This window comes from Dipodomys spectabilis, unplaced genomic scaffold, assembly GCF_019054845.1.
Source record: "Dipodomys spectabilis isolate Male_0828 unplaced genomic scaffold, ASM1905484v1 ptg000207l, whole genome shotgun sequence".
In the NCBI taxonomy this organism is placed as follows: Eukaryota; Metazoa; Chordata; class Mammalia; order Rodentia; family Heteromyidae; genus Dipodomys; species Dipodomys spectabilis.
In genome coordinates this window covers 2,919,223-3,063,401 of record NW_024870884.1, presented here as the reverse complement: position 1 = coordinate 3,063,401, position 144,179 = coordinate 2,919,223, and the positions used below count along the sequence as shown (strand labels likewise).

At 38.7% G+C, this 144,179-nt stretch overlaps 2 protein-coding genes across 2 annotated transcripts; both read right to left on the bottom strand.

The window, feature by feature from the left end:
• Window positions 1-59,776: 59,776 nt before the first annotated feature.
• Tfam (transcription factor A, mitochondrial) lies at window positions 59,777-71,703 on the bottom strand. The gene is made up of 7 exons (XM_042696476.1): window positions 71,453-71,703; window positions 70,744-70,862; window positions 69,040-69,110; window positions 68,232-68,381; window positions 66,156-66,251; window positions 64,702-64,758; window positions 59,777-60,581 (listed from the first exon to the last, which is right to left on the bottom strand). The coding sequence occupies exons 1-7, from the start codon at window positions 71,551-71,553 to the stop codon at window positions 60,420-60,422; spliced, it is 756 nt and encodes a 251-aa protein (XP_042552410.1). The 5' UTR covers window positions 71,554-71,703; the 3' UTR covers window positions 59,777-60,419.
• A 10,405-nt stretch (window positions 71,704-82,108) lies between these two features.
• On the bottom strand, window positions 82,109-115,039 carry Ube2d1 (ubiquitin conjugating enzyme E2 D1). Its single transcript, XM_042696475.1, has 7 exons — window positions 114,797-115,039; window positions 90,539-90,602; window positions 90,414-90,445; window positions 88,325-88,402; window positions 87,178-87,283; window positions 83,991-84,084; window positions 82,109-82,986 (listed from the first exon to the last, which is right to left on the bottom strand). The coding sequence occupies exons 1-7, from the start codon at window positions 114,818-114,820 to the stop codon at window positions 82,941-82,943; spliced, it is 444 nt and encodes a 147-aa protein (XP_042552409.1). The 5' UTR covers window positions 114,821-115,039; the 3' UTR covers window positions 82,109-82,940.
• Window positions 115,040-144,179: the final 29,140 nt, after the last annotated feature.

Sequence of the window (144,179 nt, the reverse complement as noted above, 5' to 3'; positions counted from 1 at the left end):
AGTCTGAAAAAGAAAGGAAAACAACATAGCTGAACAAACAGATGTATAACTTAAGAAAATTTTGATGAAAATGAAAGGTGACATAAGTCTACATATTTAAAAGAAATTCCATGAATATAGGAAAATTAACTCAGAGTGCACCCCTAAGACATCTCTTGGTTAAAAGTGTTTTATATACATATATACTTTTGTCAGTTGTGGGGCTTGAACTCAGAGCCTGGGGACCATTCCTAAGCTTTTTGCTAAAGGCTAGTGTTCTACCACTTTGAGCCACAGCTACACTTCCAGTTTGGTGTGGTAAGTGGAGATAAGAGTCTCATGGACTTTCTTAACCAGGCTGCCTTCAAACTGTTATCCTCAGATCTCAGCCTCTTGAATATCTAGAATTACAGTTATAAACCACTAGCTCCCAGAAAAATTATTATATTTTTAATAGAATGGTAAAATGTTCTGGGCTATTACAGGAAAAGACTAAGTCACTTATTAGATTAAAATAATAAGATTGTCATTAGTCTTTTCAACCATAGTATTTTATACCAGAAGACAAATAGTGATACTTTTAAGATTTATAAGAAAAGAAAATTAAGGTCTTCAAGAAAAAGAAACACTATTTTAAATCATTGCTATCACATCTATAAACTAGAGAACCATTTCCTTAAAGGAATATACATGTAAGTATAAATAAGTCTGTGCCACTTAAAAAAAAAGAAACATGAAAACTCCTATCCTAAGGATTATATGTCCAGCCAAATTGGCCTATTGGTTTAAAATGATACACGCTTTTTTCATTCAATAAAAAACTGTTTTTTTTAAAAAAAGATGCTTTCAAATCTGGTTGCCAGGTGCTTATACCTATAATTCTAACTACCGTGGAGACAAAGATCTGAGAGTTTCTGTTCGAAGACAACCCAGGCAGGAAAGTCTATGAAACTCTTATTCCCAATAAACTACTCCCATTCCCCCCACAAACACAGAAAAGTCAGAAGTAGAATTCTAGTGGTAAAGCACTAGCCTTGAGCAATATGAAACTCAAAGATAGCATGCAGGCCTTAAGTTCAAACCCTAGGACAGGCAGGTGCGTGTGCATGCACACACACACACACACACACACACACACACACACACACACACAAATCTGCTTTAAACATTAAGCACCCCAAACTGATGTGGTAGATATAATGTAAGGAATGGAATACTAAATATGTATAACAATAGAAGTAAGACTAAATAGTGGTTATAGAAGAGGTGATATGCAATATTTATTACAGTGCAGATACAGAAAAATCATTTGAATGTATGAAGAGGAGAAAGAAAAGAAGGAGGAGGAAGAGGAGAAGGAAAGAAGAAAAGGAGCAAAATATCTAATAAAGCCATATGCAGTAATGAGCTTCATGCTTAGACTAGGAAAAAAATCTCCCTTTGTTATTTTCTTAGCAAAAACCAGTGGTAAAGAATGTAAGAACTGGGCTGGGAAGGTGGCTCAGTGGTAGAGCGCTTGCCTTGCATGCATGAGGCCCTGGGCTCGATTCCTCAGCATCACATAAGCAAAAAGAAAAAGCCGGAAGTGGTGCTGTGGCTCAAGTGGTAGAACACTAGCCTTGAGCTGAAAGAGCTGAGGGACAGCACCCAGGCCCAGAGTTCAGGCCCCATGACCAGACCAAAAAAAAAAAAGAACATAAGAATTGTTTCAGGCCTTTGCCTTTGATTCATACTGTACTCTATTATTATGAAGAAATTTCACATACAAAAATAAAATGTTAAAGTATTTATGAACATTTCCTCAAAGTATGGTCCAAGGCCCCCTCTATTCTATTTGAATGCTTGGAATGCTTGTTAAAAATGTCAGTGGATAACCCTAGCTACTCAAGAGGTTGAGATCTGAGGATTATGGTTCAAAGAGAGCCTGAACAAGAAAATCTGTGTGTGATTCTTATCTCTAGTTGCATGCATACGCACACATGCACACACACACACACACACACACACACACACACACAAACACACACACACACACGAAAACCTAGAAATGTAGCTGTAGCTCAAGTAGTAGGATTCGAGCATTGAGCTACAAAGCTCAGAGACAGTATGTTGGCCCTGAATTCAAGCCTCAGGACCGACACACACACACACACACACAAAACAACAACAAATTAATTTATGGGACTCTTCCTAAACCAGCTGAATCTAAAATTCATGGTAGAAGAAGTGAGGATCCCAAAGCATCTTCAAATCATCACATCCCTTCCAAAAGCTCCATGAGTCATTTGCAAATCACTACCTTAAATTCATGTCTCAATGAAACAAAATTTCAATGTCCAAACATCATCTACCACTAGCACCAGTTCTTGCTGACTGCAACACAAATTGTAATCGAATATAGTTTAAAATCTGTAATATGTCTTTTGCTGAAGTATTAAGATGTACAATTATGTTGCTTTTTTTATTTGGCAGTAGTAGGGTTTGAACTCATCCTTACCCTTGCAGGTACTTGACCACTTGAGCCATGCCTCCAACCTTTTTGCCTTCCTTATTTTCAAATAGCGTCTCACTTTTTGCTTGGACTGGCCTGAACTTCATTCCTACTATTTATACTTCCATGTGCCAGCACCACATCCAGCTTTTTATTCATTGAGCTAGGGGGCTCTTAAAATTTTTGCCTGTGCTGGCCTCAAATTTTGATCATCCCAGTGTTGTCTCCCATGTAGCTAGGATTATCACACCTGCAGTTTCTTTAATAAAAAGAAAAAACTAAGAGTTTCGATGGTATTGTTTTCTGTTGAAAATCAATAGGAAAATTCCAAGATCCATCCTTCAATCCACTTTTAAGTAAATTGTTCAAAATTCCAAACCACTCAAATACCACATATTTGTTATTAAATTTTTCTTTCAAATATCTTGTAGTTCCTGACATATTTTAATTCCAAGCTAAATTCTACCAACATTTACACAGCTCAATATTCTCTGATTACAGTGGATATTTGGTGAAAACAAACGTAATCTGGATTTAATTCCACATTAAATTGTTTCTGCATAGTATAATTTGCATTTTATAAGGCCAAAGGCAAAATAGCTAAAATAACATTAAAAGAGTCCATGTGATCAGTTAAACTGAAGAGCAAACAGTATATTACAAAATTTCAAGGTTAGTGCACCAAAAAAGAATCATCCTCTTCAGCTGAATTCTTCCCCCATGCCAACAAGTTGAATTCTAAAAATTGCTCAAATCAACAATAGAAAAACTTGCTCTTTTTGGCAAAGATATTCATATTTCTGATTTATCTCTTCTTTCTTTTGGCCTTTACAGTGGTATTGTTCATATCCTCCTACTCGTATTTTATCTACGATATTTCTGCATAAAATATCTAAACCTTGAAAGAATAGGTAGAAATAAGAATCCTACTTTGTATTCTCCCATCCTTAAAACAAGTCACTTTCTCAGCAGAGTCTTCCCTAACCATCCCATTCCAAATGGCCAAGTAGAATACCCTTTAGAGTATGTACGACTTTATAGTTTGTATGACTACAGGATTATTTTCCTTCCTTCCTTCCTTCCTTCCTTCCTTCCTTCCTTCCTGCCTGCCTGCCTGCCTGCCTGCCTGCCTGCCTGCCTGTCTTCCTTCCCTTCTTTCCTTCTTTCCTTCCTTTCCTTCTTTCCTTCCTCCCTCCTTCCCCTTCCTTCCATCCATCCTTCCTTCCTTCCTTCCTTCCTTCTTTCCTTACTTCCTTCCTTTCTTCTTTCCTTCCTTCCTTCCTTTCTTCTTTCTTTCCTTCTTTCCTTCCTCCCTCCTTCCCCTTCCTTCCATCCATCCTTCCTTCTTTTCTTCCTTCCTTCCATCTTTCCTTCCTTCCTTCCTTTCTTCTTTCTTTCCTTCTTTTCTGCCTCCCTCCTTCCGCTTGCTTGCTTTATTTATTTATTTATTTTTCTTCCTCTCTTTCTTTCTCTCTTTGTTTCTTTCTTTGCTGGCAGCACTGGCCCTTGAAATCAGAGCCTAGAGCCCTCACTCAGCTTTTTTGCTCAAGGCTCTACCACTAGAGCCACACCTCCACTTTCAACTTTTTATGAAGAGGGGTCCAACCATCTCCCTTATTCTATATACAACTTGTATGAAGGTTAGCTTTAAGCTGTTTAATATTTAAAATGCTAAAAGGACTATCCCAAAGGACATTTGATTTATTGTGCTAAACATGTGACTTTAGTTTCATGTTAAACATGTAACTGTAGAATTAAATAACCACTTTTGTATCTCGATTTAAAGGTACAGCTTGGTTCTATAGAAACTGAAGATCAAAACACTACTTTCTTAAAACCAGCTAAATTTATTTGTCTGGGAAGCTGTTTATTCACTATATGATTTCTGCTCTGCTTCACTCATTTTTCTGTTTTTGGCATCAATGGAACCCTTTATTGCATACCATATAATTATAACCACTTCTAGCCAGCCAGCACATACTATTTGTGCTAAGGGAAAATAGATACCTTAGGTTTTGTGTCATAAATGTAACAGGGTTTCTTATTTCATTTAAAAGATTTTACCCAACTTGTTCATTTTTTATTTTCTTAGGATTGACACAGTTGCTTACTGTGGAACATTATCTACCTTTAAATTTTATTTTCTGATTTTGTTTGCCTTTTGATGTAAGACATACATGTATACAAGTATGTTTGTAGGAGCATACAAATTGAGACATGTAAATTAAAATTTGTAGGAAATAAGCTGGGAATGGAGCTGTGGTAAAGTGTGTGTTTATATACAAGGCCCTGGATTAGATTCCTGGAACTACAGATGGATGGATGGATGGATGGATGGATGGATGGATGGATGGATGGATAGATGGGTCAATGGATGGATGGACAGATAGACATTCAAGAAGTAAATTCATGATGGGGTGATTATTCTTCTTGAAAGAGGATACTTACATATCATAGATGACTCAATTGACCTGGAGGCAGTAGAGGTCCTCAGATTACAAAATAAGAAGAACGGTGAAACACTTAAGCCTTAGTTTTTAAAATCCTTAGTCTAAAAAAAAATAGTAGTTCGGGCACCAGTGACTCATATTTGTAATCCTAGCTAGTAAGGAAGATGAGATCTGAGGGTCATGGTTCAAAGCCAGCCTGGGCAGGAAAGTCCATGAGACTCTTCTCTCCAATTAACCACCAGAAATCCAGAAGTGGCACTGTGGCTCAAGTGGTAGAGCACTCGCTTTAAGCTGAAGATCTCAGTGACAGCGCCCAAGCCCAGAGTTCAAGACTCATGACCACAAAGAAAATAGTATATCTGAAATTATCACTCTATAAAACAGCAATATCATACAAATTTTATCATAAAGAAATTGGAAGCTGGGCGCTGGTGGCTCACACCTGTAATCCTAGCTATTCAGGAGGCTGAGATCTGAAGATCTCAGTTCAAAGCCAGCCTGAGCAGGAAAGTCTGTGAGACTCTTATCTCCAATAAACCACCAGAAAACCGGAAGTGGCTGTATGGCCCAAGTGGTAGAGTGCTTGCTTTGAGCTGAAGAGCTCAGGGACAATGCCCAGGCCCAGAGTTCAAGCCCCACAACTAACAAAAATGAAAAAAAGAAAAAGGAAATTAGAATGTGTGTATATATAATGCAATCTTCAGGCACATGTATACTCTGAAAGTCAACATTCATACATAACATAATTTATTAACACATTGAACAAGAGATAGCCACCAGGCTTCAAAGCACATTGCCAAACAGCACTGATATAAGCAGAGAACTACAGTTTAGTCAGTCTTAATATGAAAACTCAGCAATGCATAAGTATTATACAGAAGAAGTGCAAAATGTCATTTAGCATTGCTGGTGGCCTTGAGGATGTGCACATCCCGTGGTTCGTAGACAAGGCTCACAGTGGGGGAAGGTCAGGCTTGGATGAAGCCAGTTGTGTCTGCTGCGATCCAACAGAGTCTTCTATTTTGACATGAGTCATCCTTGTTTTTTCAGAGACGTATCAGCTGTCAGCAGAGTATCTCCAAATGTGCGGTCTAGGGGTAGCGTGGAATTTTTACCATGCATATTGAATAGCTCATATTCAGAAACTGTCCTGTTTCCAAATGGTCCGATTTATCTGAGACTTGACAGGGAGAACTTTTACCAACAGCAAGGAACTCCCTTGATGTATTACCTGAAATTACTGAACTAAGAAGGATGAAAAATTCTGAGTTTGAAGTGAGATTTTTATTTTTTTTAAAAAAGTGATCACTGAAATGACAGCTATAGTTTTATTTAAGTTGGTTTAAAATAATAAATAATAGAAAACAACTATTGATAGATTACAATGTCCACTTACACTTCTCAGTGCTTTTAGTTTAGTTATAACTTCATTTCATACTCACAACCTTTTCAGAGTGGATTTTGTTTTTTGTTGGAGGGAGGGGTGGCTTTTATTTTTGAGAGAGTTTTTCTATGTCATCCAGTATGGCCTAGAATTCAGAAACTTGCTTCTGCTTCTGGAGTGCTAGGATTATAGGCATGTGCCACCACACCCAGCTTTTACAACCACCTTTTGACTTTTTTTTCTCATGACTCCGTGAGACACAAAAAGGTACAGCATTTTAATTGAGGAATAGCAAGGACAGAAAGGTCTTGCATTCTCCTCATTGAACCTTTGAGCCTTCAATTATTAGCTTGATTGCTCCAATTTTTTCCAGTCCATGATACTTTATAAAGGTTAACTGCTTTTTCTGTACTTGGTTCAATTTTGGTGGGGGAGGGAGGGAAACTAACACACTCTATCTTCCAATTTTCCATCTGATGAGTTTCTATATATAGACCTTATCTTAGTGTACATTCTTATATAGTTTGAAAAGTTGACTTTGTTAAGCAGGTCCAAAATAGCTATTTTCAGAATTTACTTGACAAGAATTTTTTTCCATAAACTAATTTTTGAACAGATCAAGGGAGACTTGAAATTGAATAAAACTAGTAAAGTTCAAATCCATTTGGATAATACCATGCTAGAGGTATGCATAACAGAAAATGGTTTTGCTTTTCCTCTTTGTGCACCTCAAGAACATCTGAAAACATTTAACCTTCCCTAAAAAATAAAAAGCTCACCTTTGGGCTGAAACCAAGTAGAAGAAACTTCAGTTCCAAAGGAAGCATTCTTTTTTAAAAATTCTGAGTGAATTAGACAAGGCAATTGCCTGGAATTTGGTTGCATAGGAAGCTACATTTTATGTCCACATGTGCTCTGGGTTTTACTTCCTGCTCAGTCAGCAATGGTAATTATTACTCTATAAAATAAATATTTGCGCCTGAGACCACCTCCAAATCTTTAATATATTTCATCTCTTAAAGCAAAGAGGAATATAGATGCCTTTTGCACTTGATGTATGAACTAATGGGTGGTGGGAGAGAAATTGGAATATTTATCCATCGGCCAACCTAGTGGGACTCTAATTATATGGAAAGCAATTGCTTCCCTGTCCATCAAACATGCCATATTTCCTCTGCTTTAACCTCACCAGTTATGAATAGCTTTTTGCTGAAAAAGAAAAAGAAAAGGAAATTCAATCTCCCATGTTATGTTACCATATGAACACGCTGATGGTGAAGTATGACAAGATATCAGATATGATGCATTGTGAAAAGGTGTATCTTCAACTTGAAGAAGAAATGAATTGAATTAAAACCCCTCCAAAGAAAAGTTAGAAGTGGCAGATAGGAAACCTTATCTTTTCATTTGAGTTATATGAAATAAAAATATGAAACAAAAATAAAGAACCCAGAGAATAACATTCAAGGTAAATCTCATAAACTAATGTATTATATCAAAGATGACATTTCTGGCATACCTTTTTTTGATTGTCAAGGTGTTGTACAGAAGGGTGACACTTACATAAGGAAGGTAATAAGTACATTTCTTGTCAAACTTCTTACCCCTTCCCTATTTTTCTCCTACTTTTCCTCCCCCAAACCTCCTGATCCAAATTGCACAGATCATTTTCAACATATTGTCTTATGTATTTCACTGTGGCATTGGTTCCCCCCTTGTCCTTTGTCTCATTGTTCTGTTGTTCCCCTTCCCTAATTCAAATTAATGTCAATACAATATCAGGGTACCAAAATCAAATACAGTAACAACAGGGGATATACCATAGGGGGAAAAACATACAAAAGAAACAAAAAATAACAGAGTACACTAAAAACAACAACAGGGCTGGGAAGGTGGCTCAGTGGTAGAGCGCTTGCCTTGCATGCTCAAGGCCCTGGGTTCGATTCCTCAGCACCACATAAGCGAAAAGCAAAAAGCCAGAAGTGGTGCTGTGGCTCAAGTGGTAGAGTGCTAGCCTTGAGCTGAAGAGCTGAGGGACAGTGCCCAGGCCCAGAGTTCAGGTCCCACGACTGGACCAAAAAAAAAAAACAATAAAGAAAAACCTCTTGTGTCCGTGTCTTGGAGTTCATTTCACTTAGCATCATCTTATATGGTCATATACATAGTTTTTGAGCTATTCAGCTCATCTGCTAAGATGATTTTAGACATATACTAATTATTGCAAATAAGAGAAACCATGGGACCTACATTTCTTTGTGTCTGGCTTACTTCACTTAATATGATTTTTTTCAAGTCTTTCCTTTTCCTTACAAATGGAGGTGTCATTCTTTCTGATGGAAGCATAGAATTCATATACACACACATACACACACACACACACACACACATACCTATAAACACATATATCACATTTTCTTGATCTATTCATCTACTGAGGGGCATCTGGGATTGTTCCTATCTTTCCTATGGTGAATAAATACTGCAATAAACATAGTTGTACTGGTAGCTTTAGCATGGCCTTGTTTGTGATCATTTGGGTAAATGCCCAAAAGTAGGATTGCTGAGTCATAGGGGAACTCAGTGTAGTCTTTTGAGGAACCTCCATACTACTTTCCAAAGTGGTTGAACAAGTTTACACTCCCACTAACAATGCAGTAGGTCTCCCTTTTGGCCATTTCCCCTCCAACATCTGTTGTTATTAGATATCTTGATTATATCATTCTAACTGGTGTGAGGTGGAATTTCAATGTTGTTTTGATTTGCATTTCTTTTGTGGCTAGAGAAGTTGAGCATTTCTTCATGTGTCTGTTGGTCATTCTTATTTCCTCTTCAGAGAAGTCTCTTTTTAAGTCTTTAGCCCACTTATTAATGGGGTGGTTGTTTCTTTGAAGATTTGTTGTTGAGGGATTTAATTTTTTGAGTTCTAAGTATATTTTAGATATGAGGCCCTTGTCCATTGTATGGCTAGGGAAGATCTTCTCTCAATCCGTGGGCTATTGATCTTGCTAGCTGTGTCTTTTGCCATGTAGAAGCCCTGCAGTTTCATGCAATCCCATTTGTCCAACCTTTCTTCTATTTGTTGTGTTTCTAGGTCTTTATTTATTTATTTGTTTATTTATTTATTTTTGTTGGTCATGGAGCTTGAACTCTGGGCCTGGGTGCTGTCCCTCAGGTCTTCAACTCAAGGCTAGTTCTCTACCACTTGAGCTACAGCGCCACTTCTGGTTTTCTGGTGGTTTATTGGAGATAAGAGTCTCACAGGCTGGCTTTGAACCGTGATCCTCAGATCTCAGCTTCCTGAGTAGTTAGGATTATAGGCGTGAGCTACTAGCACCTGGCTTTCTGGGTCTGTATTAAGAAAATTTCAGCCTGTGCCAAGGAGCCCTAGAGTTTCTCCTTCCTGTAATGTTTTCAGAGTGACATACCTTTTTCTAGGAGAATCTTCTCCCATCCACAATCCTTACTCCATCCTTAGTTGCAATTGATTAGACAGTGGTTGGACAGTTGACACTATCTGGGCCAGGTTTTTCCATTCTGGTCATTTGAAATTTGGACACTGATGGATTTGACTTAGGTAGCTGGGAAAGCAGGTGACAAGGACATTAAAGTCTGGATCAGTGTGAGTACCATGTTCAAAGCCATTATGCATAAGTCAATATTATGGGAATCTGGGAAAGCCAATGGACAGAAAGAAGCCAAAGCACACAGATATTTTGACCTCTTGAGAGAGAGTCAACTGGTCTTCCAGCTTCATACTTCCATTGTGTTTTGGATTCCGCTGATAACAACCTACCACGTAATAAGGTAAGTTGTATTTGCTGTATTGGGCCTAAAATCAACTGAGGTTTTTTCTAAAATAATTTTAAGTGGAGTAAAAAACTGAAACAGTCCCATTTTCCATTCTTAAGTCATCATTTATTGGCTTCTTGGTAGTCACAAGGTAATGTTCATGCATACCAATAATATCTGCTACAATAATGCACAGATACAGATGGCTCACTCACAGTTTCACTACTTAAGCCAGAACCAATTCATAAGATAGGTTTTCTCTACCACCTAACAAAGAGAGATTTGCTTAAAACATCCTTCTTCTTTTTCTGACCAAAAGCTGCATCCACTTAGAAGTGAATATTGTTTCTAAGTTATCTTGCCAATGTTTATGGGTACATAATTTCTTACAGAAATAATATGCTTTTTAATGGGGATTGAATTTCAAGATTAAGTCACAGAAACCTGTTTTACCTATCATGAAATCTGGAGCCCACTTTGCTTATTAAAAAAAAATAGTGTGATTCAATACCTTAGCAATGATAGTTGTTAAACAAAATCGTAAATTGAGTAGGAACTAACTCTTCCTGTATTTTGAATATCTGTTTTGAGAAAGAATGGATTTTATTGGAGGTTTGTGCTGACTCCTAAAACTAGGTCTGGGTATGTTCAAAGACTGTTTAGAGTTTCAGAAAACCAGCTCTTCTCATCATGCCTAATTATTTTACCTCAAAATGTCATACCTTTAGAAAACAAAAACCCAATCCTGGACCAATATTCCCTAGACTGTTATCAATAGTTGCCTCCTTTAGATGAAGCTTTATAAGATTCTGTCTTTCTCGTTCATACATTATATTTTTCCAACTCTTTAAGCCAGCATGTATTATTTTTGTAATAAAATAAAGGCAATAAAATATAAAAATCTAATGGCTTCCTTTTCCTGGATACCATTGTCTTCCCACAGTCACCTATACTTATTATTTATGATCAAAGCCACTTTTTGGATTCACAAAAAGAAAAAGGCATGCATTTTCTTGTGCAGAGTTGGATTCACAAATAGAGAGCTATTTATGATCAAAGCCACTTTTTGGATTCACAAAAAGAAAAAGGCATGCATTTCCTTGTGCAGAGTTGGATTCACAAATAGAGAGCTAAGGAAGACTGGAGACATGTGAGACATGGTCTGAAGTGAAAGCATCAAGGTTCCTGGTTGGCCTGATGTATGACCACTGGGGAAAAGGAGGAAGGCAGAAACAGATAACTAATGTTTATCTGCCTTCAAAGGCCTACAAGGATCTAGAATGGAACTTAGTAATTACAGGAGTTTTGCCTTCAATATGTAAATGTTTGTCACAAAAGTGGCATTTAAAGTGAGGGAAAATGTCCTGATGCCAACAAGATTAGTCTCAAATAAATATAAGTGTAAAAATTTAAGGAAAGTAAGGGAAGGGATGAGTTGGGATGGGTGAGTGAGAAGGTTAAAAGGGGTGATATTGATCAAGACTCATTGTAGCCATGAACTGCTTTGTTGAATGGCAACTTCTTTGTACAACTACTTAAAGATAATTAAAATATTTTTAAAATAAATAAATACAGATGTAAGGAGTGAAAACAAAAGAAAAGTGGATGGAAAAAACATCCTCAGGCTTCTCCATCAATTTACCCAACCAAATGACCTCATTTACCTTCCTTCCATATGGGAAGAGTCATTATACTCTGCAACAACAAGTCAAAGAATGCAAACACTCTCCAGGAAATAAATAATTTGCCATAAATTCAGTAATGAGCTAATAGTGAAAGCTTTCTAAGAAGAAATTTTGCCCTCAGGATGAGAGAATTATAATTCAGTACTTAATAAAGGGGAGAGGTACAATAAGAAAATAACAAAGTTGCTAGCATTTGTTGAATATGTGCTATAGATCCACCACTAAGTAATGAAAAGTTTTGGCAGGCATCATCACATTTGTTGATTTATTTTTACCAGGAATTGAACTCAAAACCTTGCAAGTTTTCTGAGCAAGTACACTCCCACTTGGGCCACATCCCCAGCCCTTTTTGCTTTTAGTATTTTTTATATAGAGGCTCATATTTATGCCCAGGCTAGCTTAGACCACAATCTTCCTGCTTATACTTCACACACAGCTGAGATAATGGGTACATTCAACCACACCCAGATCTTATCAATTGAGATGGGGCTCTTACCAACCAACTTGGCCTGTTAGTTTTGAACCATGATCTTCCTGTACTCCACCTTTTATGAAGGCCTACTACCATACCATGTTCCCATTACTATAACCACATACCTGAGGCAGCTAACGTATGAAGAGCAAAGTTTCCCAAATTGAGTTGATAATATAAACCTCTCCCTATGGGTTGCAGCAAAGAGTCATAGCTCACATAGCAGCAGAGAGCAGAGGGAGAGCAAGGTCCCACAATGCCCCATGAAGACACAACTGCCAATCACATGATGTGTTACAATTTTCTTTGTTGTACAAACACTTGAGAGGAACACTTTTAAAAAGAAAAGGTTTGTTTTGCTAATGATTTCTCTCAGTGGCCAGAGGGTACCTTTTTTTTCAGCACTGAGGTTTGAACTTACTGCTCTGCACTTAGTAGGCAGGTACTCTAGCAGTTGAGTTAGGCAGATGCTCAACCACTCTACGTCCATCTGTTTTTGCTCTGGTGCTTTTTTTTTTATACAGATTCAATTTTTGCCCTGACGATCTTAGACTGTTACCCTCTTACTTATACTTCCTGTGTAACTGGAATGACAGACATGAATCACCACATCCAGACTTCTTTGTTGACAGAGGGTCTTGACAAACTTCTCGGCTGGCCTTAAGAACAATCCTCCCAATCTCAGGTTCACACCATGGTACCCAACTATTAATTGAGACTGGGGCAAGATTGGGAGTCCTTCATAACCTTTTTGCTCCAACAGGCCTTAAGTCATAATCCGCCCAGTCTCTATCTCGCAAGTAGCAAGGATTACAGGTGTGACCCACCAGTGCCTGGCTTTTTTGCTTATTGTTGTTAGGCCTGTGGCAAGGCAGAGACATGGTGGTGGAACGGAATGGTGGAAGAGAGGCGTTTATATGACAGCCAGAAAGCAAAGAGGAATAAGAAAAAAGGACCAGGGCCAGATATACCATTCAAATGCGAGTTCTCAGTGGCCCACATTCCCCTCCCATGAGGTCCCCACTGTCCACAATTTTGCCACCTCAAATAGTCTATTCAAGCTTTTATTTCATCAATAGATTAAATGATTAATTAACTCTGGCCATCTAATTACTTGTGGAAACACACATGTGTGCTTTATTAAACTAAGGTATCTCTCAATAACGATCAAGGTTACCCATCATGCTTCTCATTAAGGACCTCCCATTATGCTCCACCTCCTCGGAATCTCATCATCTCCCACAGGGCTGCCCTGGGGACCAAGCCTTCAACACACGGATACTGAGGAGGCCCTCAGCATCCGAATCATAGCACATAGTACAAAGATTAAAACTGGTGGAACCCTTAGTTCTAAAGTCAAATTCTGAGTCTCAGTATTCTTATCTGTACCTTAGAAATAATTTCTACCTCTTACAGGTTTGCCAGAATTCACTTAAAATATGTGCACAGCCATCCACAATTTTCCCTCTCCCCATCACATTTCATACTACGTGAGTGGTTCCTTATATCAAGTATATGTGCAAGTTTGATTTGGGGGGTTTTGTTTTTGTTGTCGTTGTTGTTGTGGGTCATGGGACTCAAACTCAGGGCCTGGACTCTGTCCCTGGGCTTTTTTGCTCAAGCTTAGTGCTCTGTCACTTTGAACCATAGCTCCACTTCCAGTTTTCAGGTGGTTAATTGGAAATAAGAGTTAGACATTCTTGCCTGTGCTGGCTTCAAACCAGGTTCATCAAATCTTGGCCTCCTGAGTAGCTAGGAGCTAGGATTACTGGCATGAATCACCAGTACCTGGTTCAGTTGGGCTTGTTTTTGTTTTGGGGGTTTGTTTGTTTGCTTGCATGTTTTTCTTGTCTGTTGTGGGGCTTGAACTCTGAACTTGGGTGCTATCCCTGAGCTCTTCAGATCAAGTGCTCTATCACCTGAGCCACAGCACCACTTCCGGTTTTCTGGTGGTTAATTGGAGATAAGAGTCTCACTGACATTCCTGCCTGGGTTGGCTTTGAACCACGATCCTCAGATCTCAGCCTCCTGAGTAGCTGGGTTTATAGGTATGAGCCTCTGGCGCCCAGCTTCAGTTAGACTTTTTGATTATAAGCAGTAAAAAAATACATTTAGCCAACTTAAACAAAGGGAATTTTATTGAAAACAATATGAACCAGTTGGAAAAGTAGACATACAAACAACTTAGTGGTAAGGTCTGGAAAGCAGGAGTTACAGGAATGGTCTTGCAGCCTGGTAGAGATGTGGTTGCCAGGATTAAATGATGCCAACCTCTGCACTTACCCAATTTCAAACCCTTAACAAAGTCTCAGCAAAGCTTCTATCAGCCGAACTGAAACCACAGGCCATTGTTTGGCTATATCTGGCTAGAAAGGAATGATCTAGGCCTTTGGGACATGGACAACTGGATTTTCCATCTCAGCAAAAGTGTACAAACTGGTGTGAAAATTCCCCAAAGGAAAGAGGAGAAGAGTGCTGGGTGCTACTGGGTGGCCAAAATACGACATATGTTTTTATATCACATCAACACACCATGATTCTGAAGTGGGGGAAAATAAATAATATGCTTTTAAAATGAAGAAGTTGTTTGTTTTTGATGTTTGCTTTTAAATAGAAGAAAGATCTTTCACAACCAGTTGATCATCATAAAATCCTTAGGAGGCAGCTTGGACAGGATTTTTTTTCTTTGTTTTATAAAGAGAAGCTGAGGCTCAAAGAGAATGCCAAGGACTCTACAAGGTCTTAGGATGCAGTAGAGCTGAAGCAGACAGTCCTAGTCCTTTGTCTCAAGTTTTTCCCAGGTAGGCTCTGGGAAACTGTCTGTCATCTCCCAGCCTCCCCTGCCTCCCAACCTGAACTTCGTAGGACACAGACTACTGTTGGTATTTCCCTTTTCTATGACCTGCTGGTTTTCCTGCTGCTTGGAATTCAGGCCCTGCCAGAGGCACTGCTGGAAGCGCTAAGGTTAGGTAGAGAGTAGCTGGGATACTTGGCAGACTTCCTCCTTCACATCTGGGGCAGGAGAAGGGTGCACAACCAAAGACCAAGAAACTACTAGAGAAAGGAGTCAGGCCAGCAAGGAGAAAATGTTGAAAGGTCAACTGCAGAGGATGTAGTATGAAGAAAAGGCAGTGGGGAGAAAGATCTGATGATCATGATCATGATCATGATGATGAGAAACAGAGACAGAGAGACAGAGACAGAGAGAGACAGAGACAAAGAGACGGAGAGAAATGCCAAAGAATTCAGAATATAGCTAAACCAGCCCCAGATACAGTGATTACCAAAACCTTCTGAACCTGGCTGCAGAAGATCTTTAAAACTGTTACCTGCCTGTCTCTTTATTTTGATTTTTGGTATCTAAGTAACCAAGGGTTATTTTCTACTTTTTCTTCTTTCTCTCTTTCTTTTTTCTTTCTTTCTTTCTTTTTCTTTCTTTCTTTCTTTCTTCCTTCCTTCCTTCCTTTTCTTCCTTCCTTTCCTCCCTCCCTTCCTCCCTTCCTTCCTTCCTTCCTTCCTTCCTTCCTCCCTCCCTCCCTCCCTCCCTCCCTTTCTTCCTTCCTTCCTTCCTTCCCTTCTTTCTTTCTTTCTTTCTTTCTTTCTTTCTTTCTTTCTTTCTTTCTTTCTTTCTTTCTTTCTTTCTTTTCTTCCTTCCTTCCTTCCTTCCTTTTCTTTCTTTCTTTCTTCCTTCCTTCCTTCCTTCTTCCTTCCTTCCTTCCCTCCTCTCTTCCTCCCTTCCTTCATTCCTTCCTTCCTCCCTCCCTCCCTCCCTCCCTTTCTTTCTTCCTTCCTTCCTTTTCTTTCTTTCTTCCTTCCTTCCTTCCCTCCTTCCTTCCTTCCTACCTTCCTTCCTTCCTTCCTTCCTTCCTTCCTTCCTTCCTTCCTTCCTCCCTCCCTCTCTTTCTTTCTTTCTTCCTTCCTTCCTTTTCTTTCTTGCTTGCTTCCTTCCTTCCTTCCTTCCTTCCTTCCTTCCTTCCTTCCTTCCTTCCTTCCTTCCTTCCTCCCTCCCTCCCTCCCTCCCTTTCTTCCTTCCTTTCTTTCTTTCTTTCTTTCTTTCTTCCTTCCTTCCTTCCCTCCTTCCTTCCTTCCTTCTTCCTTCCTTCCTTCCCTCCTTCCTTCCTTCCTTCCTTCTTCTCACTTTCTTTTGTGATACTAGGGTTCGAATTCAAGACCTCATGTTTTCCCCTCCCTTTTGGGGGGGGGATTATAGGTGTATCCTACCATAGCTGGCCCTTTTCTCTCTGTTTAAAAAGAAAGCAAATTGCCTTGAATTTAGGGTTCTCATGATTGCAGAAACAGTCTAGAAAATGTTATTTTAGAGTTATCTTGCCTAATATGTGAATCTTCCCATTAAAGAAACCAACCCAGAGAATTAGAAAACCACCCAAAAATGTGTGTTTCAACACTTCGATGATGCCAGGTGCCATGGCTCACACCTATTATCCCAGTTACTCAGGAGGCTGAGAGATGGGCATCTCAACTTGGTGCCAACCTCAGATAAATTCAGAGACTCTTTTCTCCAGTTAACTAGCAACAAGCCAGAAGTAGAAGTGTAGCTCAAGTGAAGAGCAGCAGCTGTGAGCTTAAAAAGCCAAGTGAGAACATGAAGCTAGGGAAAGGGTTAGCAAGCATTTTCTATAAGGAATCATCTAGTACATATTTTTGGTCCTTCAGGCCAGATGGTCTTTGTTACAACTACTCAGCTCCTACCATTGTACAGCAAAAGCAGCCATAGACAATATATAAACAAATGGATGTAGTGTTATTTAGTTAGACATATATAAACTGGCATGTGTAAATAATGTTAAGACTTTATTTACAAAAACAGGGCACAGGCAGGATTTAACCATGGGCTATAGCTTGCTGTTGTCTTTAATACTGGGGTCTAGATGCAGTTGTTTATTAAATGCTTTCAATGTCCCAGAAAAACATAATACCACGTGGTAGGCATTGGTTAAAATTCTCATAGGAGTAATAATGGTTATAATTTATGAAGCGGTTCCTATGGTTATTTTGTTTGTTTGTTTTGTGGTGGTCCTGGGGCTTGAACCAAAGGTGTAGGCACTGTCCCTGAACTTAAGTGCTCAAGGATAGTGCTCTTCCACTTAGCCACAATGCTATTTCTGGTTTTCTGGTGGATAATACTGGCTAGCTTTGAACCATAATCATCAGATGTCAACCTCCTGAGTAGCTAGGATTAGAGGTATGAGCTGCCAGCATCCAGCTCTTATGTATTTTTTTAGTTTATTGTTTAACCTTTTATAAATAGTTGTACAAAGGGGTTCCAATTCAATATGTCAGTTTATGAGTACAATGCATCTTGATTCTATGTGGCTTTCCTTGGTCCTATAAGGTGAAGACTATTACATTCTCTATTTCTTTGGAAAATAATATAAGGGAACAAAATGCTGATGAATCGGGTAACTTGCCAATTTGCCATAGAGCCAGAAGGAAGGTGTGTTCAGATTTGAACCCAGATCTCTCTTACTTCACTTAACCAACACTTGAAAGCTACATTCAGTTCTCAGAAAGCACTGAATGTCTTCATGCTATTTGAGTGGAAACGTTTGGTTGTTTAATATTTTAATATCGCACTCATATCAGAAACATGGGTGCAGTGTGAGTCTGAACTGCCCTCTCAGCTCCCTGCCCCTAGATTCCCTGGAACGCTCGTTTTGTTACTTCTTGTGGAAGGAAGGATGTTAACTGGAGCCCACCCACCTCAGACAGTATGATTGGAATCTAACCTGAAGGGGAGAGAAAGACACTGACACTACTTGATGATTATCCTGAATTTTTGAAGCCAAACCAGGGAGGACTTGAGGAAATGACTCATTGAACCCAGGAGAGAAAAAAAAAAAAAAAACAGCTGAGTGATGGCAGGAGAAAATGAGGATAATATAGCCTTACTGTTAAAGTGAGGGTTAGAAATCCACAGAGACTCAGAAAGGAAACAGAAATGGCTGAGTTACATTCCTGAAACTAACATGCAATATTGTTTCATCAGACTTTCAGCTGTTTTGCCCAAGAATGAGCAGCAACAGAGACATTTTTTTTTTTGTCCTGGGATTGTCTCCTCTATGTGAATCCTAAGAAAGAACTAAAAGAACTACGGCCATCCCTGACTCTTCTATTCTTGAATCACAGAACTATCTGTTCTGGTCTAGATTCTGAGATTGTTGTAACACACAGAAGTCCTAGAACACAGCCACTGAAAATTCCTAACAGCTATACTGAGCTCATGAAAGAACTTCCCAGCTGTCCAAAAAAGAAGCCTCATTGGAAAAGTTAATGAATGTTTTCAAGCATGGATACAGATGGCTTTCTCTTAGTAAGTCACTACAAATAGAAACAAATCTGTAAAGGTAGGTAAACTTTGTCCTTGACCTTCTTCTGTTCCTCTATCATGTTACCACATATTAACTTTCTTAATATAAAATTGTGATCATGTCACTTCTGAGAGTTAAAGCTGAAAATTTTCCCTGCATTAATAACTTTGGATATGCTTTAAGCACAGCTGGAAACAGAAGAAAGGGTTAATGAATTCAAAAGTTGATTAACAGAAACTCTTCAAATATGTCCAAATTTTGAGCATACTTGAAAGTTGAATTTGCTTTTAATCAAGACATAAAGGAGAGGGAGAAAAAGAGAATGGATAGAAAATATTAAGAAACAGACAACTAAGACATTTTTTAAATAATAAACCATTCAAACCTATATTTAAAAGAAGTGAAATAATAAAGTAAGTTCTCTGATGATTGTGAAATCAAACCAGAAATCAGTAAAAGAAAATATCAGGAAACCTACAAACACTTGGCAACACACACTTCTAAATCAGTCATTGTTAAAGTAAGGTTTAAAAATGAGAAAATAGTTTCCACTGGATAAAAATGAAAGTAAAAATTATGCAAATCTGTGGATGAGTTAAAGCAGTGTTTAGAGGCAGACTAATAGCAACAATTCTAACAGAAAGTACATTAAGAAACTTTTCAAAAAGAAGAGGAAAACAAACTGAACACAATCAGAAAGAAGGAAATAATAAAAATAAAACAGGAATCAGTAAATTTAAAGAATAAAAATACTCAATACAACCAAAATTATGTTTTATAAGGAAATTGATAAAATAAAAATTAGCTATAGAAAAACTGACAAGGAACAACAAAGATACAAGTGATTGATGTCATGAAGTAAAAGGAAAATATTCCCCAGACTCTACAAACTTAAATAAATACCCTGAGCAAGCTACACACAAAAATTTGATACTGTAAAATGCAATGAACTAATCCTAAAGCCACAGATGCCCAAACACAAACATGAAGAATCCTATCAGACAAGTAACACAAAAGATGCTTTTGAAAACTGAATTCATAGTTTAAAAGTATTTAAAAATAATTTATCTAGCATTGTTATTTGGACGAAGTAAAAGGAGTTCAAGCTCTCTTGGCATGCTGTTTTTCCAGGAATAAAACTCTATTGATTTTTGCTTTATCTAAGTTGAGGTGAGTTTTCTGTATTCTAAATACAGACTTCAAACCACCATAGTTAGTGGACTTCAAAATAATGTAATTGCTGTGTGTCCAAATACATTCCCGAAGTAACTCGGAGTAGTAACTGTAGACAGACTAGCATCTGTAGCCAAAGTTGTTGTAATAGGAGAAAAGTAATAGTGACAGAAATTGTGGAAGAAGTGCCAAGCCATTTCTATGGCTCTCTGCAAAGAACTTGTGTGCAAAATATGATGGTACAATTCTGTAGATGAGGGAAATGATATACAAATCTTATACATAAAAGTACAGAGTAGAGTATCAAGTAGCACTCTCAGAGAATAGTTTCCTCTCAACCAATTGTCCAGTTGTAGCATTCCTGTTCTAGAGAAAGAAGAGCTAAAAAATGAATTATCATTTTTCTCCACACATAAGAAAAGGTCTGAAATGGCACCTCTTTGGTCTCCTGGAGAATGTAACTAGTGGGAGAAAATTCAAGTTACAGCAGCATCAATATCCTGACAATAGAGTGAACTTTATGCTCACCTATCCTGGAACTTCTTTTTATCATCAATCAGAGACATAATCTGTATTTGTTGAGGATCCTGAGAGCCTTCTGTACACACACACACACACACACACACACACACACACACATATGTGCGCAGGCCCGCGCGCGCCTTCATACCACTGGCAGTGAATAAAAGTACAGTGTCTAGAGAGCTCAATAAGAAAGTTTATCTTAGAGCTGATAATAGAGTTAGAGTTCTGTTTTGTAGCAAGATGGCTACAGTTAATGATATATTGTATCTTGAAACATGCAAAGATGGTATATGCTTACAGCACCAAAATATCTAATTAGCTAAATTCAACCACTCTGCAATCATAGTGTAAAAAATATCAAGTTGAACCTGCAAAAACTGTTTTTGCAATTAAAAATAAGTAACAATCTATTTCAAATACGTAAGATAACTTTATATATTGAAATATGCTCCCTGAAGCATTGCTACGCACTGTTAGCAGGAATTCTCATAAATTGTCAGTAAGTTCAAGTAATAATTTTCCATTGATCTTCTGTAAGTTGAGGGGAAAATTACATGTAAGTGAACTGAATAAATAAACAGATGAGCGTGATGTATTTCCACACTTTCTCCATACTAACAAGGCAAGGGTCCAAAAACCACATTCCTGATTTTATTAACCAGCTGCCAACATGAATGTGATTCTTCAGCTATGAGAAAATGTCTTTTGAAGGGTACAGGTTGGTTAATATTGGAAAATTTTGTGTACTTTGAGAGATAACACTGTTTGCTCTGATAAAGACCAGTACTTTTTTCCCTCCTTTTTTATCTGGTGGTGTCAAGAATCAGTCCTGTCATTTTGCATTTTTCCTTCTTTTCCCTCTTGCCCTGACCCCTTGTAGTTACATGTTTTCCTGAGACAGTGGTAGCTATTAAAATCTCATATGTGAAACAGAATCTTGAGACAGAAAATGTTCTCATATAAGAATAATAAATAAAAGGTATAATGTACAGCAACTACAAAAGCAAGACCATCTTAACTATACCAATGCAAGAATTCACCTTTGTGACTTAAATCCCTTATTGTAAGCAAATTTGCTGATGTTAGGATTTACGCTTCAAATGAAAAGATGGTTATATGGAAAGAAAAGAGGGAGGGAGAGAAAGGAGAATGAGAGTGGAAGAGGAAGAGAGAGAAGAAAGGAAGGAAAGAAAGAAAAAAGGAAAGAAAGAAGAAAACTGACAAGTCAGGATTCAAGGTACTTGAGGTAGGAGTAAGTCAATTTTGATTGGCAAAAAGAAAACGTTGTGAACTCTGGAATTTCCAGCTTTATATTGGTTACTTTTTGGAGATAATCACTGACAGAAGAAAATATTTCTCTTTGCCAAAAGTTTCTATTTTATGAGTTCAATGAGCTTTTTGCCTGGGTTATAGATGGTTCTCCGTTGAATAAATGTATAAATTTACTTATGTCAGTAAAACCAGATTTTACAGTTCAGTGATTTTCCAAAAGTCATCTATAAAATATTAGCTGTGAAAAGTGAAAAGTATTCAAGATGAAAATATTAGAAGAAAACATCCATTGGGACTCCAAGGATCTGGACGCTAGTGTGGATTTACTTCATTACATTTCATCTCTCTAGGCTTCTAGATTGCTGAAAGCAAGGACAATCTATTTTGTTTTCTGCAATATTTTCAATGTCTGGCACAGTATCTGGCACATGGTAAATGCCTAATAAATGTTCGAATGCCCAGCAATTCTCTCCATCTGTAAAATTTGTTTTTCCTCAAATAAAAGCTGAGGAGGTCAACAGCAAGACTATTAAGTACTCCCTGCAGTCCAATGAGGCTGGAGAAGAGGATATTGGCTAGAGGTCCTGATTTCATCCCCTGCCTTCCAACCTCTACTACTCAAGTTGCACAGGGAAACAAATGCAGGTGGGTGAGGTTCCAACATCCTTTCCCCAGTGTTATACCATCATCCCTCTGAGCTCTTATTTTCATAAGCAAAAACCACAGAAATGTAACCTTAATGGAAAACAGTGAATCAATCAATTACTTCATTGTCTATTTTATAAAAATGAGTTCCAGAATTACCACAGACCTCCCAATCTCCAAACCTCAACAGTCAAAAGATCTTTGGACTTTCACATTAGGTAGTTCCAGCCACTTTTCCCTGGATGGATGCTCAAGTCTATGAGATACACTTTTTTCTGTGTCTTCTCTGTCAGCAGCATAATCAGCCTGGATAAAATGGCAGCAACAGTGTTCCATGTACTGCAAGACAGTTGCTGAGAGAAATTAAGATTCCTAAGCTACTAATGCAAACCCTTCCACTCTGTGATACTCCTTCTAGCCAGAAAAATAGTAGCAAAATCCAAATCAGCTTAGCTTTCCTGCTTGCCAGGAGAGAATAGACCCAGCAACCTAAAGATTCTTGGTTCTCTCCTGGAGACTTCCTTCCTGAAAAGGGCAGCAAAGCAATGGCTCATCCCTTGTGACCATGCTATTTAGTTTCTTGAGGAGGGCCCTGGTTAGAAAACCTAGGACTTTGATTTGACTTTGAACAAACTGAATAGGCTTGGAGAAATGTTCTTTCCTTTTTTAAGTGGAGATTCTGACACTTGAAACATTTATCTATTAAGTAATTATGGAACTTCCTTTAAACAAAATACTTGCTGTGGTCTGAAAATTATTTGTCCCCCCTGAATTTAAAGGCAGGAATTTATGCCATATGGAATTAAGATTGTAGAAACTTAAACTGTGTATGGTGTTGAGAGGTGGTACATGTAAAGTGATTGCATTAGATTAGATTAGATTAGATTAGGACACTAGGGTGCAGCCCTCATTATTGAATGCTGGTGATTTTATAAGGAGAAGCAAAGAGACCAAACAGGCATAGTGTTTCACATATGCTCTTACCATATTATGTAGCCCAGGGGTATCCTCACCAAAGCCTGTGCCATGCTATTTGGAATTCTACCTCTGAAACTATAAACAAAATCTTTAAAAGTAAACAGAGGAAGATGGGAACTGGTGGCTTATGCTGTAATCCCAGCTACTCAGGAAGTTGAAATCTAAGGTTCAGGCAGACTCTTATCCCCAATTAATCAAATTATCTCTATTTTCAGTCATATGATCTTTTTTTTTGCAGGGGGGGGGGGAATCCTGTCATGGGGCCTGAACTCTGGGCCTGGGCACTGTCCCTCAGCTCTTCAGCTCAAGGCTAACACTCTACCACTTGAGTCATAGCACCACTTCCAGCTTTTTTTTTCTGCTTATGTGGTGTTGAGGAATAAAACCCAGAGCCTCATGCATGCAAGGCAAGCACTCTACCACTGAGCCAACTTCCCAGCCCAGGTCATATGATCTTATAGTTGAAAGACCCTGCATTGGCTCATATGACTTCAGAAGGTTAAAAGTCCAAAATATGTGCTGAAGATACAGAGAAAGGCAATGTTGTGGGCCCTCAAGTCTGAAGGCTGTCTTTCAGCAGACATTCCCTCTCCTAGGTAGAAGAGGAAGTCAAATCTTTTTGGTCTCTTCAGGCTTGAACTAGATAAGCCAGGCTAACATTATCTAGAGAGAATCTACTGTATTCAAAAGTCCACTGATTAAAATGTTAATCTCATAGAAAACATCCTCATGGAAACATCTAGAATAACATTAAACACATACTTGGATACCTTGGCCTGGTCACATTGACAAAATTAACTGTCATAAGCTGATATGGCTGGGATGATTTGCAATCTGCTTTCATTAGGCTAGTGGAAAATAGTCAACTTTCCATGACTGTAAGGAATAACTGAGAAAAGTCACCATAAGAAAAAGGAAGTTTTGTTTTGACTCACAGTTTTCCAGGATCAGCTGATTGGCCTCTTTGTTCTGATGTAATACATAATACATAATAATGACATAATACTTCATGTTGCAGTTTATGACAAAGGAAACCCATATACTGTATGGCTTAGAGCCAAAAAATAAAAAAAATCAGGAAACCAGCATCCTATAAACCCATCAACTTGCTTTTTAAAATGCTAAAGAATACATAAAGGTTTGGTGACATGACTTGAGTTTCATTTGAGGAACACCAAGTTTAAACTACTGTCACTTCCACAGATGACTTGCCAGTTTCTTCTAATATCTGGATAAATCAAGGTAATCATACATGTGGCCACAGGAGATGGGCAGCCAAGAATTTGCCTTTAGAAATCTCCTTTTGGCTCCATCTCCAGCAATGATTTCCCCTCCCAAGGAGACAGCCTGTGTTTTCCTGAAGCTATACAAGTTATTTTTCCTCTTTTTCCTTTTGCTGTTTTTTGGCTTGCAGAATCACTTTAAAAATAAACAACCTTTGCAAAACTCCCAAACCACTGAGTATAGGAGTTATCTAGGAATCAAGGGGTCATAGGAAGGCTTCACAAGATAAGCTGGTGTCATGTCACCGCCTGTAAGTTCTTCGTCCAAGTGTAGGGGTAACCAGGTCATTAACAAGAGCTTTTTACATTTCTGATTAACTTATGTAAGAGGCAATGTGTTTTTCAAAATTGTTGACACATGAAGCAAATAAGCTGTTGAGATGGCTGTTGCAAAACTAGAAACAAAATGGATGTCAAATAGTTTACAATGGCTGGGAATCAGGAATTGGGAGGGGGCACAAAAAAAAATCCCTGTTTCCTGTGGAAAGCACATTGAACTCAGTGGGATGCACGTTTGTCTGGTTGTGATATGTAAATGATCTCAGTTGTATATTTATGCTTGAATTTTTCACTGATTCCTGTTATTTTAACTCACATACACCCACACAACTATGGTTTCTTGGAATCTCTTACTGGAATACATCGGGAGTAATTGGGCTGGTATGTCATCTTTGTTGATAATTGGAAACTTTTGGATACAACACAAAATTCCCCTGAACTTAACCATATGTTTGAAAAGTTGCAGCAACATTTTTTTTTAATATTCCTAGTTGGAACTTCTTAGAACCTTGTGACTACTGCACAGGTCTTGACTTAATGGTCTCCATAATAGAACTTCATAAACAAACAAGATCCTTGCCTGATAAATTATTCAGAGACCTGATTTGGACCTCATATTGCAAAAAATCTATTCAAAGAGCCTTTTTCTTATTAAAACGACAGTCAGGTCCCGGGGCAAAGATAAAGGTTTCCGTTGCAAAACAAATTAAACACCCCTATGCAATTTATCATGTGTACTGATATAAACTGGATAACTGGATAGGATGATAAATATTTTCCACATCTGATTATAAAAGTGAGAGAGGAAACACAGATGGAGATGATTGTGCCTTGGATGAATTTGGGAAATGAAGGGGACTTCATTTATTATTCTACCACATCTTCCTCTCCTAAAGGCTAGCCCAGGAGAGACATTCAAAACTGCATCAGAGTAGAAATTAGTCAGCCAAGATGACAAGGCAAATTCTTATGGCAACCTATCAAAATAAAAATCTAAGTAGTAAGGGCAGAAAAAATGTAAATATCTCAAATATTGAGTATACACCAAAGACACATTTATATGAAGAAATCAAGTGTATAATTTACTCAGGTAATAGGAAGTAGCAATATGATCTGTGTCAAACGCCATCACTGAAAATCGGGATGTAAAATCTTCAGTCGGGCTTTGAGTTGGGACCTAATATACTGGAAGGAAGAACAGTTAGTTGAAAAAGCTTGGAACTGGCAGACAAGACCAACATCCACTCTTTCTGTGCCAGTCACAAACTGTGTAGTGTTGGGTAAAACACTCATCCTTTCTGAATCTGTTTTCCTTCTCTGTAAAATGAAGAGGCCAGCAGAAATTATCTTCAGTTTCTCTGTGTATGTTAAAATGCAACTTTTGCTTTTCCTCCCCTTTACAGTTATAGTCTCATATCAAAAAGAACAACTGGTTTTAGGAAAATGAAAAGTTGAGTTATTCATAGCCTTTCTTATTAAAAGCTATTGGTAAACCAATCATTCATCTTTGGTTATTTTTTTCATTCATTCAAGAAAAATTCATTTGAGCCATACATTTCAATATGTTATGAAAGGAATCCAAGGTAAGGGTGAAGTGGGGGGGGGGGGGGATTGCCTCTTCTTAAGGATTTGATGGCCTTTACCATGTATGACATCTACAGCAGGCTCTGAACTTCTGATGAACCCAACAAGCAAGGAAGGAACACTCAGATGCCTCTGGGGCACTGAAGATAATGTGAAGGAACTGAGAACATGATAAACAACACCACAAACCTGAAGAAGACACACGGCAAATGAGAGTTCACCTCAGCTTTGGGAAGAAAATAGGGAGATTTGAGGGCAATGGGAAACTTAGGAGAGTATGACTTATCTGTCACATACCAACCAACCCAGCCCATAGTGCCCATGATGACAAACACATGCTAACCAATATGCTATTTCCAAAGAAACCAGAAATCTGGAATTTGAGGCAGATCAATGATTTAATATCAACTCATTTAAATGCACACACACACTCACTTGCAAGTGTGCGCATGCACAAACTTGGAAGTTAAAAATTACGAGCTTAGTCTAGCCCATAGATAGGAAAGATTCTATTTCCTTGCATTGGCTTGCTAATCCCTTAAACCCCAAGTTTACATTACTCTCTAGCTTGTTTTATATTGCTATGTCATTTTTTACTTTTTTATGTTATTGTGTGCTCAAGTTTTGTGTCTGATTACATTTTAAAATCTACTTGAATGAGATATTTGAAAGCCATTGGTAAAGTCTCCTTTGGGCTATATCCGTGAAGATCTTCCAATGACTCGCTTCCCTCCAGACCTTGTTGACTCCTCTCTGCTGTGAAATAGGAATACAACAGCTGGCTGCCTCTGGGAGGTTGAAAATAAACTGGTTCAGAAGCACTGAGGACAGCAAATGGGCGTAGCAGGTAGAGGTACAGCCCAAAATAAATACAGCTGTTGAGGCAGAAAATTCTATTTACTTTGGCTCTGTTGAGGTCTATGCTGGTGGGGGAGTTGGGGATTGCTAATCCTGAGATTCACTGTGCACTGATAATGGGGACCCTACCAAAAACTGGCCCTGAGCGCTAAGTACTTTCCTGCTAGTCAGTACAAACTTTGAGGATAAGCAGATCATCTAGTTATATCAAATGATGGAGGACACTGACAATATGAACACCGTCTCTGAATTTGTCAATTTTAAAGATCTCTCTACTAGATAGTCTATATGAGGACTTTTTGTTTGCTACACAGCCACAGTAGAAAATAGATAAGCTTCGGAGGCAGAAAACCTGGGCTGTCCTCTTTCTTTGCTTACAAGTAGTTGAATGTCTTGGTAAGTCACTGATGTTCCCTGTAAACTGTGGGGTTGGATGAGGCTATTTCTAGAAGGGGAAAGGGATGAGAGAATAAATAGAAAACCAAGGGTCTTCATTCACATTGTAGCTCTGGTAACTCCTTCCACAGTGACCTTGGAGAGCCGGGACATAACCTTCAAATGTCTCTCCCCACTTCTGCCAGGCAGAACTTCCCATCATGTTATACAATTTGTGTGAACAAATTTGTAAGAGGACAGGTGGGTATCCACATGGGCATTAGACACCCAGCTTTGATTCCTGACTACAAAATGGAAACACCAATAGCTATTTAAGTTAAGTGAAATAATGTAAGGAGAGTGTCAGAACAAGGAACTGGTTTAAACTACTAAAGCAGTTCTTAGTTACTGGTAGTAAAAGATAAATGATATTACTAGATCTCCATTTCAGATTTTTAATCATTCTGATTTGCTGAATCCCAAATCAAATGTTGGCCTGAATCAAAATGGAGTTGTTGCTTTACAAAGAAAAAAAAATCATCAAACAACAAAACAAAACAAAAATGATTATCCAGTTTCAGTTGAAAATAAGCCTTGCTGTTTTCTGAAGCCTGTGAGAGAATCATGATATCCAAACATTCTGGCCTACACTGAGCTTCCTTCTACATTGCGAGGAAAAGTAATGGGAAAGTTTCCTTCAGCCAACAAAGATCACTTTCCCTTTTTCAGGAGGGAGCCCATGGAAATATTTGGGTTCTATAGTGGTCCAGGAAGCAAAACCAAAAATCTCACACAGATACTGTTGCAGATCATGTTCTCAGGGCAACCTTCCAGACTTCTGTAAAATCCAGACCTCAGGAGTCCACTCTTTGTCTGAGTGTCTCTCCAAAGCTTGCCAAATATTACAGTGTACACTTGAAATAAACTGCATCCAGATGGCAAGAAATGGGTTCATAATCTCATCCCAAGTAACTTAATCATTTACTTATTGACTTGCTCATTCAAAACATAGCAAGTATCAGTCTAATATTCACAAAGTGCTAGATTCTGCAGCTAGGACTATCAACTCGGCAAAGTCTTCATGTCTCTTGTGATCTGAATGCAAAGATGCTCAGACATATCACTTTAAGAGCTTTGGATATAAAAGTGTTATTAATTAAATATTCACATACATAAACATATTTAAGGTCTCAGCTCAACACAAATATTTCATGGAAACAAATCTATATCCTTCAAAAGGGAAAGATTACTTAAATACATAAACACATTTATGGAACATTGTTTGTCCAACAAACTGAATAATGGATTAAAATGTTGGAGTGCAAAAAAAACTATTACACATTTAGAAGTATATCATTACAAGGGTCAGGAAGATGAAAAACTATTCAAGTGAAATGATAGAAATAATACAAAATTACAGAGAAATAAAAAACAAGATGAAATGCTGATGAAGCAAACATGTTCAAATTTAGAAATGAGTATAACTATGAAAAATATACATTTTTCTTATTAACACCTAGAACATGGTACAAAATGTCTGTGGGATTTTTTTTTCTTTTTTCTTTTTTGTCAGTTGTGGGGCTTAAACTCAGGGCCTGCGTGCTGTCCCTGAGCTGCTTTGTACTCAAGGCTAGCACACTATTACTTGAGCCACAGCATAACTTTCAGTTTTGAGTGGTTAGTTGGAAATAAGAGTCTCTCAGAGACTTTTCTGCCTGGGCCAGCACCGAATCGCAATCCTTAGATCTCAGCCTCCTGAGTAGCTAGGATTACACGCAGGGGCCACTAGCACCTGGCTAAGAAGGTAGATTTTTAATTGCTTTTTTTTTTCTCCACTTTCTATTGTATACACTTTCTATAGGATGATTACTTGTATAAGCAAATTAAAATGTTGATGCATGCTGTGGTGTGACTTATGGGACAAAAGATCTTGTAACTATCACCTGAATTAGCCAGTTCTGCATTCCTATGATGAGATATTCAACTTAAAAAGCAGGCAATTTTACTTTAGCCCATGGTCTTAGAGGTTTCTGTCTATGATCAGTTTTCCTTACTTCTTTGGGACCTCTAGTAAGCTGGCACATCATGATGGTGAGTGTGTGGTAGAGACTTGTTCACCTCATGGGGGGAAGGTACAAGAGAGAATAGGCCAAGTTCCAATATCTTCTCATAGGACATGCCCTCCCCCCACAACAGGTGATCTAACTTCCATACACTAGGCCCCACCTCTTAAAGCTTCTACCATCAATCAAAAGCACCACAGACTGACAACCAAGATTTTCTTTTTTTGGTCCGTCATGAGGCCTGAACTCTGGGCCTGGGCACTGTCCCTCAGCTCTTCAGCTCAAGGCTAGCGCTCTACCACTTGGGCTACAGTGCCACTTCCAGCTTTTTCTGCTTATGTGGTGCTGAGGAATCAAACCCAGGGCCTCATGCATGCAAGGCAAGCACTCTACCACTGAGCCACCTTCCCAGCCCTGACAACCAAGATTTTAACACATGAGCCTTTCAGGGACATTTATACAAACCAAACCAAATACTACATTACTGATGATTGGTTCTGTCATCTAGCAGTTTCTTCTGTTTTAATTCTTTCTACTGTGCTTCCTTTCCGTATTCTCATTGATGCTGCTTTTCTTCAGCTGCTTCTCTCACCTAATGCCTGAAGCAGAAATCTCTCCTGCGTCCTATGAACTCACATCTGCCTCCATTTTCAGACAGGCCAGTGGTTCTCCATTCAAGCAAAACATTTACTTCTTTCAATGTTCGGACCTGGTTTATAATTGTGAGGATCGAGTGAGAGGATAATCGTGGAAATACTTTGAAAGACAAAAAAGAATGGACAGTATTGGTGTGAGTTATAGTGCACAGGGACCTTTGCACACAGTTTTGTACACCATTTGGCTGCTACAGTCCTAGCAGCTTCCAAATAGCAATGGAACCCACCATAAGGGACTTGGAGGTTCCTTTTCTGTCTTCCTCATCACAGATTTATTAGTTACATTTGTGTCAGGCATCTGACAGCACAAAGAGAAAGACACAGGCAAGATGATGATCTCAAGGAGCTCACTGTGTTAGAAAATTAAACACAATTGGCCTTCCTTATCTGTAGTTGATTCATCTGTAGATTCATCCAGCTATGGACAAAACATATTCAGGAAAAAGACGGTGTGTGTACTAAACATATGTAAACTATTTTCTTCTCATTTTTCCTTAAACAAGAATATAATACCTATTGACATCATGTTTACATTGTATTAGGTATCAGAAGTCATTTAGAGATGATTTAGAGTTTATAGGAAGTATATCTAGAGTCTTATGTTATATGCAAATATAATGCTGTATTATAGAGGGGAGCTGGGCATCCAGATTTTGTATCTGCGGAGGATCCTGGAATCCAGCCTCACAAGGGATATATGTACATATTACATTTTCATATTACATTTTCAACCATGAGACAATGTAATTTGCAGTGTCAGGATTTATGGGAGATATGGGGACAGAGAATATATAAAGACAGATCAATGGTCACTTAAAAGGGAAATGGGGTAGGATGAGGTATTAACCACAAAGGACTATGAGGGAGTAGTTAGTTGCTAGGCTGTTGAACAGCTTCTTAGGGCTCATATAGGTTCAGCCTAGGGTTAAGACCATGTTTGACTCATAACATGTGAACAGATATAGGAAATCAAGTTCTATATATTTGCCTTCCCGTTGGGTTCAATTATCAAGTCCACTTTTAACTTAGTAGGAAATCACTGGAGAACATAATATATTTTGATAATAGTGAGTGTGATAGGCAGAAAAATAATCCTCCAAAGATGCTCTTAATTCCTAGAATTTGTGACTATGCTGTTCTATAACAAGAAATAATTATGCTTGCTAATTAGCTGGCCTTAGCCCAGGGAAAGTAAACCAGGTATGAAGGTGCAGTCCTGTAATCCCAACCACTCAGGGAAGCAGAGGCAGGAGGGTCTAGACTTCGAGGCTAGCCAAGGCAAAAGTAGTGAGACCTTATCCCTAAAATAAAAACAAACAAAAACTTTCGGCATGTAGTTCAAATGAGTTCAATCCTCCATACTGAAAAAAGAAAAAAAAATAGGAAAAGTAGACTGCATTCTCCAGCTGAAGCCAATGGCAAGGAGAGGTAAAAGATGTGATGGCAAAAGCAAAGCCCAAGGCTGTAGTGTGAGGAAGACACAACTGTCCTTGCCGATGAAGTGGAGCCACAAGCCAAAGAATGGAGGGCGCCTCCAGGTGTGAAAAGGCAAAGACAAAAACTCCTCCACACAATTGCCAGAAAGAAACGCAGCCCTACTGATGCTCTGATTCTATCCCACTGAGACCGTTGCAGACTTAGAACTCTAAAACAGCAAGAGGATACATTTCTGCTGTCTTAAGCTCCAAATGTAGGTAATTTGTCATCACATGAGGAGACATATACAGTGGGGAATTATACAATTTAGAGGAACGGTATGGGACTATTGGCAATCCTGGGTTTAAGTGGACTCAACAGTGGTAAACTCTGGGCCTTTGGAAGACACTAGGAAGGTATCAGCTACTTGAAAATAGGAATGGGAGAAGGAAGACGATTCCAGAAGGAAGATACTGTGTAATGCCCTTGACACGTTCAGTTTTAGAATTTGGTCCCCAAGAAAAACAGGAACATTTTTCCTAATTAAGTTTGGCCAAATGATTCCTGAGAGATTGATAAGAGACTTGTTGAGTGGCCCTGGAAATCAGTCATTTTACTGTTCTCATGAAGTATTCTCCCTTGGCTGGCATGAGCCCTGCAAATTCAGGATCTCACCTGAATTAACACATGAGACAGACTTCCCAACTGGTGTAAAGGAAGTAAATCTGGAACATTTTTGAGGTTTCACTGTAACATATTTCTACAATCCTTGAACAATCACCTTCCTGACTGAAATGCAAGTTTTATTTGTGTGGGGAAAAAAAAAACTGTTAGCCAGAGTTCTTTAGCAGAGTTCTTTAACTCTCCGTTGTATGATTGATTACCTTAAACCACACTAGCAGAGTAGGATAAGGTATCAAAAACAGAGGAATCTGCTTACACAGCCTTTGGATCTGAAAACCAAGTGGAAACATTAATTTCTTAAAGCTGAAAGCAGTTACTGGATAAAACTCTTAAGGAACCTTGAACAACCTATTGAACCAAAACAACATCCTGTTCCACAAATGCTTTCAATTGGTGTTGTGAAATAAAACAGACATCATGTTTTTATCCTCAGAACATAAAACACAGTATTGAGCTTCTAGTGCTATGAAACAGATATACAATTTCAGAAAGTGGAATGAATAAGTCTCTAGTTCTGTTTTAAAAAAACAACAATTATGGCTTTACTTGGTGGAGGTTTTTTTCTTTTTTTTTTTTTTTCAGGTTGAACTTGTTGCCAGGTAATTATTTAAAAATGAATGTCTTTTCCAATCCTCTAGAAGAATGTCTGGCATGCTTTGATTGGTCAGTATGCTATCATGCATTTTATGGGTTGTTTGCTTGGCCTGATGTGAATGTATTATTTTTAGGCAAAGGAGAAAATCTCAGCCCAGAAATTAAGAAGTGGAACTCAACTTGTGGAACTCAAGCTGACATTCACTCGGTTTATTATGTCCAGGGCAGGAAGACAGTCTTAACCTGTTTTGGCCTGATTTCCCCATAAACTTTCTCTCATGAACAAGGCTTAACACTATACTTTTCTAGCATAGCATTCAATGCATAAATTCAATGTTTAAATGAATCATAACCTACTCAGCAAATGGTTTCCTTGCTAAAACGTAACCTCCAAGAGGATAAGGACTATATTGGTTCCATTAGATTCCCTAGTCCTTATACCTAACACTCTACCCCAAGGCAGTGAAGTGCTCGCAAAGTAACTCTTTCTAGAGAAGTACAAAGTGATGGACTTTATCATTCATATCATTCATTCTTTCTTTATCATTCTTTCTTTTACCACACTATAAAACTCACTTACTAGAAGTCCAGCATAGCTACATTTAGTGCGCATCTCATATTTTTAACTTTTCATGGTGCTTATGTCTCATGAGATCATCCTACTTATGTTTTCATTCTGCATTTGCTCTTACACTCCCTTGCTGCCTGCTCTGATTTTCAGATGTTATAAGTAAAGCATCTTACCTGTTCAGCTTTACATTCCAGACATGTCCAGAGCCTGGGTGGACAGATATCAGATACTGTTTGATTTTAACAGAGAAGTGGAATACTAAGGGAGAAATTCAATGGCATTCGACTTCATTTAGCAGGGAAGTGGGAAAATTGGCCTTGGAGTTTGGTTTCCTCACTGTGAGGTCTTCTCTTCAAATAAAGTAAACACCAAGGGCTGAGAATGTGGCCTAGTGGTAGAGTGCTTGCTTAGAATGCACTGGGTTTGATTCCTCAGTACCACATAAACAGAAAAATCCAGAAGTGGAGCTGTGGCTCAAGTGGTAGAATGCTAGCCTTGAGCAAATGAAGCTCAGGCCCAGAGTTCAAGCTCCAGGACTGGCAAAAAATAAATACCAAATTGTTGATGAATTTCTAAGTGTATAGCTTCCTGGCTTATGGCCTCAAGATGTTATTGTTGTTGTCATTGTCGTTTTTATAATGGGGCTTCCAATGAAAAATATCAGCATGTGTGATGTCAGGAGAGGAAGGGAGAAGAAAGCTCTAAGAAGAATGTAATCTCTGCTCAAAGCTGTCGCTCATTTTGTACTCCATCCTACCCCTTTCCTTTGTAGCTTCCTCTGGTTATGTAAAATCTGAATTTTGGTAATTCTGTTGGCTTTGCTCCTATTAAAAAGCAAATTCTGGGTGGGCATCAGTGGTTCACACTTGTATTGCTAGCTACTCTGGAGGCTGAGATTTGAGGATTGTGGTTCAAAGCCAGCCCAGGCAGGAAAATCCATGAGAGTCTTACCTCCTATGAACTACTCAAAAAGCTGGAAATGAGCTGTGACTCAAGTTGTAGAGTGTTAGCCTTGAGCAAAAAAAATCTCACGACATTCAAGCTTGAGTTCAAGCCCCAAGATTGGCATAAAATAATTAAAAACAAACAAACAAAAAACAGCCAGGCGCTAGTGGCTCACGCCTGTGATCCTAGCTGCTAAGGAGACTGAGAGCTGAGGATCGAGGTTCAAAGCCAGCCTGGGCAGGAAAGTCCGTGAGACTCTGATCTCCAATAAACCACCAGAAAATCGAAAGTGGCACTGTGGCTGAAGTGGTAGAGTGCTTGCCTTAAGCTAAAATGCTCAGGGACAGCACCCAAGCCCAGAGTTCAAGCCCCATGACTGACCCCCCCCCCAAAAAAAAGCAAACTCTGTCATTTGAAGACTGGAAACAGTCTGTTTTATGGACCATATAAGAATTAGAATGGAGATGAGCCCCTCTGTGGCTGCTGGATTGCTTCCACGGCTTCTGTGAAGCTAATCAGAACAATAGGAAGAAAATACCAAGAAACAGAAGATACAGTACATGCTGGGAATTTTAACCTCAGAAAGAGATAGAATTTGTTTGTATGTGTGTTGTTTTTAGGAAACAAATGAGGTAAAGAATGCAATGTAGGAATGAGAAGAAGAGCTGGCAACAGAGAGACTCTGGTTGGGACAGAGCAAGCAAGGAATGGAAAGACAATGAGGAAATCACCTTTTGTTGTTATTGTTGGTCATGGGGCTTGGACTCTGGGCTTGAGCGCTGTCCTTGAGCTCTTCAGCTCAAGGTAAGTGCTCTACCACTTGAGTCACAGAGCCACTTCCAGTTTTCTGGTAGTTAGTTGGAGATAAGAGTCTCACAGACTTTTCTGCTCAGGCTGGCTTTGAACCACGATCCTCAGATCTCAGCCTCCTGAGTAGCTAAGATTATAGGCATGAGCCACCAGCATCTGATGAGGAAATCACTTTTGAGAAGCCCTGGAAGATAACCTCATTTCTTTGTAAGTAGTTTTAGCTGTCAAAGTTGTGTTAACTTGAATGTGATGCATCCAACAGACTACATGGGTTCCGTGTTTTCAGTGGGCTCTTTCTCTCTTATTTCCTTCCTTCATCCAGACATGCCAAGAGAAACCAATATTGCAGGAAACTTTAAGAGCCAAATTTTCTTAACTTTTGTCTTACCAGAGGACTCTTAAGGGAAAAACAAGAAATAATTTTATCTAATGTAAGGAATTCTGTGAGAACATACATATTTGTGACAGGGTACACTTCAAGTATCAAGGCCTACAGCCTTACTCAACAAAGATGAACACTCAACTGAAGTTTAGAATGGTGATCTCAACATACTTTAAAAATCTCTTTTTTTTTAAACTATTAACAAGTTTTTATTATTGTGAAAATACCGTACAGAGGGGTTACAATTACATGAGCAAGGTAATGAGTACAATTCTTTTTTTTTGTGGGGGGGAGTCCGGTCATAGGGCCTGAACTCTGGGCCTGGGCACTGTCCCTCAGCTCTTCAGCTCAAGGCTAGTGCTCTACCACTTGAGCCACAGCACCACTTCCGGCTTTATTCTTTTTGCTTATGTGGTGCTGAGGAATCGAACCCAGGGCCTCATGCATGCAAGGCAAGCGCTCTACCACTGAGCCACCTTCTCAGCTCATGAGTACAATTTTTTTTTTTTTTATTTTGTGAACATACTGTACAGAGGGATTACCGTTACATGGGCAAGATAATGAGTACATTACTTATCAAGCATTGCAGCCTCCTCCTTTGTTTACCCTTCACATCCCTTCCCAGCCTCCCCCTGTTCCCCCATCCAATCCTCCCCCCCCCCCCCACCAAAGTTGTAAAGTTCGTTTTTGACATGACAACTTGTACTTCTCATTGTTGCAACGGGTCCACCTGTATCCTTAAATGACTAAAATCTCTCTTTTTTTTGTACCTATTAAAGAAGAGATAACCAAAAGTGATGCTGACATGAGATTCATGAATCTCTTCTAGCCAAGGACACTGCCGGTAAAGGCAGTTGCTGATGACTTGTTTGGTCATCTCCAAGACAAAACCTCATGGACAGGTCACTTGTCCACACATGGATGCAAAAACAAAATGGCTCTTTGATGTGCCAATCGTTTTTATGGGTTCTTTTTTTAAAGACAGAACTGTATGGACATTCCCTTAAAGAAACCCCCTAAAAAGTTTCCATACCCTGAGAACACTCTAAAACATTGATGGGCAAAACAGCTCAATTTTTCTCTTCACATTGGAAACTTTTCCCCTGAAAGAACCCATTTCTATCAGGCCTTTGGGTGGGATTCCTTCTCAGATATGTTTATATTTTTGTTTTAAGAAGTGGCACTATGGCTCAAAGTGATAGAGTACTAGCTTTGAATACAAAAGCCCAAGGCCCAGAGTTCAAGCCCCATGACCAACAACAACCACAAAAACAAACAAAAAAAAAAGTCACACCAACTTTTCTGTTTAGAAGAGTTCTGTTTCTCTTTTTGCTGTTTAGAAGATAGCTCCTAATTCCATTTTTCCATCCCAGGCCATACAACTGGCAAAGCCCTGAGTCACAAGACCTCCCCAAAACACAGGGAGATGCCTGGGAAATGTGAAACAGGTACCACTGATTATTTTGGAATTAGAGGCCATTTATTTTCATTTGCCACTGTTACTTAAACAATTCTGTAGGCATAACTTTCATGTCTCCCACTTGGGTCTTTTTCCACTGACATATTTAATCCTGATTCTTCTCTCTTCTCTCAGGCCTTGGCTCCCAACATCTGTGTTAGAACTGATATCAACAGTATGGCTGTGTTTACATCTTTTCCTGAAGGCCAAGCTCACTGATGTGGTGAGTGGAGCTCTGGGAAATCAAGAAGCCAAGGAGCCTGAGTCATCAGACATCCTCTCTTGTCTCCCTGGGTCTGACCAAAATGACAGAGGCGCTGATCACTCAAGTGTCCCTGGGAGACCACAGAAGAATATGGAAGTGGAAGACTTCTCCCATTGGATGCTAACCACTTCAAGAAGGGTCACATTTTCATCACAGCAGTGGAGAGACATTAGTATAGAAATTCATTCTTTTTTGTCCTTCAGGCCATAGTTTAAACGTGACCCTTTCTATATGGGTAAAATATTTTGAAATGCTACTGCAACTTAAAATAGGCAAACTTTGTGACCCAGTCTTTCTACGCATAAACATTTATGAATATCTTATGTTTGTATTGTTGTCAGTCATACGGAAGAACGGCCATATCACTATGTACAGCATGTAAGACGACAATAAATGAACATGTATTCACTATACTTCTTTTTTTTACTGTTATTTTGGAGTGTATGTTCTCATCTTTTTTGTTTTGGGAAGTACTGGGGTTTGAACTCGGGGCTTTGGATTTGTCAGGCAAATGGTTCTACCAGTTGAGTCACACTGTAGCCTTTTTTTTTTTTTTTTTTTTTGCTTTTTAGCCTATTTTTCAGATAGAATGATTTTTTTCCTTTTTTTTTTTTTTTTTTTTTTTTTTTTTGAGTCTGGTCTCCAATTACAATCCTCTTACCTGCACCTCTAGCCTACTTAGGATTACAAATACATGCACTACACCCTGTTTACTTTTGGAAACAGAAGAACTTCAGTAACATTTTTGCCCAGGCTAACCTCACTGTGATTCTTTATCTCTGTCCCCCAGGTACCTGAGATTGTAGGAATGCTAGCATATTCCCTCTATTTAAAATACAGTAGAAATGTGCATTGTTGTGCCCGACACACACTCATACGTCTCATGAGTACTCAGCTCCTTGACTTCATCAGGAGGCTGTGTTAAGTGATTGACCTCTATCATCTAGATTTGTGGAAATACACTCTCTGACAATCACACAACAGTGAAATCACTACTGATGCATTTCTCAGGACACACTCTTGTCATTAAGTGGCATAAAACTAAATGTAATACATTCATATTACATCATATTTTATATGTCTTTATGAGCATATGCAAATATATATCTGTAATAGAAATCTATTCATACCTTTACCAACAGGTACAGAAAAGAAAGAGTAGAGCAGCACTATTTTATAGGACAAAATCCAAAAGACCTCACCAATAATACAGTGGGAAAATAATTTATTGTATGTTAATGTGATAAAACATTATTACATATATGATCTAAGAATATAAATACATGATATATAAATAAATTATGGTATGTTAAATATGATAGGACACCATGTATCTGTGAGAATGAAAGAACAATAACTCCACATAACAACATGAAAATTACTCAAGCTATTATAGCGAGCAAAGAAAGACATGTAGAAAAAAACACTGTAGGAATTTAGGTATATTAAATTAAAAATTGACAAAATGTATCTACACGATTGGCCATCAACTTAAATGTCACCTTGGAGGACAAGACTGGAAAAAAAAAACTTCAACTAAAAACTTTTCTTTAAAAAGTGATTGCCTTAGCTGGGCACCGGTGGCTCACACCTGTAATCCTAGCTACTCAGGAGGCTGAGATCTGAGGATTATGGTTCAAAGCCAGCCAAGGAAGGAAAGTCCGTGAGACTCATCTCCAATAAACCACTAGAAAACCAGAAGTGGCGCTGCAACTCAAGTGGTAGAGAGCTCCTCTTGAGCTGAAGAGCTCAGGGACAGTGCCCAGCCCCAGAGTTCAAGCCCCATGACCAACAACAACAACAACAAAAAAGAAGTGATTGTCTTATACATGCTCCACTGTGGGTGACATTTGAAGTCATTATGATGAGTAAAATAAACCAGACATCAAATGACAAATGTATATTTACATTTCTAAAGCAGCCAATTCATAGACACAGAAAGTAGAGAATGAGAGCTGCTAGAAGTCAGAGAGAAAACAAAATGTCAAAATTTTGTTTAATGGATTCAGAATTTCAGTTTGTGATGATACAAAAATTCTATGTACATATGACCATATAAGATGATGTTAAGCAAAATGAACCCCAAGATAGGGACACAAATATCTTTTTTCTTTCTTACTATTGTGTCTAATGTAGTTATAATGTACCATGTGATTTTTTTTTGTTTCTTTGTATGTTCCTCCCCGACAGTATAACCCCTGTTTTCACGGTATTTTATGTGAGTGCCCTGCATCTCGTATATATACTTCTCTAATTCGGAGAGGGGAAGGGAAAAAACAAAATGCTTAAATAGGAATACAGGTTGACCCATTGTTACAGTGAGATGTACAAAACACTATGTTGAAAACGAACTTTACAACTTTGGCGGGGGGGGGGGGGGGGGGGCAGTAGTTGTGGAGGTGGGAGGGAAGGGCTGGTATGGGGAAAACAAAGGAGGAGGCAACAATGCTTGATAGGAAATGTTCTCATTACCTTGCTCTTGTAACTGTAACCCCTCTGTACAGTATTCTTACAATAAAAAAAAAAAACATACAAAAAAGCTGGAAGTGGAGCTCTGGCTCAAGTGGTCAAGTATAAAAAAAAAAAAGTTGCTCAAGTGATAGCAAAAAATAAAAATCAAAACACACAAAAAACTTAGGGATAGTAGGTAGGGCCTGGATTCAAACCCAGTACCAGAAATTAATAAAGTAACTGGTAAATTTTGTGTGACGTGTATTTTGCCAAAATAAAGCTATTGCCTTGAGACTTTTCTGAAACCTATATTACAGGCACCAAACATGATGATTCCAAATAAATATTTGGTAAACCACTACACTTTCTAGAAGCAAGTTTTGAAATACTTCTGCAAATATCTTTATTCATTCTATAAACAAAAACATCAGGAGTCTACAAATCTTGACTAAATGTATATGCATATGCTGTGGGATATTCAAAAGTGAAATGACATAGGATGTTCTTCCAGAAAGGAAACTGGCTTCTGGAAGTCCATGCACGCATTCCCAGTCTCTGGAGAGCTGGTCCACACAGCAAGGTCAGGATGGCTCACAGGTTTCAGCACAGTGTCACAGATCAGACTGTTTACTAGCAGCTGCTTACAGAGTTTTATTAAAGAGACTCTGAGACCCATATGTGCTTAGTAAGATAAATTTAGTATGACTAGCATGAGACCTGGGAAGGGGACAGAATCCACAGGTGTCATGAATGTGGCCCATCCTCAGGCTTTTCAATCTCTCGTCACGATTGTTGTCACGATTGTGTAGATCACAGACACCCTGAGCTAACAGGACTTCTAAGTCTCTTTCAACTTGGAATTCTCAAAGAACAGAGTCCCAGTACGTAAGAATCCTGTGGAACTAACAATAGACTGTGATGTTTCATTCTTTTGATAAATGAAAGTATTGCCACACAATTAAATCCCTAAGATAAAGTCTGTGAATTGATATACATGTGGACATCTTTCTTAACGTTGATGAGAACAAGTGGGGTAAACAGAAGATAATAATTATCATCATAACTGACATATCTTGAAAATGTACTAATTGCCAGGAAATAGGTTAAGTCTTTAAGATACACTAGAATTTTTGCCTAACAACAAAATGGGAAGGTAGGAATTTGTATTCACTGAGTCACTGAAACTTACAAACTTAAGTCCCACTGCCAAAAACATAATTGATCTGCAAGTGAGCTTACATCATTTCCCACATCATGGAGATGCTCTATGGGTATGTCCTGCTTCTCAGACAAGGGCAAAGTTAGAATTGTTAATAAAGACAGGGCACCTGCTTTGTCCATATGCTCCTCCTCTCTTCAGCTCCTATCCCACAGGTAAGGAAACCCCATATACTGCCTGCTTGTGCTTCCCTATATCCAGCCCAAGGCCCTGAGAGTTCACAACTCCCACACCTGCCTTACTGTGCAGGACTTCAGGCCTGGATGGTTGTCCTCAAGCTCTTCTCAGAGGTCCTCTCAACACCCCTACTCCACCATCAGTCAGAGTAGCTATGCGTTGCTCTGTTTTCTGTGGTGGGCATCCTTGGGGTTGGACCATGAGAAACTGTTGCTATGAAACCATTCTACCAGCAATAATAGCATTTGCCTATAATTCAGTCTAATACACAAAACTTCATTTCAACAGAGAGTACTATGCCTAAAGAACTCGAAAATGTTTTACTCTGACAGTATGACATTGTGTTTGGCCAATTACAAGTGAACTCTCCCTTCTCAGACATCACTAGTGAGATAGCAAATAGTTGTAAATGCTTTGGGTGCAAACGTAAAAGATATTTTTTAAAGCTTCTTAATACTGAACGTTCCCAAGGCAGCAAACTCTCTTCTAAGGATATGTTATGAGGAAGTAGCCAAAGAGCTAAAAAATTAGCAGCAAATGTGTTCACATTCCTGTGTTAATAGTGGAAAATATGTGTTCACATAAACACAAACATGCATATATATATATATATACACAACTAAATGTCCAATGCCAAAAGATAGTTATATCGATATAGGAGATCTCTATAGAAGGCAATACTACACATCCATACAACATATTACGAATAAAGAAAGTAATTCAATAAAAATGTACATTTAATTTGGAACCAAATAACAAATAGCTTTTCTATTCACAAATGTAAGTACAATGAGTTATGAAAGATAAATTCCAATTTAAAATAGCTATCAAAAAGGTATATAAGCTCATGCCTACAATCATAGCTACCTAGGAGGCTGAGATCTGAGGATCATAATTCAAAGCCAGCCTAAGCAAGAAAGCCCATGAGATTCTTGTTTCCAATTAACCAAATGAAAACCTGGAGGTGAAGCTGTGGCTCAAAGTGGTAGAGCTCTAGCCTTGAGCAAAAGGGCTCAGGGACAGCACTCATACCCTTAGTTTAAGGCCCACAATTGACAAAAAAAAAAAGGGTTTCAAGAAATTCAGAAAACATACATGAGGGAAACTTTTTGAAGCCCTTCTGAAAGACACAAAGTTAAACCTAAACAAATGGGGGGAGGGGGAATGGGAAGGGATGGGAAGGGGAAACAAAGGAGGAGACAACAATACTTGATAAGAAATGTACTCATTATCTTGCCCATGTAATTGTAACCCCTCTGTATGGTATTTTCACAATTAAAAAAAACTGAGCAAATTGAACTATATGTTCTCAGATAAAGAAATTCATCATCATAAAGATACCAGCTCTCCCATACCAGTTCTCCCAGTGTTAGTCTGTTCATTGATTGTGCTCCCAATAAAAACATCAACTTGATTTTTTCCTAAGAAGATTTTTTTCCTAAGTCAAATGGAAAAGAACAGACAGAAAAGAGCGACAAGAACAGTAGCAAGGAGGGTGGGCCTATCCATATCAAGTGCAAAAGTATCATAAGAAAGGCTTATAACAAATTATCATAATGTTAGTTCATGACTGAACAAATAGGACTTTAAATAAAAGTTTGCATCCTGGGGCTGGGAAGGTAGCTCAGCGGTAGAGTGCATGTCTTGCAAGCATGAGGCCCTGGGTTCGATTCCTCAGCACCACATAAACAGAAAAAGCCGGAAGTGGCACTGTGGCCCCAGTGGTAGAGCGCTAGCCTTGAGCTGAAGAGCTGAGGGACAGCGCCCAGACCCAGAGTTCAGGCCCCATGACTGGCAAAAAAAAAAAAAATTGCATCCTAAAATAGGTCCATACACATACATAAATTAAATATATAGTAAAGTTGACATCTCAAATCACTAGCTCATTGGGTGGAAAAAAATGAACTTTTTAATATATGGTATTGGGACAATTAGACAATCATTTGAAAAAGGGATATAACTGGAGCCATATCCTGTGCCAGGCCCTTGTATAAAGTTTAATTTTGATAACTACATGCTAACAAAGATATACACATATTAGAAAAATTATAATATTTCATAAACAAGGAATAGGAAGCCTTTCAATCACAACATGTAATCCAGAAGCAATAAGCAATTGAGAAATTTTGTTACATGACAACAATTTTGCATGGTAGTAATCACCTAAGTAAAGGCAAAATGCAAATGTCAAAATAGCAGAAGAAAAAATATTGGTACTTTGTAATACAGAGTGCTTATTTCTCTAGTCCATAGAGAGTTTTTAAAAGGTGAAGACACAAACTGATAATATAAAAAAGAACAAAAGACAATAGGCAGTTTATAAATAAAGAAATCAAATGGTTCTTGAAGAGATTAACAAATGATTAATCTCCTTAATAATGTGGAAAATGCAAAGGAAATATCCACCTTGCAGTTAACATTACTCATTTAGACTCACAGAACATGTGGTTTTGACTATACACTAGTAGTGGAGCTAAAAAGAAACACATACAATTTCATGCATTATTGATGAGAATCCAAAGTAGTCCACCGTCCCTGGAAATCTAGCAAGTTATAAACAATTGTATGTACTTTTTGACTTCACTACTAGGAATAAATTTTGACAATATTTTTCCATTAGGGTGAAGCAACATAAGCCCAACCTCTGTGGCCTTACTCACTATGAGAGGATGTTGGAATTAGCCCAAATATTCATTAATAGATGACCTGGAGAAATAAAAGTTAAACATCCACACAATGTAATATAGTTTTTAAAAGAATGAAGAAGATATTTATTTATTAATATCCAGTAATCTCCATGATATATTAAATGAAAAAGGTAGTATACTAATACATATTTTCTGCTATGTTTTATGTCAAAAAGGAGAAGAATAAAGATTTAGATGCTTACTTAGTCATATTTTTTAAACACAAAATATAAACAAAAAATGTAATAAATGTGGGAGCTAGAGATGAAAATGACGGAAAGAATGAGAAAAGATAGGAAGGATAGGAACAAAAGCAAGACTTGTGTGGCTATAAACTTTGATCTTATAACTAAGTAAATATTTTGTTCATTTGAATAATAGATTGCTTCCAAAAAGGAACACACTGGATCAAATGAACCTAATTGACAGCTCTGTTTCCTGGCATTTGTCAAAATCTTTTGCCAGTTGATTTCTTTTTATTGGGTTGTCTGTCTTCTTCATATTTGTAAGAAAGACTGACTAAATGGTTATGAACATTTTCTTGAACTTGTGCCATTGCAAATATTTTCTTCCAGACTGCAGCTTGTTTTTTTCACATTCCATACTTTTTGTTTGTTTGATAAACATAAGTTCTTAATTTCATCAAAGTCCAGTTTCTCAGTGTTATCCTTGGTGGTAAGTACTCTTATTTTCCTAGGAAATCTTTGCCTACTCCAAGGTATTCAGAAAGGATCTCCTAAATCATCTAAAGCTTCATTGTCTTTCAACTCCACATTTAGATCAGCAATCAATATTGGTTTAATTTTTAGTATAGTGTAAAAAAGGACCTGGATACATTTTTGTACATCCAATTGACAGCATCATTTATTAATAGGATCAGCTGTTACATAGCACTGTGGTCTATCACCTTTGTCATAAGCCAGGTGACAATACTTGTTCTCATGTTTTTGCACCATTCAGACTCTTAGGTTGCATTTTCACAGGATCTGTAGGAGTAATATTAACTGGCTCTGCTTGTTACTGTATCTTTGGAAGACAGCTGGAAGGGATTTTGATCACATTTGACGGGTAATATTATAGAACACTCGTTTCATAGTGATGAAACCCTGCCTACACAAGACAGATGGTTCTTGAGTTATGGTGGGGTAATGTCCTGATAAGGCCATCTTAAGTTGACAATACCATACTCAAGAAAGAATTTTATACACCTAATCTATCAACACAGTATGCTATGGAAATTGGGTTGTTTGCCCTCTTGACTATGTGGCTGATTGTGAGCAGAAGGTCACAGCTGTCATCCAACAGCATCTCAAGAGAATATCTCTAGCCCAGGAAAGGATCAACATTCATGTCTACTAAATGCATACTGCTTTCACACCATCATAAAGTTGAAAAACCAGCCTAAATCATGGTCCATCTATTTAGTATCTGATAGGGAACCCAGTGATGGTATGGGAGAGAATGGTTGTAAGAGTGAGCTGTGACCAGGAATGCCCCTTAGTTGTATGGTATACTGACCCATCCAGAATACTACCCCATCCAGTAGCTGCCAGCCTGTGAGAATAGTAAGATAAATTGCAAATGGCACCTTAGAAGATTTCATTTTTGTTATGAAGACAGTAACTTACTATGTAGTCTAGACTGATCTTGAACTGTGATACTCGGTCTCCTTAATGCTGGAATTATAGTTGTGTGCCACAGTGGCTGCTTGGGGCACTACTTTATACATAATGTTCTGCGAAGGTGAGGTTCCATCCAACACAGACTGAATTAGACACTTTTATATGATGCCATGTCTCCAATGGGAAGGATTAATGGATCCTGGAACCAAAGTATAAAAGCAGGAATGGCCCCACTTAAAAGCATTTGTGACAGCCCATGTGGGGACTTCCTGCTTTCTGAAGACAGCTTTTATCCAAGACCAGCAGGCAAGAATGGATGCCAACTCCTTGACCAGTGTCATGGACCTTGACTCATAGTGGAAGGTGGGGACAGCCAGTACTCCTGAGAGAACTCAGGTAATTGCAAATGCTCGTGTCCCTTTACTTGCTAGCCCAGTCATGACTCTGAACCAAGCTCATCCAGAGCTGAGCTGTGTATAGAACCAAGAAACCAGTGACACCAGTAGTAAGTCCCCGAGGCCAGAGTCACAGCAGCTGAAGAAGCAGGGTATTTACCATGGATATTGGGCTGGTGAAGGGAATGAATACCAGCTGGAGTCTGTAGGCTTGCTGGCAGCCTCAGCTGTTAATATTTCAAGATCTGCCTTGGCTTTCCACATTAGACTGTAGTATTTGATCTAAGGGAACCTTTAGCCTCTGACTGAGTTATAGCATCGACATTCAGGCCCGTCTATTTCTATAGATGCCTTTAATGAGTAGTCTCTACTCTAGAGCTTGACATTGGGTTGGCTGAGATTTTGTCAGCTGTACCTTGTGCTCTAAGGCTCTCCCTGCCCAACTTTGCTTTATTTTCCTTTTGTCTTTCACAATATTTCTCCCCAGTAACCTTGTTCTCCTAAAATTGTATGAGATCTATTTCCTCTAAGAGGCAATTGACACACACGATTTCAAGTATATGCTCCAAATTCAAGGTCACCAGGGCAAACACTGCAAATGATAAGTGCTTATCAACAGGCAACTGTTTTTTGAATCAATAGTTCTAGGTGTGGGCTCCAAGGCGAAGGGACACAGAGAATACAGATTAAATTATTATCAGCACTTTTGAGGAATGCAAAAAAGCCAACTAGAAATGAAATCACAACTAAAATCTACTGCCTTACTCTGATGTGTCTAACACCTGCTTATTTCTCACTGTGCCATATGAGGTGTGTACTATTTTTATTATTCTCTTTTACAAATGAGAAAGTGGCTATTGCTTCAATTGAACAATTAAGTGGAAGAGTAGTCAGAATTTGTGTCCAGACAAGGCTAAGCTATTAACCACTGTACCATGTTCCCCAGACATGATTTATGTTTACAACCAAAGAATGCTAACACATATGAAATTGGTTCCAGGGAACAAGTTACAGGGTATAGCCCACCAGGGCATTGTATACATACAGAAGGAAATTTGGACCCATCTAAAATTATCTGGGCTCTTGGCCAAGTAGACTTAAAATCCATATATATATATATATATATATATATATGGAAGATATATATCTTCATATTTATATATGAAGATATATATGAAGATATATCTTCCTTTTTTGCTATTACAAATTAGTAAATTTCTGTAATATTTTCAAAGCAATTTTTCTTTTAAAATGTCTATTTTTATATATGAGATTTGGTCCTAGACCCCAGCCTCCTTACAATAGACGTCAGGCATGAAAGGATTATTAGCTCTCTCTTGAAAAAAGGTTCTTAGGGTAGAAAGCAAATATTTATAAAAGGATGGAATACAGAATTTCTTTATGTAATGAAATTTCAATGGTTTTTTTTTATTACTTAGAGAATACCTTATCAGTCTGTAATCAAACCCATGTAGATAAAATCTTACATATTTGGGTTTAAGGATAGTGAAGAGAGTTGATTGGAAAATCATCAATATACCTCAAGGCATGATGCAGGCAAGTGAGATAAAGCCAACTTCCAGAACAGGGACAGTACACCTACAAAGGAAGAGACTGAGCAGTTGGATAATAACCATATGCATCTCAACATTGGTTTTTAGAGAGTGATTTGAGTACTTAGAAATCTCATTTATTTAACTCAGGGTCTTGGTGATGTCCCTCAGCTCTTCAGCTCAAGGCTAGCACTCTACCTCTTGAGCCAAGGCCACTTCTGGCTCTTTCTTCTTATGTGGTGCTGAAGAATCAAACTCAGGGCCTCATGTATGCAAGGCAAGCACTCTACCACTGAGCCATCTTCCCAGCCCTTTTTCCTAATTTTTGTGTTTTGGGGATTTTTTTGTTGGTCATGGGGCCTGAACTCTGGGCCTGGGCACTGTCCCTGAGCTCTTCAGCTCAAGGCTAGGGCTCTAGCACTTGAGTCACAGTGCTACTTCTGGCTTTTTCTGCTTATGTGGTGCTGAGGAATTGAACCCAAGGCCTCATGTATGCATGGCAAGTACTCTACCACTGAGCCATCTTCCTAGCTCCCTTTTTCCTAATTCTTATACTACCCTACTCCTACAGCTGTAAGAATTAGACATTCCTGTAGCATGTGCTAGTAATAGAAAATTGGGGGGTTTCTGTTGTGATTCCCTAGAAATAAAAATCTGAATTTCATATTATAGGTTGGATTAGCAGACTTGCCAGGTTTCTTGTGTTAAACTTGAGATTTTTATCAGAAAAGAGTCAAGTCCACTCTGCAGAAACACTGTGTGTTGGTGTCTCTGGCTGTCATTTGGAGAGTAGCTAGTATAGTGAGGGACTGGAGATTCTCTTAGGCTTCAAATACATACAAGAGCAGCTGTTGAAAGCTATAAATAAGAACTACGTATCCTGTATAGTATCTACCCTGAAAAGTCAAATGAGTATCTGGTACTAGTATGAGAACAGGATCAGGAAACACTAACAAGCTGTGCTTCATACCCAAAGAGGGTATGCAGACTAGCTGAAGATGTTGACAAACACCATCAGATGTGTAGGCTCCTCCAGCCATTGATATAGCAGCGTGTTTCCATAGAGCCAGGATATCCTCACTACACTGTTAGTGTGACTTTTTTTTTCCTGATTAGCCTTTCTAAGATCTCTCTCACTGTCATCTTCTAAGTAAACACTTATCGAAAGAATTAGAGCTACCTCCAGCATGCAGTCTGAGAAATCTCCCATCACACAGTAGCAACACTGGTACATAATTGAGTTCCTCCAGGAATTGCTTCCAGAGTAATAGAACAGAACTGGCCTTACTGAACCAAGAAGGTAAAAAAACAGGAAATTCCATTTGGACCGGAAGCACCAGAAACCCACAGCCTATTGCAGAAATTTACTCATTTGTAATAACAAAAGGTTGCTCTACTGCTGAAGCTGTTGCCTTCAAGGTCACTGACTCTCAGCTGTAGCTGCATCAGAAAACCACTGCATACGCTCCACCTTGTGCACTGACCCCACAGGAGCTAGTGACTGGACATGTTAGGAGGGCAGGAAATGGGATGCAACGTGTACCTCATTCAGCTCCTTGTGACCCTGGAGGAGCAGGGTCTGAAGTAGCACTAGGAAAGAGGAGATGAGGGCATAACCCAATGGAACATTCAGGCAGGTCGAATGTGGAAGAGCTGGGCTGCCTTTCTTGCAATCCCTATCAAATACTGCCCTCTGATGTTTGTGGAATGAACTACTTTTAAGAAATGCTGATAACAGAATGTATCTATCTAGCTGTAGTTTGCTGGAATAAATAGCTACTGATACAATGAACACCCCCCCCCCCAAAAAAAAAAAAGCCTTAAAAACAAAGTAGGTCCTAGACTATGGAACTACTTCCAAATGATTTGGTCAACTGACAGCTGTTTTTAACTAAGACATGTAGGTATAGGTTATTATCTCCATTATCAGAGTGAATTAGTTTTAAGCATTCCTTGTGGTCCATGATGATCAGAAAACAGATGACTAATTGTGGCTTGCAAGAACTATGGATCCAAGTGAAGACTTACAATAAACTGTTTAATTTGTTGCCAATATTGTTGGTTTGGCTTTTCTTTGTAGCCTACCTTTACAAGGTTCCTTCTATCAATCGTAATCATGGATGCTGATTTTCAGAAATTCATGTGTCAATAAATACATTTTAAAAATGTAAAGTTTTTTTTAACTTTAAAACCTCTGAATAAAGTAGTTCTCGGTGCAATCATAAAAGTTATGTGTTTAAAACTTTCAAGTCTATTGCGTTCAACAGAGATCCCAAACCCCTGCTAGAATTATAAAAAAAAGATAAATAAAAATGAACTAAATTAGGAACAAAATAAATCTGAGGCACAGAAGATGTCCTATGTACATGGTGGGCCTACTCCTGATTCAGTGTTCTTATCTTCTCCTCTGCTTGGAAGATACACTGCTCCCCAATATTATATCCACAGGAGTGTGAGTCTCTTTTGCCTGACTTCCAGTCCTCTAGTGTGGTAAGATCCAGCTCACATGTGCACCATGTGCCATAGGTCACAGCTTTTTCTTTCTCATTCCTTATGGTTATTTTGTGGTAAACTTGGGACAACTTTTTATGTGCGTTGTCTACCTTGAAGCTTGGATCAAAAGCACATTTATCCATCATATGATAACTTGTTTTCCTTTGTTAACCTGCCTTTCATGTATTGCCTTCCATGACTCTAACAAGACTTAAATACATGTGGGTTTCTGCTTAGCTGATTTCCAATTGCTCTTCCATCATCCTCTGATTTCTAATAGGATTCAGCTTAAGAAGTAGATGAATGAGCTGGCTCATACCTGTAATCCTATCTACTCAGGATGCTGATATCTAAGGATCCAAGTTTGAAGCCAGCAAGGGCAGGAAAGTCTGAGACTCTTATCTTCAATAAACTACTACTGATCTCCTTAAGTTGAAGAGCACAGGGACTGTGCCCAGGCCCAGAGTTCAAGTCTTACAACTGACCAAAAAAAAAAAAAATCTTGGGGCTGGGAAGGTGGCTCAGTGGTAGAGTGCTTGTCTTGCATGCATGAGGCCTTGGGTTTGATTCCTCAGCACCACATAAGCAGAAAAAGCAGGAAGTGGCACTGTGGCTCAAGTGGTAGAACACTAGCCTTAAGCTGAAGAGCTGAGGGACAATGCTCAGGCCCAGAGTTCAGGCCCAATGACCAACAAAAATAAATAAATAACTACTACTAACAACAACAACAACAACAAAGCCAGAAGTAGAGCTGTGGCTTAAGTGGATAGTGCTAGCCTTGAGTAAAAGCAGCTCAGGCACAGCACCCAGGCCCTGAATTTAAGCTCCAGAGCCAACACACACAAAAATGTAGATGAATGAACAAAAGCAATCATGGTTGGAATTGTAGCGTTCTTTTCTAAGAACTATCTTTACCATAAGACCACCGTCTCTGAGAGCCTGTAAATATTTGCAGTCTGATAAACAGTATCAAGCCATCCAAGTTTGAGGCTACAGCAATAGCTAAAATACTACATACAAGCTGGGGAAACTCAACAGAAAAACCACTTTTTATCTTTTGCTTAGACAGCTAAACCTTCAGCTTCCCAGGGCTGTCCCCTTTCCCACTTGGCTCTTCAACCCTGTAACATTAGGGAAAGGCATTTTGCAAACAAGACAAGGCAGAGATCAGAGCAGCCCTCCCTCTGCAGAGCCTGGGGGATGTGCATCACGCTTTACCCACTGTACTGTTTGCTTTCCCCCTGGGGAAGAGATGGGCTCCTCTTCAAGATGCAAGGATGAAAGGCTTCAGAAAACAACCATCTTGGCGCTGTGTGTGGGGTCAGCACCCTGTGTAATCAGTCACCAGGGGTCCCTGATCTGCTGATCTGCTTCAAGGATTTGGAATTTGACTTGAGGGAGATCACCCTGCTGGGTTCACAGAAGAAATTCCCGGAGGCTAGAGGTGAGGTGTAGTCATAAAAGTGAGATCATTGGTGGAGAAACACTTAGAAAAGGAGTTTGTTGCACTGTTGTTATGATAATGAGAACAATAATAAGCCAACAGCAATCCCCCATGTTGAGTAGTTGAGTCATAAGACAGTAAAATAGTGTGGCTTTGAGAGCTAAATACATGTGGCATAAACAATTACAACATTCGCAAACAAGAGATGGATTAAACAAATTATAGTGACCTCTATAACAACATACTATGTCCTCATTAAACAATACATATTCACATTTTTAGTGGGTCTGTATGGGTACCACCTCTGTGGAGAGCCACTTTTGGCTCTAAAGATTAAAAATTATACATGTATATGCCTCCAATCTATCATTTTGCTCTAAGAAATGTGTGCCACAGAGGTGAAAAATGACATGTACCAGACTATCGACACATTTTTTTGTAGTACTGAACATTTAGAATTCATTAGGAAACCTGTTGGAAAAGTCTAGCCCTACAATGCACTACCGTGCAGTCTAGAGAAAGAGAGAGAGGCTCTCTATAACCTGGGTTATACAACAACAAAGCAGCCTGAAAGATGAACAGTCTGTGTGATTGAGGGTCCATGGGCCTTTGATACCTTCTCTATGTCCCTCAGTCCTCTGGTACTAAGCGTTCCCACACCGGCGGAAAGTAGCATACCTATATACAGCTGTGCTGCAATATTTACATTTTTGTGAGCGTAATTATCTGGAGTATTTGCTGAAAAAGATTTGAGACATCTGCCTTTAGACATTGTGTCAACAAATGTGAAGTCAGGTACTGGAATCGGATTGTTTATTTATTTTGGTCAGCAATGGGGCTTGAAATAGAATTAACATCTTTATTCACAAGCTGCATACTGCCCCTGAGATGTTTCACTCAAGGCTAGCACTCTGCCCCTTTGAGCCACAGCGCCACTTCTGGTTCTCTGGTAGTTGAGGAAAGTTCCATGGATTATCCTGCCCAGCCTGACTTTGAACTGCCATCCTCAGATCTCAGCCTCCTGGGTAGCTAGGTTTACAGGCATGAGCTACCAGCACCTGGCAATTTAAAAACAAACAAAAAGTACATCAAGAGATTCTGATGTAGCAGATCCTTACACAAAGCTTGCAAAGACAGAGCTACAGTCCCACTTTCATCATGTAGGACTCTGCTTCAAGATCTGAGAGAGGGAAATGGAGCTATTTGGCTTTAATCAGAAGCTCCCAGAGATGGTTACTGGCAAAATTGCACACAGAAGCCAAGAAACTTTTCCATGATTATATTTGACCCATTTGAGTGTGAAAATAGCTATATCCTTTTCTAGTAATTACAATGAAACCACAATAGTTACTCATAAAAAGTTGAACTTATGAGCATAAAATACTAAGTCGCCTATTTGTGGTCTAATGATGTTTCCTCCGCTGTTAATAATCTAGTGTCATCTTCTCAGAGCAACGTGAGACACATTCTTTTAATGCTGGTTCATACAATTTGTGTATCACATAAACATATGTAGTTCATGTATACTATGCATTGCAATGTCATTGCTAATTACCTATTCTTTTTCTTGTAGTTTAAGTATACTGTCTTTTGGCATCTTTATTCATGTTCTTTTTAGATAGGGTTCAGCTAAAAAAGTGCAAATATGGTAGTGGGTTTGTCTTCACATTTCTCCTTCTTGTGTAGACACCATGCTGCTCCCATCAGCCTTCAATGACGTTGCAGAGTTCTGGTAGATATTTAAAGTTGATGTATAAATTGCCAAACTGTAACCTTCAAGACCATGTCAGAAGATTTGGAAATGGATATGAAGATGATGATGACCCAGTTCTATCAAATGTGAATACAGCAATACATAAAAGGTTATTCAGGCCGGGTGCCGGTGGCTTGGGCCTGAAATTCTAGATCCTGAGAGATCTGGAGGAATGCAGTACACTGTTAGGCTAAGCAGGAAAAGTCTGCAAGACATCATCTCCAAACTAAACAGGAGAAAGTATGGCAGCTCATGTGGTAGCATACTAGCTTGACAAGCCTGCCTAGGAAGCATGAGGCCCTGAGTCAAACACTGGTATAAGAGGGAAGAAAGGCATCATTTATTGGTGCCCCCCCCCCCACAAAGATGACCCTTTTCCCCCTCAGATAATGAGAAAAACAATAATAAACAAATAACTCCCCCCACACACACCCTTTTGTGGGGACCAGGAATTCCTGAGAGTGGACCAAAGAACACGTTCCAAACTTACTTTGGCTGCACACTACTTGGACATCAAAGATTTGTTTGACATTACATGGGGAAAAAAAAAAAGCATGGCTAAGAGGAAAACTTGGAGATTAAAAAAAATGTTCAATATCACTATCACATATGACTTTACTGAAGAGAAGCAAGCTCAGGTATGAAGAGAGAACCAGCAATGTGGAGATGTGAAATGCTGGGTGTGGCACTCTAGCACTATAAAGACTATTCCAAAAACAAGCCACAATGCTCTGCATATTCATAATAGACAAACAGTAGACAAATGAAGCAATAAATCAACTAGTGGCATGATAGTACCCTCATGGAATGTGTTGTTCAGTGTGGACTAAACTGTTTTCTCTGTAGGAAGGGGCATTTTGAGCTTCCCCTCCTTACTAGTGCAATCTCTGCTTTATTTTCCAGTTAACTTGTTACACTCTTAAGAATTGTCATTGTAAATAACTCACGAAAAATAATTCTGAAATAGAATTAACATCTTTATTCAGAATTAACATCTTCATTCAGAAGCTGAAAACTGAAAAAGCTACTTGAAGTCCATGTTCTGAGTGGGGTTGTCGGGGTGTCTTCTAGCTCAGTATTGATTAGCATAGATTTAGCAGGAGCCTTTTTTTTTTTTTGGCCAAGGGTTTGTTACATAAGATAATGAGTACATTTCTTGTCAACCTTGTTACCCTTCCCTCAATTTTCTCCTACTTTCCCTCCCCCAAACCTCCCCAAGTTGTGCAGATCATTTCCAACATACTGTCTTGGGTCTATCGCTGTTGCGTTGGTTCCCCGCCCCCACCCCGTCCTGTGTCTCACCCTTCTGTTGTTCCTCTTCCCTTCCCTAATTCAAATAAACGTATATACAATACCAGGGTACCAAAATCAAATACAACAACAACAGGGGATATATCATAGGGGGGAAGAACATAACAAAAGAAACAAAAAAAAATCATAGTACATTTTTAAAAAAGATGAAGAAAAACCTCTGTGTCCATGTCTTAGAGTTCATTTCACTTAGCATCATATGGTCATATGTACATAGCTATTGTGCTATTCTTCTCATTTAGCAGGACTCTTTCAATGGGATGTGTGTGTGTGTGTGTGTGTGTGTGCCAGGCTTGAACACTGGGCCTGGACACTGTTCCAGCCTTTTTTAATTCAAGACTATACAACTTGAGCCACAGCTCCACATATATGTATGTATATACATTGTGTATAATATATATGGATATGTGTGTATATATATATATCATTGGAAATAACTTTTGAGAATTGGCTGTCTTTAAGCCATAATCCTCAGATCTCAGCCTTCTGAGTTGCTACCATTACAGGCATGAGCCTGTAAAAGTTTTAAACCATTTCAGGTTTGAATATGTTGCGTAAAGATTCAGTTGGTACTTTGTTTTGTTTTTTTGTTGTTTTTTTGGTGAGGGGGGTTGAGGGGAAGAGAAATGTGTCAGCTTAAAAATTTTAAACTGTACAAAATCATGTAACATTTGTGTACAGTTCCCATATCAGAATTTATCATCCTTTTCATAAGTTTTGAATTTTAAATCTCCCACTTCCAATGGACCACCAAGGCAAAATGTACCCTAATTATTGAAAATCCCCCAAACAGATAGCAATGGGCAGCTGTGTAGATATGGAGAAAGGCTAATCCAAGTGAAGCCAACGAGGGCTGGTCCCAGGGATGAACTATCCTCCCCAACAGAAAAGCTTTTCTCAGAATAATGCCAAATGCTACACCACCACCAGGCTAAAGAGGAGTGTTAGTCAGGACATACCTAATACGTATACAGTAAGGTTTTGCTTGGTAATATCACCCAAGTCTATATTAACACTCTTAAGGTCTGTCATGCTTAGCATGTTAGGAGTTCTTGAGTTGAATCCTCATCACTGTTCAAAAGGACATTTGTCCTAAACAGAGGATCTTCTTGTAGCCTGTGATTCTTCGTTAAATGGACCGTTTTGGTAGTTGCATCAGTGTTCTTCAAATCATAATCAGTATTCCAATGGCACCAGAATCACCTGAGCTTCTTGTTAACCTACTGGAAGTGAGACCCAGGAACTCCCATTTTACATTTTTCTGGTGATTCTTAAGTTTAGGATCAGGGAATAATGAACTTCGTTCTGCTCTCCTGCTTCTGAGATCTGATCCATTTCCCTCTAGTTTTGCACCTGCTGACATTTAGACACCTGATTTTGGATACTCCAACCTAACCACTGCTTTTACTGACAATTCAGGTTTTATGTCTTAAGCCTCTTTAATAAAATTTCCAAAGGAGGAAAGGCCTGTTTCATCAGCAGATCACTGGAGATGATTGATCTCTTCCATATGTTCGCCAAAGTGTGAGCTACACTTCCCAGCTCTGCTTCCCTCTCCAAATGTTTCCATATTTTAATATATATGAATAGATTTGAATGTACATGAGATTATCTTAAAGCGGAACCAACTTTGTCTAAAAGATTTTCACCAACACCAAAGAATAATCTTACACAATGTTTGTTTTTTCCAGTCATGGAGCCTGAACTCTTCAGCTCAGGGCTAGCACCCTACCACTTGAACCACAGTGCCACTTGCGGCTTTTTCTGTTTATGTGGTGCTGAGGAATTGAACCCAGGAGGCAAGCACTCTACCACTGAGCCACCTTCCCAGACCACACAATGTTTTTAATTGGCCTGTTTATATATTTTTATCTCAGCAAGGCTGTGGGATTTTCCATTTATAAGTAGCATCACATCAATGTTCAAATTTCATATTTTGGATTAGAGGAGCACAGAGCTCCCAGTTTCCAAAATTCACTTCTAAAATTTTATACTCAGAATTTAGCTTATCTCCTTTTTACTATATACTTTCGATTTTCTTTGACATAAGTAAATCAGAAACTATTATGAGGCTGATTTAAATGTTATTTAAATGCTTATTCAGAATTCTTGTTTAGGATTAATTAAAATATTTAGCTCCTTTGGAAGTGTATATTTTGAACTACACAAAATGTGGGGTTTTTTTATGTCTTACATTAAATATAATCAGTGCAGTACCAAAAGTTAATTTTATTGTGAACAATGTGAGATATTGGTGATACTAGCTTTGTGTTGTTTTAGTTTGGAAAGGTTAAATTTTGTGTGTGTATGTGTGTGTTTGTGTGTGTGTGTTGGTTGTGGGCTTGAACTCTGGGCTTGAGCGCCATCCCTGAGCTCTTCAGATCAAGGCTATCTAGCATTCTACCACTTGAGCCAAAACGCTACTTCCAGTTTTCTGATGGTTAACTGGAGATAGTCTCACGGACTTTCCTGCCGGGCTGGCTTTGAACCCTGATTCTCAGATCTCAGCTTCCTGAGTGGCTAGGACTGTAGGCATGAGCCACTGGTGCCTAGCTGGAAAGTTCAAAATGTTTAAAGTTACAAATATATTATTCTTTCCAGAAATTCAATAAAAAGAATATCACACTTTAAAACTTCAAAGCATACAATACAATCTGAACTCAGAACATTTTCAAATTTGTGTTTGGTCCTCAGTGCTACAAACAGAGGGAGAATTGTCGTCAGGCAATGAAAGGAAAATTCTTGGAGCAAACATTGATGAAACTAAGAGCAATAATGGACAGTATCACTTTACTGTATTAAAAACTGCGCTTTTAGTACAACCTGCTGAAGATAAATTTAAGATGTAGAAAATGTGAGAAAAATATTCTAATTACCTCAAATCTAATTACCAACTTTTAAATTCAGAAATCTAAAATATAGATTTCATGGCAACTAGAAACAATAATGATGTTTAAAAAATAGCATTTCCAAAAAAAGTTAACAGCAAAATTACAATAAGCTGAATTTGTACACTGTATCCATTAAAGTATGCATCAGAAAGTAAAATAGACACACAACCCTCTCCCTCCACCAAATTGTTCCAAAAACCTGACACCACCACTGTAACAGAATTACCATCTCTATGTAACTGCTTGTAATAACATACACATGCTTCTATTCATTGCTTCAACATTTTCCCTCTAACACTTATCCTTAGCTCCTAAACTACTGCTTTGCTGCTAATTAAAAGTCTAATAAGACTTTATAAGTGGGGGTCAATGGTTATTGTTGTTTACTCTTTGTAACAGAAAACATTGGGTAAACTGTTATAACTATGGTTTTGGTATATAACATGAGTCTTCCACAAATATGGAAATGAAATTTATTTCACAGTTTGCATGTCAGATCATCCTAGAATTTAAAGTATTACCAATGACTTTCTTTTAGAAAGAAACCAAGATACCCAGATCTTAGGTTTTATACCATTTCTTCCTATATTAAGTTGGAACTTACTAAACAGACTTTCACAATATTACTTGAAGTGTAATTTCAATCAAATACTCAATCGTACTCATGGTTAAATGGTAAAAGTCTCAGAAGAAAGGCTTTTGCAGGCTAACTGTCAGTCTTTTATGCTACATTTGTCCTATAGATGTTCACCTATCACATTTCTCTCTCTCATCCCATTATATTAATTATAGTGAATTTTACGTGCCCCTTGTATGCCTCTGAAGCACAGAATAGAGTTGTGAGTTATCATTTTTTACACTACTAAAGATAGTATATAAGTAGAGCTTAATTCTCACCTGAAAACCTACTTGATAAAAATTGCACTTAATCTTCATTCCCACTACCTCCAAACTACATGGCATCTATCTAGTTTAAATATACTAAAATCCATGGAGAAAGATAATTTGAAATTTGAAAACACATTGATTGATTGGCTGGTGCTGGGAGTCACACCTGGGGCCTTGCTAGCTTTGCCAGGCAAGTGCTAACCTCTGAACTTACAGCCCAGCCCTGAATAGCCATCTATCCATCCATCTATCCCACCCTCCCTCCCTCTCTGCCCTATCTTTGTCAGGTTCAGTATATAACCACTTTCTTCTTGTGATGTTGTACACATTTCTCATTTAAATCTTCAATTTAAAAGTATTCTGAACAATAACAGAAAGTACCTATGAACTCATGAGTTACAGGTCCTTTGAATTCATGATGAAAGATGAACTACTCCACTTAATAAAAGATGGTGCGGACTATGAATAGTTGTGCTTGACTCTCCTTGGAGAATAAACAAGTCTTAAAAAGAATGACAGCTTCCCACTACAGTGATGTTTCTGGGATATGCACTAGCTGTTATGTGGGCTAGCTAGTCCACTTTGCTGAGCCCATAGCAAACAAATCTAAGAAAATCTCATGCCACAAAATATGAACTTTTTTCATTTATCACTATATAATTGAAGACTAAAGATTATTCTTTTCCTTGCTAACTTTGAGGAGCAAGTTTGCTTACCTCTATACAGTGATGACTATTGTCTTAAAACAAAGTGACTACTATTCTGAGAATATCTGAAGCATTTGAAAAAACTTTGCCAACACTTCCACACCTGGGAACAGCAGTTACACTGCACTATGCTATAAACCTTGTTTGGTAATCTGATAAGCACCAGATAGAACACGCTCTAGGCTTTCCAGGACAGATCCTGTAGCAGCCCCTCAAATCTCATTGTAGCATAATGGAAGCCATATACAGTAAGTAGAATTAGCATGGCTGTGGTTCAGCTGTGTTCCTATAAAACTCTAACACACAGGGTACAAAAAATAGGCAGTAGGCTGAGCCCATATACAATAGTTGGCTGTCTTTTATATAAAGCTTTACATGTTATGCATAATGCTTCAATTTTTTTTTTTGCCGGTCATAGGGCCTGAACTCTGGGCCTGGGCGCTGTCCCTCAGTTCTTCAGCTCAAGGCTAACGCTCTACCACTTGAGCCACAGCACCACTTCCCGCTTTTTCTGTTTATGTGGTGCTGAGGAATCAAACCCAGGGCCTCATGCATGCAAGGCAAGCACTATACCACTGAGCCACCTTCCCAGCCCAATGCTTCAAATTTTTGACTTTGGAGATTTCTGTTTTTTAGGCTCCTCAATTAAAAATCTCTACCACACATTATTCTGTGACTATATTACATGAAAGAAGAAATAATTCAGAAAAAAATAAAATTCTCTACTATAAAATAGGACATTAAACAAATACTTCATTCTTAAATAGATTAATTCAGAAACATGAAAAATGAAATATTAGAATTTTTATTCTATGCTATATAAAATATGCATAGATTTAGTACATAATTCGTTTTCCCTTTGGTAAAAGGAAAAGACAATGAGAAAATGGTTTATAAATCTCTCAGTCCCTTTTATAAAAGATTGTTACTGAAACTAACCAGTACTTGCATGTACAGCTATCAACTCTGAATATGTACTAATTACATCTAGGAATTAGAGTTTACCCAGATATGAGTTCTGGCTGCATTTTTTTAACGGCACAATTATATCAAGAGAACACTGTGGCTTCCACAGTATTGAAAAGTTTGAAAACAAGTCCCTGCCTCCATTGGGAGGCAAGAATATCCATCAGCATCCAGTATAAAAAAAAAACTTCACAGTCTGATTTACCTTTATCAAAGGTAAAATGATTCCCTGCTAAATTTGCATGAAAGATTTTGACCCTCTGTGGTTCTTATGAACACAAAAATTTTCATGACCTTCATCTGTTTTACAAATACTAATACAAAATATGTTCAACTGGCAGAAGTCCATGGGCTAAAGAAAAAGGAATTGAATATAAAATGTTTACCAACTTTATCTATTCTGATGTTACAATGTCAGGTATTGAGACCTAATTGGTTTCTTGTGCCCAACCATCATGAACACAACTCAATCTTCTTTGAGGTTTAGTTTCTCAGTAGTAGCTTTGGGTTGTAGTTTCTTGGTTTGACGTATAAGATCACTTCTCCCAACTTCTATCATCCGTTCTTCCCAAGATTTCATTTCATTCTCGTAACGAATTTTATCATCTTTAGATAGTTGATAATAAACCTAAGAAACAATGTAATTGTTAAATTAATGTTCAGAAAAGAGCAATTAATTTGTGGAGTGCTTTTATATACAGCAGACCTTTGGTACTCACGGGTATATGGTTCCAAGTAGACCAGTTTACAGAAAAACAATGAACACTCGGAATGCACAGAGTTCAGTAGAATACTGAGAATGCATGTTAATTTTCCCCATAATGCCCCTCAACTTTCTCTAAAGAATATGACCCCTTCCACAAAAACAAAAAAAAAGAAAAGAAATAACCAACCCTTTAGGGCTTAGAGGTGTGGCCTCAGTTGCTAGAGTGCCAAGATCTCTAGTCAATGAGTAAAAGCATCAGATACTGAGTTTGAGCCCCGTCTCAAACCAAAAGAAAAGAAAAGAGAACAAAGGATATGATCCAAAAACACCACCTCCCATGTAAACACATATCGGGACAAATGCATTATAAACAATCAAGGTGAAATAAGTATAGCATATGCAGGAGTAAAACACTATGGTGTAAATGCTTTGCACAATTAACAGCTCAGCAAAGTGAATATGATGAATCTGAAACATGTTTTGAAGGAAGGGGGTCTGGTGTAAGAGGGGTGGATGAATGAAAAAGGGAGCAGTGGACAAATACAGTTGGAATAGTCATGGGGAAACTTGATATGACTGGTAGGATAGGGGAAGATGGAGGAGGGAAAATGATGACACAGTTGACTCTGATCAGAATGCACTCTATACATAAATGGACATGTTAAATCATAACCCTCCCAATACAACCATTTTGGAAAAAATTAACAGCCACCACGTTTCTCTAAGGATGCGCCACCTTTGTAAATCTAAATTTTTTTACTTTTTAATCACTTAAGGACATTAAGTGCCCCTCAGGCTTCAGAGGAACACCATAGCTTTTACCTTGCTTTATGGGAGACATCTGCTAGAGTGAAGAGCAGGAAACACTCAGCAGATCACACAATATAAACAGAACTGAAGATAACAGGACTGAAAGCTTATCTACCACATAACTGAGTGGCATCATGGGTGCATAGAATTTTGGGGTTTTGAAATGACTTGATTTTTTTTACATAATTTTTTAATAAGTTTTTATTGTGACAATACTGTACTGAGGGGTTACAATCACGTGAGCAAGATAATGAATACATTTCTTATCAAGCATTATTGCCTCTTCCTTTGTTTTACCCATACCAGCCCTTCCCTCCCATTCTCCACAACTAATCCCTCCCCCACGCCCCCTCACCTTGTAAAGTTCGTTTTTCGACATAGCATCTTGTACATCTTATGGTTGCAATGGGTCCACCTGTAACCCTATTTAAACAATTTGTTTTTTCCCTTCCACTCCACAAATTATATCAACATCAAATACAGTGAAAACAGGGGTTATACCATGAGGGAGGCACATACAAAGCAACAAAAAAATCATATGGTACCTTATAAATAGGTTAGAAACAATAGCAAGAAAGAAAAAAACCACTTGTGCCCTTATCTTGGGGTTCATTTCACTTATCTTATCTGACCTTTTCTGCTTGTCTCAGATATATACTAGCTATTGCAAATATTTTTTATTTAACTACACTTAGCTAAATCATAAACAGTAAATCCACAAATATGACAGGATTACTCTGAATAAAACTGCATCACTACTCTAAGTGCATATGTAATGGGGAATGAAAAAAAAAAAGTTAAGATCAAAGTAAAATGAGAAAAAGATTAAGTATTAGTGAAGTTGTTAAACTTTCAGGGCTTTCTTCAGTAAATGGTGCTGGCAAAGTTGGTTAAAGACCTGTAGAAAAGTAAAGCTAGATCCTTTATATATCACCCTGCACCAGAATCAACTCCAAATGGATCAAAGACCTCAAAGTCAAAGCAGACACCCTGAAAACATCACAGGAAGGAATAGGAGAAACTCTAGGGCTCCTTGGCATAGGCCAAAATTTCCTTAATAAAGACCCAGAAACACAACAAATCAAATCAAGGTTGGACAAATGGGATTGCATGAAACTGCAGAGCTTCTACATGGCAAAGGACATAGCTAGCAAGATCAATAGAAAGCCCATGGACTGGGAGAAGATTATCACTAAGCCATACAACAGACAAGAATACTTAGAATCCAAAAAATTAATCCTAGCTACTCAGGAAGCTGAGATCTGAGGGCCTGCCCAGGCAGGAAACTCTGTGAGACTCTTATCTCCAATAAACTGCTCAGAAAACCAGAAATGGCACTGTGGCTCAAGTGGTAAGGCACTCACCTTGAGCTGAAAAGCTGAGTGATAGTGCACAGGCCCAGAGTTCAAGCCCCATGACAGACCGCCCCCCCGCCCCCAAATCTCTCAACAACAAATCCTCAAAGAAACAACTGCCCCATTAATAAGTAGGCTAGAGACTTAAAGAAAGGCTTCACTGAAGAGGAAATAAGAATGGCCAAAAGACACATGAAGAAATGCTCAATTTCTCTGGCCATAAAAGAAATGCAAATCAAAAAAACATTGAGATTCCATCTCACCCCAGTATTAGAATGGCTATAATCAAGAAATCTAGCAGGGTGGCGGTGGCTCACGCCTGTAATCCTAGCTACTCAGGAGGCTGAGATCTGAGAATTGGGGTTCAAAGCCAGCCCGGGCAGGAAAGACCGTGAGACTCCTATCTCCAATAAACCACTAGAAAACCGGAAGTGGCGCTGTAGCTCAAGTGGTAGAGCGCTCACCTTGAGCTGAAGAGCTGAGGGACAGCGCCCAGGCCCAGAGTTCAAGCCCCACAACCGACAAAAAAAAAAAAAAAAAAGAAATCTAATAACAACAGATGCTGGAGGGGATGTGGCCAGAAGGGAACCCTACTGCATTGTTGATGGGAGGGTAAACTTGTACAACCACTTTGGAAAGCAGTATGGAGGTTCCTCAAAAGATTCCACATAGAGTTCCCCTAGGACTCAACAATCGCACTTTTGGGCATTTACCCAAATGATCACAAACAAGGCCATACTAAAGCTACCAGCACAACTATGTTTATTGTAGTCTTATTCACCATAGCTAAGATAGGGAACCAACCCAGATGCCCCTCAGTAGATGAATGGATCAAGAAAATGTGGTACACACACATACACACACACACACACACACACATACACACACAATGGAATTCTATGCCTCCATAAGAAAGAATGACACTGCCCCACTTGTTAGGAAATGGAAAGACTTGGAAAAAATTATATTAAGTGAAGCTAGACCCAAAGAAACATAGGTCCTATGGTTTCCATTATTTGCAACAATTAGTACATGTCTAGGACAAGCAGAAAAGTTCAAAAGCTATGTACATATGACCATACAAGATGATGCTAAATAAACCCCAAGACAGGGACACATAAGAGGTTTTATCTTTCTTGCTGTTGTTTTTAATGTATTTGTAATGTGCTATGTGATTTTTTTTGTTTCTTTTGTATGTTCTTCCCCCATGGTATACACACCCCTGTTTTCCGGTGCCCTGCATCTTGTATATACATTTTTCTAATTTGGGGAGGGGAAGGGGAATAACAAAATACTGAAATAAGGATACAGGTTGACTCATCGTAACAAGGAGATATACAAGACACTATGTTGAAAATGAACTTTACAACTTTGGGGTGGGGAGGGAAGGGATGGTAGGGGAAAAAACAAAAGAGGGAGTAACAATGCTCGATAGGAAATGTACTCATTATCTTCCTTGTATAACTGTAACCCCTCTGTACAGTATCTTTACAATAAAGTATATTAAAAAAGAACTGTATATATTATCTGATTTATATAACTGAACCCCTCTGTACATCACCTTTACAATAACAAGTTTTTTTTTAAATAAAAGGTCTTACAGTGGAAAAAAAAAAGTGTCAGGGCTTGAGGGGTGCAAGGGTGGTAAAGGCAGGGTTGGATGAGCATCTGATGAAGTAGGCACGCCAAGAGTGGCATTTTCAATGGCAAACTGTTTACCAAGAAAGGCCAAACTAGTTTCATACTATGAAAATAATTTTAAAATGAAATTTTTTTAGTACAATTAGGCTTATGACCCTTAAATCAAACCTTGTCCTAATCTATTATTGCACAAATACTCATTAACAACACTTGGGACTAAAAAGCTCAATACTTACCTGCTTTTGAAAAGCAGGCATATTTTTCCATTTTTCATTTAAAGTCTTCAATTTTTCCTGCAAAGTAATATATGTTTAAATAGCGCATACACAGACTTTGGTGATCCACATAGCTAATATATTTTTAAAATTTTAATTTTTTTTAGTTTATGTAGTTCTGAAGACTCAAACTCAGTGCTTGTACCCTAGGCAAGTACTCTACTAGTAAGTCATATTTCCAGCCCAGAAATTTTTTATTTATTTCAACAACAAAAATTCAAATAAGCCAGGCACTGATGCTGTAACTGTAACTACTCAGTTGTCTGAGATCTGAGGATCACAGTTTGAAGCCAGGAAAGGCCATGAGTCTCTTATCACCAATTGACTACTAGAAATCCAGAAGTGGAGCTGTGGCTCAAGTGGTACAGTGCTAGCCTTAAGCTGGCTCAGGGACAGCACCCTGGTCCTGAGTTCAAGCCCCATGATGGGCAAAAAAAGAAAAAGAAAACAACCTTAAATATCAATAAATAACAGGCAAAGCGGCATAAACCTCTATTTCTAAACAAATACTATTATGCTGTTAAAATTTACAAAAATGAATTAATAGCCAATATTTATCTCTTTGATTCGGAAATATTAAGATCTGGGTACGTCTTTATTTTTCTCATATACTAATTTGAAAAATTGTTCATTCATATCATTTTGTTTCATTCTAAAATGTGTACCCTAAGTTTTTAGGTATAGGCATAGGAAAAAATACAAATTTCATTTTCCATAGACTTGATTCTTCATCTATAATTTAATAGGATAAAAGGATGTATACTTGTTTCCTCTTGAAGCTGCATTAAACAAAAAAATTAAGGCATAAATGTGTGGACAGATTTAAGAAAAAACACCAGGTGCCAGTGGCTCATGCCTGTAATCCTAGCTATTCAGGAGGCTGATATATGAGGACTGCAGTTCTAAGGCAGCCCAGGCAGCAAAGTCCATGGGACATTCATCTCCAATTAACTACCAGAAAACCAGAAATGGCGCTGTGGCTCAAGTTGTAGAGTACTCGCGCTGAGCTGAAGAGCTCAGGGACAGCACCTAGGCCCAGAGTTCAAGCCCCACAACTGACCAAAAAAAAAAAAAAGCGAGAGAGAGAGAGAGAGAGAGAGAGAGAGAGAGAACACTACCAAAACGAAACTAGAAGAGAAAAGCAGGTGGAGTAGTCACTGAATGAGCTGATAGAGCTAACTGCTAAGGACAATGGGAAAACTTAAAAGCAATTTGATTCACAACGCAGAATACCAAACAATATAAGCAGTGGCAACATCAGAGAGGTGTAACATGGAAGTAAAAGGTAAGATGAATTGAAATAATGTTTAAAAGACATGTATGCTGGGCGCCAGTGGCTCATACCTGTAAGCCTAGAATACCCTAAGTAATTTTCAAATTAAACAAATATCTAAGAAACAAATGTAGCTGTTTACCTTAGATGATGACTCTGTGGTTTCTGGAAATTTTTCAGCTATAAAAATGTTGTATGCTGAACGAGTTTTTTTTGGTTTTCCAAGAGATGTTAACTCCTGAAGAAACAAAAAGGGTCAGACTAGTTTTGATCTCCATGAGACATAACATTATTTACAGAAACTATTCCCTACTTTACATCACAGAATTACGTAAGAAAATGTTATTGTTTTCATGTAAAGAATATGCTCATCACATCTCAGGGTCAGAGATTTGGAGAGCACTAAATTTTAAAATTTAGTGCTGGTTGTGATCATCAAACATTAATTCTACTACTTGTGGGACAAAGACTGGGACATCACAGCTAAAAAGATATTCAAGAGGCTTCTCTCAACCAATGGTGGGGTGCAGTGGTGCATACCTGTTATTCTAGTACAGAGGAAGCACAATGGCTGGGCACAGTAGTGCAAACCTCTCACCCTCAGCAACTCAGAAAAGTAGAACAAGAACAGTAGAAGCAAAAGAACAGCAGCCCAGGCCAGCCCAGGCATAAAACAAGGCCATACCTTAACAATGACAACAAAAATAAAAACAAAAATAGCCTGGAGATGTAGCTCCAGTGGAAGAATGCATACCTACTGAGCACAAGGCCTTGATGTCAATCTTCAGTATGGATGGAAAAAAAGGAAAACCATATACATATACAAGTTTTATACATATTGCATTTTCACAAGTTATTTCCATAGAAAATTGTTTCCTTCACATGTTATTTTCATGATCTCATTAACTGAATAGATGAGCATTTACATGAGTTTAGAGATAAAATATTTTAAGATCCCATTTGGATCCTTACAGACCACACTGTTAAACCTAAGGACTATCTAGTAATTTCTCATTTCACTCCTATCCTGAATGTCAACATTAAAAGTTCAAGAGATGTGTTCAATTCATGTTTTCCTACTAGATTGCAAAAACAGAAAGAAACTATGAAAAACAACACAAGTATCCCTTGAGCTCTTAATTTTGCTCCCAATTCAGAAAATAAGGAATACTGAAATATCCTATTTCGTTTCTGTATTTAGATAGTAATGTTTGAATTTATAAAATGCCATGGATCATGACAATTTGGTTACAATAAATAAATTCCATGTTTACTCCTTAGTAAAAGTTGGGATCATGGCAATCATGTCCTTCTTCCTGAACCTCTTAGTCACTTAGTATTGAAACTAGTGTAGACTAAGTACTTTTTTTTTTTTTTTAGTCTTAACTATTTTTCTATTGTTTCTAGAATTGCTGCTGAAGATTTCTATGTGCTTTGCCTGCAAATTCTAGGTCTGACACTTATCTTGTGATCTCTACACCAGTTGCATTGGGAATCTTTAATGGGGAGGAGATCAAGTCCAGTCAAGAGTATAGATCAGAAGCAGAAACCCCCTGTGCTGCCCAGTCCCACTTCTCATCCTCACTACCCTCAGCATCAGCTGGGTACATTACAGGGAGGGAAAAGAAAAGAGGGAGATTTTATTCTTGAAAAACCATCTCCATATACACACTATTTCTCACTGTTATTGGCCTTTCTGGCTTCCTTTTACTAACTACCAGCTGCCTTAGATTACCATCACTGACTTGGATGAACCCTCAGCCCTAGTGCTTAAACATTTCTACTTAAAACAGAGTCAGGGAGAGATACCTTGGCATCTCATGTTTAAGGGTGCAATCTACTTTTCCAGGGGAACAGTTTTAACTCTAATGAACATTACCTTTTAAAGGTGGCAAGACGGCCAACTCCCACCTAACACTGGATAGAAAGTCTAACATCCACCAAGCCTTGAATGCAGATCAACATTTCAAGCTAGGAACTATTTCTAAAGCTTTCATATTAGTTCTAAGTATATCATATATCTGGAGACATCTGAAAGGATTTCCAAGATAAACACAATGACAAGCCGTTGTAGTAAGAAAAAATGAGCATCAGATTTCTGCCTAACTCAAGAATGTCTGGAACATTCTATATCTTATCTATACATTAGCATTTCAATTACATTCCTTAGTTACAAGAATTTGATTTTTTTTCATAGGAGTGTTTCAATGATACTCACTCTCTTTTTTATTAATGCTTTCCTTTTCAAACGTCTTTGTATGATTTCTTTTTCCAAAGACAGCAACTGACTTGGAGTAAGCTGTTCTTGAATTCTGTTTATTTCTTCTTTGTATATTTTCCAGTCTGCCTTATAAGCATCTTCATATATCTATAAATAAAAAACCCAAATGACAAGTCACTAACTATTGTTACAAAAATTCAACATAACATTCCCTGCCAAGGAAAGACAAGTGTATGAACTCAGATAAAGAATGAACCACCAAATGAAAAAGGCACTCAGATATGAGATACATTTTTCACATACTTATTATTAATCAAGGTGACATAATAGAAATTAGCCTCCATCTTCAAACTGCCACTAACCATTCACCTTCCTCACCCCATTTATATTTATATATATATATATATGTATGTATGTATACACACACACACACACACACATTTCTCATCATCTATTTGAACCAGAATGTATGAAGTTCCCTTGTGGACAATAGATGTTAAAAAAAGGATAGGTGGCTGGGTGCCATTGACTAATCCCTGTGATTCTAACGACTCAGGAGGCTGAGATCTGAGGAGACAGGTTCAAAGCCAGCCAGGGCAGGAAAAGTCTGTGAAACTCTTATCTACAATTAAGAACAAAAAGCTGAACATGGAGTTGTGGCTCAAGTGGTAGAGTGCAGCCTTGAGCACACAAAAGCTCTATCTAGGACAGACCAGGCCCAGAATTCAAGCCCCAGTACTTAAAAAAAAAAGGACACAACAAGGGTTCCTAACTGGTCAGTAATGCTGAATATTTATATACTTACCTTTTTCTTTGACTCAGGAAGTCCTCTCCATACCTCTGCAATTTGTCTAATTAGTTCTTTATTTTTCACATCTATGAATTAAAGTAAGATGAAAGGAGTGTCACAATTTTGTCTCAGGATTAATTTCTAAAATCAGGACGACTGCACAAAATCTTATTAGTTCTCAAGGTAAGTAAATTCTAGACATCTCTAACACCTCTAGACACATTTAACATAAGGGCTTAATTTTTTCTTCTCTAAGAGTTTAACACAGTAAATAATTATAACCTTTACTGAACAATGTTAAAAGCTTTAATTACAAGCATGAGCCACCAGTCAATACTTGTAATCGCCTCAGGAGGCTGAGATCTGAGGATTTCAGTTTGAAGTCAGGCCAGGTTGGAAAAATCTGAGCTTTATCTCCAATTCACTTCCAAAAAAGTTGAAAATGGTGCTATAGTTCAAGGACAGCGCCCAGACCCTGAGTTCACGCCTCAATTTCAGCACATGCACACTCGTGCATGTGTGCACACCCCATTCACACACACTCACGAAGAGCTTTAATGACTGAAGAGTACAACATAGACCACTATAATCAGTCCTCAGAAATTAACTGCAAAATGCACTGCTTTAAGATTTTTACTTTCAAATTTCATTGAAGCATGTTTCATATCTTTCCGGAATTAAGCTCAGAAAACCTGGCAAAACTGCAGAATATAGTCTGTATTCATATAACACTGCCTTGCATCCAATAACAAAAATGTTTTTCAGGAGGGGAGTGTGCTGCAGTCTGAACTGAATGAGGGCCTAGCACTTGCTAGAAAGGCACTCAACACTCAAGCTAAGCCTCAGTCCTTTTCATTTTTCTGACAGGGTCTGGCATCTTTTGCCCAACCTACTTGGACCCTAATCCTACTGATTTCTGCTTCACTAGTAACTAGGATTACAGATGTGCACAGCCATGCCTGGCAACTATTCTAAAACTAACCATTTTTTTCACTTCCTTCCTTTTCTTAACAACCACCAATTGTCTCAACTCTTAAGACTAAAAACAAGCAGACGGGTATGTAAGTTTATCTCTAAAAACAAACTCATTTTATAATGTATTTTTCTTGTAGATCAGTTGATATTCCCAGTAGTGTAGGTAAAAAGGTTTTAGAAATCCTGGGCAAAGGTTAGCTATAATAACAACTATTACTTTCACAATATAACCTAAAATTAAAGGCCCTGCCACCATTGTAGATAGTGAACAGCCAACTTGAATCTTTTTCAGAAACTAAGGAATAATTTTTAGTGAAAATATTCTTGAAGTTGGCAGTAACTTGAACGGTTTACAGAACTTATTATTTTCCTGTAGTTTTATGAACAATACCCTCATGTAGAAAAACGGCACCTAAACAAGAGATAAAATCATTTGTCGGTGGACTCTTTAAGCCAAAGGCAAGTAGGCTTATTTTAAATATCTTCTTCCCAGGGTGCTTTCCACACTGAAAAATACTTTTTAGCAGTTCTTATTGTATACTTAAAGCATTTCTATTTGATATAAAATGCTAGACTATGAAGAGAAGTTATTGTTCCAGCAGCCTCTAAATACTATGGTAGGATAAAATTTGTAATTCAACTCCTTAGTAGCCTTTTTTATTACATCAGAGAAGGAATACAAGCCACACCCCACATACACCTCGCCCCCCCCCCCCCCCCCCCGCCCCTGCCCCAACTCCTTACCTGGGTTCTGAGCTCTAAATACTGGTAGCTGTTCTTTAGAAAATCGAAGGTAGGAAGTCATAGGTTTTTTTGGATAACTACTCAAGGTGGATGAAAACCATTTTGGAAAATACACAAAACTACACAGGAAATAAAAAAGAATACAATCAGTGTCTGGTCTTTAACCTGTCGAGATTCATATACCCACGAACCGAGATTTCCAAATAATTATCGGTCACCAAGATGTCAAACACTTTCACCAAACATTCGGTGGATGGAATCCAATCCGGGGCAAGCGAAGGCTGGACAGGGGCTTTTTTTTTCCCCTGGAGCTACACCCCTCTCCCCTAAACACTTTTGGGTTTTGTTTTCAGGGAAAAGAGCTTTCTGGAGCTGAACGTCCCAATGTCCTTGCATGCTCAACAAAGACGGAGCAGAGTGGAGGGAAGCAGCTGTATCCCAGCTCCGGGCACCTGCCCTACCCCTACCCCTCCCTGGAGCTTAGTGGATGGCGGGAAATGGGTGAACCTCGCTCTGGATGGAGGGGGCGGGAGGAGGGTGATCGGAGACCCGGAGGCCAGGTACGGGGCGTCCAGGAAGGACGGAGGCCCGGGGCTCACAAGGCCGAGGTCTGACCGCGGGGTCGGAGGGCTCGGGGCTCGGGCTCGGGGCGGGCCGAGCGTGCAGGGCCGCGGCTGCAGGCCCCCGCCCGGCCGGCCGCAGGTCCTACCTGAAAGGTGAACACAGGCGACTCCCACAGCCAGTGCACAGCTCCGCTCCGGATCTTCCCAGCACCCTCAGCGCGCCCCACACGCCCCGGAGGAGCGACATGGCGCCGGCGGACCAGACAGCAGCCGGCACCCGACCCCGCAGAACCGCCCCCTCACCACCGCGGAGCCCCCGCTGGGGCGACCCGAACACGCGTGCGGACGCCCAGGGTTTGTTATCATGCCCGCCACTCGCGAGGCACTATGGGAGCTCAGCTAACATCCGGTCTGGAGACAGGGGAGGGCGGAACCGGACGAAACTGACTGGGCGCCGGCGCAGGAGTGCGTTCCCCCAGTGGGCGGAGCTGGAAGGGGGATGTGGCGGGGCGAAGCAGCGCGGAGGTGAAGGGAGGGTGCTGGCCTCCAGGGGGCGCTGCGGAGCCGCCTCTGCCCCAGGCCGCCCGCTTTCTAAAGATGGGCTGGGGCTGAGCCTGCCGGCGGGTGGACCACGCCTTCTGCCTCCTCCGGAGCCGGGTGGGGCCTTAACAGCGTCTGTGCGGGACCGCCCCTGGGACGCACGTCACAAAGCGGTCATTCAGCGGGCACAGGACAGCCTTGCAGCCCGTCCCAGGCCCCGAGCGCCCCGGCGATGGCGATCACTGTGAGCCTCTAATGTCAGTGGTCTGGGCACGCGGTAGCACTGTCCCTTTGGACTATCCTGTCCATCTCCTGCAGGTCTGCAGGCTGGATCTCCGGCCCTGCTTCAGTTGGAGCAGAGACTTTGGCTAATGAGTTGCCTGCAGAGTCAAGTTCTAGTCCCAGCAGGAAGGTTGTCTTAACCCAGCATGGACCTTTGGTGTCTTTACCTCTTGTGCAGGGAAGGTCTTATCCTCTCTCTAAGATGCATTTCTCCCCCCCAACCCCCTCCCCCCAAATAAAGATGGACCAGCCGAGTTTTCCCAGCCAAGCCGCAGAGAAGGTGACAAGGATGCCTCGTGATCGGGTGATGTGTTGTAGTTTATGACTTCTGTCATGCAAACACCATTTTCTGAGCAGGCCATCACGCGAAAAAGCTTCAGAAGATCCAAAGTTATCTAAGAGCCCTCAAGGCTGTTAGATGCCAGTTTATTTTAAAGATAATTCTCCAGGGAAAGATAATTCTCTTCTGTTGGGTACCAGTAATTCTTAAAAAACAAAATGGCTAGTGTACTATTGGACTAAGAATCTACTTCCTTTCCGTAGCCTTCAAACGTCAGCCCTAAGGAGTTGGGAAGAACTAAGCCTACTTCTTCTTTTAAGTGGTAAACAATGCTCACTTCTGTTTTCTTTGATCTCTGGACAAATGAAGTCCTTTGGGTCAGCTACTTAAACTTCCTATTCAAAGAAGCAACAAGTTTTTTGGTTTTGTTTTTTAAGACCCAAACATAATGAAATAAAAAATGCACAATTTCCCACAAAGTCTAGTGGTTTAAGTGGTAGAACACTAGCCTTGGAGAGAGGGAAAAAAAAAAAAAGCTCAGCACCAAGTCTCTGAGTTCAAGCCCCAGGACCAGCACTAAATAAATACATAAAAATTGAATTTTGGATATTTTAAGAATCCCTTTTGGTATTTTTTTTTCAAGTGCTGCCTTCCTGCTTCAATCAAGGAGCCAATGACTTGATAAATCACTTTAGAATCCCTCTATTCCTACTAACCAACTGATGAATATTGCTGGGTCTGTCAACCTAGTATACATACATTCCCTTCTCTCCAGCCCCACTGCTTTAGCATTTGGGTCAGGCCAGGAATGTGTTGGTAAACAATCTCCCCCCCAAAGAAAGTCCTATGTGTAGTGTTTGACAAGTTCTATAATGTAGATATTGTCATTAAGATTTACTTGAGGTTACCAGCTTGAAGTCAATGAATCTTAAGTTGGGAAGAAATGAGCAAAACTGGCTCTCCAGGTCAGTACTGGCCAGCTCTCATATGCCACTGGCTCAGGCTCTGCTGTCATGTACCAGATTTACATTAATTTTCCTACTTCCCAGTTTTTATTCCTCCAAACCTACACTTCATTTACAGGGTCAGTCTTTCTAAATGCCAAATCTATTCATTCATTTAGTCATTGAAGATGTACTGAGCACCGATTCTATGCCAGGCAGACAATGATTCCCTTTCTGTACTCATAACTATCAGTGGCTCCTAATTACCACAGAATCAAGTTCAAAATCTCACGCATGCACACAAGTCTTCTGTGAACTGATTTAAAGACTTTGTTCTTCATATTTAATAGACACATCAAACCACTTCATTTGGCTGTAAGCTTACCAAAACTTTGGTGTGACATGCCAAAATAATTAAAATTAGTAAGGATACAAGCTTAAAAATAATCACAATTTGAGATCACAAATTGTCCTTTTACTTGCTTTAAATGTGACCTTGTTAATAACAATCACTCTGACCCAGATTTCTCCCCTCTGTACAATAGGCATATAATGGTTAGTTCTTAGGACAGCTGTAAGTCATATAACGTACAAAGAGTTCTTAGCACAACTGCTAGCACATAGTCATGAGTCACTAAGTTGCAGCTATTTAACCTTCTGTTTTTCTAACAATTACAACTGGCTTCTAAATTATGGATATAATATGGATTATCTTCCAAAAGAAAAGTGAGATTTGTGTCACAGTCCTGTCATTTGCTTTCTGTATTTTCCTATTAACCAATGTATAAATATACCAAGTAACCAGAATTGCTCTGCTCTTTGAACTGAATTTGTAACATTTCTTGAATCAGTAAATTTGGAGCAGAAATACTAAGCACTGTGGTGGCTAATAAATAAAGCAATAGTTGATAGTTTAAGTTGACAGTTTAGTGTTTTTAGAACATCTGAGAAATAGAAAAAATATTTTCATGATCATTTGTTCCCAATTTCTAGATAACAGAATGAAGTTCAGATAGCTCAAGTTACACAGTTCCAACAGTTAGTTGTGAAAGTGAAAAGTGGGTCTTTCAATTCATTTTTCCTTTGTCTTTCCATTTTATCAGATTATTCTTCAGACTTAGTGAATGGATTGGATCATTCCACCCTAGAATGTTCTCCTCTGTGAGCTCATATTACTTACTATGACATAACACATGCCAACTTCATTTCTGCTCACTTTTAAGTCCCTTTAGTCTAGCACAGTGTATGTTGTAAATATAGCAGGTGGATAGACAAGGCAGATGGATCAAAGGTGGTAGGCAGTTAGATGGACACACAGATGGCAGATAGGTAGGTAGATAGATGAGATTAACATCTGCACAAATTGTTTTCTATAAACTTGGCCTTGTAAAAATAACTTCCTGCTAGAAGTTTCATTTGCCAGTAGAAGCAACTGTTGTTTGTAGACATGAGAACCATGTTCAGCCTTGGAATGTACATACAAAAGGAATGATCTTGCTTAAGTGACACTTGCACATTGGTAAAACTAGAGATAATAACACCAACAAATAAATGAATTGGTCAGGGACCTGGATAACTTCTTGTTGAGTATGGAGTTAGTTGCATGGATATTACTCAAATAACAGAAAAAAATATTCAAAGGAGAAAGGGGTCTTGCTTTTATAATTACAAATGGTAAATAATTTAGCCAGCACAGGAGCAAATGCCTAGTGGATACAACACAAGTATTAAATTCATAAGTAAAATATTTCTGAAAATGACCATATTGCAAACACTTAATTCACAGCACCAGCAATTTTACAGCACTGTGGTCAGTGCTAGAAGGTACACAGAGTGATAATATAAAGTCACTGCTCTGATTTGGTGAACAAGGTATAAACACAAAATTTATAAAAGTATAACCACTTATTAAAAATTAACAACGTACAACTTGAATAAATATTCCTTTGTTTACCTTTGTATAAATCAAGATTGGGTAAGTTATATGCATGAAAACCTAGTAAGGTTTATCTCCTCAGCTATTTCATTCACATGAGTTTTTCTTTAAAAGTATTTGAAATCACTTAAAATCAATTAAAGTTTAAGGTTTGACTTTAAAATCATACAGGAAGAAGGGAGCAAGAAGCAGAGAAATTAGAGGGAAAATGCTTTGCATGTTAATAGCTATTCATATTAGTTTATGAATTAGTTTTCAACAACAAGGTCTGCATGCAGCCTTAATTTTTTTTTTTTTTTTTTTTTGTCAGTTATGGGGCTTGAACTCTGGGCCTGGGCGCTGTCCCTGAGCTCTTCAGCTTAAAGCGAGCACTCTACCACTTGAGCCACAGCACCACTTCGGCTTTTCTGGTGATTTACTGGAGAAGAGTCTCATGGACTTTCCTGCCCAGGCTGGCTTTGAACCATGATCCTCAGATCCCAGCCTCCTGAGTAGCTAGGATTACAGGCGTGAGCCCCCAGTGCCAGCAGCCTTAATTATTAAGGGCATATTGGAATTATTTTTAGCCAGTGCTGTAGCAGCATTAAGAAAAATGAGTATAACTTTCCTATTTTAAAGCTGATTCTCAGAGTCAGCAGGAGGTAGGGCAAGCAAAGAGGACAGCTATAATTTATGCAAATTTTAAAAACCCTAATTCATATTACTGGAAATTCCTGAAAGCTGACTTAAAGATTGGAAGAAATCCATAATGATTATATGGATGGAATCATGCTATTAATAAGAGTATAACCTACTGCCTGCCCTTGGATTATTGTAAAACACCCAATCAATACCAATGATTATAATTTATTGCTTAACCCTGTGCCAGGCATTTTACATACATTTTATTTAAACCCTTCATAAATCCTGAAAGGTGGTATATCTCTTATAGAGGTATGAAAATTGGTATTCAGAAAACATTAACAAATTTTCCACCTCAAACTCAATAGTTTGCAGCCTTTATACTCCATGTAGGTACAAAATAGGCAAATTAGTCATGGCATTGTAGGTTTAACATTTACTCACATTCTATCATCTCTTCTCATACTTCTTGACTTCTCTAACCAAGTGAATTAATATAATATCTTAATTAATTTCCCATCAATTCAAGAATACTTAGTAAAGTTGAACTTAAAAAAAAACACAGACACACCACATATGCACAGGTATGAATACTTAAAAAGAAATAAAGTATATAGATGCTGGGACTTTAGTTAATATTTGTGATCCTAGCACTCTAGAGCCTGAGGCAGAAAGATACCGAGTTCTAGGCCAGTCTGAGCTCTGTTCTAGGCCACTCTGTAGAGTGAAACCCTGAATCAAAATAAGAAAGCAAGCCAACAAAAAAAGTACAAGGTGATAATTAGACTTAATAGTGATTATATTTGAAATTACAGGAGTGGATAAGAACATTTTTAATATATGTAATACAAATGAGTTCTACATATATACTCATGTATATATATATATATATATATATATATGTATTTTCATTTTTCTAAAATACAGTGTTAATATTCTTCTTTGTGCAAATTTTAAAATACCTTCAGCTCCTAGGAGAGACCAGTACTGTTAGACACTGCTAAGTTCTAAAAATACAGAGATGACTAAGGTATGATCCATCTGTTGAAATCTGCCTGGGGGAGTAAGAGATGGCTTCAGAAAGTAGGTGACATTTGAACTGCTTTTCAAGTGGAGAAAAAATGGAGATGCTTTGCAGAAAAAAAGCAGTATACAAGTCAAAAATAGGCACGAGGCATGGTGTGTTTAAAAACAAAATATATGTGTAAATGAGGGTACAAACGGGGTCATACTTGTGAAGGATCATGTGTAATTGTGTAATAGGCCACGGAGTTTGTTAACAAAGGTGGAACAGCCAAGGTGCTGGTGGTTCACGCCTGTAATCCTAGCTATGCAGTAGGCTGAAATCTGAGGACTGTACTTCAAAACCAACTTGGGCAGGAAAACCTATGAGACTTTTATCTCCAAAAACCACCAAAAAGCCAGAAGTGGAGCTCTGGCTCAAGTGGTAGAGTGCTTAGCTTTGAGCAAAATTAGCTCAGGGATAGCTCCCAAGCCCTGAGTTCTAGCCTCAGGACTCCCCCAGCCCCAATTTCCCCCTTACCCCCCCTCCCCACAACACACAGCAGAACAATCTCTGAGGCAGGTTAGGGGCACAGTTAAAGTTATTTTTAGAAAATCTCTTTGGTAAGGGGCAGAACAAGTGATTGGGATAAGCAGGTTGGAAAGATCAGACAAGATACCATTGTAACTCAGAAAAGAAGGGCTGAGATTCTGAACCAAGATAGTGCCACAGCTCACACTCCACAGGCAGGTCTAGAGGCATTTCTATGTGCAACCAGTGGAATTCCACTGACCATTTAAACATATGGAAGCTAAGAGGGATTCTAAGCTGACAATTCAAAATGCATGTTCAGTTAAGTAAGACAAAGTAAATGCTTTCATTCCCTTTGCTGGTTACAAAGGTACATGGACTTCATAGACTGCCAAAATACTTAAGAAAGAAACAGCTAAATCTTCTGCAAATTTTTCACAGATTATATGGAAGTCTTCCCAATTCTTTTAAGGCCAAATTTGAAATATCAAACTTGCAAAGATACTTGAAAAAGAGAATTACGTTCTCATAATCATATATGACTGTATACATATATACGATTATTTATAATATATAGATAATAGATATATCTCCAACAAAATTCTAGCAAACAGAATCTGGTGATTTGCAAAGAAGACGTATCTCAGAGTGGGTTTTTGCCCAGAAATGCAAAGGTAATTTTCGTATGAACACTGGTTAATGTAGTATGTTACACTACACTGAAGAAAAAAGTGAAAGTTACAAAAAGAATCTTGATAATAACCGCCCCCAAAAGAAAGGAACATCCTTAATATGGAGAAAATACTATACTTAATGAAATACAACTGTACCTTGGGAATCAAGAAAGGTGGTTTGTTACCACTGTTGCTATTCTGCATGATGATTCTATGTCTGGAACACAGGAATAGGAAGAGATGAAAACTTTCACAATAGGCTAAAAAACATTGGCTACCTAGGAATTATTTAATGACAAACGTGCAAGATTTCTACATAAACACAAAAGAATTGTAACACAGACAGCTGGAGACCTAAGTGCATTTGGGAGGGCCCAAATTCTTTCTAGTAGAAGGGTAGTAGTCTATGCCCCCTTCCTCTGAATATGAGTGATCTCATGAATACTTCAATCAATAAAGGATAGTACTCCTGGACACTATGTGACTTCAAAGTGTTCAATCCTCTTGAATACTTGACCTCCAGATTGTCAAGTGGTTAAGTATGTTTAAGTCCAATAGTGCCCAGCTCCAAGTAGACTTTTTAAATAAACAATGTGATTGATGGCGAACACCTGCTTTCCTTCTAGGGATCTAGAATTTTGAAGGACACACAGTGCATACAAGATTAGCTCCCAATAAAACCCTGGTCTTGAGTTTCAAACTGGCTGCCTGAGGCGGAACCCCTGATCCACGTGACTGCTTGGAGGGCCAGGCTCTTCCACGGTCTGTGGGGAGTGTGCAGGGGGGGTTGCACACAGGTATTTGTAGACCTAGTGAAAGCTGTCTTTTCCTCTTCCAGACACAGCTATCTGTCCTTGCTGTGGGGTAACCTCAGTTGTGAGGGTGACACACCACTTGTGGTACTAGCGAAACACCACATGTATGTTAAGCATTTATAGTAAAATAAATACACACGAGCTCATACACAGTGATCTAAAGAGATCTTCGCATTTGGGGGTGGTGAATGCTGGGCTATTTAGCCCATGGCCTCACATATGCTCTACCACTGACTTGAACAATATTCTGAGAGCTTTGAACAGTTTTTCCTAACAAGTAAATTATATAGAGAAATGTAATCCAGACCTTAGACATGTGTCATTACAATAAAAGCAGATTCCTTATGGTGTCCGAAAAGCACAACTCCTCTCTAACAGCAGGACCTAAAAGAATGCTAAAATGAGTTTTAGATAAATAAATGTAATTATGCAAATTTAATTAGTCCCCACCGCTAACACTTTGTGGTCAGTTCCTTTTCATCCTAGTAGTTCAGTTCATTTACCATTTAAACCCATTTTCTTCTAAAACATAACAATGGAAACAAATTGACATGTAACAAAATATAGATCTAAGAGATGTAACACCTATTAGACTACCATGAAGACACCATTGCATTATGCATTATATCTACAAATGAAAACATCCAATATTTACAGAATATTCAATTATCACTACTACTGAAAGCATTTTTGGGCAAGGGCTTATCAGTTACAAAATTTAAGAGATTAAGGTATTATTCAGAATGCAGAAAAAAGAAACACTTATCTGTACACAGCAATTTTTACAGTGAAAGTAGATGAACCTCTACTTGCAGCCTAATATGTAAACTGCAACTGTCAGAATACTTAAAAAAAAAAAAAAAACACTTCTTTTAAATCTTGTTCTGTGTTACTGGGTGAGACATAGTATCCTTTGTTTTTCCACCTATAGATTGAACTCAGGTCCTCATGCTTACTAAACAAGTGCTCTACCACTTAAGCCAGGCTCCAAGTCCTTTTGGTTTTAGGGTTTGGACTCTGCCTCATTTGACCTCAACACACATTTCTTCTACTTCTACCTCCCAAGGAGCTGGCATTACAGGCATCACCATCCTATCCAGTTTGATTTTGGCATTGACCTGAACTAGCCTCAAACTCAAGCCTCAAACCATTATCTTCTTATTTCCGCTTCCCACCTACCTGGAGTAGCTAGAATTGATCTAGTATCTTGACAGTTATTATGGGGTTGATTTACAACCAAAATAAATGTTTAGTTTTCCCCATCGGCTGGAAGTGGTGGTGAGGCTGTTCTTACAAACAATATTATTGATTCATAATATGTGGGCTTTATAAACATCCAGAATCCAATCTGAAGTTCAACTACTCTGTCTTGAAGCAGCCAGGACTTGGAGCCATAGGATCCTAAACTCCCAGAGAGTCCAAGGTTCTTAATGTTTACCTTATGAAAAGGATCTGGACCTTTGAAGTCACAGCTTTAAACATTATAGATGTTCTCTCAGCTAGCATTAACCAAAAGTGACATTCTAGCCTGGTGATATATGTTCATTATACCACCACTGAATGTTAAGATGGTTAATTAAGAGAACTTGTGCTCAGTTCTTGAGTCCAGAAGTATAACTGTCAGATGTAGGCAAAGGTATTTAGTTAGGCAACTTTCACAAACTTTTAACGGAGAGAAAAAAAGTGTTTGTTTTTTTTTTAAATAAATGCCACACAAAGTTTTGGTTTTTTTTTTAAAAGAAGTGATAGCCGAGGGGGAAAAAAATCTTTTACTGCATATACTAAATCCTTCAAATCAAATGGTATTGTGTTCAAATTCAAAACAAATGCAGCTTATAACAATATGGGTAATAAAGTATGTTTTTATGATATTATTATTGTAAAACATCGTCTAGTGTATTTATAAAGTCTGTTATTTCCTTAAACATCCATTTCACAAAGCATTTAATTATATTCATTTATAAGGACCTGTTTTTTCTAACAACAGCCTATTTTATGCCTTTTTTTTTTTTTGGATGTGATGTGGGGCTTGAACTCAAGGCCTGGGAGCTGTCCCCAAGCCTCTTTGTATTGAAGGCCAGTGCTCTACCACTTGAGCCACAGTGCCACTTCCAATTTTTGAGTGGTTAATTGGAGATTAGTGTCTCATGAGGACTATTCTGCCCTGCCTAGTTTTGAACCAAGATCCTCACATCTCAGCCTCCTGAGCAGCTAATATAGGCATGAGCCACCAGCATCTGGCTTATTTTGTGCTTTAATAATAATGAATCATGATAAAAACAATCAAGTGACTTAAATGTTTTGCTAATGACTACGTCCACTACAGATTCTTAAACACAAAGCTACTGCAATCATGAGCAGAGCAACACTCTTCTTGAGAGAAATAGTGACATTTGCTATGGATGAGGGGAAGCTCCTCCCCAACCCCACCAGCGAGTTAAAACATTAGAATGTTTGATTCCCTTAAAATCTAGAATAACTTGCTATTACGATTAATCTTAGTTGGTAACTGATAAAGACAGAAGCAAGCATCAACTTCACAATATCTTTTGGCAATTTCTACAGTGAAAAAGGAGTGTTTTTCAAATTGTGATGGCATTGAAATTCTATTTTAGAAATTCTAGATTTTGAGATGTTAAGAAACAACGTAAGGTTCGTTTTTCGACATAACGACTTGTACATCTCATTGCTGCAATGGGGCTACCTGTATCCCTATTTAAACAATTTTTCTTTACCTTGCTCATGTAATTGTAACCCCTCTGTACAGTATTTTCACAATAAAAAAACTTAATAATAAAAAAGAAACAATGTAAGTTACAGTTAATAAACCAATCTAGTGATTTCTGAGATCAGTAGAGACTTTTCTTTAGTGACACTAACTTATATGCATTTTAGTACTTTTACAAAAAAATCTGTCATATAAAATGTGAGCTAAAACAAACTCTAACTTCAACTGGGACCAAGGTAAACATCTTAAGACAGAAATTTTAACAAAGAGATGCTAACCTAAGACAAAACTAATTATATATAATTAAGGTTGATTAAAAGTGCCAAGTGTAAAAGACCTAATTTCTGCCATTTTGAAATAATCTTTACATAAACATATCATTTTTATGTTTATATGTTTATCTATATAAACATATAGTTTTTTTTGCTTTTTAAGTAATCAAGACAAATAGTAGAAAAAGCATTTTATTTATATGGAAAAAGCTACAGTAAGATCTGTAAAAGGTGTCAATATAATATTGCCTATACAGAAAAAAATTCAAATGTGAAGAGCAACAAATAAAAGTTACACATCTTCCTACTTAGCAGTGCAATTAATTCACATTGCAATAATGTTAAGTCAAGTATAACAGCAATAACAAAAAAATCAAAACAAATGTTTTTCCATCATCAGAATACTGAGAATTACAGTGTAAAGATCATTTTGAGTTTAAGAAATCTGCAATCAATCTACGGAATATCCTAAGAAGGGAACACAGTTCATTCTTTTCATTATGAGCTGTCGAGTTTTCAATACTGTTCACAGGAAAAAAGTCATGAGTTGACATACAGGTAAATAGAATACATTTAGTCTATACAGTAAAAAAATACAACTTATAAAGTGAGCTAACAAATAATGAAATCTGAATACAGATTTATAAAAGTGACAACACATACAGTATTTCTCATGTAAAAACATCTAGTTTCAGCAAAAAATAATTTGGTTGCTTCTCAGCTGCATTGTAGATCTTGAAAGCTGAAGATGCAGATGTCCGAGTATCTTAAAAACCATAATAAATGTCTTTCTCAATGCATATAGAATGATAAATGCTCCCATCACAGTCTTAAGGGTATTTTTGGAAGTTTGTTTTGTCTTGCTTCAGAAACACATTTAAAATGGGTAAAAATCAAAAGGTTTCATGGTACAATGAAACAGTAAACAGTGCTCAATTTACTGCTAATGTTGAAAAAAAACACCTAGATTTTACAGTACTCTGGTATAAGTGAAAGTTTTTTTAAATTTTACATTGCATATTTCTGAGTCCATTCTCTCGCGTGTCTGTTGTATCTGTAGACATACAAAAGGGACATGATAAAAACTTACACATTTAATCTTTAGAAGCATCAGTAGAGAATTTGTCTATTTTGCCATCTTATAATTAACTCATTAACCAGACATATTAACTCATATGGCTGTCCCTGCAATCATTATGAAAATGTTATATATATATATATATATATATATATATATATATATATATATATATATTCTTAAAACTAGGAAATCTATAAAGCAAACTCTGAAATGAGTATTATCCACCAAATGCAAAGGAACCTACAAGCCAGGTGCAGGAGGCTGAGATCTGAGGATCCCAGTTCAAAGCCAGACTCTTATTTCCAAATAACAACCAGAAAACTGGAAGTGGCACTGTGACTCAAAGTGGTAGAGGGCTAGCCTTGAGCAAAAAAGCTCAGGACAGTGCCCAGGCCCCAAGTTCAAGCCCCATGACTGACAAAAAAGAAGAAGAAAAAAGAACCTACAGTACTAGCAGGATAAGGCAGCTGGAAAACAAAGTCTGGGTGGAAAAGAGCTAACTTCTCTTCCTGGGAGAAGAGAGGGAAGACAATATTCAGTATTGTCCAGTGATTATTCTTTCACTTATAATTTACTGCCTGAAATTATATAGCTATTGTGCAAAGAACATGCATTATTAAACAGTAAATAGGGAAGAATATTTCTTTTGTATGTATAAAAAGACCAATAAGAGTTTACATCATTGGGATACACATTTAATATAAACATAATTAAATGTACTGATAATATACTGATAGTACACTTCAAATATACTGATAATTCTCATTTTCACTATGTAGATATGCATTCAAATAGGAAGGAATGTTTCTTTTGTGTTTATAAAAAGATCAATAAGAGTTTGCATCATTGGGATACACATTTAATATAAACATAATCAAATGTACTGTTAAGAAACTGATAGTATACTTCAAATTATACTGGTATTCTCATGTTTTCACTATATAGATATTCAAACAGGACTGAATATAAGCACTTACTTTTCTTTGTCTGATTTATAGATCTGTGCAATATCTGGTACTAAGGGGTCATCTGGGTTAGGATCACAAAGAAGAGAACATATGGATAATAAAACTAGATTTAAAAGAAAACATTTTATTAGAGAATGGCTTTTCTGCTTTATAAGAGTTGTACACATAAAATAATTTTTACTAAATGTAATGATTGAACTAATAAAGGAAAAAAATGAATACATCAGGATTTGAGAATGAAGCTTAGAGGCAGAGTGCTTGTCTAGCATGCACGAGGCCCTAAGTTTAATCCTCAGCCCTATAAAGAAAATATAAATCATGCATCAAATTATGTTGTATACTTTGGCAGGTAGTAAATATTATTATTACAATTATAAAATAACCATACAACTGTATACTATGAAATTACTCTTTTTTGAAATTTTAAATTTTATTTGAATGTCTATTTGCTTAAAAAATATGATACTCCAAATAGCTACAAAAAACCACTCAAATCAAGTACTCTACAAAACAAATAGCTGTGAACAACCAACCACTCTACAAAACAATCAAATCATTAAAGTACTCTGCAAAACAATCAAATCATAGTGAATGGCCTAAATGTGGTGGACATTGTGCTCATGCATCATTTCCTATGGTTTGATGATAGAGACACAAAGAAGAAAGATTTTTTTTTTTTAGTCCATATACCTTATTTGTTTTAAATGAATTTACAAACAATGTGAACTGTTAACTTTAGTTTGTTTTTGAGGCCATATCCTTATTTTTTTCAATATTAGGGCTTGAAATTAGGACCTTGCATTCATTTTTTAATATGTGTGTATGCATATGTGTGTGTGTGTGTGTGTGTGTACACGCACGCGCTATGTAATACCTTGACTCAAAACACAACACACACACACACACACACACACACACACACACACGTATCTGAAATAGAAGGAAATCAGGAACCTCATCCATTTCACATGCTCGCACCCACTTCTGAGGGTCTACTTGGAAGCTATAGAGCAACCTCCCATTTCCACCCTCCTCTGTGGTATGACATTCCTTTATCTTTCCCTACACTCTCCAGTCTAAAGATGAGAGCAGAGTGGACTAATAGATGACAGAGAAAAGGAGATGTTAAGTACTAAGAAAAAAAGCATAACATTTATCTTCTGCCTGTCCAATAAAACTTCAAGCTTTGTATATTTTAAGCCAAAAGAATAGATTCTCTGGGCTTGCTTATATTTTCAGAATGCTTCCAGATTAAACTCATGATATAAAGCTGTTTTGCTTTTATTTAAATGTCTTGTTTTACTATATTTAAAATATAGAAAAGGAAAAAGTGAACAGATAGCTAAGTAAAGTATAGAGCAACCTCACAAAATTCATGAGCAAAGTTCCTCCTCTCCCTACTCCTGCTTCCAGAAGCCATTTTCCCTGTTGTCATTATCATGCCTGCAATTGAAATACTTTCAGACAAGAAAAAAAAAATAACACTAATCCTTTATCCAAGGGTTCAGTATACGCCAGGTGCATAGTGACTCTCCACAGCAAAACCATTATAACCCTATTTTACCTATAAGAAACAGTCTATCTGAATTCTCAAAGGACAGCTTCTAGAAGCCAACAATACTAATTATATTTTATAAAAAGCTACAAATATCAGAAGTACTTAGCATCTGGCCATCTGCCATTGCTTTTAAACGATAAGGACTTAGCTGCTTTTGCCAAATGACACTCATTTTGTAACACTATTCCAGGAAAGAACATAGTGATTTGAATAACATTTGACATACAAAGATTGCTTTTCTTGATTCCATGCATGAGAGGTTCATCTTTTAAAAAAGGACATTAGAACCCATGTGAACATTTTTAGATAAGCACTGCACTTGAAAACTACCAGTCATGAATAATGGATGTGAAGGCCTTTTGTTTACCTAATATTTGGAACAGTTATAGCTGGTCTTGGATCTTGCTTCCTATCAAATTTATCCCTTTTAAAAACAAGTTGTGTATTCAGGGTAGCACTTATTTTAAAAATTAAGAAATGATCAGAGATTTACCCATAAATACCTTCAATAAAAGTGTCAGGGCTGGAGGCTTGGCTCAAGTTATAGAGCACCTATCTAGCAAGTACAAGGCCCTGAGTTTAAAACCCAGTAATACTATAAACAAACAAATGTGTGAGCTAGAGAAGAGGCTCCAGCATTAGATCTCCTGGCCTAACAAGTGTGAAGCCAAATTCAAACCCCAATACTCTCACCCCACCCTCCAAGAAGAGGAATATGTAGTGGAGAGTGCTTGTACAAAGAGTGTTTGTATAGTCAACTGGCTAAGAGGACAAAATTGGTTTTAGATGACCCATTCATATAGCTGACAGTTTAGCAAAAAAAGATGCTATATACCTGTAAAAGTGGAGAATCAGCAAGGATCACACATCATCTTAATGATTCTGACCATTGTTCAAAGTTTACACTAAAATGCTGTCTATACTACATTACGCTAATGTGTGGGGTAATTCTGAACTTTAAAAGGTATTTATACGATTACTATTAGTTCTACTAAGCTTGCTACTTCTTCCTGGATGAAGCTACACTGCTTTAAAGATTCACTTGTGGGCTGGGAAGATGGCTCAGTGGTAGAGTGCTTGCCTTGCATGCATGAGGCCCTGGGTTCGATTCCTCAGCACCACATAAGCAAAAAGAAAAAAGCCAGAAGTGGCGCTGTGGCTCAAGTGGTAGAGCGCTAGCCTTGAGCTGAAGAGCTGAGGGACAGCGCCCAGGCCCAGAGTTCAGACTCCACGACCGGACCCAAAAAAAAAAAAAAGATTCACTTGTTACTGTCAACAGGACAAATGGCCCCCAAATCTTTTTATTACTAAGTCTTGGTAATAACTCTGCTAAAGAAAAAAAGGAGGACAAAATTCAAGCTAAAAGGATAAATGTCCATAGACATATCCTCACTGTCCTTGCTCTAATATTTTAAGTCTCTTCTTATTTCACTATTTCAATTTGTCCATCCATACTTCACACACCTCAATGCTTAGCAGTCATAAACCAGCATCATAGAGGAGATGTAACAGCAAAGCAAAAATACAATAGGAGAAAGCACAATCAATTTTATCTTACCTCTAGTGCCTAGATACTTGCATTATAGTTTGTCTGTTTCACTGTCATCATTTGCCTTAAATCTGATATAATGAAATTACCTTTTGATACAGTCAAGGCTGGTGACCACTGAGACCTCAGGATGTCAAGACAAATGCTTCCATTACTGTTTATATTTGGATGGTAAATTTTTGTTGTGAAAGCAATCTAAACACAAAACAAAAACAACAACAAACAGCATGAGCAAAACAGAATCAACATGCTCTGGGTCCCCAAATACCTGCAACGTGACATGGTCTTAGAGGAGAATTGCATTCCAGTTAGATAAGCATCTACTTTAGGCTTCATGTAGTTCTAGGAACTAAGAATCGGAAAAGCCAGTAACTCAGTTTGCTTATTTTTCTCCCCGAGGATTTGAGAAGTATTTTGAAGATCGTAATAAGTCTGTGGGAGCTGGTATGACTGGTTGGTTAGGTAGTACCTAAAGTAATTAACCCGGTTTCAGGTTTCATCTTACCTCATAAGTAATCCTTTTCCCAAAGTGATTATCAATAGTGCCTGGAAGTACCACTTAACTCTATCAACAGGGTTGCTAACTCTGCTCCAGGGCAAAGCTGAGAAGCTTCAGCTTGTTATTTGTCCTAAGAAAACTATTGAGAACCCAAATCCTCCTCTCAAGAGTTGCTATATGCATATCATACATTTGACTCTAGGCAGGTGTTTTTAAAAAGTCTAAAATAACTGTTTTCTCAGTGAGATCCATTCACATACCCCCCAATCATTTGTTCTCTCACTTCTCTCACTTCTCTTCTAAGTTAGATCTAATAAAAACATTTCTCTCCCTCTTGCTACTACATGAAGGGGCTGTGCCATATTTACTTTTTTTTCCCCATTGAGCAGAACATGGCAGTAGTCATAAAATATTCACTGAATATTTGAAAAAGAGAAAGAAAAAAGAGGTCAGTTTTGGAAAGATGACATCATGAATAGAAAAGTCTGATTCTTCACCATAGAAACTTTCCCACAAACACACAGCTAATAAGGAGGAAAAGAAACACACAATGTAATTTGTAGTGTAACAGTGACTACCTTTTTTTTAATACAGAGATAATGCAGCATTTAGATTTGGTTCTTTTACAAAGGTTTGAGCATGCTAACCTACCCTTAGTCTCCAACATCATGAAACCATCTTTGGAAAAAGAGTAAAATCTCTGACATGAGTCACATTAATCACAGGAATGAAAATACCTTTGGTGGTTTAAAAGGATAGTCTGTCGGAAAATGTACAGTGAGAAAGAAGACTCCACCTTGATATGCGCTATCAGGCTGAAATTACAAAACAGTATGCATCAATGTTTCATTATATTGCATTTCTTTATTACTTAAAATGATTTTCCCCAATGTTATCAGCGTGAATAGTCATCATACTTGAAATGCCTACATCAAATATTATCTTTTTGCAACATGTACAATCACCATATCGTAAGTTCAAATCATCTATTACCTTGAGAACACCATCCCTTCGCAGAAAAGAGCATGTCCAGCAATCATGTCCACATAGCAAGTTTTAAACCACACAACATGAGACACATTCAGTAGTGTGACTTACCCTAACAAAACTTTTCCTGACTATAGACTATGAAAGATTAGTCTACACATGAAGGCTACTGGAAGAAACGTTAGCTTTCTGTAGTAAAAACCAATTATAAAAGAAAAAGGGTTGGAATTAATATTTTTTACTTATAAAACTTAAGTTCTCATGTTCTCTTAAGGGTGACCGGAGAAACCCAGGTTGCTTAAGAAATGGATGGCATCACTGCACATTTTATCTCTCAAATCTTCATTTGGTAACCATCTACAAAATCATGCAGAAAATGCAAAAATGTCTAACACAAAACTAAATACTCGCAATCGTCAGAGTTGATCAGATTTCGAATCTACAAGAGAAATTTAAATTTTGTCTCATTTAAAAGTGGCCATTAGAAAATATTTAGACCAAAACAAGCATAAAAGATACCAAAAAAAAATGGTAGCTAAATATACCTAAAATTCTATTTTGCTTTCTTCATATTAATTAAATACATCATGTTATATCAATATTTTGGAAATAAATGCAAGACTTATTACTTCCTTACGTGTCTTCACATATTATTACAGGACTACACCATATGATTATTCTTACTATATTTATTGTTTAATTCCAGGTCACCAACAATTTATAAGGGGTCCTAAAATAAATGAAGCAAATTATAATAATGAGCATCACTTACTTAGATATTCAAATGACACTACAGACTATTATGGAATGCATGTTTATATTACTAAAAAGGGGGGGAATATAAATAACAATTGTAATCATTTGCTAAGGAATATTTGTGGAGGGCTACACCATTCAAATAGTAAGGGAGGCCTTTAAATGATAGTGTTTGAGAGTTCTTAATAATGAAAAACAAACAGAAATAGCTAGATTCTTATTAAAATGGTTATATAAGCAGGTTGCATGTTCATCCTTTAGTATACAATTTAATAAAATTTCCCCAGAATCCTTTTTGTTTTAAGTTAACACAAAGTTATGTAACTAAAACTCCATAACTGATTACATAAAACTCCTCCAAGGGATGGGAAAGAGGATGATGTACATGAAAACATGTAACTAACATATGCTCAACTCGCCCTCACCTAGAAAGCAGACTTGAGCAGAGTGCACATTCTAATGCAATCAGACTACAGCTTATTGAAAAGAGAGCCTATTTCAAGTCATAACTGACTCTTAGATATAAAAAGAAATAGCGTTAATGGAGGTGATAGTATCAGGAAGTCTAAGAACAATAGGTATTTTGGAGTCTAAAGCAATGGAACAAAATTAAAAGGAGCAAATTCAAAAGGTGACAAAAACAGACCCATTACACTATTTATCGGTACTCTTTTGTAGAAAAGAATGAGAAACTTCTGGACGTGGTGCTTGTTTTCTATAGGAATTACACTTTTGGATTACTTATTTCTAACTTATGAAACCTCCAGATGTGAGAATGACTATGTTTAGTTATGAACACTGACTCTGTGTCTAAAAAATAAATAAATAAAGCAGACCCAGTCTGGTTGCAAATTGTGGGTGATCAACGATGAAAGATCTGGAAAAGGAAAACACCACAGGAACCCCTACCCCTATAAATACTTAACACCAATGTTCATAAAAAATCATCATAAACCCCTAGTCATATTTTGCTTCCTGGGTAATTCAGGATGTAAGAATATTTAACCCTAGTCACAAAGGTGAAAAGGCAAAAAATGAAGAATGGCTACAGGGGTTAATTTCATATATATGAATCATACTTACAGGGCCCATAATAGTTGCTTGCCAGTGGAACACTGTAACAAACAAAAGAGTTTTGGAGTCATTTACAAATGTTATAACCTGTATTTTTAACGGTAGCATAATCCTCACATCAGAGCAAAGCTTACAGTCATCTCCCACGGGTCCAGCTGAACAGTGAGCAGGTGGATCGCGTTGTAGATCACTTAATTCCTGAGGGAGAGCAAAAAATACTTAAGGTTAATTCCTTCTTTCTCTTCCAATGAAACAGGCATAAGAGTCCAATAAAACATAAACAACTCACTTTAGCATTTTTTTCCACTTTAACACTATCTTATACAGTTCTGTTTTCAAAATAGGAAAACAAAATGTACTTTGCCAATCAGTGGCAAAGTATAGAGGTTCACAGGAAATTCCTTTATGAGATGTCTCAAATCCTTGCAGAGTATTAAGCAGATTAAAGTATTTTTGAGATTCCTAAGACAAAAATGTTTAATTAGTATTCACTCTATATAAGTACATTTACATACATGCTAGGTGGACAATATGTTTAATAATAATAATTTTTTAAAAATAGGTCTTGCTTGGAGGAGCAGTTGATGAGTGAGGACCTGGGTTTAATCTCTAGTACCAAAACTTCAGTTCCTCCTTCCAAGAGGTTGCAATCTAATGAAGAGGAGTGAAGGCTCAGAAAGATAGTGATGTATGTAACTACTTGATGGAAAGGAGAAAGGAGAACACAAGCCACAGTTGGAAGCCTAGATTATCGATTATCGATTCATATTTTTCCTGTTCTCAAGGCAACAGAAAGAAGATCATTCAGCTCAAATTTCCAGTTTTAACATACCTAGCTCTACCTACATCTTTGTTATGGTCATTTTCATTTCCTTCAGCCTTAGATGGAAAGGAATTAAACATCCCCAGATAAGAAAAGTATAAATGCAACAGAAAAGACTGTATCTGGGCTGGGGAATTTAGCTTATGGATATAATACTTGCCTAACATGTGTTTGATCACCAGCACTGCGAAGAAGAAAAAAGAAAAAGGAAGGGGGGAACAAGGACCATAACTGGAGAAAATGCAGTTTGGAAGATAAAGGAAGGTCTCTGAGGAAGTGACATTTAAGGTGAACTGCAAGGGAGGAATGGAAGTGAGTTTGGGGGTAATAAGTGATACTGAAAGACAGAATGATAGAAGAGGAGCTTGGAAAGGCAGATTAGAGGCCAGGCAGAAAGTAGAGAACAATACACAGGGATGCTATACCAAATGCACCAGGATGGCTTTTAAGAAGTGACATATTCTGATTTTAAAGATGGTTCTGACCTTAAAGGACTGGAGGAAAAAAAATGACAAGGAGCAGATTAGTTACTTTAGGTATGACAAATGAGCGCTTCATCTGGAGAGGCAGCGAGGAGAGGAAAGGTGGCAGGCACGGGACAGTGTGAAGGGCATACTTATTGTGGAATCGGATGATGAATTACATGAACAAAGTAAGGAAGGGCCACAAGAAGTGTAATGAAGATTAGTGACAGCTACTGCTTCTCAATGTCTTAATCATCCCAACAATCCCCAGAGAAAGGTGTTATTATGCTCCCATTTTATAGGTGAAGCGTAAAGGAGACACATTTTATTGTCAGCACCTGGGACATTGTACAATCAGACAGAAATAGAATGCTACCCAGGCAGCCCAACATCTCACACTGTAGCTGGATAAAGGTGCATGAAGAGTCATAGATTGAGATAGAGACTTGTAGAAGCAGACCTGCTCAATCTGATTCCTGTCATGGTAAGAAAAAACTTTAATGTACAAGGCTTGAGCTTGTAAGATGGCAAGGCCACATCAGAAAATTATTATATATAACCTGGTATTTAAAACCATGGGAAGGGTGTAAACATTTTCGTGGGAAGACACAAATAAAGACTGCATTTCACCAAATCAAAGATGTCATCAGGTATAAACCACACCCTGATTTTATGCAGCAGCAATTAAAGAAAAATGCTGCCAGTTAATTTTAAGACACTACTAATTACGTGTCCAGACTTCGCCCTAAGTTCAATCCTCAAATAGGGATAGTCAAGGAAGAGGTTGAGGTAGGAAAGGCTTTCCAAAGAATGACAGACACAAGCTAAGTAGCTAGCGAAGTGCAAGCTCTTTCTTGACCTATCTCAGTATTTCATTTTAATTTTATTCCTCTTAATAGTGCTATGTTTATCTTTTTAATGCAGTTACTAGCATAGAATAGTAACACTGAATAGACTAAGTAAAAAGAGATTTTGGTCTTCAAGTTAGCTACAGTGGTTAAAAGCAAGGCTTTAAAGTTCAAGTCTGGTAAGTCTGGTGCTACCACATAGCCTTGAAGGGGGGGGGAATAATACACATATGTGATATATATATATATCACATATGTATTTATATGTGTATATAATCAAAGTTTTTTCCTGATATGCAAAGTAGCCTTACTATCTTCATCCACTTTTTCCAAGATAATCAAGTGAAATGATGCAGGTCAAAAGCATGTCATGGTCTCTGGCATACAGTATATATTCAAATAAATGTTAAGTAATAAAAAATTAACAATTCTCTAGTAGTAAATGAGGACTATTTAACACTTTTCAATTTGGGGCTTTTGGAAGACTGCCTCTGAAATCATTCATATTGAGTTCTCTAAATGATAATGTACATAGTACTTTGTCTTTACTAGAATACCAGATAATCAGAAGAAAAAAAAAGAACCGTCCCATGTTGTGGTTAAAACAAATTCTGTCAATAATTGGCATGACCATGTTACACAATGTACATGAATAACATTCATATACAGAAATATATACAGATTAATTTCATTTGTTTACAAGAAAACCCAACACTATATTTTAGTTAGAATAGCTTTTGCTTATGACCAAATTTCAAACGTCAAGCTGTTCTTCAAACCCCTTGAAAGTCTTGCTTAAAAATCAAAAGTTACCTTGTTTTTGCTATTTTTCTTAATATTGTGAGACTATGTCTTCTTTAGAAGAAAGTAAGTAAGAAGTAAGGTTTAGGAAGAGAGGGAAAAACACATAGGTTAACCACTAAAGGTAAAGTCCTTCAGTTGTCTATGTAAAATTGACTAGTTATGGGAAGGAGCTGATCATCAGACTTCCTTTGGAATCACACCAACTAATACTACTAATAATTACGACATGGGCTGGGAAGGTGGCTCAGTGGTAGAGCGCTTGTCTTGCATGCATGAGGCCCTGGGTTCGATTCCTCAGCACCACATAAGCAAAAAAAGAAAAAAGAAAGAAAAAAGCCGGAAGTGGTGCTGTGGATCAAGTGGTAGAGCGCTAGCCTTGAGCTGAAGAGCTGAGGGATAGCACCCAGGCCCAGAGTTCAGGCCCCACGACTGGACCCAAAAAATAAAAAATAAAAAAATAATTACGACAATACTTTGGTGAGGAGACAACAAATCTAGCATACTTTCAGAGGGCATACATTTCCAATGCTTTATCCCTCCGTTCATCCCTATGGCCAGAAAGATGCTATATTAATTTTTGGAAACATGTAACTGAAGCTTTTGTACATAGGTGCAGACAGAGCATCGGCAAAAAGCAAAAAGCACCATGGACATACACTCCCTGTCCTTCAAAAACACAGATCTTAAACCTCAATGACAACTTACTCTTTTCCTCACACAGACTTATTATCTGACTTAAGGCTTTCTCTGCTGAAACTGGCACTCTATTTCTAGTATCCACGTATAGCATTTAGAACTATGTGTTTGGTATTAAGAAATAATCTAGTGATTCTTTTGTTATTCCAAAAGGATCTGCTAGGATTAGTAGTTTGGTCCTTTGCTCCTTTTCCCTTAATTTTTCCATAAGAAATGACACTGAATGATACAGCTTGCTTAAGAACACTGGATTCCCTCTTTTGAGAAAACAGACTTTTACTTCTAGAACTCAGCTTTTGATTTTTAACACATGACCTTGAAATGCAGACTGCACCCTGTACTTAGCAGCTAGTAACAGTGTCCTGAGCTCCTGGGGCTTTTTCTGAAGTAGCTTCATGGCCATGCTTTCATAGTGCACTGAATTAAAAGTTTTCACAGATAACACATTCAAAAGCATACTTATTTTGTCAAGTATTGTATCTATATGTGTGTACTAGAAAAGCAAATGTGTAGGGAGGAAAATAGCCCAGTGTATACACCCATGCAGATGATCATCATCAAACCAAACTACTGCTGAGATATTAAAATACTTCCATCCATAACTTTTCTGGGAATACACATGCCAGTCAGTGTTGGAAGGAGTCTAAGATACAAGATTTTGGAGGGTAATTTGGTAACAACGGTGGAAGGAAAAAATACATGTGGTCATAGACCTGCAATTTTACCTTACAGAAATAACTACATAGGTAACCAAAGACACATACATAAAAATGGTTAGTTCATCATCTTGTGTAAATATGAGAAAAATAGTTTATCAGTATGAGAACTGTTTCATAAGATGAAAGAGCTATATTATGAAATGTTGGGCAACCATTAAAAGGAATGAGACATTAGTGAAAAACCTGGTGAAATTTGAGGTAAGTCTGTAGTTCAGTGAATTCTGTTATGCCAAAGTTACTTTCCTCATTTTTTTAAAAACAGTGTTTTAGGTTTTAAACTCGGTGTCTTGCGCTTCCTAAGCAGATGTTCTTTTGCTGTTTCCTCATTTTTATAATTGTTACTATTGGTACCAAAGTCATGAACGTAAGAGGAAGTAAGGTGAAGGATAAGTGTCAGTGTTCTATATTATTTTTTGCAACTTTTATGTAACACTAGAAAGTTATTTCAAAACCAACATAAAGTAAAGCTTTTTTATTCATACTCTGAAACCCAATGTATTATTTTTTCCTTAAGGTTTTCTTTTTCTGTGTGACTGCTTCCCAATATTCTTTTTTTTAAAGAGGGTTAATATATTTTTCTTAAATCTTAATGATAGAAACTCATAAAATCCTTTCCTAAAAACTTTTTTTAATTGTGATTAAGTGATTACATAATTTCCCAAATTTCCCAGTATTGTGGGATAGTGATGCTCAGTTAAAGTCACAAACACATTCGAACTTTCCTGGAGCAAATTGTCTATCACAGTCTATAACATTTATGAGTTCTATGCGCTTTGCAATACAGTTATTTCTTCCACATTGGGTGATATGTACATTTCTTTTGTTTTGCATAGCATCAGCTGTTCCCTCTTTCCCACTTGTTCCCTCCCTCCCATCGCTGCCATTGAGTTGCTTAGCTCACTTTGGTCAATATCCAGTGCAGCTGATGGGTCCCGCTGTTGTATGTTTTTCCTGATTCCCTCTAGCTCTGTGTCATCTTCCTGGTTCCCCTCCGGTGTACACATATATACCATACATGCGATCAGCAGCATGGGGTTATTTAGTAGTGATTCGACCAGATGAGTTGAAGTTCTTTGTTTTTTAAGTCCTGTTAATTTTGTCGTATCACCTAACATTTTGGATTTAACATCCACTTATCAGGGAGACCATGTACCGTTTGTCTCTTTGTTCTTGGCTTACCTGGCACAACATGATTTCTTCTAGCTCCATCCATTTCCCTGCAAATGCCATTATTTTGTCATTTCTAATGGCTGCATAATATTCCATTATGTATAGATACCACAATTTTAGATCCATTCACCTGTGGTGGGACATCTGGATTGTTTCCATATCCTGGCTATTGTGAACAGCGCTGCAATAAACATGGAGGTGCACGTGTCCTTGTATCCTGGTTCCTGTTATTCAGGATAGATGTCTAGAAGTGGTATGACTGGGTCATAAGGGAGGTCAATATTTAGCTTTCTGAGGACCCTCCAGACTGCTTTCCAAAGTGGTTGTATAAGTGTACATTCCCACCACCAGTGTATTAGGGTTCCTCTTTCTCCGCATCCCCTCCAGCATTTGTCGTTGGCTGACTTGAGGATGTGGGACATTCTGACTGGGGTAAGGTGGTATCTCAGGGTTGTCTTTATTTGCATTTCCTTCACAAACAGGGATGGTGAACATTTCCTCATGTGTTTCTTTGCCATTTTTATCTCTTCATCTGAGAAGTCCCTCTTTAGTTCCCTTGCCCATTTAGTAATTGGTTTGTTAGGTTTGGGAGGGATTAGTTTCTTGAGTCCCCTATATATACTGGATATTAACCCCTTGTCTGATATATTGCTGGTAAATATTTTTTCCCAATTAGTTGTCTTTCTAGCTTGGTTGTGATAGCTTTAGCTGTGCAGAAGCTTTATTTTAAGGTAGTCCCATTTGTCGAGTCTCTCTCCAATTTGTTGTGACCCTGGGACTCTGTTCAGGAAGTTCCTTCCTGTGCCTGTAAGTTCGTGTCTCTCCTACTCTGTCCTGCAGTAGTTTCAGAGATTCAGGTTTAATGTTAAGGTCTTTAATCCATTTTGAGTTGATGTTGGTGCATGGTGATAGGCTGGGGTCTACTTTTAGTCTTCTGCATGTGGCCGCCCAGTTTTCCCAGCACCAGTGGTTGAAGAGGTTGTATTTCTTCCATTGTATGTCTTTGGCTCCTTTGTCAAATATCAGCTGACTGTAGGCCTGTGGATTTATTTCTGGATCTTCTATTCTATTCCATTGGTCTTCAGGTCTGTTTTTGTGCCAGTACCATGCTGTCTTTGTTATTATGGCTCTATAGTAGAGTTTGAAGTTCGGCATGGATATCCCTCCCATGTTGTCTTTATTCCCTAGAATTGTTTTGGCTATTCTAGGTTTTTTGTTGTTCCATATGAATTTCTGGTCTGTTTTCTGTATTTCAGAGATGTATGTTATTGGGATTTTAATAGGAATTGCATTGAATTTGTATATTAATTTTGGCAGTATTGCCATTTTCACTATATTAAGTCTGCCTATCCAAGAGCATGGGAGATCTTTCCAATTCCTAGTGTCTTCTGTAATTTCTTTAACTTTTTATAGTTTTCATTAAATAGTTCTTTTACATCTTTGGTTAGGTTAATTCCTAAATATTTTATTTTGGGGGAGGTTATTGTGAATGGAGTTGCTTCCTTTATTTCCTTCTCTGCTTGTACATTGTGTACAGAAAGGCAACTGATTTTTGTGGGTTGATTTTGTATCCTGCTACTTTGCCAAAGTGATTTATGATTTCTAAGAGTTTGGGGATGGAGTTTTTGGGATCGTGAAGGTATAGTATGTCATCTGCAAAAAGGGATAGTTTAACTTCTTCTTTCTCTATGCGGATCCCTTTAATGTCTTTTTCTTGCCTTATTGCCCTGGCTAAGGGTTACAGGACTACATTGAAGAGGAGTGGAGACAGTGGGCATCCTTGCCTTGTTCCTGATTTTAAGAGACTTGGTTGTAGCTTTTCCCCATTAAGTATAATATTGGCTATTGATCTGTCGTAAATGACTTTTATTATTTTAAGAAATGTTCCTTCTATTCCTATTTTCTCCAGAGCTTTTTAGCATGAATGAATGTTGAATTTTATCAAAGGCCTTTTCTGCATCTGTGGAGATAATCATGTGATTCTTGACCTTGGCTCCGTTGATGTGTTGGATTATATTTATTGACTTACGTATGTTAAACCATCCCTGCATCTCTGGGATGAAGCCTATCTGGTCGTAGTGTAGGATTTTTTTTATGTGTTTCTGGATTCTGTTAGCTAGAATCTTGTTAAGGATCTTTGCATTTGTGTTCATCAAGGAAATTGGTCTGTAATTCTCTTTTTTGGTTGGGTCTTTGCCTGGTTTGGGGATGAGTGTGATATTGGCTTCATAGAATGAGTTTGGGATAGCTCCCTCCTTCTCTGTTTCTCTGAAGAGCTTGAGAAGTATGGGTATTAGTTCTTCTTTAAAGGTCTTATAGAATTCTGCTGTGAATCCATCTGGTCCTGGGCTTTTTTTTGTTGGAAGACTTCTGATTGCTTCCTGTATCTCGTTGTAGGATATTGGCTTATTTAATTGATTTACTTCTTTGCTCAGTTTGGGCAACTTGTATTTCTCTAAAAATGCATCCATTTCTGCCAGGTTTTCTTTCTTTAGAGAGTATAACTTTTGAAAGTAGTCCGTTAAAATTGTTTGGATATCTTGGGTACGTGTTGTGATTTTTCCCATGGCATCCCTAATCCTGTTAATATGGGTTTCCTTTCTTCTTTTTTAATTACTCTTGCCAATGGTCCATCAATTTTATTTATTTTTTCAAAGAACTAGCTTTTTGTTTGGTTAATTTTGGCTATTACTCTCCGATTCTCTAATTCATTAATCTCCTCTCTTAGTTTGGTTATCTGGCTCCATCTAGTAACTTTAGGTTCCATTTTTTTTTTCATGTTTTTCTAGCTGTTTTAATTGCATCATGAGATTATTTACTTGGTCTGTCTCTATTTTCTTGATGTGGGCACTGGGGGCAATAAATTTGCCCCTCTAGATTGTTTTTGCTGTGTCCCACAAGTTTCTTTGTGAGGTATTTTAATTTTCATTGAGTTGTAAGAATTTTTTAAGTTCTTCTTTGATCTCTTCCGTTACCCTGTTTCCCAATATTCCTCAATACTTAAAATATGAAGGGGATTGAGACATAAAAAACTTTTGAGAACTACTGATTTAAGCTGACTGCCTGGATAGTTCTCTGTGTATATAGGCAAGTTTTCTGACCCTTACAATTTTCCTTCTCCTAAAACAACCCTCCTTCCATTTACTCATGCCCCATGTCTACCCATTCTTCTTTAAAAAATAGCTACTTTCTCAAAGGCAATTTACTTATTCTTTCTTTTTGTGGCATTCAAGGGGTTGAACCCAAGGCTTTGTGTCTGCTGGTAAGGACTGAACACTGAGCCATACATCCAAACCTCGAAGGCCATTTTAGAAAACAAGACATTTGGATCTGGATTAAATCTAGCCTTACTAGTATACTAGTTGTGCAACTGTGGGCAATTTGAAGAACCTCTTAGTCTCAAATGCACCATTTGTCATACAATATATCACTATATGCCTTAAAGACTGTACTGAGAAGAACACAAGTAAGGCACCTAGCTTAATACCTGGGACATGAAAGAAATCTTTAACAAATCATCATCCTTTCCTCCCTTCCCTCTTTCACTAGACTATTTCTTAGGCCAAAACTTTTGTGCATTTTTATTTATTGATCCCTCTGCAGTACTTTATACAATGCCTTTCAGTATTGCATCATATAACAAAATTTAAGGAATAATGGTGATCAGTAGAACAGACATTCCAAATTCCAATCTTTTAGAAAGGCAAATGACTGGACCTAGCAATGGAACAAAAAAACAGTTATTCCCTTTCAAAGATCAGCACCCTGCATATACTATTTAACAGGTATTGAAAGAGAATAGTGGAGACCATGTAAAAGCATAACATAATGACCACTAAGTATGAGTATCAAAAGAATATTATAATTAAGGTATGTGACACCATGGTCACAGATTTCCAATTTACAGAATGTGACATGTTTAGATATGTATATATTTATATACGTATTCAAGTCTCCAAAACCACGTAAAATTCTCATTAAAATTTTGTTTTGTTTTGGTGTTTCTAGTTTAGAAAACCTCAAACCTCCAAAATATTCCATCTTTACTGTTTATTTAAGATGCTGCTGACCTACTTTCAGGACACCACTTTGGGCTGTTCTTCCAGAAGTGTGGGGTTTTGTGCTGAGCTAAAGCAGTCTCAAAAGCCTGCCCTCACCACTAGCAGCCATTAGTGACAGAGCTGCCACACAGGGCTGTGGTCTGGATGGAGATTTCTTGAAAATGTATCCATGTTCAATTGAACCAGCTAGACTAATTAAAGACATTTATATTAAGTACTTCCCACATCCCTTCTAAAAGGCATCATTCTGATCCTACCATTTCAACTCAATTCTACCCTTTCCAATATTTTAAAGATTTAATGGAATTGCATTAGATTATGACACTAATAAAATGCCCAAGTAACTGCTCAGGCACATTTGTTGATGATTAAATCGGGGCATGAAATTCAGTGAGAACCTGTTCGTTTGTAGAAATGAAATGAGGTCTGTGATGTATGAGAAACAGATCCCCTGGATTCTTAAAAGGTTCAAGTAGTTATAGTATTTGTATCTACAAGGAAACACAGATACAAGGAGGGTTAAACCTAAAAGGTCGCCTTCTGAATGTAATTATTAAAGTGAAATATATACTAAGGAGTCCTGCAGGAAAAAAAAAAAAAAAATTACCCCTGTGAAGCCAGGTGCGGATGGCTCACCCATGCAATCCAACTTACATGAGAGGCTGTGATTGGGAGTATAGCAGTCTGAGCCCAACTCAGAAGAAAAGCTGCATATGTGTGGGCCCAAAGCAAGAGTTCTTTTAATCTCAAAAATGACCAGCAGGAGTAGAAAAATTAGAAAAAAAAAAAAAAAGAAAGAAAATGACCAGTAGGGAGGAAGGATGGATGCAGCTCAGAGATCAGAGGACCTGCCTAGGAAGATTGAGCCTGAGTTCAAACCCTCTACACCTCACTGCTCTCCAGAAAACAGGAAGTTCGTCATATGAGCAAGTATGACCTACTAAGGAATTCATCTAAACTATGTTACCTGGTGTAAAAGCTATTTTCCAAATAAATGCTGGTATATAAAACACCTTAAAAGCCAGGATATAAAAGATTTGGTAAACTCTTAAAAAGACCAAGGGACTGCCTCAGAGATTCCCTATCTACCCTTTAAACCTGTAGCACTTTTGCTGTTCTTTTTCTTGCGATGGGGGTAGGGGAGTGATGTGTGGGGAGGCCTGGAGATTGAATTCCAAGTCTTGCACTTGCTAGGCAATCGTTTTACCACTTAGACCACTTCTCAGTCTTTCAGTACTGTTCTTTATTAAATACAGTGAGCCCTGTGTATTTGCATATTCAACCAACTGCTGCAGAAAATATGCAGAGATAAAAATGCATCTGTACTGAACAAATGCAGATTTCCTCCCCCCTTTATTATCCCCTAAGCAACATATTTGTATAGTATTTGCATTATATCGAGTAACAGAAGTGATCTAAAGAGGTGATTTGAAGTCTTGAGGAAGTAGAAACGTTTTTCACAGATGCCACACAAATACATACTGGGCTTGGGAACAGATTTGGGGATTCTCAAGGGGTGCTGGGACCAGTCTTCCATGGAGAGCTGTATAAATGGGACAACTGCATAAAGGCCCTTATTTGTGAAAAGACAGAAAAGATGAGCATTAAAAAAAATTATTTTTCAGTTGTTACAAGGTGGTATTCAGGGCTGCATTGTGCCAGGCCGGCTGTGTATGATGAACTCCAAGGGACACTGTTCCAATAGAGTACAATGAGCACAACTCCCTGGTGCTGCCATGCCCCATTATAGAAGGTGGCACATACAGGAAATGAATAGCACACCTTTCAAAGTCAGCTTCGATGTCATTACTGTTTGGGGCACATAAAGAACACATCTGATGTGGAGGGAAAACTGACAGGTTTGAGATTGAAGTGAGGCCAGGAGTACTGATTTTGAGTTATCCAACAATGTGTTGAAAATGGAAAGAAAGCAATGACAACCCTAGAATTCAAATTTTCCAAAATGAAAACAGCAATATTCTAATAGAAGGAAAAGAAAACAAAACAAAAAAAAAAGTGTTTTTCTATATGTGATACTGGATCAATTAGGTATCTACATGGAAAAATATTAACTTGATCTATTATCTCTAAACACTATATAAAAATCAATTTTGATTAGGTTGTAGGTTTAAATACGAAGCTCAAACAATGAAACTTCAAAAAGAAGACACAAAGTATCTTCATGACCTTGGCAGAGGCAGAGATTTTAAAATAGTACTAAGAATACTAAGCAAGAGGAGAAAATATGGGAAATTTGGATTTGATTAAATTTATGAACATCTGTTCATGAAAAGACACATTAAAATTGTGAAAAGGCAAGACAAATGGGAGATAATATTTGCAATACAGCTATCTGACAAAATATTCATCTAGAATATGTAAAAAGCAATTTTAAAAGGCAGCTGAAACACCCATTTTACAAAAGAGGTTATCCAAATGTCATCTACATATACACCATTAGTCATCAAGGATATGCAAATTAAAGCCAAATCTTATGCTATTACACACTCAGCAAAATGGTTAAAATAAAAAAAGAAGGAAAGTACAAATGTTGGCAACTGGAATTCTCATCTATCTGCTGGTGGAAAACTGACAATATTCAATAACTAGACAGAACTACTGCTATATGACAGATCAATTCTACTGACAAATATACATTTAACAGAAATGTGAATGTTCACTTTAGTGGCATTATTTGTAATAGGCACAAAAGAATGTCCACCAACTCTAGAATAACTTGCTGTCTATTTGTGCAACAGTGTGAATAAATAACATCTCCAGGAAACAATAGAGATGAATCTCACTAATAGACTGAAGCCAGAGATAAGAAAGGTGCATACCACTTGATTCCTTTTAAATACAATTCAGAAACAGTCTAAACTAATCTCTAGTGCTGCAGGTCAGAAAATCATTTTCCTTTAAGACAGAGAGATAGTACTAGGAAGGGAAAAAGGCATCTCAGATCTTAGTGATGCTATTCTTAGCTAAGTGCTAAGTTCACAGTTATCTTCACTTTGTGAAAATTCATCATGCTGCCAGTTTTATGCAGGTTTTAACTATCTGCACAAAAGTTTACATTATAATTTAATGGATTTTTCCAACAATGAATAAAATAAAAAACATGTAGTATAGAAATATGGCTGTCAAATAAGGAGACTAATTATAAGTCCACACACAGTAACTCATTCCAATAGCGCATCATAAACATAATACTTATATTTTGTATGTGTGTTTTTCATAATGCCATTTCAAACTGTTTTCATCTAAAATTTAAATGTATTGTCAATTTCTTTCTTCACCTTTAAGACCAAATTTAAAAGAAAACAATGCAATATCTAAATACAGATCGACCAATAAATAGCATCAAACTGGTAAAAAAAAAAAAAAATTTATATATATATAAAGCTGTCTCTGCCAATGAAGCAATTTTCCAAACTAGTGTGATTAATGCTTAAAAAAAAAAAAAACTGGCTGGGAAGTTAACTAAATTTCAAAATAAAAATATAAGTGGTAAATTACAGGATTATATCCTGATATCATGACTAGACTCATAAAAACACAAGGACACAACATGTGTACTTAATGGATTTATGTAGCCTTCCATGTCTGAGGGCTGCTATTCTAGTTCAGATTTCTATAAGCAAGGAGACACAAAGAAAAGTACTGAAAGGCCTGAAACTGAATTTAAATGGGCACAGATGGCATGTTTATAACACCCCACAATATGCTGAGTGTTCTTGATTAAAACAACCTAGACTTAGTCCCTGCCTCTAGGGGACATAAAATCTAAAAGTGGATGAAGCAGCCTAATTCAAAGTAAAATAAAGTAAACAAATAAACAGAAATAAAAACTGGAATGTAAGAGAAGAGGCCTATGTGAATCTCATGGTTCCCAGAAGGGTAATAGTTCAATCTGAACAGTGAAGAATAAAAGCTGACAAGTGAAAGCTGCCTTATTTACCATAAGATTTAATATGACACTATGCAGTAAATATTTCCTCACAAATTATGCTGACCAGACTGAAAATGCCTTGTTGTTTTATAGCTGCAAAAGGCAGAAAAATCTAAATCTCTATAATATATATATAATATATACCTGACTGTGTATGTGTGTAAAAGACATCACACAACCCAAACTTTGAGGCTGATTTATGGTCTAAAATTTATATTACTTAATCCAAAGCTTATGAAAGCATGATTTCAAAAGAAAATTCTGCTCAATCAGCAATTCATTAATGTGACATGAACATGTTTGTCTCAAAAACCCCTAAACCAAAAAAACAAACAGACAACTAAAAAGAACTGGACTGCAGTCTACTGGACTGCATTTTTTGTGTTATTTTTAAAGGATAATGAGCTAAATTTGGCTTAACTGTAAATAAACACTTCATTGGTTAACAGGTCAGACTCTGATCCAGTTGACGAGAGCTATTTCAATGGAAAGATGTCAAACAATAGTCAAACAATAGAAACGTCTCCGAATGCAGAATCTCTTTAAGCCCCTGGACTAAAGTACATCCTTATTTTTTTGACTATATATTTTATTGATTATATAGAATGATGGGTTTATTATGCCATTTTCACATGCACATATATACACATATTATATATAATATATATTATGGATATTCTACATATATAATAATAAAATACATCCTGATTTTAAGCCATGTAGATTCTTCCTGAAAAACTGAAATGTGGAGGACATCCAATTAATTAAGTTGAAAGAATCAAATTCACTTCAACATATTGGTTTTGACCACACCAATGTCTGTTTGTTGGTTGGTTGGTTGTGGGGCTTGAACTCAGGCCCTGAGCTCTTTTGCTCAAGGATAGCACTTTACCACTTTCAGCCATAGCTCTACTTCTGGTTTTTGAGTGCTTTATTGGAGATAAGATTCTCACAGTGATTTTTCCGCCAGAGCTCGCTATCAATGTCCCTTTGGATCAAGCATCTCTTCTATTTAAGAAATAATCATGTGCCAGGCATCGGTGGCTCACACCTGTAATCCTAGCTACTCAGGAGGCTGAGATCTGTGGATCACAGTTCAAAGCCAGCCGGGGCAGGAAAATCTGTGAGAGTCTAATCTCCAATAAATCTCGCAGAAAACTACAAGTGGTGCTGTGGCTCAAGCCTTGAGATGAAGAGCTGAGGGACAGCGCCCAGGTCCAGAGTTAAAGCCCCACAACTGACAAAAAAGAAAAAGAAAAAGAAAAGAAAGAAAGAACCATGTGGCTAAACTCTACAGGAAAGGAAGGCAATGAAGACCCTGTTGATATTGTTGTAGCTGAGAAATATTTATTGTGTCTGAACTACAAAGACTATAAAGAATAGAGTAAAAGTTTGAGGGGGTTGGGATTTAGCTCACTCAAAGACCACTTGCCTGGCAGGTGCAAAGCCTGGAGTTAGCTCCATAACTCTCCTAGCTTTTCCTTCCTTCCCCTCAAAAAAGGCTGAGATCAGAATTAGAGATAAATCTAGCTAAAGCATCATGTCTGCAACCACTTTCCCATATCTCTGTTGCAGTTATATGGTTCCATTTTCCAATTGCTATCTTGCCTCTAGTTTCAAACACAGTTTCCTTTTCAATAGAAGGCTTTACTTTTCAAAATGTTCATCAAAATTATAATCATTATTGAACAGTGCTGAGTTTCAGAAGAGCAAGGACGCACACCTAGCACTAAGAATTTTCTAGTTCAGGAGTAGAGATGTAGGCTTGTAATCCCAGCTATCCTATCATAGTCTGAGGTAGGCCTAAGCAAAAGCTCAAGACCCCATCTGAGGCAGTCACTAGTAGCTCACATCTGTAATTCTAGCTATTCAGGAAGTTGAGGTCAGATAATCTGAAGCCAGATTGGGAAGGAAAGTCCATGATATTCTTTTTTGGGGGGGGTCCGGTCATGGGGCCTGAACTCTGGGCCTGGGCGCTGTCCCTCAGCTCTTCAGCTCAAGGCTAGCGCTCTACCACTTGAGGCACAGCGCCACTTCCGGCTTTTTTCTTTTTGGTAATGTGGTGCTGAGGAATCGAACCCAGGGCCTCAGGCATGCAAGGCAAGCGCTCTACCACTGATCCACCTTCCCAGCCCCAGTCCATGATATTCTTATCCCCATTTAAACACCAAAAAAACCAATCCTGAAGTGGATGTGTGACAAGTGGTAGAATACCAGCCATGAGTGAGAAAGCTAAGGCACAGCACCCAGGCCATGAATTCAAGCCCCAGAACTAGCATAAAAACAAACAAAACAATAACCTTCAGTGGCTTCCCCAAGCTCCTGCATTTAGTTTCTTAGCATAGGCCTTTCCGATCCTCAATTATGGCCTTCATTATATGTCCTTCCCAAATATGCCAAATAATTACTAGTCTTTATTTCTGTACCTTTCTGACTTCCCTGTCTTTTTTTAAAAAAGCTTCTATGCCTATACCTACATCAATTTCTATCTTCTCCACAAATTACCTGATTTCTCTCCTTCAATTTACTTCCTGGGCAAATATGTTACACTCTCCTTCTGGTATTTTCCTAAGTCCATCTATTTATAGTTATATTTTTTTCTTTATTATTGGGCATCTTACTTTTCTTAATCCATTTAACATATTTCTTATGTCAGATGGTGTTCTATAAATGCATTAACTTGAATCTCTAAAAATTTATTCTATCTAAGACAGCTCTGTAAGGCAGCTACGTATGCAGATCAAACAGCCTTTAAAGGACAAAGACACTTGTGAGACAGATGGAAGCTAATTGAAATAGAAAAGCATTTTATGTTACCAGTATATAATAGAAATGCATCTAACTTATATCAATAATTGCTTTTTAATCAGCAAGATTATCATTATACAATTAAGATGTCAATGTTTTTTCGATTCTGACATCTCAAAGTAAATAGAATTTATCTCAAGTCTTAAATAGTTTCAAAGCAATGCCAATGTACAGTGTTTCCTTTTGTTCCATTTTGATGTTTGCTGAACAAAACAAACAGCCAATAAATTATTTCGGTTTATTTTAAATTATAAAGGGGCACAGGGATATAACCTAGAAGTAGAACATTTTGCCTACAATGCACAAGACCCTGAGATCAATCCTTTTCATCCCAAAAAGAAAGAGGAGTAATATATACATATATACACACATATAAACACCACACATCCACATCCACAGAGGGGACCACAGAATTTATCATGTTCAACTGATCAAATTTCCTGATAAGAAAAGCAAAGATTATGAGTTTCATGGCTAAGGTCACAAACCAAAGGTTTAAACCATCTGCTTTCTGGTCAAGCATTCTCCTCACATCAATTCAATACTTACCTCAAGATTGTGATCACCAAAGCACCTTATTCTCAATAATCCTGCAGCAATGAATTAAAGTCATTTGCACATTTCTAAGCATGCTCAGGATAAACAAAAGACTGAAGACTCAAAGAAGGAAAAAGATTTCTTTTTATCTTCCCCAAGAGTTTTGTATCTCATGAAAGGTTAGAAATGAACACTCCCTCTTAAGCTTTGAGGAGAATTGTTTGTGTTCAAAAGACACTCTGAGAGGCAAGAAAAACATGACAGGAAATCACATACAACTTCAAAAAAACACATGATAGAATTTTGACACATAATAAAATAGGCTACATACAGCCTTTTGAATACATTATCAAAACTTACTATGTACTTCCTCGTAACTAAGAAAGATGGTATTTCAGAAAGAAAAAGAAAAACAACAGCAACAACAACAAAAACCCACCTTGTTGTACAAAAAAATATGAACACCTCTAATAGCTACCAAACTTTTGTTATATCTTCTCTCTTGTAGCTCTTGGTGTACTTTGAAGGCTGAGGCAGGAGAAAAATGAGGTTAGGGCCAACCTGAGGTATGGCTGTCTCCAAAATTCAAAATAATCATCATGATCATATTAGTATAATCCAGTACCATTCCTTATTATCTTGTTTCATGCTTTATTTTTTGTGGCAGTCCTAGTGCTTGAATTCAGTGCCTGAGTGCTACTGTTGAGCTTTCTTGCTTCAAGGTTAGCCCTCTACCACTTGAGCCAAAGTTCTCCTTCCAGCTTTTTGATGGTTAACTGGAGATAAAAGTTTCACAAACTTTCCTGCTCAGGCAACTGCAAATTAGGATCCTCAGATCTCAGTCTCCTGAGTAGCTAGGATTATAGACACGCGCCACCAGCACCTGGTTACCTAATGTTATTCTTGAATATGGTGGCAGGCCACCAGTCACTATAGAATGCTTCTACCTATAGTTTAAAAAAAAAAAAGAGTATTAACAATATCAGATGGACACATTTCCAAGATTTACACATCAGTACGTGTGTATGCTTCCATTCTCTCTCTATTCCATATGCATGCATATATACGCATGACTGGCATATAATTCTCGCTGTAACTTATATGTATGTATATGTATGGTATGACTGGTATGTAGTTTTTGGTAATATTAATTTTCCCTAAAGATCTTGTGTGACAATAACTTATAACAATATAAAATAAGACTAAGATTTTATATTACTATTTAAGATACATACATAAGCAAGTCCTGTAGCAATCCAACCATAGTACTTTCAACCTCTACAGCTCCCAGATGGAGGAGGAGCCTCTTGGAGTGAGAAGAAATGAAATTACTATTTGAGGAAGCTTAAGGTACAGAAAGCACCTCCCAGCCCACCTCCTTGGGAGAGGCTTTCTTAAGTCTGAAAGGAGCCTGGGAATCTAAACAGAAGGAGATGAGCCATTCAAGCAGGACCATATGAATAGAAAGCAGTGGGCGAAGCACCCAGGAAGAGGCAAGAAAGGAGGCAGCAGAACATGGCAGCAGGAGGGGCAGCAGCAGACCTTCTGCTTCTAGAAGGCAGGTGGTTTCCTAAGGACAACCCCTGAAGTGATAACCTCTTCTTTCCCCCCATAATTTTATCAGTGCATATTGGTCGTACCATGATGGAGTTCATTGTGTGGTAGGCTCTTCTTGCTGTCTCGTGTGTGAAAGTGAACCTCCACTGATCCATTTCCAGAAATAAATTAAGTGCAGAAAATCCTCAGCTTCTCAAAGGCAAATCTAGACCCAAACAGTCCAAAATAGGATCTGTCTTTCCTTCTTGAGGTTTTGAGGTGATGGAAGGATCTCTCTGATCCTCAGATTGCCAATCTGGGTCATTTTATATTTTCTAGTACCATTTATTCCATCACACAAATGAGAAGAAAGAGACAAGCAACTCAATACCCACTTTAAATTAGGTATCAGTTCTTCCACATAGTCATTTGTCAAGTAAATACTAGGCTTATCATTTTGGTTAACAGCACTACATAGGAATGAGGGCTCATATGTTTTCCGCGTGTATTTCAGGGAAGCAAAGAAGAGGATGCTACTCAGCTTCATGGGAGGTAATCCCACATCTTTATGGCTTTCATATTTCTCTGCATTCCTAAAATAGGCATAAACAATCTCATTTTGCTCTACTTATTTCCAGAGAAGGAATCTTAGAACTTTCAGAAATAGGTGATCTCATCTTTTTACAGCTTTATTGTATTAAAGGGGGAAAGTATTTACGGGGCAAAAGAAAGACTGAGCTTCATTACTGAAATTTTAAAACAGAAAATGAACATGGCAGCTTATTAGAGGTAGAACACTTTTTCCTGATTCAAAGCAAGACATGCATCTGACAAAAAACATAAATACTCTGTTTAACCTTGGATTGTTTTTTTTTTTTCTCAAATCTAAGTTTCTTTCTTAGAATAACTAGAGTGTTGGATTTAATTCTATAATCCAAATGGTTTATCATTCAAGCCACTATAGGAAGCAATTAGATCAACATGAAAACAATTACTTCAAATGAAACTTTTTTTTTCTTTTAAAGTTCTGGTGTTTGAACTCAGAACTCTAGCCTGAAATGGCTTTTGACAGAAAATTAATAAATTACAACCAATTGTTCTAAAATGTTCCTCCTTTTAGAGGAGAATTTTTTTTTTTTTGTCAGTCATGGGACTTGAACTCTGGGACTGAGCACTGTCCCTCAGTTCTTCAGTTCAAGGTTAGCACTCTACCACTTAAGCCACAGCACCACTTTTGGTTTTCTAGTGGTTTATCAGAGACAAGAGTGTCATGGACTTTCTGCCCTGGCTGGCTTTGAACCTCAATCCTCAGATCTCAGCCTCCTGAGTAGCTAGGATTACAGGTGTGAGCCACTGGCAGCCAGCTGAAAATTTTATAATGATACACAAAAACGAGCCAAGTCCTATTATTCATTTACAATTTTAAATGATCCAGTATCATTACCTTGCAGTAGAGATGACAATGCATAATCAACACACTGAGCAATTCATCTGAGACAAGGATCAAATATGCCAAATTATAAAAACATGTTTACATGCGTACTGAACACTCTGGCTTGTAAAATCCTTCCACCCATCAACTCACTGGAGTCTATTTGTCCTTCAGTTCAAATACAGTAACCCCAAGACATGTGCCCATGTGGATAAGAGAAACTAAAATGGCCTTGGAGCCAATTATCTGGATTCTTAGTATTGCCACATACTAAATCTGTGATCTTGGGTTAGCTATTTAGTATCTCTTTGCTTCTGTTTCATCATCTCTAAATGGTAGTAATACTGTTTCTATCTCTTGAACCTTACAAAGGACAGAGTAGTTATGAGATACATGCTGGTTGCAGTTACCAGCAGCAACATTGTATAGATAAAAAAAATTTTTTTTCACAGAGCCAGAAATAAGAACTGAATGATCTTCCCTGAGTTGACCATCCATCTACAGAGGGCTATGTTAACTATCCTGTTAGGCTGTGCTCCAGTGGCTCACGTCTGTAATCCTAGCTGCTCAGGAGGCTGAGATCTGAGGATCACGGTTCAAAGCCAGCCCATTCAGGAGAGCCGGTGAGACTCTTATCTCCAATTAACCACCAGAAAACCAGAAGTGACACTGTGGCTCAAGTGATAGAGCACTTGCCTTGAGCTGAAGAGCTCAGGGACAGTGCCCAGGCCCAGAGTTCAAGACCCACGACCGACCGACCAACCAACCAACCAACCAACCAACCAACCAACCAACCAACTAACTATCCTGTTTATTCTGCTGACATAAGTAACTCAATGTAGAATTCTACCAGGCGAAAGTTATACCGCTCATAACATTTACAAAGTTGTGTCTTAATCTATGATCATATATACATTTTAGATGAAACAGATTTTGGGGAAAAAGCCAAATATTCCACTTTTGAAACTGTAGACAACTTATTTGTTTGTGGTGCTAAGGATCAAATCTAGGACCTTGCATCCGCTAGGCAAGTGCTCTACTACTGAAGTAACCTCTTATCCCCGAACGGTTCATTTGGGGTATAGTAGTAAACACTAAGGAATAGTTATCTATGGTGCTATATTTATGAAATGAAAATATTATATTTCCATTTTCAAAAGACAGACAAAAAAATGCACAAGTTAGGTGCACGTAGCTCACACTTATAATCCTAGCTTCTCAAGAAGCTGAGATCTGAGGATCATGATTCAAAGCCAGCTCAAGTAGGAAAGTCTATGAAACTCTTATTTCCAGTTAAGCACCAAAAAAGCCAGAGTTGGAGCTGTGGCTTAAGTGACAGGGTGCTATCCTTCAGCAGAAAAGTTCAGGGATAGAGCCTAGGTCCTAAGTTCAAGTCCCAGGACTGGCAACAAAACAGAACAAAAGAAAGGCACAAATCTATCACATAACATGCCAGTATGAGGATTTTGCCTAAAAGGCTTTATTAAGTAAAAAAAATAGATGGAAAGATATACAACAGTGATAAAGATGACTATATTAGGATTTCTTGTGTTTTTCTAATTTTCAAAGCATTCAGAATTGTGATACAATATTCCTTAAAAACAAAGTGTATAATAAAGTGTATCAAGGACTGAAAACAGTGTATCAGAGGAGAAGAAGCACTTAGAATTCAATTCTAGAAAAATAACAGGTGCCCCATTAGAGACTGCTCTCTTTTTTCAAATGTCAGAGGTTTCTTTTCTTGGATTTAGTTCAGTTTTTCTCTTTAGTGATTTAGGTGACTGCAATAACATCTTTCACTGTGTCTAAAAATAGGGCATGGGTGTGTAAATTTATGAGCTGAAATGCAAAATTAGAGTGCTAAATCATTTGGTGTATTCTAGTATGAAAATATATTTTAAGCATTGATATCCACATGCTGTGTGTGTGTGTGTGTGTGTGTAATTCAACATTCTTTATTCTTTTCATGGTAAAGAAATGTGCAATTGTGAACTTTCTTCTCAAATATGCCAAATCACTTCTTCAGAGAATAACTGTGGGCAAAGGGTTTCTCCCTTCCAGGCCTCAGATACCTTCTTTAAATAAAGAGAACATAACAAAATATCGGTAGTTCTCAACCTTCTTTTCACTTCAGCCCTTTCAAGGGATTCAACATCACTCCATTTACATAGTGTATATGGTTTGAAAATGATGCAGAGTTGATTCTGTGTACCCAGAAGCAGTTCTGCTAGTACTCTGCTACTGCAGACTTTTCCTAGGATTCAAAAGCTTCAAAGTCTGCCACTTTAGGCAGGGAAACTGCAACCCAGTGACCTGAACTTATCTGATAGTATCACTTTAATATGCTTAAAAGGGAAGGCCAAAAGTGAGAATGTAACTTTATCCAAGGTAAAAGGCAAGGCTCAAATACGAATCTGAATACTGAAGACATCAAAGTGGATTTTGAGACTGTTCATATGGAAGATGGCATATATGAACTGGAATTGCCTTTTAATCAAGAAGTAATTAAAAAATGGGTGCTGGGGGGGAAGAGGAAGAGAAAGAGCCAGCCAGACAGCCAGACAGAAAAAGCAGAGACTCAACCTGTTAGAAGGAATAGAGTGTGTGATTAATATAACTTTTGTAAGTTAACTTGCCTGATAACACAGGAAAGAAATCAGACTGACACAGGGGTGCTACATATCCCCAATTTCTTCCAAAGATCAATTTGTCACAGGTTTGACATCTAGTCTACCTACATGATATTTTTGTCCTGGGCAAATCTGTTATAATAACCAAGAACTACAAAAAAATGTGGATATAGGCTTAGCATAGTGATAGGCAAGAACTTCCAAGCACAGTATTTACAAATGGTGTTCATATTTCTTTGAAATGCCCATTTACTGTGGGTGAATTCCACAGTAACTAAAAGCAATATATGTATACAAAGTCATGTGGAAACTTCTCAAAACCAGGAAAGAAGGAAACAGCATTTTAAAAAACTTCCTTGGAAAATGTGTGTTGTCTGGTGCAAATGTGAACCAACATTACATCATCGTTAATAACTATGCAAGGTATGGTAAGGATGCTGACTGGGGCTTCTAAATGAGGACGTAAATTATATGAGAAATATGTAATTATATTATCTTCAAAAGAAAATTACTATTACTAAATTAATGTTGATTGTTTGTGGTACATTTTATAGTGAGGTGACCCTTAAAGAGTATAAAGAGAAATAATGATTCACAGTTTTAGTATTTGCACCAAAAAGAAACAGAGATTTAACTGGAAGTGTGAAGTTGCTTTTCTCTGTACCAAACGATGACACCAGTGGTGAGTCTGAATGCCATGTACATATGTTGACAACTGCTCCAACCTCAACCAATGTTGTACTGACTCGAAGTTGACTAAGTCGGTTAAAAAAAAAAAAATTCGGTAAGCCTTGATTAGTTCTGTAACCAAGGACAAAACCCACTGACCATTGTTGGTTTAACTTGCTAGGAGCCTCCCAAACATTTCAACGTTCCAGCCTGGGCTAGAACTGTAAAACCTGAAACGTGGGTCAAGAACCCAAAAGGACATAAAAGCGAAGAATAAAAAGAAATGCACAAATCCCAGCTTTGCCAGATGGTCACATCTGAAATGGTTGTCCTAACAATACCAAGAGAAGACCTTCTTTATACAGTGCTGGGATGAATAATATTTGTACGATGAAGAGATCCACATTTCTTTTCCTCATTCTATACCCGTGTGTCAAAAGCATCCAAAACAACTTAATTTGTGGCCATTTCTGTTGTGGTTGGAACTTTACATACAAGTTTATCATGAGGAAAATAAACCTGCTTGGCTTGACTCACCATGAATCACAGCCAAGAGGTCATCTTGTTGTGGTGTATCAGCAACTAGGTTTTCACTACAGCTGTGTGACCTGAAGTGGCAGAGCAGAGAGGCACCAAAATAGAAGGAGCAGGCGCCTTCTCAGCCCCAAATGGGCTTGCTTTTCCAGCCTATTCCGGCACTGGAGCAAGCGCCAACCGCAGAGGCCCACCACACCTTCCTTGCCCTCCCAGGAAGCCCAGGGAAACAAGAATACATTAAAAAAAAAAAAAATCATCATCACCATCCAGGCTTGAGGAGGAGCGTGGATGGAGAAATCACAGCGAAATGACAGGGAACAAAACTAACCCACGTTAGAGCCAAGCCCCAGCTGTGAGCCCGAAGCACAGATTTCGGGAAGGGGCTGCACGCACCGAAGACGATCTCCACCCAGGGACTCAGTGCGCAGCCCCTTCCGCGATCGCGCAGCGAGTCCCCAGTCTCCAAGCACCCCCCGCGCCACCGGAGACCCGACCCCGGACCCGCCTCACCTGTCCCGTGCCCACAGTGCGGGCAGCCTCCCTCTGAAGCCCCACTGGCCTCCGCCCCGGCCCATCTTCCCATTCCGTGCCCCCCTCCTCCCGCACATCCAAGGGGAGGGGGGGGGAAGGATCCGACGTCCAAGTCAGCCATGGACCGGGGACCGATGCCCGCCCCGACGCCCCAGGCCGGGGCCCCGGCACTCACTTTCTGAATCCGCTTCAGCGCCATCGGTCAGGGAGGGCGGTGGGGACGCGGGCCGGCGGGGGAGCGGCTGAGGGGCTGGGGGGCGTGGATCGTCGCGGGCCGGGTCCTCGGGCTGCTCGGCTGGATCTGCCGGGTGGGGTCCCCCGCCCCGGCTCGCCGCTCGCTGGCTCGCTCCGGGCGCCGGTGCCTGCTCCGTGTGCGCCCGAGCGCGAGTGTGCGCGAGTCGGTGTGCGGGCGGGGACGCCGGCGAGACTCTTTTGTTTCCGCTTTTGCTTCTGGGAAGGAGCCTGCGCCCTCCCCGCCGCGCCCCGCCCCGCCTGGCACACTGGGAAGTGTAGTTCCAGCCTGGTCCTCCGCCTCGGGGGTGAGGGGTGAGGCAGTGGGGGTGGGGTGGGGCGCAGAGGACGCGCTGTGGGTTACTCACTGGTGATCCGCGCCCAGCCCGGCTGGAGTCAGGGCTACGGGCGCTGGTTTCTGCGGGGTTGGAACGCAGCAGCGCGCCTTACTAAATGGGGGGCTGCGCATCTGCCCAGCAGAGATGACAAAAGAGCTCCTTCACGCCTTTAAAGGCATGCCTAAATTCTCAGTTCAATCGTGCCTGAGCCAATAGCTTTGCACAGCTCAGCTCATTTTTACCCTTTCGGATGTCACGGTCCTTATCAAACGCCCTAATTTCTCATCCTGCACATGTTCACAGACTCCTACCTATGATATGACTCCCTGCCTCCTCAGTTGGCATTTCAGAAAACAGGAGAGCCTCCTCGGTCCCGGTCATGCTGTGCGTGATCTGCTCCTATTGTCTGCTCCTCTATAGGAGCCTAAGCTGCTTCCCCCTTCCTTCCATGCCTTGGGTTGAGAGTACTGATCAATGCAATATACTTGCACCCATCACATCCCTCACTTCCTATCCATTTTATGTCTTCATTAAAACGGGCCTTCTGCTTTCAGCACCAGCAGAGTTAAGTTTTCATGAGGGGGTGGGGGGAGGCTTCTGATAACCTTCTGCGTTGTTGTTGCTGTTGTTTGTGAGTTTGTTGTTGATGGTGGTGGCCTGGGTGCTCTTTGGCTCAAGGCTCTAGGCTGGTGCTTTTTGGCTCAAGGCTGGTGCTCTACCACTGGAACCACTGCTCCACTTCCTGCTTTTTGATAATTAATTGGTGATAAGAGTCTCATTCGATTTTCCTACTCAGGCTGGCTTCAAATCTCAGTCCTCAGATCTCAGCCTTCTGAGTAGCTAGGATTACAGACCTGAGCCACTGGTGTCCTACAGCCTCTGCTTTTGATTGGAGTTTGAATCTATCGGAGCAACATCTCTGGTTTCCACGATGCCATGACTTGGGGCCCACTTCTCTGACTGTCCCTTTGCTTCACTAGATCCTCAGTGGCCTGGAAGAATCTCATTGATGTAGTTGATGGCTTACTGTAGGATGTGTATCTTCAGGAACCAAATAAGGTATGGGGCCACTGCTCTTGGGGTTGGTGGTCACCTATGGGTCCGTCAAGTGTGGAAAGTTGAGTAGACTGATTTTTTTTTTCGTCTTTTGTCTTGGTAGCGTACTGAGGATTGAACTCAGGTCCTCATTCACAATCAGCACACACTGCAATCCTGAGATAATATGCCCAGCCATTTAAATAGCTCCTATAAAACACCAGTAAGGCCTTGTCATATACAAAGAAGGGTATTTTGGCTAGCTTGGGGCATTTTTTTGGTACTCCAAAACAAGAAACATTACCTCCATGGGTTTCCTTTTTAAAAGCAGCATGAATGTCCTTCAAAGCAAAGTGAGAGAGGTGCTGTCTGATCTTCACACCAGCTGCTTGAGGAATTGCATTCCCTTTTTGCTGAAAGCATTTGGATATCCTGTCAGCAAGGAGCCTGCATTCACCAGCTATCACCTGCACAAACTGCAGGTAACTTACACAAAAACCATCCAAGGTAAGTCACTGGATGATCCTGATCATTACTCCATAGATATGAAAAAAATACACCTGTAAGCAAGAGCTCTGGATAGGGCTTTGCTCAGAATGCACTGAACAACAGGTCACTGATGTCAAATTCTCCCCATTGCAAGAGTATCCTACCTCTACTAAAATATTCACTGATCATACTACTATGGTGCTTAGAACCCTCCTTTGTATCATGAAATCTGCTCAGTGCAAAACATCCAACCCAAACTACCTCTAAATTCCTCTTTCCACCTTTAGATCCTACACTAAAATGAATATTATGTGTCTTTGTGCATCCATTAACTCTATAAAAGGCCTTTCACCATTCATCTGACAATTTTCTACACATTCTTCTAGACCCAACTCAAATGATACATAATGATTCTCCTCTACCTGTACCTATTCACTAAGGTAGATTCACTAGTATTTAGATTCGTCTTTTAGTTCCAGAAGCAAGATGTTTGTACGTTAGAGATATCTATAACTGATTTTATTTTACTTTTTGCCAATATTATGGCTTGAGCTCAGGGCCTGAGCACTGTCCCTGAATTTTAGTGCTAAAGGCTAGCACTTTGCCACTTGAGCCACAGCTTCACTTCTGCTTTTTTTTGAAGTCAGCCCAGGCTGACTTCAAACTGTAATCCTCAGATCTTAGCCTCCTGAGTAGCTAGGATTACAGGTATGAGACACCAGCTCCTGGCTAGAGTTATCTTATTACTTATGGCTGATTGTCTCATTGTAATATGAAGTCTGAAGACTTGAATAAAAAGGTTACTTTTTTAATTTAGTAAGGTAAATTTTACATACCATATAATCCTCACATCTAAAGTGGAATTTGAATTTTGGCAAATAGATATGCCTGTGCAATAATCAAGATACAGAGCACTAGAGCACAGAAAATTTCTTTGTGATTCCTTCCAGACACTTTCTGTCCGAAAAGTTAACTATAGCTCTGATTGCTGTTTCCATAGATTAATTGTGTCTGTTTTTGAATGTCATATAGATGGAAAATATAGTAGACACTATTTGATGTTTCAGTTCTTTAGCTTAACAACATATATCTACATAGCTATAGATACATAATTGGTTTTTGATGTAGGGACTTGTTCTGTAACCCAGGCTGGCCTGGAACTCAGGAGCCTCCTGCCTCAGCCTCCTTAATGCTGGGATCACAAGTAGGTGCTACCACACCCACTGCTTAACATGACATTTTTTTTGTTTGTTTGTTTGTTTTTATTTGTGAACATACTGTACAGAGGGGTTACAATTACATGGGCAGGATAATGCGTGCATTTCTTACCAAGCATTGCAGCCTCCTCCTTTGTTTACCCTTCACCTCCCTTCCCAGCCTCCCCCCTCCCCCCCAACATGACATGTTTTTATTCTTCCATTTGTAGTGAATTTATTACTAGCTCATTCTTTTAAATTGCTCAGTAATATTCCATGTTATCCACGTACTGTAAATGTTTTTCTCCTTTTTTGTGGTTAGTGAACATGTGAGTCAATTCCAATTTGGATTTATAACAAAAAACTACATACATATCTCTTTTTTGTGGACATAGTGGATATTTTCTAGGATAAATGCTTAAAACTGATATTGCTGGATCCCAGGCTTGCATCATAAGCAGCTACCAAATACTTTTCCAAAGTAGTCATTACAGGTTCACGCCTGTTATAATCCTAGCTAATCAGGAAGCTGAGATCTGTAGATCACTATGAAGCCCACCCAGGTAGGAAAGTATATGAGCCTCTTATGTCCAATTAACCACCAAAAAGCCAGATGTGGCGCTGTAGCTTGAGTGGTAGAGTGCTAGCCTTGAGCACAAAACTTCAGGGACAACTCCCAGGCTCTGAGTTTAAGCTCTAGGACTGAAAAAAAAAAATAGTTTGTATTTGTTGCTTGTTCTACATTTTTGTCAACATTTGACATTATTCATCACTTCATTTTTAGCATCACAGTTGGATCTTGAGGTAGCACATGAAAATTCTAATGTATATTTCTCTGGTTTCCAATAATATCAAGTACCTCTCATGTGTTATTAGCATTTCTCTACCTTTTAAATGTGTCCCAATCTCCTCTTCTAATTTTTTAAGGTAGAAAGTTATGATGGCTTTAAATTGCTCCAATTTTCTAAATAGAAAACTTCAAAGCTATTAATTTCTCTGTGCTATATTCCACAATTTTTGATTTATTGTATTTTCTGTTTGATTTGGTTGTAACCTTTTTTTTTTTCTTTTGGTCGGTCATAGGGCTTGAACTCTGGGCCTGAGCGTTACCCCTCAGCTCTTCAGCTCAAGGCAAGAGCTACAGCACCACTTCCAGTTTTCTGGTGGTTTATTGGAGATAAGAGTTTCACAGACTTTCCTGCCCGGGCTGGCTTTGAACCGTGATCCTCAGATCTCAGCTTCCTGAGTAGCTAGGACTACAGGTGTGAGCCACTGGCACCCAGCTTCTGGTTATAACTATTTTCTATTTATACTTGAGCTTTCTCTTTAACCCTTCCTTTACTCCTCTGCCACGTGTGATCAAGCAATGTGATGCTTAACTTCCACATATGTATTTTATGGTTTTCTAGGTATCATATTGATTATATATATAAGTTATTGTATATATATAATTATTTTGAGGTTATAGAACCTATACTTTAAGATAAAATCATTTGGGTTGTAAGTATGGGTCAAGTTTTAGAATATGTGCTGATGGAGTATGAGGCCCTGAGTTCAAACTGCAGTACTGGGGGAAAAAAGATTTAATCATTTGAGATGATAAGGCGATTGTGTCTTATATCATATCTCAGCATGTGATCTATGTTGGATAATATTCCATGCACACTTGCAAAAATGTCATTTTAGGGTATAGATTTCAAGAACTATCAGATTTCTTTTATTCATAGTCATTTTGTTTGATTGTTCTTCCCAAAGGAAGTGATTTATTTCTATACACATACACACAGACATTCTCTCTCTCCCTCTTTCTCTTGGTCTCTTGCTCCATGAATGTGACATTCTTCCATAGCAACTCATACTCTGAAGAGATAGTATTCAGAATACACTGGGAGAGTGAAGAAGATGCTACCAACATGCTAAAGATTCAGGTCCTGCTAAGCATACAGATGTCATCTGAAGCTGCTAATTTTTAAACTATAATGTGCAAACAAACCTGAATACATATTGGAAACATCTAAAGAGCTTTAAAAAAATCACTGTCTAGGCCTTAGCAAGGGCTTATTAATCTATGTGGCAGACTTTGGCAAGGGTTGTAAGATAAATAAATATTTGTTTTAAAAATTATTTTTGGCAGTTTGGATGTTTGAATTAAGGGCCTCGTACTTGCTGGGTGAGTACTGAAGTGCCTTAGCCTCATCTCCAGCTCTTAAATAGAAATTCTTTATATCGATGAGCATAGCCTGTCTTCAAATGGTAATGGTATAAGTTTTTGATGGAGTAGATTTGGGGTGGTGCCCAAGATGTTATTTTTCTAACAAGTCCCCAACTGATGATCTTAAACCACACATTGAGAACTACCACTTGGATCTCTGCAGTTCAAAATGAGATCCAACCATCTGCCGATGGCTCATACCTATAATCTTAGCTACTCAGGAGGCTGAGAGTTTTTGCTGCTTAGGCAATGTCTATAAGACTCTACCTCCAATTAACCAGCTAAACATCTGGACTAGTGACCTAGTGATATAGCTCCAGTGGTAGCATGGCAGTAGTGAACAAAAAAGCCAAGTCAGAGCATGAGGCTCTGAGTTCAAGCACTAGTGCCAACACACACACACACACACACACACACACACACACAAAGTGGTCCATAGGAAGTACCATCAGCATCACCTGAGAACTTCTTAGACATAAAGCATCTCAGGCCCCTGCCAGACATGCTGCATCTGACCCTGTAGCTAGATCTCTAGATGATTGTTAGTGTTTAAGAAGCACTATGGGGAAGTCACTGATGTACAAGGAATTGCTAAAAATGCAAATTTCCTTTAAAGAGCTTAATTTAGTAAGGCTTGGGTGAAGATCTGGAGTCTGTACTTTTTGAACAAGCTTCCTTTGAAGTCTGAAGCAGATGTCTGAGGACATTTTTAAGAATCTCTACCTTGGCATATTTTTAAACCTAAGTGTCAATTTCCTCACCTATAATGAATGCAATAAATTGTGTTTGTTTAAAGTGAATGGAGCTAAGATTTCTGGTCCCTTTCCAATTCAAAGATCTATAATTTATACCAAAAGAAGTGACATTTTGTTCTTTGTAACTAATAAGGAACACAAAAAGAAAGCTTCCAAGGTTATTTTTGTCTTTCCCAGTGCAAGTTTACCTCTCCCAAAAGAGAAGCTACACTTTTTAAAGAATCTATTTTGAGTCAGACACCAGTGACTCACATCTGTAAACCTAGTTACTTAAAGGGTTAAGATCTGGAGGATCATGGTTTGACACTAGCTTGGGTAGAGAAGTCTGGGACACTTCATCTCCAAAATTACCAGCAAAAAAGTGAAGTGTTGGAGACATGACTTAGGTGTAGAGCACCAGCTGTGTGTTCAAAACCTAGTAATGAAAACAACTTGCTTTCACATCTTACAATAATAGTTTGTACTTGGTATTACATTAAATTTTTCAAAACATTTCACACACACAATTTTGGCAACATGAAAATATGTATGCAACACACAGTAGTTTAAAGTTTTTAATTAGTTTATCCCCCTTTTTTCCCAGGGCCTAGTTTGAAAATTTGGCTTGTAGTCAACTGCTTATCACTTAATGTCTATTGTATTCCAGGCACCAGTGACACATGAGGAAGAAAATACACAAACTCCCCACTTTTAAAACACCATGGGGCTCATGGTGGCTCACACATATAATCCTAGCTACTCAGGAAGCTGAGTTCTGAGTATTGCAGTTCAAAGCCAGGCCAGGAAGGATAGTCCAATTAGTCAGCAAAAAGCCAGAAGTATGGTAGAGTACTAGCTTTGAGCACAAAAGCTCAAGGACAGCATCCAGGCCCTGAGTTCAAACCCAGGATCAAGCCAAAACAAACAAACAAACAAAAAACCCAATAAGGCCAACATCCCCCTCCTCCCCTATACAGAACTATAGGATGGGAAAGGTGAATCTAAGCACTTGTTAAAATGGTAGGTTTCTTAAAGAGGGCATCAATCTTCTTTGATGGCATAAACCTTTGCTCCAGACATCACACTGGGGTTGGTGGTCAGGGATACACAAAGTAGAGATTAGACTCAGTCCTCTCTTCAATAAACTGAAAATCTACCTTGGAGAAAGATATCATAAAATGGTGAAACAAATCAGTGGCAATGTAGACTTTTGTTCAATCAATAGCAACAAAATTTCCTGAGAGCCAAATAAATGGTATTTGGATCAAGGCTATAATGCCAAGGGAGCAGGGTGGGTGGGGTGGGGGATTATTATGAACTGGAGATAAGAAATTTGTTAGAGAGAGTAGAACTTGGAGGGAAGGTAGCACTTGGATAAACAGAAGAATCTATTCAGAGCTTCCTAGCACAACAATATGGTGTGGAAATGAATAGGAAATATTCTGCATGGAGGCCAAAGAGCCTATTGGACATTAGCAGGAAATATAGCAAGTTAAGTCTGTGATCTGATGGGAAGGATATCAACAGCTAGGTCTAGAAATGTGAACTTGGGCCTAAATGAAAGAAGGCTAAGTTAAATCAGGAGTGTGATATGTGGTAACAGGACATATTACATAGAAGATTAGTGCAGTGGAGAGACAGAGGGTGGACTAATAAAGAGAGAGCATGGAGAAAGAGAAACAAGTTCAGCTGCTATTGCAGTATCTGGGGCCAAAATAAGAACCTAATAAAGGTGATCATATGCAAAGCTTCCCAAGAGGAGGAGAATCATGGAGCCTAGCTCTAACTACAGATAGAAGTTGAAAAATAGATCAGTAAATAGGAACCCTAAATTTATAAGAGGAGTATAGCAGGGGTAAAGGTGCTAATCTTGATGAACTTTAGGAAGGGGATGGTAGTTTGAGTGGAAGACCTATAAAGTTGAAGGTTATTAAATGTGTGGTATCAGAGTGGACCCTCCTTGATGGTGGGCAGGTCTATGATCAGGACTTGAGAGCAATCATGTGTGAGAATGGATTTGAAACTGTAAGCTATGAATTGCTCCCCAACAGGGTAGGGGAAAAAGAGAGAAATGAATGAGGCAGTACACACTGAGCTTTGGGGAATAACTACAGTGAAAGCATGCTATTGTTTGGATATTATTGTTCGAATGTGTCCTCCAACAGTTCGTGATTTGAAGGGAATTGTAGCCACTGTTGTATTAAGAGGTTGGAAACAACACAGCTAAGGCGTTGAGAGGTGTGGTGTTTGGAAGGTGATCACAATTAGATGAAGGCATCAGGGTAGCGAGGCTATGACTGAACACTAGTGACATTAAAGGAACAGAGATAGATGCCAGAAGATATGCACGTGCGTACTCCTTGTCATTACCATGATTCCCTGTGCTACCTTGTTACTAGAATGAAGGCCACCACTAGATGTGAACCCTCAACGCTAGACCAGAACTTTTAGCCAAAATTATTTTTTCTTTATAAGGTTGCCTGCCTCAAATGTTTCATTATAATAATAAAAATTTACTAACACAAGATAACTGTAGAAAAAAAAGAATTAGTTGTGTAAAACTAGACAGAAGCTCAGCACCAGGGGCTCATGCCTGTAATCCTAGCTACTTCAAGCTAAGAATCAGAGGATCAAGGACAGGAGGAATGAAGGCACAAAGCCAGCCTAGGTTAAAAAAAAAAAGTCTGAGAGAGACAACAACTCTAATTAACCAGCAAGTCATGGCTGAACTGAGTAGAAGGCCGGCCAGTTGTGAGCAAAAACAAAGCCAAAGGAGAGCACAAGACAATGAGTTGAAGCCCTCCAACGGGCAAAGAAAAAAACCTAACTAGGTGAAATATCAAGGAAGTTCCCTAAAATGGAAGACTAGAGAAATGAGTGTCATAGAAGTAGATCCATTATCTCTAGTCAAACTTTGGATGCCCCTAATCAATATGGTGATTGCAACCTTGTAAGAGACCCTAAGACACAATCGCCTAGCTATGGTGATAGCTCTGACTCACAGGACTATAATGAATGTTGGTTGCTGGCTTAAACTTCTAAGTATTGGGGGAATTTGTTTTGGAGCAACACTTAATAGATCTACTAACTCTTATCTATCCTCAGTCACTCCAGAGATCTTATTTGGAAAAGCTAGAGGACCTTTTGTTTTGTTTTAATTCAATAAACCCTGTTTCCCTCATAAGCAAATGTCTCCTGTAGAAGCTCACATGTCAACCTCTCATGAGGTTCTACTCCCTAGATCGTACTTTCTGGAATCTCCTCATTCCCAGCCTAATGTCTAGTATTCACTTTTCATCTCCACGAGGAGCTTCTCCACCGCAGCTCCTACCCGATTTTCTTCTGAATCTTCCTGGAAACCAACAGCATATGTCCTACATCTTCCTCCTGCCTCACTTCCCTAGATTCAAAGGTATCCTTACTTTGACACGTTTCACAATGCATTGTAACCCTGGTAACAAGGAAAGTGGGGAAGCTAACACACATATTCTTACTGCAGTGGCCTGATGAACCTATAAGCAGTTTCTAGAACAAATTCAGATGGCCCTTGACACAGGATGGATAGCCTAATGGTGGTGTGAAAGCAATATGCATTCAGTAAAGCCCATGTTTTGAATTTTGCTAGTCTCCCAGGCTAGTGTTACATTGTGTGTGTATCACAGGGATAAACAAGCAACACACTGCTGTGTCCTGTGTCCTGTGTTGTCGAGCTATGATGCTCTGTATGTTAGGTGTATTTCCTGGATTGTTTTTTTTTTGTCTGTACTTGGTGTTTCTCAAACTCAAGGCGTCACATTTCCTAGGCAGACATTCTATGACTTCAGTGACACTCCATCTCTTTTTGAGCTTCAGATATTCTTTCGGATAGGGTCTCATGATGTTGCCCCAGGGCCAGCCTTGGACTGTGATCCTCCTATCTGTGCATTCTACCTAGCTAGGATCACAAGTATCACAAGTATGCCATGGTGGATAACCTTTGTTGCTCTTGTAGAGTTCCCACTCTTCACCCCCTACCTCCCCCCACTCATGGCCTGGGCACTGTCCCTCAGCTTCTTTTGCTCAGGTCTAGCACTCAACCACTTGAGCCACAGCGCCACTTCTGGCTTTTTCTGGTACTGAGGTGCTGAGGAATCGAACCCAGGGCTTCATGCATTCTGGGCAAACATTCCACTACTAAGCTACATCCCAGTCCTTCTTCCCTACCTCAGCTAACTTTTTGTACAGGCTATTCCCTAACTTCCATTCTCTTGCTCTCTGTCTCCTCAGTAACAATAGATTTTTGTGTTTGATACTGCAAATTGAACCCAGAGCCTCACATTGCTAGACAAGTACTCTACCACTGAGCTACAACCCTAGACCTTAAATGCAATTTTGATTTATGACATTATTTATATTTATTTCTTTAGTCCTGGAGATCGAACTCAGGGCCTGGGAACTATCCCTGAGCTTTTTCCACTCAAGGCTAGAGCTCTACCCCACTTGAGCCATATGTCACTTCCAGCCTTTTGGGGGTTAATTCAACATAACAAGTTTTATGGGCTTTCCTGCCACAACTAGCTTAAAACTGTGATCCTGAGATCTCAGGCTCCTGAGTAACTAGGATTATAGTCCTGATCCACTGGTACCGGACAACCCTCAGTCTTTTGCTTTTAGTTTATTTTTCAGATAGCATCTCATTCTTTTGCTGAGGATAGCCTTGGGCTATAATCTTCCTACCTAAACCTCTAGGGTAGGTGGGACCATAATGCCCTATTTGTTGTTTTTTTTTTTGGGTCCGGTTGTGGGGCCTGAACTCTGGGCCTGGGCGCTGTCCCTCAGCTCTTCAGCTCAAGGCTAGTGCTCTACCACTTGAGCCACAGCGCCACTTCCGGCTTTTTTTCTTTTTGCTTATATGGTGCTGAGGAATCGAACCCAGGGCCTCAGGCTTGCAAGGCAAGCGCTCTACCACTGAGCCACCTTCCCAGCCCGCCCTATTTGTTTTTGAGATAGTTTCTTGGTATATCTTGGATATGGAGAAAATATTTGCATATGACACATTTGATAAAGGACTTAGGCTGAGACTATGTAAAGAATCTTTATCACTTAATTACATCAAGACAAATAACCCATTTTAAAAACAGCCAAAGGATTTGATAAGACACTTTGACATCAGATATATAGAAGAATGATAAGCATATGAACAAATGCTCAACATCATTAGTCATTAAAGAAATGGAAATTAATGACATAATACTTCACACCCACTGGCATGACTGCAATCCAAAAGACAGATAAGATACTGAGCCTGGTCATGCACATCTATATATCCAGCACTTGGAAGATGGAAGCAGGAAGGATGAAAGTTCACAACCAGCCTGGGCTACAGTGTTCTGATTTCTCTTTGGAGCCAAGCTGTTCCACTGCTGTCCTTTTTGGCTTCAGAGGGCCCCCGAAGGGTCTCAGTACCATCCACCACTAGATGCTTTCTTTGGGTTAGTGAGAGTTTTCATTTGTTCTGGGACAATTCTAAGCTTCCCAGGTCTTCAGAAACAAGAGAATCATTCCTCCCTGTCATCCTGAAGTACTATAACTATAAAACCAGGAGCGCCAGAAGGCGTAGCCCAGGCAGGAGAGCTGGGAATGGCTCAGAATAGATGTTTGATACATGTGGGACTCAAGCATTCTTCGTTGTGTCCTAGCTTCTGTTCAGAACAGCTGTCTGGGTTGGCTCACAAATCCCACAAACTCTCTTCAGCTACAGGCCAGAAAATTTCAGGGGGATCATTGTCCAGGTAAGGCCCATGATCGATATATGAACTTCCTTATTCCACCCGCCTCTCCACATCTCTGTAGTTCTAAGGCTCAGTGTTTAGTGAGTCTGTCTTTGAATCTAGGTCAGAGCCACAGTGTCTGAAGGGAAGAGAGCAGAGAGCCTCAAAGTAGGGAGCGGGGAGGGGGAGGGTGGAGCTAACACTTCTCACATATGACAAGTGCTTGCTTTAAGGGTGTTTCTGTTATGTGTTCTTTACATTAATTTCAAGACTGGTCTTGTGCCTTTTGCACTTCCAACCCCAACTTTACTGATAATAAAACCAGTTTTGAGTCCCAAATAGCAAACTAGCAAGCAGAAAAGCACTTAAACATCTTTGGTTTAGTTAGTATTTTGATTAGTAAGGTATGAGAAGGAATTCATACATGGCGATTCTATTTTAAGACTGTTCTAAGCTGTCCTGGGTAGCTAGAACTCTTCTTCAATAGGTGAGTTGCATTACTCTAGTGTTTAGTGATCAGAGAACAGGTTCCGAGCAGGTCCCTCTGAGTCAAGGGGGATAGCCTGGGAAATTAGGACACGATTGTGGAAGCTGGAAGCAAGTGGCAGTGAGGGTGGACAGTAATGAGGCCTCTTTCACTCTTTCCTGCAATGAGGACAATCTGGTATTGATCTGTTCTTTAAGGCATCTGAGTGGACGTGCATTCGTCTCATCATATAAAATAATGGCCGGTGGCTCACACCTGTAATCCTAGCTACTCAGGAGGTTGAGATCTGAGGATCATGTTTCAAGGCCAGCCCAGGCAGGAAAGACCGTGAGACTCTTATCTCCAACAAAGCACTACAAAATGGCAAGTGGCGAGGTGGCTCAAGTGGTAGAGCACTCTCCTTGAGCTGAAGAGCTGAGGGACAGCGCCCAGGCCCAGAGTTCAAGCCCCACAACCGACAAAAAATAATGGTTTAATAACATCCGTCTTGTATGATCAGTGAAAGGAGGTAAGAGAGATACTCTTACCAATGAGGAGAGCATGATGTTTGTTGAGAAATGTCCCTATTGTGCTTATTTCCATATTAAAGTCTATGAGAAGAAAAACAAGCTTGGAAATCAATGACTTGGTCAACAATTCTCATTAAAAAGAAGATTAATTTTTTTCCAGAGATGTTCAGTTACATCAGTAAAGTAATGAGTACAACTGTAACCTCTCTGTACAGCAGCTTTACAAGAAAATAAAATTAAAAAAAAATTTTGTTTGGGTTTTTCTGATTCTATTAATTTTTTTCCCAGTGCATGCAGCTCTTCTGACAATCTATAAACATTTTCAGAACTTTAATCCCTTCATTGTAAAAATGTCTTTTTACTTTCTATTATGACATAAATATCCTGATAGAATCAACACCGTGCCTATCCATTATTGTTAGGAGAACTTGTTTTTCTTTGCTACTATCACAAGTGCCTATTTCCAATGGTCTTTGAAGCAATAAATGAATATAAATCAACATCTTGCACTGTTAACTTTTAAAGTAATCCAGGACAACATATATTGTACTTCACTGAGAAAGAAGGACATTAGTAATTTTACTCACCAGTTTAAACAGTAATAAACAGGTGAGTGCTATAGAAGTTGTTAAACAAGTCTACATACAGCCCTTTCATAAACAAACTTGGTTCCAAGTTCCCTGAGTCATATTGGTTGTGTTTTCTGCAAAGCTCAACAGGATCTGATTACAGTCAATGCAGTGCCAACTTTATCATCAATTATGTGTGATTATGAAGGCTTTGATGGGCAGGCCATCTTGGAAGACCTTCATGGAAAGGGAGAAAAGTGATTAGTACTTACTGTCAATCAATGGAGTTGATAGTTGGGCTTGCTCTAGAAATCTAGGATAAAATGTATATTCCACATTCCTTTCTGTACTTCTTTCTGGGTTCAGAACCTTTCCTCCCGGTATTCTTCTCCTTCCCTTCCCCTTCTCTTCTCTATTGTTCTGTCTCTGTGACCAGGTTTACAAGAGGACTTTGTTCAACATTAAGGGTTGGAAAACTCTACGCCAGCCTTCAAGAGGAATGGAATTCTGGTACGTTCCAACATGAGATGAACTATGAGGACATTCTGTTAAATGCAAGAAGCCAGTCACAAAACTACTATGAAAGGCATCACACCGGTCTTGAGAGAAATGTAGGTAACACATAACAGAAACACACTTGAAGCAAACACACTTGAAGCAAGCACTAATGAGAAGCTGGTCACTGGCTCCACCTCTACTGAAGTTCCATGATCTGTTCTCACCTTAAACTGTGGATCTGACCTCGTTCCAAAAAGAGATGCATTTATACTACAGATGTGTGGGGGACAAGGAAACTCAAGAGCCACACCCAGAATCATAGAGTATGATTCCACTTCCATGAGTTATCTTGAGTAGTTAGTGACATAGAAAATGAAAGCAAAATGGTAGTTTCTGGGTTTCGGGAGGGTGGGTATGGAGCATTGTTTGAGCAATATAAAGTATCGGTTTTTCTAGCTGAAAAAGTTCTGGAAATCAGTTGCACAACAGTCTGAGTATATTTAGTACTATTGAGTATTAGTAAGGATGGTAAATTTTGTTTTTTGGTTTTTGATTTTTTTTTTGTTAGTTGTGGGGCTTGAACTCTGGGCTTGACCGCTGTCCCTCAGCTCTTCAGCTCAAGGCTAGCGCTCCACCACTTGAGCTACAGCACCACTTCCAGTTTTCTGGTGGTTTATTGGAGATAAGAGTTTCAAGGACTTTTCTGCCTTGGCTGGCTTTGAACTGTGATCCTCAGATCTCAGCCTCCTGAGTAGCTAGGATTATAGGCATGAGCCACCGGCATCGGTCTTGGGGTGTGTGTGTGTGTGTGTGTGTGTGTGTGTGTGTGTCTATATATTTTTGTCAGTCATGGGGCCTGAACTCTGGGCTTGCCCGCTGTCCTTCAGCTCTTCAGCTCAAGGCTAGTTTTCGACCATTTGAGCCACAGCACCACTTCCAGCTTTTTGCTGCTTATGTGGCACTGAGAAATCAAACCCATGGACTCATGGATGTGAGGCAAGCACTCTACCACTGAGCCAACTTCCCAGCCCTTGTTTTGTATTTTTATTACAACTTTTAAAACGGCAAATTTGATTAAAAAGACAAATAAATTGCTGGGTATCGTTGTGCACACCTGTAATCCTAGCATTCGGGAAGCTGATAGTGATTTGAGGAGAGCCTGGGCTATATAACAAGACCGACAGCAAGAAAACAAAGAAAAATGAATAGACAAATAAATTAATAAGATGAATATGTTGTGAAGGGTGTGGAAAATCTGAATTCTCATTAGCCACTGATGGAAATGTAAAAATAGCACAAACAGGTTAAAAAGCATTTATAAATTCTTAAAACTTTCAACATAAATACAACCTCATAGATCCAACAATTCTGTACTTACAATTTATGTAGGAAAAAAATCTAATATATATTCTCACAAAGAAATGTATATGCCTAGCAGAATTATAAAAATTGGACACAGTCCAACTGCCCATCATCTGGTGAATAAACTAAATGTAGTATACCCATCCTGTGGAATACTATTAAGCAAAGAGTAGGAACAAGAGTGGCACACGCTACCACCCGTGTGAACTTCAAACATGTTATACTAGGTTGTATTTATTTGAATCTTGACAGCGGAGCCGATGACTCTGGTCTGAAACCTCTAAAATGGTGAGGTGAAATAAATCTTTCCTCTCTTCAGTTGTTTTCTCAGGTTGTTTTTGTCACAGTGACAAAAAGCTAATTTAAGAAATGGTTAGGTATCTTAATGTCATAAGCACTAAAATACAAAGAAAAGTCTGTTTTTCAATGGAGAAATACCTTATTAGCCCGAATCGCTCTCTCTCTCTCTATATATAGATATCTACCTATATAGATACCTATACAGATACCTATCTATCTATATAGATATCTATATAGATATAGAGAAAGAGAGAGAGAAAGAGAGAGAGAGAGATGTTCAGGTGCTAAAGGAAAAAAGTAAGTGCATGACACCACTTTGTATAAATGACTAAGCTCATGGCCATGCCATGAATCCCAGCATTGTATATAATCTTTCCCTACAGTATGATGTGTTTCAAGTATATGTCCTCCACCTTCCCCCGACCCCGAGGTCTGCAAAGGCTTCCTGTTTGGAGAGCAATTGATCAGGGTTAGCAGGGAAGGAAGGTGGCACTCACTCAGTCTACTCTGGTTGGCTCGGTGTCTCTATTGGAGAAAGAGCCAAGGAGCCATTCTTAACTAGGGAGGCCTGTCCCTGTGGTGCACTTGTTTCTTCTGGCTTTTATGCTTCAGAGGTTTCTATCTTGGGGAAAAGAGACATACTCTGTCATCAGGAAGAAATGAGAAGAGGCTGAAAATGAGAGGTACCCAAGGCCTGGCACCCGAAGGTGAAAGTACTGCCCAGGAGAACAATTGAGCAGCTGGAGACTGGGCCGGGGCCTGTGGTGTGCCAAGGGATCACTGCTTTTGGGATGCTAGTCTGCATGAGAAATGGGAGAGAGCAACTGCATAGACATTCCACGGACAGCCACCATTTCTGGGTTTTGACAGCAAACCTCCTACACGTGAGACTGATGTGAGGTTCATTTCTGAACTCTCCCCAGCCCATCTCCCAGGTGGGGATGGAAAAACCACTGAGTCACGTCTTTACCTTACCTTCCCACTTCCTCTGACAAAGCCAACATGGTGGATGTCTGCATTGCAGTTTCAATTGTGGTCGCAGGAAAAGGAGGTGGAATCAGTGTGAATGTAGGTGTTGTGGCGGTCACACCTTACAGAGGCAAGATCACTCTCTTCTGCTGGTGTTTAACAACTGACAGGTTTCAGAACATTACGCTTCTTGGAATAATTTTCAGATCTTCTAACAATAAACTGTGTAGGTTGCAGGTGGTGGGGGGGGGGGAGGGAGAGGGGAGCAGTGGCAGCTAGAGAAGGAGAGACACAAAGGGAGGGACACAGCAGAGAAAAGGAGCCAAAGACTAGGAAATGCGTTCTCAGAGGCAGAGACACTGCAAGATCATCCCAGAGCATGTCATTTCATGCTGGATTCCACTGTGCCCTGGGTTACTGTGGTTCTGCAAATGTACAGCCATGTGGACAGTGGATGCTTGTCTCCCTGCCCTGAGCGTAGAGTTGAAAGGAGGATTCAGTGATGGCTATTATGAAGAATTATGGATACAATGGAATGGCAAGGTCAGACACAGGTGGAGCTCCTGCTGGGGGGACAGAAAACAAAGGGCTCATTGTGGAGAATTTAAGAGTAAGAGAAAACTTGCAGCAATTCTAAACAATGTCAGTGAGGAGAGTCTACCAGCTCCGAAAATAGATCACTGACTTAAATTCTAAACAATCACAGCAGTTGCTCTTGAGCTCTTTTTGTAACATACCTTTATTGGAACCAATTCACATAATGTAAAAGTCACCCATTGAAAGTACATGTTCTGTACTTTTTTTTTTTTTGTATACTCCGTGTGGTGCAGCCAACCATCCCACAGCCTAAGTTTAGAGCCTTTTCATCACTTATAGAATTTTAGCAAGGCAGATGCAAGCTTCTGATGAGCACATTTGTATTGCTAACCCAGTCAAGGGCTTTGCCTACTACTATATGGGAGTTAATTTGGAGAGTTTCCACCTAGAACATGGCTCCCTGATCTAATTGAATCTAGCTATACACATTTATTTTGAAATTGAGTTCATAATAGTGTGAAATTGTTTGAGGTCTCTGGGCAGTTTTCTGCCTCCCATTCCGTTATTTGCATATTCTTTCACTTAGTGCATTCAAAACAAATAATAAGAATGGGGTGAGTCTCATCAAGGTACATTGTAAGCATATGTGAATGTGTCACAATGAAACCTCTATTGTACAACTAACAGATGCTTTAAAAAAAATGTACACCAGGGGAGATGTAGGCAAAAAATATTGTTGTTTTGATGATGCTGGGAATCAAATCCAGACTTTGCCCATGAGGAAAGCTCTATGCCAATGAGATACATCCTCAACTGGGTAATTTTTATGAGTTTTCCTTTTCTGATATACAATAGTAACATCAGGTTAATCAGATATGAAGACATCTGCAAACAGCCAGAATTGGAGTTTACTTAACTATAGTGAAACAGGAAAATTTTAAATTGTACCTTAAAGATCTCTGCATAGAGACTATGGAGAAGGTTCTACAGAAATAAAGGTACATTTATATATTTGAAAAGATAATAGCCGGGTACTGGTAGCTCATGTCTGTAATCCTATCTACTCAGGAGGCTAAGATCTGAGGATTGTGGTTCAAAGTCAGCCATGAGACTCTTATCTCTGCTTAACCACTAAAAAACTGGAAGTGGTGCTATGGCTGAAAGTGGGAGTGAAAAAGACAGTGCCCAGGCCCTGAGTTCAAGCCCTGCATCTGACCAAAAAATGATAGATCAAAGAGCAGTATCAAGAGAAACCATGAAAGACACTGGTTTTCATTGCCAGAAAAGTCAAAGCTTAGTGTTTGAATACCAACACCCACACACCCACCTTAAAACAATGAATCAAAAATACCAACAATTACGTGTGTGTGTGTGTGTGTGTGTGTGTGTGTGTGTGTGTGTGTATGTGTGTACCAATACTGGGACTTGAACTCAAGTCCTGGATACTGATCCTTAGCTTTTTTGCTCAAGGCTAGCTGTCTACCACTTGAACTACAACTCCACTTGGGGCTTTTTGGTGGGTAATTGGAGATAAGTCTCATAGACTTTTCTGCTTGATCCTGCTTCAAACCATGAGCCTCAGCCTTCTGAGTTGCCAGAAAATATAGGCCTGAGTCACTGGTACTAGTCTTGTTTTATGTTTAGAGTTATATAGCAGATGAAAAACTTTTGTCTGCCTTTCTTAAATTACAGAACATTTAATAGAATTATTTTGAAATTTGTTTTTTTTCAAGATCAAACCCAGAGTCTCATGCACTTTACCATTAAGACACCTACACGTTGTATTTTTTGTTTACCAACATGATTATACAGTGTGTGTGTGTGTGTGTGTGTGTGTGTGTGTGTGTGTGTGTGTGTGTGTGCGTGTGTGTATTTGCATTTCCTGTTTAGCCATAACATTCCCAGTCCAGACTTCATCTGAAACCTCTTTTAGGCTAGGAAAGGAAAGTATCAGTAGAGGCTCTCCCCATTGAGATGGCTTTCTGGGGAAAGGGTTGTCTAGGGCCTAAAAAGGACTACCCAGTTTTGGTACTTTAAAAGAAAGAGAACTCACATGAAAAGAAAAACAACGAAGAGGGTCTATGCCTAGTTTCTTTTTCATGGATTTCTTAAAAAAAAATTTGGTCTAATTATCATACCATTTCAATTATTATTGCAGTTTAATACTAGGTTTAAGTCTCTGCCTTGCTAATTTGGGGTTTAATAATAGGTTTGCTATCTTTCTACATTGATTTGGAGACTATCCCAGGAAATGCTCAGGTCAAAATCCTTGCAGAACGAGACTTTCTCTTATAGACTATATCCAGTCTATCAGCAAATTCGCTCAATTCTGCTTTCATTTTGAATCTGATCAGTTCTCTATGACTCTGTCCTAGGTGAACCCCCCCCCCTAATTTCTCCCATAAGAATTATTGCAGTCTCCTCTCAGATGTTCTCCTTTTCTGTGTTTGTTTTCCCGTGTTTGTTGTTGGCCTGTGTAGACCCTTTTACAAGCCTAGGCTGTATGTAAATCATTTGTCAGTAAGCCATTCCCAGACCCTCTAGGAATGTCCTATCTTACTCAAAGGAAAAGCCAAGTCCTGCTTGAACCAATCTAACCCTAATGTCTGCTTTGCCCTCATCTTTTCCTATTCCCTCCATCACTCAGCTCCAGCCCAGGGGCCTCCTTGCTGTTCCTCAAATTCCCTGACAAACTCTTCATAATCCTCAACGCTAGTCCTTCACACTTAGCATTCCTGCTACCCAGAACTGACTTCCAAATGTCCTTTTAGGTTGGTAGTAGAGATGAAAGAGACAGAGGAAATATCTCCTACCTCCTCCCCTCTCTCCCTGTCTCGCCTATTCAAAACCTATTTTGAAAGGTAATGGTTAGATTATAAGCAGGGAGTATTTACATTGTATACTATGTACACAGACTTCTAAATTAAAGCTACTCAGACAATTTGAAAATAAAAGGATAAACAAAGACAATCTAAGAAAACAGACTGGGGTTATGACTCAGTTTGCTTCATACATGCATGGTCCTGGGTTCAATCTTAAACAATGCAAAAAATAATAATGATTTTAATTTAGGGTATAGGGTAAACATTATGTATAGACCCACTAATCCTTTCAAAAACAGGTTTTAGCATGTCAAGACTCAAGGATGTAACAGATAAGTCTTAGTTGTAACACATTCTAGGCTCTTGGTTCAATTACAACAAACAAAAAATAAAGGTATGAAAGAAGAAACATCACACAAATGGAATAAAGTTAGTGAAAATACAGAGGCCAAGATATGGAGACCAACACTAGACATGCTGAATAATGAGTAGAGAATTAAATACAAGGTAGCTAGGGTTATATTATGAAGGGCTTTGAACATCCAGGTGAAGAGTTCAGATTTAAGCTATTAGTTAAGGTGCACATGATTCATAAGTGAGATAATTTTAAATTTTTTAAAATAGGGTAATCAAAAGACAATGGGAACACAAATGCAAATGTATCTGACTTAGCATATTTCAGTGTGAAGTGTCCAGGTTTTAAAACAGAGTTCCAGGTGCCTTTCTCTTGGAGTTCAATTTACTTCTCTGAGGTCATCATGTCTAAGCAGGACTAGACATTACAGTGAATATTTAATCATTATAATTGGCATTGTGATTATTGATTGATGTTTTGTACGTGGCTAATGATCCATCTTGAGAAAGTCGATGGAATCTTAAAAGTAATGGATGGAGAGTAGAAACTGTGTAGTGAAGAAACTAGGAGCAAGCATGAATTGAAATAGAGAGAACTATGATAGTAAACAATGCAGTCTCTTAGCACTTGTGTATGAAATGTTTTAAGATGTTTGTGCTAAGTATGTTTAGGCCTATGATCTAGTTTTGTTCTTCATGACAACACTCTGACATAGCTTTTTCTTTCCTTTACACATATTTCCCCCTTCCCACAATTAAAGGTTCAGAGGGAAATAACTAATTTGATAAGGGCCCCAGAGGTGAATCTAGAAAGGTGGGTTTAAGGACCAGGTGCTGGTGGCTCATGCCTATAATCCTAGCTATTCAGGAGGCTGAGATCTGAGGATTGTGGTTCAAAACCAGCCAGGGCAGGAAAGTGTGAGACTCTTATCTTCAATTAACCACCAGAAAACTGAAAGTGGGGCTGTGGCTCAAGTGGTGGAGGGCTCACCTTGAGCTCAGGGACAGCACCCAGGCTGAGTTCAAACCCCACAACCAAAATAAATAAATAAATAAATAAAAATGGTGGGTTCAAGATCTGCAGCCAGATTTGTCTGTCAATAGTCATCTGTAATAGGAAATGGAAGAAAAGTAGCAGAGGGGGAAAAAAAGATGCACAATAAATGTTAGACCATCTTCCCACAAAAATAAAGAACAACAACAACAAAAAGAACAGAAAAAAAAAGTAGAGGGGCTGGGAAGGTGGCTCAGTGGTAGATCGCTTGCCTTGCATGCTCGAGGCCCTGGGTTCAATTCCTCAGCACCACATGAGCAAAAAGAAAAAAGCCGGAAGTGGCGCTGTGGCTCAAGTGGTAGAGTGCTAGCCTTGAGCTGAAGAGCTGAGGGACAGCGCCCAGGCCCAGAGTTCAGGTCCCATGATGGGACCCAAAAAAAAAAAAAGTAGAGAAATTTTGAGGCGGTTGAAAGGCCACAGCATATTCTGATATTGCCGGGACATCTGTTCTGCTAAGATCACCGGAATAAAAAAATAAAAAAAAGAGAGAGAGAAGGTCAAAAATGTCTCAGAAGTGGTGATGGGACACTTGATCAGAAATCTCTGCAAAGATTATCTGTTGCTAGGATTTGTTTCCAAGTCAGCTGGTTGTTCTCAGGGGATTATGTAGATGAAACTTTGATGTGAAATCCCATTTTGCCTACTTTGAGGTGAACCAAGATGAAAGAGTGTGACATGAGGCTTATGTGTGAAGAAATATCTGAAGGGCTAAGATGCTCCCACAGAACAAGAAATAGCAGGAAACATTGTGAGGTCTTGCTACACAGCAATGAAACTGAAGTTGGAGATCGTATAATCAGATGGAAGACATATTGAAATAAATCAACACAATATAATCCTGGGCAGATTTTTTTTGATACAGAACCTGGGGATAGAAAGGTTTGGTGGCACTGTGACAAATGAGTCCTGAAATAAACACTGAAATTTATATCTAATTAGAGATTCTTTTAGATATTTGAAACACTGTGTCCTGAATCATACATGGAAGTTTAGGGGACATGTCGGTTTGGCTTTGTCCAAGGGCAAAGTTATAAGAATTTAGTTTCAAGAGCTGAATTATTTTTGGTTTTAGAATAGAGCCAATTAATTCATTTCATTTAATAGAATAAGCATTCAGATGGGCTGAGCTGAGGTTTTAGGGATAGAAAAATTATGAAGAAAGCAAAGGCAAAGAGTGGATTGTTTTGTTTCAAAGCTCCTTTCCTTTGAAGGTTGGGATGGAAGGATAGAAAAATAGAAAAATAACTAATTGGTTAACACTAGGTTATTTAATTTTTTTGTGATACAGGGGTTCGAATTCAGGACTTCTTGCTTGCTAGTCTGGCACGATACCACTGAATTACCACCCTTAGGAAATTTAGAAAACAATGGCAAGAGAAACACATTCTACCCAGGAAGTGTGTTATTTTTACACATTTCTTATCATTGAAGATGCATTTGAAGACAACGCAAGATTAGGAGTTTGCTTCATATTACACGTGCAGTTTCTTAAAGCTCTTACTCAGTGAGTATTTATTCTCCTGTGCTTACTCATAAAAGAACATGAGATCTGCTTGCATTTTTTTTTTCCTCTGAGAGTCACTTGCTTTGATCAGACATTGTTGGCTGATTCGACCTCCTTTAGGATTATATCCACTCCCCCTTTTTAAAAGATACTAATTAAAACTTAACTGAGACCAGGTCCTGGTGGCTCTTGCTGAGTTTTGAGGATCACTTTTCAAAGCCAGCCCAGGCGGGAAAATCTGTGAGATTCTTATTTCCAACTAACCACCAGAAAACTGGAAGCGGAGTTGTGGCTCAATGCACTAGACACTAGCCTTGAGCAAAATAGCTCAGGGACAGAGCCCAGGCCCTGCGTTCAAAACCCCACGACTGCCAAAACAAATAAACAACAATTTAACTGGTTGGAAGTGCTTCTTTGAAATCAAATGGTACATTTCCATTAGTCAACAGACTGTAGTCTTGCTAATCTTGGGATCTCAACGAGAAACTTGCCAAGACTGACCCTTTGTAGTTAGTAGCTTGCCATGGAAAAGTGTGTCCAGGACGCCCCCTGGTGGCTGTTGCAGACCTTTGCGTTTCTCCTTAGGCTTTCCCTCTATGAGGCAGATAGTACTATTAAGCTAAAGGAAAACCAAGAAGATCATAGAACATGCTGGAAGACGTGGGCTACTTCTCTGTTCAGATTTTCAACATCATCATTTTGGGGGCTGTGTTTATTTCTTTTATCCTTCTGAAATTTCTAGATAGTGTTGGTCAAGCAAAGGGTAGAATAAGTAAGCAACCTATCCACCCAAACCAATTTTAGATGACTATAGTTATGACTAAACTGTAGTAACCATCCCCAGAAGATAACTTCTCTGAATCCTTCCTTGACTGTGAAGTATTAATGATTTCTATAGCATTTGGATAGGCTGTTGAACAAGACAATAAGAATAAGTGAGCAGGTATGGTGAGCCCAGTATGAAATGTGTTAAACAGAAAATATTGGAGAGTGGGGACATCATTCTTGGTTGCAAGAGACCAGACCAGGCCAAAATGGAGTCATTAATGCTAAATGCCGTGGAACTTTGGCCTGAAATGTCAAGGAAATGATAGATTTCCCCAAACAGACCACTTCTTCCAGAAAACAGGAGATTCCAATCTACTTGCATAAATAAGGAAGTATCCTGTTCTCTAATCCCTATAAAAAATAATTTGGAGCTAGGGACGTATCTCAGTAATGGAGCACTTGTCGAGCAGGTGTGAGGCCCTGATTAGAACCCCAGACTACCAAAAAATGTAACCTGATTTTAACTATTTAAACTTTTTTAAAACTTTATTATTTTGAGTCCTGCTCTCACCTTATAAAATCTATCCTGCTCTTGCCTGGTGGTGGTGGTGGTGGGGTGCTCATTCTGTTCTGTAGAAAGGAGACTGCCTCAATTTCATAAACTGATAAAAGCCAATTTGATCTATAACTAGATTTGCTGTAATTTTGTCTTTTGAGAAGAGCTTCAGAATCATTTTATTTTCATGATAGCTCTGAGATAATCCTATTATCCCCATTTAATAAGGGCTCAGAGGGGTTAACTGACCTGGCTAAGAACCCTTACCTCTTTGTTTGGGACCCACCCAGGGTGCTCATTAATGTGTACTGAACACTGAGAATGTGAAGATAAAAGAATTCCCTTCAAACAAACATTGTGTAATAGCTTAATTGAAAGCAGATACTTACAGTGTGATATCTCTTACATCTTTCCTTAGAAGAGCTAAGATACAGAAACGATTGTGCTGCTCATTGACACATGCATGGATGAAGAAAATGTGGTATGTGCCCAAGGGAGAGCTAGTCAGCTGTTAAAAAGAATGGAATTCTGTCATTTGAAATAACATGGATGGAATCAGACATTAAGTGAAATAAGCCAGGCACAGAAAGACAGGCATTACACCTTCTCACAGTTACAGTTACATAGAAGCAAGAAAGTCTGTGGTGTTAGTTCACTGTAGGATGATGATATATAGCAAATGCTTTCATGATAAAGCAATGATAAATGAAGACACAGGCTTGTTTAGCTTGCTTTAAACATTACACAATGCATACATGTAGTGAAACATCACAATACTCCATGAATGCTTTTTGTCATTATGGGTTGGTAACCATTTCATTTGATTGATAAAATTATTATGAAATATGCATATAATTTTTTAAAGAAAGTGAGCCAGATGCTGCTGGTTCATGCATATCATCCTGGCTTCCATGAAGCTAAGATTTGGAAGATCATGGTTCTAAGGTCAGCCAGGGTAGAAAACTTCACAAGGCTCCATTCCCAAAATAGCCAACAAAGAAAAGGCAGAGCTAGAAGTGTGATTCAAGTGGTAGAGTTCCAGCCTAGTAAGCATGGGACCCAGAGTTCAAATCTTAGTACTGCCCGTCCCCTGAAAAAAATTTGACTACATTGAACTGATCTCCCCTGATCTTCACTCCTCTTCCCCTTCAGAAACTCATTGGGAGTTGTGGCTTCATAGTGGAGTGAATACTTAGCATGCCCCAGACCCTAGGTTTGGTCTTTATGCTCCACTAAAAGACATAGAAAACCTGCTTGGCCTTGGGTTCTGGATTTTGATTGTATGTCTTGTTAGACCATCTGTATTTATGCTCCTCCTGCCACATAACTCTATCCTATAATCAATACTGTAATAGCCTATTGCTTGTCTAACTCCCCTCCCCACTTTGAGCTGGGGGGGGGGCTGTGTGTTAATAAACTGGAAAATTCAACGGGGACAGGAATAATTTTAGCCTGGTAAACAGTAGGTAATCATTTGTGGCAATCACTCTAGAAAGACCCTCTAATATTTTTTCTCTTATGCATAAGCATCATCTTAAAATTGTCTCAGAAATGTTAAAATAGATGACCAATGGCAGTTGTTTCTCTGAAAGATGTATGACACCAGGAACTTTAGTCTTTTACTTGTCTTTTCCTTCTAATGAACATAGTATTTGTCTTTCATCAAACCCTGAGCCAACCCCTTCCCCCAGACTGCCTGGGAAAATAGGAAGAGGGGAAAGCATGGAATCTTTTAGCCATCATCAGGCAAGAGTCCCATGGCCTCCAAGAGTGCTTGAGCCCATTAAAACATAGGGATTTTTCTGAGTGGTGTGGGGAAAGGGATGTTGGTTTATAAGGTTCGGGGCATAACTAGCCTTCCCAAGCACAGCCCCAGTCCTAGCTCCAGAGGCAGACATCTGAATCGTGGCCGCCACCGCTGTGCCCATGTTTCTTGAAATAGAGCTTGTTTGGGAGCTATGGCTGGGGACAAGTGAGGTCAAGGGCATGGAGGTTGCCAAGCTCCCGAGGCTGGCACCTGGCAGGGTCTGGCTGTGTCAGCACCTCTGCTGACAGTGGCCAGCTCAGTGGGCAAGGTGCATCTGGCCAAGAAGGGGACAGAGACAGGCTTGGAGTAGAACATTCTCAGGGGTGAGGGGCAGTGACAAGCAGGCTGTGCGTGTCAGAGTGGACCTGTGATGCTTTCCATAGTGTCGCACATGGATCTGCAAAATCCTACAGATCATAATTTGACCTAATAATGCACCAAATGCAAACTAGCTTAAAACAAGCTGACCAGGAAATTAAAAAAAAAATTATTGTACTCTGTCTTCGCAGGAGATCAAACCCAGGGCCTCACACATGCCAGGCAAGAACTTTACCACTGCCTAACTCCTAAACTCTGGTACTTTGTTGTTGTTGGTTGGTTTTTAGATCACCAGTTTAGACACAGGTGGATTAAGCAGACAGTCAGTCTTGTTAAGATAAAAAAGTTATCCAGAACCATTTCACAATGACAAAAATTCAGCCTATTAGATGAAGAGAACCAAATTAGAAAAACAATGACCAGGGTTTGGGATAGAGCAGGACAGAAATCCTGCCTTTGGGCAATTATGTTTTAATCCTTTAGATGTTTCATTTAAAGATTAATTCAAGCACTTATTGAACACTTGTTGTATACAGCAACTGTTCCAGGTATTGAGAAGACTGCAATGACCTAAAAAATGTATTTTTGAGGTTGTTCTTTCTTAGGACTTAGAGAGACCCAGAATATCACCAATGATTTCTCAAGCAAGATGCCAAAAGTACTAAAAATAATAAAAATATAAAGTGGCCAAATTTGGGGGTGACAAAGGCACTTCAGGATTAGGATGTAAGCACATATACTAGACGATAATATTCACTTACAAATGCAAATTAGGATTTTTTTTTTTATTTCCAGAGTCTACACTGGGTGGCGCTCTGGGTCAGGACTGAAGCAGAAAGGAACAATGGAGAGTCAATGAATGCTATTTTAAAATGCTTCTGTGCTGCAAGCAGTTTCACTATGAACGAGTATTGTGAAAGGGAAGAGGTTGCTTTAAGTCTTGATCAAAATGCAAAGTGAAGAGATAGGGAAAAATTCATGTGAAAGCTATTATGTTAGAAAGATGGAGAATCAGGGGTATAAAAAATTAAATCAGATTCAAGGGAGATCTCAAATAGTGTAATTCCTTAGAAAGGAAAAATCACAAGTTCAGCAAAATAAAATACCAGGAAGCTGGTAGTTATAAGGAGTGGGGTGGGTCAAGGGGAAAGGGACAGGCGAATGAAGAGGAGAGAATGCAATGATGAATCCAATGTATATCCTACAAAATTAAAGAGAAGCTGTGGGTAGGAGAGGGATGGGTGAGAATGTTGAAAGGGGTCACTTGATCAAGATATAATGTATTTGCAAACTGCTTTGTTAAATAGCAACTCCTTTGAACAACTACTTAAGATAATACAAAGGAGAAACCCTTAAAAATTTAAATCACAGAATGAACGTGAACACACAGCCTTACTGTCTAGAATAGAGAAAAGGAACCTGTGTTGAGAAACATTAGAATAAAGAAGGATGTGAAATAAATCTCATGCCTATAATCTCCATGTTGGAGGCTGAGACAGGAGTATCGTGTCTAGACCAACTTGGGCTACAGGCATTCCTTGTCCCCAAAACAAACGAATAGTAAAAGTTACTATGCAGAGACAGATTACATGAATTGAACATTACCTTTCACAGATATTGAAATAAATGAAACTGTTAATTTTAAGTGATGTCTCTAATCAAGCCTGACTTGCCGGGTTTTCATTATTATCTTTTGGCCCAAGCTGGCCTCCTATCTTGGTCCTCTTGATTTCCACGTTCTGGGGTTACAGGAGTGAGCCACTCTGCCCAGACCAGAACTGTTTAAATTTTGTTGTACTGGGGTTTGAACAACACATGTTAGAGGTTGACACAATACTGCTGAAACATCTCTAAGTTTTTCACTGGTTCTTTTTAGGACAGGGCGGCAGGCATATGCTTGAGTTCTTACCTTCCTACTTTCAGGAAAACAGGTGTGTGCAAATGCAGTTTCCCTTGGTAGAAATGAGAATTTTCTGTCTGGGCTGGCCTGCAACTGCAGTCCTCCCAACTGCAGCCTCTTGTGTACCTTATGATGACAAGAGTCCCACTGTGTCCAGCCATGTGTTGAGGAGGGATCTCACAAAAATTTCTGCATGGATTGGGCTCAAACCGATTCTCCCATTCTCAGCCTCCAAGTAGGGTAAGTGTATGCCACAGCAGGCCTAGCTCCAGACTTCTCAAGCTCTCTAAAACATAGGGACTCTTCTGAGGAAAGGTAGATGCTCCACCCATCCTTTACAGATCTTCTTGAGTGGGATTTGGACCGGTATTGCCCTTACTTTGTTGCCATGATGGTAAAGTGGAAGAAAGTAAGACATTCTACACACACACACACACACACACACACACACACACACACACACTCACACACACACAATCAAGAACTTTACAGGAAACTTCAATATGTTGTGCCAATACCGATATGAAAATTTTCACATAATCATAATCAATAAAATGGTGTTAATAACAAGCAAATCTCATGACCCAGAACCTTCATGCATCCAATTGTTTTGGATATTAAAATGTTCAAGGTCAACATTTCACGGTAAGGTCGCCATTTCCACTTCTACCATACACATACACACCCCTATACAATCCTGTACCTTTATAACACAGTTCTGAGAACCGTCCTAGGTCCATTTTCTTGCAATAAGAAAAGCATAATAGAATTTCAAATTTAAAATCCAGCTTAGAGCAAGTAAAAAGGCTATCTTTATCAGAAACTTTGAGTATTAAATTTTACCTTAAAAAGCATGACATCATCTGCTGACCTATTTACTTACTTTAAAAAGTGGGGATATGTATGGGGGGGAAAATTACCCTAACACCCTGATAAAATCAAGGTTTGCATGATTTTTAGATTTTGTACTAAAAATATGCCCGATAGACCCAGGATAGTTAAATTTAGTACTGTCAGGAATGGTGGCACATGCTTGCAATTACTTGAGACTGAGGCAGGATGATTTTGAGTTTCTGAGCTGCATAGGAAGACCCTGTCTAAAACAAACAAAAAAGTCTAGTGAACAGAATTTTAGTACTAACTTTTGTATACTAAAATGCATAAAACTGAACATTTAATAGCAAAAGTATAGGGTCAGCAGTATATTGCAGATAGTGGAGCACCTGCTAACAAGCATGAGTTCAAACAGTCTAATTACA

Excerpts from the sequence above, each read along its gene's own strand:
- Tfam (XM_042696476.1), bottom strand. The coding sequence starts at position 71,553 with ATGTCGCTCCTCCGGGGCGTGTGGGGCGCGCTGAGGGTGCTGGGAAGA. Across the intron at positions 69,111-70,743 it reads ATTTAGAGCTCAGAACCCAG|ATGTGAAAAATAAAGAACTA; the intron begins GTAAGGAGTTGG and ends TTTAATTCATAG. Across the intron at positions 64,759-66,155 it reads CCACAGAGTCATCATCTAAG|GAAAAATTGAAGACTTTAAA; the intron begins GTAAACAGCTAC and ends ATTACTTTGCAG.
- Ube2d1 (XM_042696475.1), bottom strand. The coding sequence starts at position 114,820 with ATGGCGCTGAAGCGGATTCAGAAA. Across the intron at positions 90,603-114,796 it reads CGCTGAAGCGGATTCAGAAA|GAATTAAGTGATCTACAACG; the intron begins GTGAGTGCCGGG and ends GCTCTCCCTCAG. Across the intron at positions 82,987-83,990 it reads TATAAATCAGACAAAGAAAA|ATACAACAGACACGCGAGAG; the intron begins GTAAGTGCTTAT and ends GTATGTCTACAG.